This window comes from Balaenoptera physalus (genome assembly GCF_965194825.1).
Source record: "Balaenoptera physalus genome assembly, chromosome: 5".
Lineage (NCBI taxonomy): Eukaryota > Metazoa > Chordata > Mammalia > Artiodactyla > Balaenopteridae > Balaenoptera > Balaenoptera physalus.
In genome coordinates, this window is record NC_138884.1 from 43901042 (window position 1) to 44045220 (window position 144179).

The window sequence follows — 144179 nt, forward strand, 5'->3', positions numbered from 1 at the left end:
ATGTATTTAATTCAAACCATGTTTTAGGCATGTTGACTGTGAGGTAGGTTTTTAAGTCATTTTCCCCCCATTTTATTTCTCTTGGCTACTTTCCAATGACACATAGAGAGACACCTTCAGCCTTTAAATATATATTCTATTTATACTGTTGGATACTTATGTCTGAACTTTCCAAATTTATGTCTAGTAGCCTTCCAAAGCATGATTCTTTGTCAAACTATTTTTAATTGTAAAAATAACATACCTGTTCCAGAAAATGCATCAAGAAGCACAAGTGTACTTAAAGAAGGGAGTAGAAAACTGTTCATTTATTGCGTTATTTGAAATATCAAATAAAACAAGCTAAATATCCATTATTTGATGATATTATTATTTGAGGATATGTATTATTTGAGTTTATATAATATGTGAGGATATATATTGAGGTTAAATGAACTATGATATTCATGATTAGAATACTATTCAGCAATTTTTTAAAAATGAAGTGGATCTATATACATTATCCAAAAAAACTCGGTTCTACAATGTAGAAAAAAAATACTTATGATATCATTTTATTCATTAAAAAATGTATACATAATAGAAAAACCAAATGCAAATATATGCTATAAAAGTATATGGAGGGGCTTCCCTGGTGGCGCAGTGGTTGAGAATCTGCCTGCCAATGCAGGGGACATGGGTTCGAGCCCTGGTCTGGGAAGATCCCACATGCCGCGGAGCAACTGGGCCCGTGCGCCACAACTACTGAGCCTGCGCGTCTGGAGCTTGTGCTCCGCAACAAGAGAGGCCGCGATAGTGAGAGGCCTGCGCACCGTGATGAAGAGTGGCCCCCGCTCACCGCAACTAGAGAAAGCCCTTGCACAGAAACGAAGACCCAACACAGCCAAAAATAAATGAATAAATAAATAAATAATAAAAATAAAGGAATTCCTTTAAAAAAAAAGTATATGGAAAAAAGTCTGCAAGAAAACACATGCCAAACTGCTCATGGTGTAGTCATGAATTACCTGTTTAATGAAACATTTAAAAGTTACCTGTTTAATGAAACATTTAAAAGTCACATATAGTAAACATTTTAAAGTGTGGAAAAACTTAACCTGGAAAGAAAGCATTCTTCAATACCCTTAACTCCTACTCAGTAAAGGTAACCACGACGGAAACATATATAATATACGTATAATTGCAAATTGGAAATTTTTTACTTGCTATGTCATTGAGATCTACCCCTATGCTTTTTAATGGTAAGTTTCTTTGGTGCAATATTTTATTTAATTAGTCCCCTACTGATGGATATTCAGATTGTTACTGTTTTTAATAAAGAGGAGAGTTTAGAAACAATATTCCAACAAATGTCCACAAACAAATATCTTTCTTATCTTTTCTAGTATAACATCAGGAAAAACTCCTAGAGTCAAAGGATAAATATTTAAAACTTGGGTTTGATTTGGTGGGTTAGATAGATTTGGCCAAATTTTTCTCAGAATGGTGTGTGAATGTTTCCCACACTGTCACCCAGACTTTCCATCTTTGTCAATCTGATAAGTAAAATAGCATCTTCTGTTGTTTTAATTTGCCTTTAAAAAATTATGGGTGAAATTGAATATACTTTTCCTATGCTACTAGTATTTCTGTTTCTGTGAACCACTTATTATCATTTGCCCCCTCCCTTTTTTTTAACATTTTTGTTTAACAGTGATTTGAAGCACTCTTTGTATAATAAGGAAATTAGCTCTTTTTCATGTGAGTTAAAGTTAGAATCATGCAATGATTCATAATTACACAGTAAGCAGTTTTTTGTGTGTATTCCAGACTTTTTATTAACTATATTTTTATTGTGGTAAAATATTTATAACATATCATTTGCCATGTTCCCAATTTTTAAATTTACAATTCAGTGGCATTAATTACATTCGCAATATTATGCAACCATCACCACTATTTATTTCCAAAAAATTTCATTTCCCCAAACAGAAATCTTTACCCATTAAACAATAATTCCCTACTTCCTCCTTTCTCCAGACCCCTGGTAACTTCTGATCTAGTTTCTGTCTCTATGAACTTGTCTATTCTAGATATTTCATATAAGTGGAAACATATAATACTTGTCTTTTGTATCTGGCTTATTTCACTTAGCATAATATTTTCAAGGTTCATCCATGTTGTAGCATGTATCATAACTTCATTCCTTTCGATGGCTGGATAAGATTCCATTGCATGTATAGACTGAACTTATTTATCCAGTCATCTGTTGATGGACGCTTGAGCTGTGAGTGAGGGGAGGTGCTGGAAGGGAGAGGCCTGGCCTCCACACCCCCACCCCTGCAGAGAGAGGCTCATGTCCCCGAGATGCCCAAAGAGTTCAGGCCAGGTGCTGGGGCCTGACTGGCACAGGAATTGCTAAAAAAGGAGTTGTAAACAGAGGACTTGGTGGGTGATTATGTGCACGGTGTGACTGCCCTGTGTGTCTTGCCATGCACCTGTGAGGAACAGCTCAGCTCTGAAGCTCTTGGTTCCATCTGTTTACATTTGTGATGTTTCCAGAGCGTCATCTGTCAATCTTCTTAATTTCAGTGGCAGGAAATCATAACTCTAGCTGAAAATTACAGGGATTTAAGTCCCCTGACTCCTTTCATATGTAAATATGTAAAGTCTATCCTATGTGTACATATACAGTATATATATATATATATACACACACACACATGTTACCATTATTGCCTTTAACAAGACTGCTATTATTTCTACTCATACTATTTAATGATGTTTATATTTCCTATTTGTAATTCTAAAATAAACATGGAGAACTGCAAAACAACAACAACAACAAAACAGAAAGAAAAGAAAAAGGAGTGTTCCACATTTTGACTATTGTTAATAATGTTGCAGTGGACACTGTCAGACAAATACCTGTCTGAGTGCCTGCTTTCAATCCTCTTGGGTATATACCTAGGAGTGGAATTGCTGGGTCTTATGGTAATTCTGTTTAGGTTTTTTGAGGAACTGCCAAACTGTTTTCAGCTACATCATTTTACATTTCTACCAGCAATGTTTGGGGATTCCAGTTTCCTCACGTTGTTGTCAGTGTTTGCTGTTTTCCATTTTTCTGAGTATAGTAAGTGTGATGTGCTATTTCATTGGTGTTTTGATTTGCATTTCTCTGATAACTAATGATGTTGAGTACTTTTTCATGTGCCTATTGGTTATTTGTATGTCTTCGCTGGAGAAATGTCTGTTGAAGTCCTTTGCCCAACTTTTAATTAGGATGTTGTTGAGTTGTAGGAATTCTTTATATATTTTGGATTAAACCTGTATCAGATATATGAGTGTCAAATATTTCTCATCCTGTGGGTTGTTTTTTCACTTTCTTGATAGCATCTTTGGATGCACAAAAGTTTTTCATTTTAATGAAGTCCAATTTATCTTTTTATTCTTTTGTTGCCTGTGATTTTGGTGTCATATTTTTAAACAATTGCCAAATGCAAGGTCATGCAGATTTGACTCTATATTTTCTTCTAATAGTTTTACAGTTTTAGCTCTTAAATTTAGTTTTTAATCCATTTTGAGTAGTTTTTGAATATGGTGTGGATATACAGTTTTCCCAGCACAACATGTTCAAGAGGTCATTCTTTCTTTCATTGAATGATCTTGGCACCTTTGTTGAAAATCAATTGATTATAGATGTGTGGGTTTATTTCTGGGATATCAGTTCTATTCTACTTGTGTAAATGTCTTACCTTATGCTCGTCTCACACTGTTTTGATTACTACAGATGTGTAACAAGTTTTGAAATCAGGAAAAGGATGAGTCTTCCAAATTTGTTCTTCCTTTTCAAGATTATTTTGGCTATTCTGGGTCACCTGAAATGTTGTATGATTTTTAGCATGAGTTTTTCCATTTCTGAAAAAAATACTGTTAGGATTTTCACAGTGATTGCATTGAAACTGTTTATCACTGTGGATAGTATTGTCATCTTAACAATGTTAAGTCCTGCAATCAATGAATGTGGATGTCTTTCCATTTATTTAGGTCTTTAATTTTTTTCAGCAATGTTCTTCAGTTTTCAGTGTACAAATCTTGCACCTCCTTGGTTAAATTTATTCCTAAGTATCTTATTCTTTTTGATGCTATTTTAAGTGGAGTTCTTTTATTCTGGAATGTTTGTTGCTAATGTTTAGAAATGCAAATCATTTCATGAGTTGATTGTGCATCCTGAAACTTTGCTGAATTTGCTTCTTAGCTCTAATGGTGTTTTTGTGGATTCCCTAAGGTTTTCCAGATGTAATATCATGTCTTCTGTGAATAGAGATAGTTTTACTTCTTTCTTTTTTATTTGAATGCTTTTTATTTTCTTTTTCTTGCCTAATTTCTTTAGCTCTGTATGCTTTTATAGCATATATTTGCATATCAAAATATTTGTTTTTTGCATTATGTGTGTACTCTCTTTTTCATGAAAAAATTTTGCAACCTGCTTTTATGACACATGAAATTATAGAGCTGCTTTTTTTTTTGCCAAAATATATAGATCTATCTTATTTAAAAAATTGTTGGATAGTATTCTAATTATAGATACCATAGTTTATTTAACCATTCCACAAATAATGGATATTTAGGTTATTTTCAATTATTTGGCATTTATATTTTAAGTTTATGCTGTCTTTTTTTCTTATGCAAAATTTCAAACCTTTTATGTAGTCAAATTCATTACACTTTTTTCCTTTGGTGCCTCTGGGTTTGGGGTTATGCATGGAAAGTCTTTCTTTACTATAAGACTGTGTTAAAAATGTTCTTTTTTCTAGCACACTTGTTGATTTATCTTTTATGTTTAAATCTTTATACTTTTAGGAACTTATTTTGGCTTAAGGAATGTGGGAGTGATCCAGTTTCATTTTCTTCTAAATGGCTGTCTGGTTTTCCCAACATCATTCATTAAATAATCCATCAACTAGGAGGTACTTATAAAAGATATATAAAGTTCAAGTTGAAAAAGGACTAGGACATTTTTACTCCTAGGAGGGCTATGCAGACAAAGACTCATACTCTGGAGCATGAGTCTCCTGAAAGAAGATGAAACCTACTTATCATTCAGAACTGAATTGGAGCCAGATTAGGAACAACTGCTCAGCCCAGTGTGTGAGACTATGGCTTCTAATTTGGGTTCTTTGCTCATTCCCTTTAATCCAAATATCCCTCCCTTTCTACTTTTCTCTGTGAAATCCAACTCAGTTACCACCTCAACCACAATGAAATATTTATTTGCTCTCCAAAAGTTTCTGGCTTTTCTCCTGCTTTACTTCAAACACACATATCAGGACATCCAGGAATCCTTTTTAACTGTCAGCTGAGAATAGAAACCTGAAAATGGGAAAGGGTTGACAGGAGATACCAGAGAATTGGGCTAATGCTGGAGACCAGAACATCATGTGAGGGTATAATTGGGAGAATTACGGGCATTTGTGAGTATAGTATACTCAGTCCATGTAGAAATTAAGCCTGAAGACAAGAGTCTAAGGGCAAATCTGAGAGCAGCATTTACAAAGACTAGCCAGGAGGCAAAGAATAGAAACAAGGAAACAGGACTTACTAATTTTTTTAGTTTCCCACAGTGCCTATCAGTTTCCCATGTTGGAGGACTTTAGCAAATATTTATTGATGAATGAATAAATGAATGAGTGAGGCAGTGCTGAACATAAAGTCAAACTCCAGTGTCCCTGTGATTAACAGGTGATCTTGGGAAAGTCATTTAAACACTCTTACCAATTTTCTGAACTATAAAATGAAAGTAATAATATTGTGCAACCCCACCTCTGAGGATTATCATCAGGACCAAAATAGAAATGTTGTTTAAAAATGTGTAAAGTCTTTGTCAATTGTCATGCCCCCATAAATGCTGTACCTAGGATCCTTCTTAGAGAGAGGCAGGATATACACATGTCCATGTACAAATTTACATATTATTCCTTTTTGTCTTCTGTTTTTTCTCCTTTTAACACTCTAGTAACTTAATTTTCATTTATTTTAAAGAACAAATTCATCTCTAGCTTATATTAACAAAGATGCTGTAAACAGCAAATCATCACACATCCTGCTTTATGTCACCTCTGCCCACACAACTTCAGAGACTGAAGCTACAAGCGTTTCTAAATACTGGAAAATCAAAATAATTATTTTATAAGTTATTGGAGGACATTTCAAATGTCACAATTCAGCACACAGAATTGTGAATTGTATTTTAAAAGAAAAATTTTACTTCTTAATCTTACTTGATTAAATGAGACATCACTGCAGAAAGCTGAAAGCCTCATCTTCTGGTTATTTCTGGTATAAGGAAATCCTCCATGAAAATGTTAAGAACTAACCTGGCTGAATGGCAGAGCCTGGCACTTAGCATTAGAGTAGAATAAGGCAAGAGCAGAGATCAGATGAGACCAGCTCTAGAATTACTAAGTAGTAGCCTTGATTTCCATGAAAGTTACAAAATTCATTTCTTCCTGAGTTATGGTAAAAGTTTTTTTCTAAACTTTCAGGGAAATTTTGGCTCTGGTCTAAAACTTCACATATTTGGTGTCTATCCAAGGACAAATTATTTTTGGAAGTTTTAGCAAATTTTTTCTCCCACTCTCGAATTAGTCAGTGAAACCAAAATAAATTTTTTCTGTCTTCAAAAACAAGTGTGTTTTTAAACGTCAGGCACAAGAACTCCTGGAGAACATAAACCAATAACGTGGGAGGAAGTACTGGATAATGTCTGAAATTTCACTGGTTCTGAGGACCTCTAATAGACCATTTTCACCCAAATTTGAAGTGTGTGGTTGCAGTTGGATTCTATTTGTGGTACACAGTGCTCTGAAAGACATGAACATTTATGGAACAAATAAATGGAAACTGTGGAATATTTCCAATTACTCACAATATCCTTACATTTCTTTCTGGAAAAAGTTTTCTAGAAAAAGTACATAAGCCAAAAATAATTTGACACACTAAAATAACTGTTGACTTACTTTTTCTGACTGTTCATTGAAAGGGAAAATTTCAGTGACACATCTCTGGAGAGCTAAGAGAAACTTAACTACAAAGCATTATCCAAAGCCAGAATTTGGAATATGTGCATTCGTGAGGTACGGGGAAACTTAAGAGAATTGTGAAAATGTCACAATTGTGAAAGAGAGTAAAGAGATCTCACTTTAAAATCAATGATAAATATTAATTAGGCACCTATCGTTTGCATGATACATGATACTAGATATATTAGGCTGAAAAATGTGTGAAATAAAGTTCGTATTTGATGGCAAGACAAGAAAAATTTAAGCATAAAAAATTTTCTCTGCCTTTTGGCCTCCTATCTCCCCCCACTGTGCATTGTGTGTCTGCATTATTCATTGAACAAACCTCCCCATTGGCAGAAATACCTGCTCAACCATAAAGAGCAACATTCTCCTAGTACCAACAAGACAACTCCTTAAAAGATAACGTTCCTACTTAATCTTGTAAGGGGCCACAGTGACCCATGACCCACTACTCGCTTTGTATGTATACACCTGGATTGTGTAAACTGTCAGTAATATGTACGTCATTTGATGGACAACTCTCTGTCTCAAAACCTTATGTAACTGTGCTTTGACTTTTAATGGGTAGAATGTTTCTGGAGCTTTCTGAGAGGCTGTTCCTGCCTTATAATCCTCACTTTGGTTCGAGTAAAATTTTCCATTTCTTTGTTAGATCAACATTAATTTTTCATTGACAAATGGAAGTTACAGTGAATTAAGGACACATTGTGTTTTGACGTTGGAAAAAATGAGATATTATTAACACTGTAGTATCTGTGATAGGGGCTAAGCACTGTGCTTGGAACTGTATAAATGGTGACAACACTCATAGGAAAGATGGCACTTCAGACCTGAATCTTTACCAGGTGAACTGTTTAGCCGAAAGACAGATTCTCTGCTCTCCTCTTACTCCTCATAGGTAAACAAGTGCAAGAATCTTCACCAAAAATATTTTAATCATGCAAAAGAGAAGTGTCAGACACTTTTATAAATATAATTTCTTCATAGGGCTATGTTTATTTAACTTGTTTTGTCTATCGCTAGAGCATTATGTAGACATGAGATTTTAATAATCTTTCCTGATGATGAATAAGTTTTAATTCCCCATACCTATCATATATGCGTTTGGTTCTATAAAAACACCATTTGGAGACTGAATTTCGGACAGAATTCCACAGAACCGTGTTCCTGTACCTAACCCATTGTTTCTGCTTGTATTCTTAGTATGGATATTGATGACTTTTAGTGGCAATTATATATTTCTCTTTATTTCTAACTTTTGGCCCGGACACAGTAAACATGACATAGCACCTACTCCTGCATGTCTAGGCCTACACAAATTGGTGAGGCAAAGATAAACCTGTTCTACTTCTTCCTTCTGAATATTCACTCTTACCTTTCCATAGAGCACACTTTCCCCCACTCACTGTTATTCCTGGAAGTCATGGTCTCCTACGGAAGCACACCTCCTAACCTGACAACCTCACTCCCCACCAACCCACTCCAATAAAACCTCATGAAGTTCAGAATTCTATTTCTTAAGACCATTACTCCCCCTGGTTTATACTGGGTAATCACAGATTATTTCTACCCTAAAGTGTAAGCAAGTCCTTTAACCTATCAAGTACACCATCATCTTTGTCCCCTTGTAATAGGGAAGAACCTTTGTATTCTAAATTAATCACTAAAGGGATGTTGCCTATAAGCTTAAATTATACATAATGGCCCATCTCTGGGAACCCTGCCTCCCAGGTAATGAGCATTAAGCTAAAATACCTTTGTTTAGCTCACAGGAAACATCCTGACCACGCCCACCTGTGAACGACTGCAGGCAGGAAGAAATTAACACATTCCCCTCCAGAGGCTGATGGGAACCAGGAAGTGTTTGATTTTACTCCCTCCCCTTTTAGTATAAAAGAAGCCTGAATTCTAACTCAGGCAAGATGGTTCTTTGGGACACTAGTCCACCATCTTCTTGTTTGGCTGGCTTTCCGAATAAAGTTGGTGTTCCTTGCCCCAACAACTCGTCTCTCGATTTATTGGCCTGCTGTGCAGCAAGCAGTACAAGCTGGGACTTGGTAACACCCCCAACTTTTTTTATTTTGAAAAATGTTTACCTTTGGAAAAAAGACTTGCTGAACTATTTGAATAACAGTATTTTAATGTGTTATTAAAACAGTGACTATGTATGTTAATAATGCTTCAACAAACCTGAATTAGACAAAAATGTGACTAATATTTGCTGGGTGCTTTGTAGAGCCCACCCTGTACAAGAGCATTACATGCATATTTCATTTAGTCAAATAGCTCTCTGAAATTAGAAATAGTAACAGTTCCATTTTTACAAGTGAGGAAACTGAGCCCTAGAGAACTTAAAGATCACACCCTTAGTAAGATGCAGAATTCAAACCTCCATGACTAATTCCAGAACCCTGGAATTAGTTAACCCTGGCTTAACCAGTTTACTATACCTGTTAAAATACATGTCAACATAATAACTAAATGCAGTGTGTGAACCTTGATTGGATCCTAGATGGTGGGGAAAAAAGCAGCAAAAAAGACATTTGGGGGACAATTTGGAAATTTCTTGCAAATATGGCATAACTATTAGTTTTATTAAGTGCAATAATATAATTGTAGTTAGGTAGGAAAATGTCCTTATTTTTAGGCAATGAAGTATTTAGGAATGAAGTTTCATTATGTCCTCAACCTACTTTCAAATGCTTCAGTTAAAAAATGTGTGACACACACACAAGCACGCACCCTCACACAGAGCAACTAACTGTTGGCATAATGCTAACCACTGTTGAATCAATGTGAAGGGTACCTGGATGTTCACTGTACTAGTCTTTCAACATTTCCCTAGGTTTGAAAATTTTTTAAATAAAATGTTGGGGGAAATGCACATTTAGACAAGGCTCTTAAGAAATAATTCATAGAATCTCAGGAAATTTTAAAGATTTAAAATTTTCATGAGATTTTAAAGATCAAGTGGAGTCTTACACCATCTTTTTCTTTGCTGCTACTTAAATGATTTTATTTCACCAACGGTATAAACAAGATTACAACATACACAATGTACAAATAAGCATTAAAAAGTATGAAAGTGTATGTATTGTAGTATCAGCATAGGGACTGGTATTAACAGAAAATTTTACTTTCCTTACATTTTTACAACGATCGTGTATTTTCAGAAAAATGTCATAAAATTTTCTTTTTCAATTCCACTTAAAAAAAAAAGAGAGAGAGAAAGCCCTAAAAATTCCTTATTGCCTCCTGTCCCACTGGTGAAAACTGTATGTCCTGGAAATCAGTCTTTATTCTGTTCGTGTCCCTCTGCAGGTGGAATTTTGAGCTATAAATGGGAACCTGGGATTCCACCGCTGGTTCTGTGCACGGAGCTGTGCCGCAAACAATAATTAAGCAAGACCGAGAAAAGTTAATGTTTTACAAAGAAGCAAGTGGCGGCCGGAAACAGTTCAATTCTTGGATTTGGAACGCATCCTTTAGTGCCCAAATCTCCAGCCAACCTAGGACGCGAGCGCAGGTTGCGGGCTCCCCAGGCACTGCAGCCTTCCCAGAGGCAGCGGCGGCCGGAGGCTGGTCTTCAGGGAGTAAAACGTCCCCCTCCTCCTCGGCCATTCCGGATCTAGGTGTCGGGCATCTGCCAATAGTAAGCGAGAGGCGAGGCCAGTCCATCCTGTCCCCTCTGCCAATCGGGAGCGAGGGGGCGGGTCCGGGAAGGCCTCTGGCAGTGGAGCCCTGGAGCGAGGAAGAGGGGTCCGCCCTCTGCGCCTCGGCTAATTGAAAGCGAGGGGCGGGTCCCGGGGCGGGTCCCGGAAGGCGGTGCCAGGCGCAGGTGCGAAGGCTGGGCGGTAGGGCTGCGGCCTCCGCCGGCGGGCAGTATGGAGGACGTGAGTGCGCGGATGCTGCTGGCAGCCTTGGCTGGAGGGGCGCCTCCTGCGCGGGGCTGCCCGGGCGCGGGGTTGTGGGAGGAGGCACCGGGGCGGTGTCGGGGTCCACGCTGGCCCCGGGCTTATTTGCCCGGCGGAAGGCCGGGCGGGCGGCAGCCCCATGCGGACGCGTGTCGGGTCCCGGAACTGGGGCGGCCCTAGGTGCGCGCGTGGCCTCGGGAGCGGGGCCGCTCGGACGCCCGGGCGCAGGGTCGAGTCCTCCTCCTCTTGGGTCCCGGCCTTGGCCCTGAGGGCTGTGACTTGGAGCGGCTGCGGCGTCCCGCGGGCAGACCTGTCTTTATCATCACCCGAAAACCCACATTGGAGAAAAACAATGTGATGTTTTGAATCGGGGCATGGTAGGAGTGAAGGGATTTTTAAATTTCTTTACTTTTTTTGATCCAAACCAGATTACTAAAAAAACAGTGCATTAGTTACAGTGTATATAGTGTACAGAGTGAAGAGTAATTGCAAAAATCTTTGCTTAAATGTATTAAAACATTTTTAGGAAAAGCATGTATTTGTGCCCACAATTAACTGGGTTGCTCATTGGCACAAAATTCTTGCAATTGAAAAATGCAAAGTTGATAGTTATATTAAAGCACTGATTTGAGTTAATAGATTAATAGGAATATTACTGTGATCCTACCACTGAATGAGGTGCATCAGGCAAGACACATGAAACACAGTTCCAGCCCTACACAAGACCTTAGATTCTTGTGCAAATAGTGACTATAGTTCAGTTATCTTGACTAAATAAAGACCGAACAATTTCTAATGATAAGACTAAAAAATTCTATCTTTTTTTCAGTTGAGAACATGGAAAGCTAACTGTAACACCTGGAAGTAGATTTAAGACTCATATATATTTAAAGAAAAACTGATTGTTTCTAAATTTTTTAAGGGTGAGATTCATGAACTGACAATGTGTGGAGAAAATGAGTAAGAGGAAAATTAGAGACTCATCAAAATGTGTGCAGTAAATGCTTCTTGGTTGGTGCTAAGCTGGCCCAGGGTTCTTGGGTCTGTAGCTTTTAGCGTTGGGATTAGTACAACCCTAGAAATTTGTTTCACCAAACAGTTGGAGAGTAATGTTTCACCAATAGCTACATAGCTTTAGATCTGAGCAAGTCGCCTGCTTTTGGTATTTTGTGGATATGGTCTCTACCACTCAGTAGAAAGCTAAAAACTGTGTGCCATGTCTTAGGCCCAGACACCTAAATTGAGTTAAAAGAGACAAAGGCTTTTTAGTTAATGGTTCTTTGTTTGCAAGTGGGTGAACCAATTGTGGCTACTTTAAGGAAGAAAGGGATTTATGTGAAAGGATATAGGGTAGATGAACACCTAGGCCTCTGAAAGGATCCAAACAAGGGCAGCTCAAGGGATCCAGAGACACAGGAGTCCTTTCAGAATCTGTCCTGGGATGGATCGCCTCAACCATGGACTCCGTTTGCTTTGCTGCTCTGAGAGAGAGTTGGATTGGCCCAGCCCTTTTTGGTTTCATGACCACCCCAGGCCAGAGGAGGGTGAAGAGCATCAAAGGATGTTCCCCTTGAGACTTAATGCAGAGGTAGACATTGGGTCCCCAAAGGAAGTAGCTATTGTCACAAAAGAAGAGGGAGGAGATGGTATGGAAAAAACAACAGCTATCTTCACTTGCAGATGGTGAGTTCCAGAGGGTGCTGTTTGTATGGTTTTCCCACATTTCCTATAGGCTCCAAAGGACAGTGTATTTGATGTAGTCACCAAATACATTGTATTTCATGAACATTGAATAAGTGACATAGAAACCATGTTGTCCCCAGCCCCTTCAGTGTAGTCAGGGAAAACAAAAGGCATACACATAAAGGAAACAATACAAGGCAGCATAAGAAATATTCCAAATTAATATTATGGGCAGTACTTTTTTAGGAGTTTTAAAGTAGAAAGAAAACATTTGGCAGGACAAGTTTTATAGAGAATACAAGTTTTGGTTGGACCTTGAAGGATGAGTTGTATTCTGAAAAAGATAAGAGAAGATATTTGTGGGGCATTCCAGAAAGCTCATGCAGGCTAGAGGAGAAGGTGCATGAAAGGGAACGAGTGGGAGATAAAGTAGACTATTGTCTTACAGTCAGGGTTTCAATGCTACCTTTTAAAAAGTTCCCAGATCCCAACTGTTCAAGAAGTTGGGCCATCTTTCATTCACTCAGCACACATATTGAGTACCTGCTGTGTATCAGGTACTAAAGGTACAAAGAACATAGTATAATGTAGAGTCCTGCCCTTGTGAAGCACACCTTATTCGAACCACTTTGATACCTTGTCCTTCCGTCTACCTGAAAGAACCAAAAACCTGTATATAATATACGAAAAAACAGGCACGGCCGCCCCCGGAAGTGGACTTCACCTCCCCAGAAGCGGTTTCACGGGGAAGGTTATCAGGAAGGCTATGAAGAAGGAAGTAGTTTGGGTATGATTGAAGGAAGACAGTATGGCACGTTACATGGAGCTAGAATCGGATCTGAGATCGGGTGGTACCAGGGTTTTGCTTTTGCTTGGAGATGTCTCCTGCACCGCTACGCCACTGAGAAAGACAGCAAAAAGATGAAGGTCTTAGAATTGTTGATTGGAATGATTCAGAAATTCTCTTATGATGACCCTGCTTATGATAAACTTCACGAAGACTTAGAGAGAATTAGAGGGAAATTTAAGTAGCTTTGTTCATTACTAAACGTCCAGCCACTTTAAAATTAGTGCAGAAGGTTCCGGACTTTCATTTTGAGGATGACAGACGCACAAACACAAAACATCAGGGAACAGATGTTCGTATGTCAAGTGTTTAAAAATGTGATTAAAGGCAAAACAGTGATGGGGGATTCATTGTTTTGCAGGGAGGGTTCCAGCTTGGCCGGTGAAAGGGCTTCCTTCCCCCGAGGTCTGCCGGGTAGCCTCGGTGCCGCCCCCCACGGGGCCCCTCCACACAGGCCCGTCCTTTGTTGGGCCCTGTCTGCTCTGCAGCGTGAACGTGGCCCTGGCAGAGCCCTCACCAGTCTGCTCTTCTCTGGTCCAGGGTCCTGGCCCCTGGCTCACGGGTTCTCATCACCTGGCAGGCCTGGCTGGATCTAGACTCGGGTTGGCTCTGGATAGGATAAACCTCCCCTTTACCCCCCGGGCTTTGGTCAGTGCTCAGAGGGACAGTTTTTTTTAAAATGAGAGCCACAGGGTTGACACGAAGCAGGTTAATGGGAAGGAGTGATGGGAACTGTGACATTTATTGACCCTTGAGATGTGCCAGTGCTGTGACCTTCTCACGTTTTATTTAGTCCCTTCAAGAGCCCATGAGGTAGGCGTTATTCCCATTTTATAGACGAGGAAACTGAGGCCCAAGAGACTGCCTGGTCCAAGGGCAGTGGGCGGCAGAGCTGGGACTCCAGCCCTGTCTCCTGGTGCCCGCTCTGGAATACATGGTCGCACCCACAGTCTCGGGGTCCCTGCCTGCATGTCACCACTATGCCCCGTGGAGCCCTGGGGCATCTCATGTGGCCATGGACGTGGGTGTCTGGCTGCGAGGAGGAGAGGCCAGCCCTGTCCCCAGGGAGCTGGGACGTGCTCTTCCTGTGTCCCCGGGTGGGTGGGGCTCTGCAGCATCAAAAATGGTCAAGGGGAGGAGACTTTAAGGCCACCGTTCTATGTGCAGAAACTTTGGAGCCTTACTGCAGCCTTCCTTCTAGTGTGAGTTCTTCTGTATTCTGCCCGGACTTAAAAGGCATCATGTGTACGCGGTGCATGGCCTCAGGTGTGCCTTTGTCACAGACACCAGCAGCGCTTATCTCTGGCTGGTGGGATGGAGGGGCTTTTGTTGTCGTTTTCCTGGGTGGATTTTTGTGCTTCCTAAGCTGTCTGTTTGGATAATGTATTATTTTTATAATTGGAGAAAAAAATAAAGAGTATATTTTAAAGCAAAAAAACCCCCAAAAAACGAAACAAAACAAAACAAAAAATATATGAAAAAACACTTGTTGAGATCATAGACATCAGGTGATGAAGGACAGTGAACTTGGAGAGATGGGAAGCAAATGACATGAGCCATATGATCGCCCCAGCTCACTGCCTTGAGAGAGTTTTCGGGGTGGGCAGAGGAAGGGGGACCAAGTGGGGCTTCAGTAGACCCCGAGTTGAGGAGATGGAGCTGAATCTGGGGATACCGAAGCAGCTGGAGTTCACAAGACAGAGAACCCAGAAAGGAGAGCACGGCGCAGAGGGAGAGCTCGGAAGAGGTGCGGAGTCCCCTCAGGTATTCAGCTGAGTCCTGTTCTTCGTGCCTCTGAGGAAACTCCCTGAGGACTGGGGGAAAAAACCACTCAGAAAGACTAGAGGGAGCAGTGCTGTCATGCAGGGCCAGGAATAGTGCCTGTTCTTCCAGCCACACTGGAAACCTCATAATCACAGGGTATTAGGTTTTCAGAAAGGTCTTGCCTCACTTGTGGGGAATAACTAGCACTAGACCAAACATGGTATGATCCCACCTAAGAAAGCACCTTAAAAGAAAGACCAAAAAGATCAAACTGTTTCAAGTGACTTAACTGAATCCCAGAACAAAACTCAATAATATAGGAATACAAAAATGTCCAGCACCCAAAGAGGTAAATTTTGCAATGTCTGGCATCCAGACCAGAATTACCAGGCATTGCTAATTATGTGATTTAGTGAAGGTGTTAGGTAATGCTATGGTGGTAATCATTTTGCAATATATAAGTGTATCAAATCAACTCATGGTATGCAAACTTACACAATGTGACATGTTAATTATATCTCAATAAAGTGGAAAAAATGATCAAGCATGCAAAGAGGCAGGGAAATATGACATAATGAGTCAATTAAAACTGATTCAAAAATGACATGCTAGAAATAGCAAACAAGGACATTTAAAAAAATTATTATAACTGTTTTCTATATGTTCCAAAGGTTAAAAAGACACATGGGAGATATAAAATAAACCCACTCAAACTTGCAGAAATAAAAACTACAATGTCAGATGAAAAAGGCAGTTGGAACAGCATTGAGGCATCAGAGAAGGCAGCATTTTTGCTAAGACAGACACTTGACAGGTGGGGAAGGATGAATGGGCACAGAGGCTGGAAGGATGGCCTGGAGAGGTTCATGGACTAATGAACCTTCCCTTAGTTAAGGGAAGAGCCGTAAAGGTGGGACAGCTGCTAACTGAGAAAGCTAGAAGCAGAGGAGTCTGGAAGAGAATAGAAATCATCAGAATTGCTCCATGAGTTATGGCAAACTAAACAGGAAGCTATCTAAGCATTGAATAAAAAAAATTGCAGCAGCATTGAATGCCTGGGAGTGGAAATCGAGAAGCCCATTCCAGATCTGGTCATTTCCCAGATCGCTGTGTTATCTTTATAATCCTGGTGCACAGCAGCCTGCCCTTACACCATTGGTCCCCCTCTCTACCCCTTCCAAAGTGAAGAGCCCATATCCTCTATCTCCAAATCCAATTCTCAGGCTTCACCTTTTCCCACTGAATTTTCATTTCCCTCTTGTTCTAGTGCAATTATCTAACCTAAATTTTTTGCATCATTTGTGCTATTCATTTGCTAATTTATTATGTACTGCCCCATAATATGCCACACACTATATTCTCTTGTGCATTCTTATATTGTTCAGTCCTGCATGCCTTTATCCTAACCTCCCTGATGAAAATATAATCTCCTTTTGAATAGGGACTGTGTCTTATATTCTTTTATCTCAGGAACAGTGCCTTATATGTAACAGTTTTCAGTAAGGCTCTGAGACTGAGAGATTGTTTTATGCACCAGATACCTAAGATGCTGTTCCTGTCAAGACCCTAACTTTAAACATGACTAACAAGATTTTGAGGTTGCAGCTAAGCCTTTGCTGGCTACTTCAGTGACATTGCAGCTAGTTGTTTTCATTGAGAATCTGGTGTCTACAAACTGAAATCTCCTGGAGGGTCTATCAGGGTGATGTGTATCTATTAACACTCTAACATATTTCTCTCATGATTGAAAGTTTAAGACCTCTTAGTAAAGCCTCAACCAGCTTTCCAAAATTTTGTGGAACACCGAGATATAGCTTAAGAATTGCAACCATATGTAATTATTTTTATCAATAATATAAATAATGTTGGGGACTACCCTGGTGGTCCAGTGGTTGAAGCTGCGCTTCCCACTGCAGAGGTCACAGGTTTGATCCCTGGTAAGGGAACTGAGATCCCACATGCTGCACAGCACAGCCAAAAATGTAAATATATATGTGTGTGTGTGTGTATATATATAAAATGTTAAATAAATCAATATCTAAGTGTTGAGGGCTTGAAGAAAATTATTTGAGATTAATGAGATTAATAATTGATAGTTAATGAGATTATTTATACATAATCTCGTGTCTTACCTCATTTGGAGATAAAGAATTAAGATTTCTTCTACTTGTTTTAATAATTGTTTTTACCAGTTTGTTTACAGTAGTCATCAAGAAGTTTATGGTATTTTTTCAAAATTGGCTTTAGGTAGGGAGTGTGTTTTCTTGTCTATAATTTGTGTAATGAATTTTAAATCTTTATAGTTTAGTAGATTTGTCTTGGAAACATAATCCAGAGAGTGGTGATTATAGCTTGCTTCCTTTTTTCTGCACCTCAGGGTTCCTTGGATCTCATCCAAAGTATTGAAGATGACCCCCTTCTGGACACCCAGCATCTCCCACATCACTCATTACACGCTCATTTTAGGCCCAGATTCCACCCTCTTCCTACAGTCATCATTGCAAATCTTCTCTTGTTGATACATGTAAGTTAACTGGGAGAAAGTGATCCATCCAAAGGCGATGTTTTTCAAAAATTTATAACCTCTTCAGAGGGCAGTTTGGCTGTATCTATTAACATTTAAAGTGTGCATACTTTTTTACTCATATCTCTACTTCAAATAATTTATTGTAGACATATTTGCACACATGTAAGGATATCGTTTATGATAGCAATGTTGTCTGTGATATGAAGAAACTACAAACTGCCGCCATCCAGAAGATGCTTGTATGTCCTGTCCATATGAAGGAATGCTTATACAATATTAAAAGAGAAACTTAGAGGAGAAACTTGGGGTGGATGTGTATATATTTAGATTACCCTTCACGGTTCATTGTTGAATGGAAAAAAATGAGGTTTACAATGGTGTGTACAGAATGTTCCTATTTGTACATTTTAAAAGGGTGTTGAGAGAAATGTTGTGTATATGGGTGATATTGTGACTTATAAGAAATATATTTGGTCATTCAGATGATCAAAATATAGTTCTCATATGTCTTTGGTCTTCATCCATGGTTTCTGGCTCACAGCTCCCAAAACCCTTAGAATTTTCTGAGTGATAAGAGCAATGGGAGCATCTTTTGTTATAATTTTTGGTCTTTTGTCCTCAGTCCCTAAAATCGCTTCAAAGTCATAAAGGTGAAATGGATGTCTTGATATTCATAACAACCCCTTTCCACCACTGCTGGATTTATGTTGGTGAGATGACTTTGGAAAGCACCTAAGGATGGGGGCTGTTGCCAGGGGAACCAAGCAGGAACAAAGGGCTGGAACTTTCAGTCCCACACCCTGGCCTCTGGGGATGGGAAAGGGGCTAGAGGTTAAATCATCCACCGATGGCCAATGATTTAATCAACCAGGCCTATGTAATGAAGCCTCCATAAAGACCCAAAAGGAGGGGGTTCAGAGAGCTTCCAGGTTGGTGAGCTAGAACACTTGTTATGAACCACCTGCCAGGCCCCCTAACTCCACCAGGACAGAAGCTCCTTTGTTTGGGAACTGGCAGGAAGTATGTCTTCATTGGGCTATTGATTTGTATCTTTTAATATCCTTTGTAATAAATTGGTAATGTGGTGAGTAAACAGGTTTCCTGAGTTCTGTGAGCCAGTCTGGCAAACTAATTGAACCCAAGAAGGAGTTGATGGGAACCTCTGATTTATAGCCTGTCAGTCAGAAGTGCAGGTAACAACCTGGATTTGTAAGTGGTGTCTAAAGTCCAAGGAGGGGGTTGTGGGAACCTCTGATTTGTAGCCAGTGGGTAAGAAGCACTGGTAACAACCTGGACTTGCAGTTAGCATCTGAAGTGAGGGCAGTCTTGTGGGACTGAGCCTTTAACCCATGGGATTTGATGCTCTCTCCAGATAGTGTCAGAATTGAGTTGAGCTGTCTTCATCAAGACACCCATTTCACCAGTTGAGCTCCCAGTTGGTGTCAGAGATTTGCCGCCCCACTCCGCCATCCCCTCCCCCCGCCCACACATTGGAATTGGTACTGGAAACTTTTAACGTTTATTCCTGTATTCTGTGATAGAATATTTCCAGAAGCATTCACAAGACCCTTTTAATGCTAGTTGTACTGAGCGCCTCAGTGGAAGGGACACCTAATATATTTTAATGTTTACTTTTTATACTATTTGAATTTTTTTTTTTACCATGTATTACTTTTTCAGTTATAAAACAAAAAAAGATACAGATAAATCTATATATGTTGACGTGGAAATTTATCTATTTATTTACACCTAGGAAATAGTGTTAAGCAGAGAAATCAGTGTACTGTTGCCCCATGTTTTATATGATAAAATTACAAATGTCTGGGAATTTTTAAAAATGTGTGTTGCAACCACTAGATAAATAAATCCTGGAGATCTAATGCATAGCATAGTGATTATAGTCAACACTAATATAAATTTCAAAGTTGCTAGGAGACTAGATATCTTAATTGCTCTCACCACAAAAAAGAAATGGTAATTATGTGACATGATACAGGTGTCGGCTAAAGCTACGGTGGCCATCATTTTGCAATATACGAATGTTTCAAATCAACACATTGCACACCTTAAACTTATACAGTGTTATGTCAGTTATATCCCTCAATAAAAATAAATAAATAAAGTTCAACGTCATAAAAACAAAACAAGACACATGTATGAATGGTCTTGTAGGCTTACTGGGGGTCTGCTCCAAGTCTGTTAATTATTTCCTCATTTTGGTTACTACAGTCTCAAACACGAGGGGCTGTAGTTGTTCTTTGCTGCAATGTGAAAGATCAAAAGAAGGCAGATTCTCGCCACTCCTTGGGTGTTCATGAGGAGGGTGGATGTGGTTGAGGACTGGCCCAGCTGCTGCTCCAGTGAGGTGCACTGCGGAAGACTTGCACTCAGGACTGAGTGCATTGAGGACAGAGGTGCACCCGTTTTCCTCATGTAGATCTAATAAGTGGCCTGATTCTGCCCTGGCTTCCTGATCCCCAGATAGCAGCTGAAGCGCTTCTTTCCTTGTGCCTCTTTGTATTAATATAATTTATAAATTATATAATTATAAATTATATAAAGAGTATAACATACTCTTTATGTACGTACAGTACACACACACACCACTTAAAAAAAACTTTTTACGTTAAATTGCCTGCCTTCGATACTATGGGATTGATTGCCCTAATTTTAGGGCTAAGAAAGTCTTATGTTAAAGAACAAGAAAAACTAATGTCTTTATATGCTACTTTGTATAAAATGGATCAGTTGGGTTCAATGTACAGTATATTACAGTAGAGGGAATATGTTGACTTTTCTACTTTTTGCTTTATGAGGATGTGCATCTTGAGCTGCTATAGCAAATATTACTGCTCTTGACAAACCACATAAATTTTAAATAGATTTATTACATGCTAAGATTGGCTGCTATTGGATGCTTGGTGATGGAAGCTAATGACAGCATTTAAAATTTTCTTTGATTTTTTAAAAATTACAGAATAATACTGCCTTATGGTTAACAAGTAAAACATTACCAAAGTATACAAAGATATAATCTTCCCTTTTCTCTGCTTTGCCCCTTCTCCCTGAGTTAATAAATGGGGTCAGTTCACTGTATCTCTTTCAGTGTCTTTTGTTAAGTTCATACAAATGTATACAAAAAGATTACCACATTATAAAAGGATGTCCCCCATTTCCAAAACAGAAAAGATTGGATAATACGGTATTTATTACTCAACAGCAGTGTTCCTCAAACTTGAGCATGCACCAGACACCCTGGCAGGCTTATTACACTACAGGCTGCTGGCCACACCCCCAGAGATTTTGATTTGGGGCCTGAGAATTTACATTTCTAACTGGTCTGGAGACCACACTTTGAACTACTACTTTACACCTTACTTTCTTTAATCTTAACATGTCATAGATATCCACCCAAACTAATACATAGAGCTTTAGTTAATTCTTTTTTTTTTTTTTTGGCTGTGTTGGGTCTTTGTTGCTGCACTTGGGCTTTCTCTAGTTGTGACGAGAGCGGGGGCTACTCTTCGTTGTGGTGCATGGGCTTCTCATTGCGGTGGCTTCTTTTGTTGTTGAGCACGGGCTCTAGGCATGCAGTCTTCAGTAGTTGTGGCACCAGGGCTCAGTAGTTGTGGCTCGTGGGCTGTAGAGCACAGGCTCAGTAGTTGTGGCACACGGGCTTAGTTGCTCCATAGCGTGTGGGATCTTCCCAGACCAGGGATTGAACCTGTGTCCCCTGCATTGGCAGGAGGATTCTTAACCACTGTGCCACCAGGGAAGTTGCCTAGTTAATTCTTTTATAGCTGAATAACATTCTATTATGTGAGTGGGTATACCTTAATTTATTCAAATATTCTGCTATGGATGCATACATATACTTGGGCAATTTACAGGTTTTTTTCAAATACAGAGAACACTGCAGTAAATATATGTGTCCATATATCCTAGGTACTGTGCTTTTACTTCTGAGTGATAGGGTCCTAAGGTAGGATTTCTGGGTCAAGATATTTCCAAATTATTTTTCAGCAGCACTTCCCAGACCAGTCAGCATTTTATGAGGCTGTCTGTTTGCCCATATGTTGACATCAATCTTTTAAATTTTTGTTAATCTAATTGGATAGTTATTCTTGTTCTCTTAAAACTGAAGCTAGAAATAAACTTTTTTAATTCATGATTTTTATTAGTTAGTTTTGAGGTGCTAAATTAACTTTTTACTCTTTAATAAAAGAGAAGTGGGCAGGAAATTGAATTTAACATCAAGTACTCATCTTTGTTAGATGGGATTTGGGGTGATTTTTATTTTCTTATTTGTGATTTTATCTGTTTCCCAAATTTTCTGCAAATTTTTCTCCAGATTATCTGTTTAAAAAGTTTGTAAAAATGGCAAAAAGAAAGTATTTTTAAACTCATAAAAGTAGGATACTGAAAGTCATAGGTATAAGAGTATGTGCTGGGGATGGTCATTATTGTTTCTTAAATCCAAATATTGAATATTAATTCTACTGTTTTCCTTTCCACCAGATTGTGTTTGTTATTTTAGCATTTTTAACAGGTGTGCTTTGTTCTTACCCCAATCCAATTGAAGACAAGTGCCCAGGAAACTATACCAACCCATTGAAAGTTCAGACAGTCATAATCCTCGGAAAAGTGATTTTGTGGATTCTGCATTTCCTTCTTGAACGATACATCCAGTATCACCACAGCAAAGTAAGAAACCGAGGCTATAACAAGATCTACCGGTCAACAAGGCATCTTAAAAGCCTTCCGCTAATGATACACTCCACTGGTAAGCCCAGTTGTCTCACTCAGCTATTCGGTGGCTTGCTTGAGTGTAATAAATGACAGCAGAAAGAAAATGTTAAGTTTGATTTTATAAATTTATTATTTATTTATTTTTGGCTGTGTTGGGTCTTCGTTTCTGTGCGAGGGCTTTCTCTAGTTGCGGCAAGCAGGGGCCACTCTTCATCGCGGTGCGCGGGCCTCTCACCATCGTGGCCTCTCTCATTGCGGAGCACAGGCTCCAGACGCGCAGGCTCAGTAGTTGTGGCTCACGGGCCTAGTCGCTCCGCGGCATGTGGGATCCTCCCAGACCAGGGCTCGAACCCGTGTCCCCTGCATTGGCAGGCAGACTCTCAACCACTGCGCCACCAGGGAAGCCCAAGTTTGATTTTATAATCAAATACATGCTCTCATTTTTTTAAAATTAATTAATTAATTAATTTATTTATTTATTTGGGGCTGTGTTGGGTCTTCGTTGCTGCGCGCAGGTTTTCTCTAGTTGCGGCGAGCGGGAGCCACTCTTCATTGAGGTGCGTGGGCTTCTCATTGCGGTGGCTTCTCTTGTTGTGGAGCACAGGCTCTAGGCACACGGGCTTCAGTAGTTGTGGCACACGGGCTCAGTAGTTGTGGCTCACGGGCTCTAGAGCACAGGCTCAGTAGTTGTGGCACACGGGCATAGTTGCTCCGCGGCATGTGGGATCTTCCCGGACCAGGGCTCAAACCCATGTCCCCTGCATTGGCAGGCGGATTCTTAACCGCTGCACCACCAGGGAAGCCCCGTGCTCTCATTTTTGTGAGAGTGATGTGGCCACTAAAATTAGGATCACCTTAATGTCTTGAAGTTTTTCTTATATTTCCCTTTGAAATCTGTATTTGTTATGTAGGGGAGGAAAAATATTCCCTCTACCCCTCTAGGTTCTTGGCTGAGATTCCACCAATAAAAGACAGATTAACAGGAGAAAAACAAATAGAAGTTTAATAACATTATACCTCCTGTATACATGGGAGAGACCCAGGAAAACTGAGTAACTCCACAGTGGCCTAAGCCACCCTCTTAAATAATATCTCCAGCTAAAGACCAAAGAAGATGGGGAGGGTTGGGGAAGGGGCGATAGTTCTGGGAGGTGACCAGGAAAAGCACAGTAAACAAGGGTAAGTTTGTTATGCTTGCCTTCTGCATTGATTAGAGTTTCTAGAGATTTAGAGTCATCCTGGTACAGAGAGGGATATAACCTTACAAATGGAGATTTCCCTTATAATTGTAAATGTCTCTTGTAAAAGGTAACTCCTACCTGGTTTTCAGAGCTTCATCTGTGTCTGCCGTTTCTTAAAAATAATCAGCTTAAAATAATCCTTAAGACAAAGGAGGCATATTTTGGGGTAGCATTTTCTGTCCCCTTCATTATGAGCAAGGTACCCCTGTGTGAAATGTGGACTTTTTCCCCCTTTTGATACTAGCAGACTTATTCATCTCAAGGAGATATACAGCTGATGCTAGTTGATACTTGTAGGATAAGAGGGAATTGTTTTATTTTAAATGAAGCTCGGTGCTTTTCTCGCAGTAAGAGAAAGACTGTTATATAATAAGATGTATTACTAAAACAGAAAACCTGGAAAACAATTTTGAAGGCAAGGTCAGAAAGTCCATCCAGGATGCAGACAATTTAAAGGCTTAATGGAATTAAACTGAACTTCTTTAGGTATTTTTGCCTAATTGTCAAGGTTTCTACCTTTTCTAAAAAGCCCTCTTTTTCAATTTGAGTCCAGAATAAATGTTTGAACATTTTGAAACCAAATTAGAAATTAATTTTTCCCCAGAAAAACAGCTCTACAGAATTTAATGTTTTTCCTGTGTTCTGGTAGTGCATTTTCTTAAAGGGCAGGCTGTGAGTTCATCTGCTCAGCGAGGTTGTCAATGGGAGCGGGAGGGCCCAGCGGTTGCAGTGAAAGAAGCATTGTATTGGAATGGCTGGTCTTGAAGCATCTCCAAGGGGCGGCCTTTACTGCCCCCAGAGGAAGATTGCGGTTTCTACATTCTACTGCTGATTGCAGTACTTGTTTATGGCCAGAAGATGTCCCTATAATCTTTGCGCCTCTGACAAAGAGAAAAGCAGAAACCTATTTGTATACTGACCAAAATAATGTTCAGTTTCTCCACTGATGGTCTGGAGATAGTATTTTTGAGGCCCACCAAGAGATTGTCTAATCTTTGCCTTTCCTCTGACTTTCAAATTATTGCTACACATGTGACTCTTAATCACAATCTGTTTCTAAACAATTGGACCCTCAGTTTAATCACAGACGGCATCACTTTTAAGTTACTCATATAAGGACCCAGAAAATCCAGGAGAATTGGGGCAGGTGTTTACTTTGTTTCTATTTTCTTTAAATATTTTTTTGTCTTATTTGAAGAAAAAGAAGGTAAATCTATGAGGATATAGAACTTCCAACTAATCCGAAGGGTGTAACCATTCTTTTTTTTTTTTGCCTGTTGATAGTATTGCTGGGTATGGTTAGCTTCATCCTGATGCTTGTTATTCTCTGCAGAGAGAAAAATAAATTGATTTTACTTTATTTTGTGGAGATGGGAGAAGGGGCTTTGCTTTCCTTCCAGATAAGTTGAAAATGTGTATCTGATTTATCTGTTCTCCTTCCTTAGATCGAAATACATCCTGAACTCTATCAAATGTTATTAGCTGCATAGCAAGTTGCATATTTAGTTGTTCTTTTCACTGAAGCGAAAACTTGACCCTTGGAGACATGGTGCTGGGCAGGGTGCTCTCATGATGTCCACAGTGCTTATCATTCAGGGGAATGTCTTACTTCTGCAGTCTCTTCTGCCAGCCTGCAAGTTCACCCTGTGACCTGCCACACTGCTGACACAGGCCTTGCTCAGGGCATCAGAAATCCTCTGGAAACTGTGTGTTCACTTTCCCTGCAGAGGTTTTTCCCTAGTTTTTTCCTCTCCCTAAAGCTGTAAAGTTGTATATGTCTTGTACACAAAACTAATTCATAAATTGAGCTATTGGTCAACATGCTAAGGCACTGTGACATTTGTGAGTGTAAGGGAAGGGCTTAGGGATTTGTGCTGGACCATTGCTTTGTGTAGAGGGACTTCTGATAGGTTATTTAAACAGGGTTCTTTGGCTCACAGTCACCCCTTTGTACCAAGAAGCAGAAGGTAAATCAAATGAGCATCTCCCCAGCCTTGATCAGACTTGGATAGATATGTTAGTTTTAGGAAATTCTAAGATAAAACACTACAGGAATGACTTCTGCCCCTAAACTTTTCTTTGACAGTCTTCAGACTGTAAGTGCAGAATGAGGTTAAAATGGTCTTCAAAAATAAATAATGGATATGCTGAGCAGGGGAGAAACAGCTCATATTTATTGTCACCCCATTTTTCAGACGAGGAGTGGAGGTGTTAGGTCATCTGTCCAAGGTCAGCAGCGTGTCCCCGGTTTTTTTCTGGATACTCGCCTCGTCCTTGACTGTGCTGCACGGACCAGAAGGGGCCACCGGGTCCTCGTAGAAACTCACTCCTTGAATTTTAAAAAAGTCCAGATTCTTACGTATTTGTGTCATGGGGCATCATTTGCTCTTAGCCGTGTTGTGTTTGATTTCCATCCTCTACCTTCCTTCGTCGCCGCGTAGCTGGGTGGGTGCCCGCGCCCTTGCGGTACCCCTGCGGGGGCTGCGGCAGCGGCGGCGGCGTGGGATCGGGGACTCCGCCCCGCCCCACCCCGCTCACGCACCCACGCTGCGTCTCCTCCCCGCAGGCAGCACAGCGCTCCTCCTCCTGCTCTGCCTGCAGCACTCCTTCCCCGAGCCCAGCGCGCTGTACCTGGACCTCATTCTGGCCACCCTGGCTGTGGAGTTGGTCTGTTCCCTGACGTGCCTGCTCGTGTACACAGGTGAGAATGACAAGGAGCCTGTTCTTATAGAAAGGCCTTTCACTGCTGGTCGCATCCCCACCTAAAGCCCAGCCCATTACCTTTCTGGCGGGAAACCTTTTCTACGTGGCCGAGACCCTATTGAGCACCCATAGCTCATTGCTGACCACATCCAGACTCCTCTAATTTAAAACCACCAGGAACATACCGGTGAGTCGCATTTCTAAAGTTGTGTCATCCACAAATTCTTATCAACTAGAATGAAGGCTTTTCATTAAAAAAAAAAAAGATCTACAAACTTTTGCGTCCTCAAAGGCAACTGAGATGTAAGTCTGGCTTTAAATTAAAATATAGCTAAATATAGGACTTCCCTGGCTGTCCAGTGGTTAAGACTCTGCGCTTCCACTGAAGGGGGCATGGGTTCAGTCCCTGGGAGGGGTAAGATCCCACAGGCTGTGCGGCAAAATAAAAGTAAAATAAAATAAGTAAATAAGTAAAATAAAATAAGTAATAAGTAAATAAGTTAATACATGCAAAACTGCATTTAGCCCAAACTTGATTTTGATAAACCATTTAAGAACCCATTTTGAAAGAGATTATTTCTTCAGTTATGAAGGAAAAGTCACATGGGCCAAAGCTTGTGTTTCATTTTACTGTTTTGTGCCTCTTCTTAAGGCTTCTAGGACAAATGTTGACTTTGTTAGTGTATCACAAAAAATTTAAGGTTGATTCCCTGATACATGCATTTTTCTTGCTTCTCTACTCTATATTAAAAAGATTTAAAAGATACCTAGTTTTGGTAATGCTGATAGTAACTCTTCATGACATGATTCTTTGATATACTAATTCTAATCTAAATTTGACTAATTTGTCTGCAGTAAAGTGGTTAATCTCTAGAAGTCAAGATGGACTCTTCTCATTGGGCACCTGACTGTCTCTGTAGGAAAAAACTAGGAAAATAAAACTTAAAAGATTTGCGGTGATTTGATTAGCTTTCCATTTGTTTAAAAATAAGCAAGGATTCAAAAAAATGCCACTCAGTTACCAGCCTTCCAGTAGCCCTGATGATCGGGCTTCAGCTCAGGAGGAAAGGACTGTAAGGGGCAGCAGGCCCATGTCCAGTGTCCTGCGGTTTAGTGAGAGCTTTCCTTCGCTTATTGTGGTGGAAAGGAAGAGTGGAAGATTCTCATTCCATGTAGATTGCACTGGTGTTATTGCCTGGCCTGTGATCTGATATATGCTGACTGCATGCAATTTAATTTATTTTAAAAACCACAAACACCAGAAACTATCACAACATTGTAAATCAACTGTACTTCAATTAAAAAAAAAAAAGGAACACCTTCAGGAAAAAAAAACCCCACAAAGATGAGTCTGAAAGATGGACATTTTTATATTGTTGTGCTATTGTCTTTTATTTCTGCCTCTTAACTTTTACTTTAATATTCTGTAACTGTTATTTCCTTTTCCCCAGTTCAAGAAACTTAAACTTGTTCCAAGTTTCTTCATTTATCTTGGAGTTATTATGTGGAAGACACCATTATAAGGAGATGCCATATGAACGTAACTCCAATTTAGAGGCAAGCCTCATGGGACAGTCAAGTCTCAGCCTTCATCTCCTGAGTGGCACTGGACACAGTGGCTTGCTCCCTCCTTGAGATGCGTTCTTTACTTGTCCTGGAGAGCTGGCTTCCTGGCATCCCGCCTGGCCCCCTGATGGCCCCATCTTCTCTTTTGTTGAGCTCTCCCGGGCTGCATGGTGGAGCCCAGCGCTCAGTCCCCGTCTGCCCTTGGGTGGGCGCGCTGTTCTCGTGCCATCAGAAGCCGAGGGGCTATTCATATCTTTTTTTTTTTTTGAAGTATAGTTGATTTACAGTGTTGTACTAGTTTCAGGTGTACAGAAAAATGATTCAGATACATATATTCTTTTTCAGTTTCTTGTCCATTATAAGTTATTACAAGATATTGAATATAGTTCCCTGTGCTATACAGTAGGTCCTTGTTGTTTATCTATTTTACATACGGTAGTGTGTATCTGTTAATCCCAAACTCCTAATTTATCCCTCCCTGCACACCCCATTTCCCCTTTGGAAACCATAGTTTGTTTTCTGTGTCTGTGAGTTTATTTCTGTTTTGTAAATAAGTTCATTTGTATCATATTTTAGATTTCACATATAAATGATATCATATGATATTTGTCTTGCTCTGACTTATTTCACATAGTATGATAATCTCTAGGTCCATCCATGTTGCTGCAAATGGCATTATTTCATTCTCTTTCATGGCTGAGTAATATTTCATTGTATATATGTGTCACGTCTTCTTTATCCATTCATCTGTCGATGGACATTTAGGTTGCTTCCATGTCTTGGCTATTGTAAAAAGTGCTGCAGTGAACATTGAGGTGCATGTATCCTTTTTTTTTTAAACAGATTTATTTATTTTTATTTATTTATTTTTGGCTGCGTTGGGTCTTTGTTGCTGCGTGCGGGCTTTCTCTAGTTGTGGCGAGCGGGGGCTGTTCTTCATTGCATTGTGAGGGCTTCTTATTGCAGTGACTTCTCTTGTTGCAGAGCACAGGCTCTAGGTGCACAGGCTTCAGTAGTTGTGGCACACGGGCTCTAGAGCACAGGCTCAGTAGTTATGACGCGTGGGCTTATTTGCTCCGCTGCATGTGGGATCTTCCCAGACCAGAGCTGGAACCCGTGTCCCCTGCATTGGCAGGCAGATTCTTAACCACTGCGCCACGAGGAAAGTCCCCTGCATGTATCCTTTTGAACCATGTTTTTCCTCTGGATATATGCCCAGGAGTGGGATTGCTGGATCATATGGTAAATCTGCTTTTAGTTTTTTAACAAACCTCCATACTGTTCTCCATAATGGCTGTACCAATTTACATTCCCACCAACAGTGCAGGAGGGTTCCCTTTCCTCCACACCCCCTCCAGCATTTATTATTTGTAGACTTTTTATTTTATTTTATTTTATTTTATTTTATTTTATTTTATTTGTAGACTTTTTTTTTTTTTGTAGACTTTTGATGATGGCCATTCTGGCTGGTGTGAGGTGATACCTCATTGTAGTTTTGATTTGCATTTCTCTAATTAGCCATGTTGAGCATCTTTTCATTTGTCTGTTGATCATCTTGATGTCTTCTTGGAGAAATGTCTGTGTAGGAGTTTTGCTGAATTTTTTGTTGGGTTGGTTGTTTGTTTTTGATACTGAGCTGTATGAGCTGTTTGTATATTTTGGAAATTAATCCCTTGTTGGTCTCGTGGTTTGGAAATATTTTCTCCCATTCTGTAGGTTTTGTTTTTGTGTTGTTTATGGTTTCCTTTGCTGTGCAAAAGCTTTTAAGTTTAATTAGGTCCCATTTGTTTATTTTTGCTTTTATTTCCATTACTGTAGGATATGGATCCAAAAAAACATTGTTGTGATTTATGTCAGAGTGTTCTGCCTATGTTTTCCTCTAGGAGTTTTATAGTCTCCAGCCTTACATTTAGGTGTTTAATCCATTTTGAGTTTATTTTTGTATACGGTGTTGGAGAATATTCTAATTTCATTTTTTACATGTAGCTGTCCAGTTTTCCCAGCAACGCTTATTGAATAGATTCTTTTCTCCATTGTATATTTTTGCTTCCTTTGTCGTGGATTAATTGACCATAAGCATGTGGGTTTATTTCTGTGTCCTCTGTTCTGTTTCATTGATCTGTATGTGTCTGTTTTTGTGTGAGGGGCTTCTCATTTCTAACTCTCTTGGCCAGCACCTAAAAGTCAAGGGCTTCTTGTTACATTCCCTCACTTGGTTCTTTCGGCATCTCACTGACCACTTCCTTCTGGTCCTTTCTGATGAACCCTCTGCATGTCTCCTAACCTTCTCACATTTCTCTTTAACCTCTTTGTTTAATCTTCTTCAGCCTCATTCTCATCTGAGAGTCACATCAGAATCATCTGTGGGTCCTGGCAGTTCCCTGACAGGTTGAACGTATGACTCAGCACATGCACTTCTGGGTCCATGTGTACTTTTACACAGATGTTCCAAATGGCATTATTTATAGCAGCCAGAAGTGGAAACAACCTAAATGGTGTTAGGATAAAGTGATGAGTAGACCAACAAAAGGTGTTCTATCCATACAGAGGATAGTATTCAGCCACAAAAAGGAAGGAATAATGGAATGAAGCACTGACACTTGCAGTATGGATGAACCTTGAAAGCATTATGCTGAGAGAAAAAAAAAGCCAGTCGTAAATATTGTATGATTCTGTGTACTTGGAATGCCCAGAGCAGGCACATCTATAGAGAAGGAGAACACATTAGTGGTTGCCTAGTCCTGGAGTTGGGGGTACCTAGAGCGTGACTGCTCATGGATCCCAGGCTTCTTTTTGGGGTGACAAGATGTTCTAAAATTGATTGTGGAGACGGTCGCACAACTCTTTGAATGTACTGAACCATTGAATTGTACACTTTGAAGGAATTGCATTGTATATGAATTATATCTCAAGGGTTGTTACAAGAAAGGAAAGAATCATATGTGGAGTTTTAAAAAATTGTGCTGGGGCCTAACCCACCTCCCCTCCCCCTTCCCACATGTTGAATACTTGACCCATTTGGAGCTGCACGAACAATTCTTAAGGCCAGTCTCATTGGACAGTCACTGCCATCACTGAGGCCTGGCTCAGCCCTTTCTCTTGACCCCTTGTCACCATCTGTGATGGGAGTGCTCATTCCAGCCATGTCCCAGGGTTATTACGCAGGTGGGGCAGGGCCCCAAGACAGTGGCTCTTACTCAGACATGCAAATTGTTCGGCTCAGTCTGTAGCCAAACCTGCGAGGTTGGGAACAACAGCCTTGTTGTGTCTGATTATTCAACTCTCTGCAGCAGACTTCTACCCACGTGCATTAGGCTGCTGGGGCTGCCAGAGCACATACCCAGCCTGGGTGACTAAGACACACAAACTTATTTTCTCTCAGTTGTGGAGGCTGGACCTCTGAGATCAGGGTGTTGCAGGCCTGGCTTCTCCAGAGGCTTCTCCCTTGGTGTGTAGGTGGCCGCCTCTCGCTGTGGCCTCCCGTGGCCTTTGCTCTGTGCAGGTGCATTCCTGGTGTCCCTTCATCTCTCAGATCAGCACTGCCCCCATTACTTTGTTCTTACTTTGATTACCTCACCAAAGGTCACGTCTCCAAGGGCACTCATGTTGGGGTTAGGGCTTCAGGTTCGTCAGTGGCCTCCAGGTCGCCGAATTCCCTGGCTCTTCCACGTGTCTTCAGTTCCGGGCAATGAGCGCTGATGGCTCTTTCCTGACTCTTCTCCTGCCTCTGCATCAGCATTTCCATTCCCTTTTAGCACATTTTCCCTATTTGTTTATTCACTTTATGAACCGTTTTTTTTTTTTTTTTGCATATGACTTGAAAAGAATAGCCAATTACTAATGAAATTTGAATAAATGGAATTAGAAAATTTTTCATGATTGGATAACCTGACAATAATGACTTTATTATTTTAGTGAAAATTCAAAAATTTAATAAAGCCAAGCCACAGCCTGATGTACTTGAAGAAGAAAAAATCTATGCTTACCCCAGCAATATTACATCGGAGACTGGATTCAGGTAAGTGTAGAGTAAAAGATTAGTGAAAGAGATTTAAAAGTTTATTCCATCTGGAAATCTAGAGACCATTCTGATGCTTGGAGTTTAGGACTCTGCATATGTTAAAATATGTTTACAACTATGTTTGATTTGTTTACTTCCTCTCAGCTGTGGTGAAACCAAGTCTAAAGAAAGAATCTCGTTTGGGGATATTGCCTTGGCTTATAAAATCTAAGAAAAAGTAACGGATACAATGTGCTGTACTGAAAACTAGTAGAGATCGATTTGCAAAGAGACTGTTGGTGAACATGTGTAACCCATGAATACCTTGGTTCTGTGCAGGACTCTCTCGAGCCTGGAAGAGATTGTGGAGAAGCAGGGAGACATCATAGTGTACCTGAAGCGACACAATGCCCTGCTCAGCCAACGTCTGCTGACCTTCACGTCCTCTGACCTCAGCTCTCAGCCAAGTGGGATTTGACAGCAATTCCAGAGGAGTCAGAGTAATTTAGACTGACCTGCTACCTGACAAGCTGTCTTAGGGAAATGCAGCTTTGCCAAGTAACATTCTACAATTTCTGTTGGAAACCTGAATTTGGTTCTCACCTGTGTGGCTGTTTAATAAGTAGGACTCGTGGATCATTTGAAAGACACTTTGTAGCGCCTTGCGAACTCAAGGGGAATGTCTGTTTTGCACATTTTGAAATTATTTAACTGCCTGGTTTATGCTAGGATCAAAGGTATAGATTAAACATCTCCTTGACCAACACTTCTTCCATACTCACTGGGACCTGGTAATAATTTGGCTTTTTATAGAGGAAGTCTGAAATGACAACCTATTTAAAACTGGGCTTGAGTTTTTCCCACTTCTATACTGATGAGAGAAGTCATCATTTCTCATGGTTAGTGTTTTATCCTGTGGAGCCTTATGTATTTTATATGCTTGTGTGGTATTGGATGGCCTTGGCCCTCATAGCTTTTATAAGAATTTCATCACTGTAGGACCAAGGTCTCACTGGATGATTTACTTTGCAGCCCCTACAGGTTTCCATTCTCCAGAAATAAGATTTGAAGATTACTTGGACCAGCGTTAGACCGACCAGTGCTGCCTGTGAAAGCAGGAGCGCCTGCCGTTGGCAGCAGCTGAAATAGTTAGAGAAGACTTCGGGCTTTCTCTTTATTTTGGCCCTTCTTTGAGAGGTGGCCATGTATTTCAGTATTGACTGTCTTTGGATCAATAAGTTCAGTGATAGGAAAGGGGTCTTCTGTAGCTTTAAGTTTGAAAGGAAAGAAGAATATGTTTGTTAGTCTTGGATTATACTTAAAAATTATGATGAAACAAATGTCATATCAACTTATATATAGATATTAAACATATCTAATTCTCCAGATAAAATGAAGCATATTTATGAGTAAATGGCATTTTTTCTCCAGTTTTCCTAGCATGCCCTTTTCATGTATCAGTTTGCTTTTGGCACCTTTACATGCTGCCTCAGAAAGCCTTCTGTGTGAAAGCTTAACATGAGGGAAGGGGATATGTGTGATTATGTATGCTGCTAAATTTTTTTTTTTATTTAGCTGAATAATCAATATTTTATTTAAAAATCCTTGAGCTATACATAACTATTTGGCAAGGGATGTGTTCATTGGGTCATACCATACATATGAAAGGCAAACATCTGTTTCCTTTAGATACAACCATTGTGGAGCATTCTCAAGGTTTTCTGCTGAGGTCAAGGTGATTGTGTGTCACCTGTAGTCAATACCACTGAGTCCCCAAATTGACAACATTCACAAACTAAAGCCAAAATTGTATTTTTAAAGTTAAGATTGTATCCAAGTTTCCTGACGTTTCCTTCCTCTCTTTTTTTCTTTTTTCCTTCCTTTTTAATATGTCTCAAAGCCATTGCCTTCTGTGGAAACCTGTCTCTATGTTCTGGAAGAGCTTTTGCCTTTAGCTGTTTTCCTTAGGGAAAATACATGTGGTAGATGATTAATTCTCATTTACTTTTAAATTCAGTTTGGATCTACAGTCAGTTTCTAAGGTTTATGTGATGAACATTGGTTTACAGAGAAAGGTATAGTTAAAAAGTTAGAATACTCAAGTTCTGATGGGCTGTCTGTATAATCACCAATACTCTTTTCTAAACTCAATACTGAACATTTCAAACAATAAAAGAAAATGAAAGAAAGGAATGAACAAAACAATTTAAATGTTAATCATTCTGCGCACCAAGTAGATACTGTGCTAGCACCGTGGATACAAAAATTAATAAGACAGTCCTAGCTTGTAGCTTACATTCTAAGGAGAGGACTAGGATTTCCAGGCTCTGTGCTAAGTGAAATGATGACAGTAAGCCCAAAGTGCCGTAGGGGCTCCAGGTCATAGAGTTTCCTGGGGGGAAAGGCTTTAGGTATTCCAGGGAAATTTATGAGTAAACAAGAAGGTCGAACAGCTACAGATGATCATCTGCACTGTGTATAGCTTGAGCCCAAAGAGTGATGCTGGACATGGGAAGAGGAACGACCAGTGGCAGATTCTGGGGACCCTAACGCTGTCTAGGCCAAGGGGCCTGCAGTGGAATGGGGCCCACTGAAGGGTTCCAGGCAAGGAAGTGACAGTTGGTTTTAGTTTCACGAGGATCAGACTGCCAGTGTGGTGTAGGAAAGTGGGTGGCAGAGTATATGGCGCTGAACTAGGGCAGGTAAAGTAACATTTTATTATGGGTATATATGTATACATCTGTATTGTATTTCTATATTGTTAATTTGGGGATTTTATTTCAAATGACAATAGCATCATGACTTACTGCATTTCTTTGAATACTAATGAATTAGAGCTTTTTTCCCATATTCTTTGGCCTTTTACAAATCTTTTGTGATGTACATGTGTAAGTCTTTTGCTTATTATTCTCCTGGGATATTCTTTTTCTAACAAATATCTTCCTTTATATATAAGGATAGTCTTCAGTTTATATTTGTTGGAAATATTTTCTAGTTTGTTTTGGGTTCTTTTGCCATGTACTCTTCAAACACTACAGCCTGGATTCTGTCCCCATAGCACTGGTGGAAAGTTCACACAAATGAATTCCTAAAGCCACATTGGGTGAGAGCCAGCAGTGTTTGAGGGAATTTTAATATACTCAAGCTTGGGAATTCCCTGGCTGTCCAGTGGTTAGGACTCTGTGCTTTCCCTGCTGAGGGCCCAGGTTCAATTCCTGGTCAGGGAACTAAGATCCCACAAGCTTCGCAGTGCAGCCAAAAATACACACACACACACACACACACACCCACACACACACACACACACACGCACACACGCACGCACCCACACCCCTAGGCTTCTGCTGGAGGCCGTTTTTCTTCACATGAATTAATTCTTTTTCCTTTTTCCTCTAAGGTAGGGTTCTCTAACCTTGGCACTATGGACGTTTTGGGTTGTATAATCTTTGTTATGGTGACTGTCCTGTGTGTTGTAGGATATTTAGCAGTATTTCTGATTGCTAGGATGCCTGTAGCAACCTCCAGTTGTGACAACCAAAAATGTCTCCATACACAGGCATTTCATTTCATTTAATACTTAACATTTAGTTGAGAGCCGGTGTGCACCAGAGAACAGGGGTCAGTCAGACAGAGGTGGTTTCTGTTCTCGTGAAACCTACATTCTCATGGCGGGGTTGGGGCATGACAGGGGAGGAAGTGAACACAGCAGACAGACAAGCCAGTATCGGGATTGAAGAATACAGTTCTCCTTCTGTAAATTAGGCCTCATGGAGATTCTGATGTTTAGATGACTTATGGAAAGAATTTAGCTTCCGTTCAGAAAACTGAATGGCAAACAAAATGAACTTTACATCCTCTCCCCATCCTTTTTACAGAAGACGCTGTTATTTGGTAATCTCACAGACTGATCAGAGATGCTCTTGTGAGCCTTGAATACAAAACTCCCATCTGTTAGCCTCTTGAATTCTTCAGGAAACAAACCTTGAATATATACCAATCACAAATCACAAAAATTTCAAAACATTTCCTAGGTTTCCTAAGGAAGGTTGTTTATTTGTAAACCACATAAGCCTGTCTCTAATTCTTCCCCTCCCAGCCTCTCTAGTCTGGCCCAGCTTTTCGTCCTGTTGTTCTACTGGAACTTCTTATCAAGGCCAAGGGTAGGATACCTCTTACCAGGGCTGAGTGCCCTCCTCAGCCTGCCTGCACCCTTCCTCTCAGTTGCCCACTCCCTCCTTGATTGATTTTCTTTACTCTGGCTTCCAGGACACTGCAGCCTCCTGTCTTTCCTCCAGCCACACTGGCCTCCTGTCCTGTCTCCTTTGCGGGCTCCTTTTCTTGGTGTTAGTGTCTCCTGGGCCTCTTCTCTCTCCATAGGCACTCACTCTTGCTGACCTCATGGCTATAGCACAGTGTACAAGCTGGCCACTTCCAGATGTGTCCTCCCTGACCTCCAGACGTGTATACCCAGCTTCTCTTCTAGATCTCCACTGCAACGACTGAAAGGCATTTTTCAAAGCCGAGCTCTCCTCCACAGCCTTCTCTGTCTCCACGGGGGTCGCTGGCTTTTCCTTTAAAATAGAGTCAGACTCCATCACCTTCACATGGATTGTTGCAATAGTCTCTTAAGTGGTCTTTCGGATTCTAACCACCACCCTCCCCCCACCCCTACTACCCCACACAAGCATCAGTGTTCAGTGTAGCTGCCAAAGAGATCTTTCTAAAACACACTTGACATACCGTGTTACTCTGAGGTTTCCCTAATCAGTAAAATCCCAAGTCCCTGGGCAGTGACCTCCAGGGCTCTAGAAAATCAGCTCCCACCCACCTCACCTCTTCCTGCTCCTTCACTTCCTCTGTTCCAGTCACATTGTTGTTTCTGGACTCTGAGACACCCCCACCTCAGGACCTTGCACCCCTGTTCCCTCAGCCTGGAATGATCAATTCCTATGTAACTTTACCTCCTTCAAGTCTTTTTTCATGTCTCTTTCTCAGTGAGGCCTCCTCCCCACTCAGCCCCTTCTATCTCCCTTACCTTAGGGTTTCAGAATATGTCATCTCAAAATATGTCACTTTGGCATATTGGTTATTTTGAACTAAAGTTACTTGAGAAACATCCACTACAAGAAGTAAACTCTTGGAACTTCCCTGGCAGTCCAGTGGTTAAGACTGCGCTTCCACTGCAGGGGGCATGGGTTCGAACCCTGGTCGGGGAACTACGATCCCACATGCCCTGCAGCATGGCCAAAACAAAACAAAAACAAAAAATCCCAAACAACAACAACAACAAAACGCTACCACTCATAAAAGTCACTTAAGAAACAAAAAACAGAAGTAAACTCTTACCCTCCTTTTTCCCTGAGAAAGCAGGAGATAAATCTGCCATGTGAAAGGTACCCTCCCCAGTGAAACTGAGCAGGACCCGGCAGGGCTCTCCTGGGTACAAAATCCCCTCTATGTCTCTGTTTTTTGTTTGTTTGTAGAAAAGGGCTTTAATCTCCTAGGCCTTCTCTGAGTTCCAAAGAGCAGGCACAAGCAGTTACTAATTAGAGGAGTGAGGGAATGCAGACACAAAGGAAAAGCAGTCAAGAAACAATACTGCAGAGATAAAAAGAGTCCTGCTTCCTCCTCAAGTGCTATACATAGCAATCTGATGCATATCTTTGAGTTGTTCTGCAGGAACTAAGACCCCACTCAGGTGGAGGATGGCGACTACAAGCTGACCACAAGCACGTAGACCGCAGACTGGTTGGAACCAGAAGGTTGATGATTAAGGTTCCTGGAACACCACCTGGTTACCTCACCACCAAACAATCAGAAGAAAGTCATGTACCCTGCAACCCTCACCCCAATTGTTGCCTTTAAAAGCCTTTCCCTGAAAGCCATCTGGGAGTTTTGGGTCTTTTGAGCATAAGCTGCCCATTCCTCTTACTTGGGCCCTGAAATAAATGCTGTACTTTCTTCACCACAACCTGGTGTCAGTAGATTGGCTTTGCAGCATGGTGGGTGAGTGGACCCAGGTTTGGTCTGGTAACAACAGGAGGGTAGAAGACATCCTTATCACCAGACAGGGAATTTAAGGCCAAGAAGGCTGTATAAACAAACCTTGTGTAGGGGAGGAAAAATAATATCCCTCTATCCTTTTATGTTCTTGGTTGACACCCGTCTGTAATAAAAGATAGTAAACAGGAGACAAATAGAAGTTTAATAACATGTATACCTTCTGCATACATGGGAGATACCCAGGAATACTGAGTAACTCCCCCAAGTGGCCCAAGCCACCACCTTAAATACCATGCAGCTAAGGACAAAAGAAGATGTTAAGGAGTGGGAGAGCTGGTTATGGGAGGCTACAGGCAAAGCACAGTTGACAAGAGTATGGTTGTTATGCAGATTTAGGTCTTTACCTTCTGCACTGGTAAGACTTTATAAAGATGTAGAGTCATCTGCCTCTTTTTTGGCACAGAGAGGGAGATACCCTTACAAATAGAGATTTCATTTATAAATGTAAATGTTTCTTACAAAAGGGTAGCTTCCTGCTTAATCACTTCTTCACAAGTCATCTTTTTATGGGGCTCCCATGCGTACAAAATTAAATTTGTTTTTCTCCTGTTAATCTGTCTTATATCCATTTTATTATTAAACCAGCCAAAGAAACTAGGAGGGAAGAAGGGAAGATTTTTCTGCCTCTACACCCTGTTTGTTTTTTTCCCATTGCACTTCCCACCCTCCATATTATATAATTTACTTATTTACGTTGTTTTTCTCTCCCCTGACTGTAATGTAACATAACAATTTCAGATGTAGCAAAGATTTAAAAGTAAAAAATTACAACCATTATCCTGCATGATACACAAGTGCACAAAGACATGTAAAATCATGGCAGTAATGTTTATAATAGTGAAAAATAGGAGAGGCAAATATCTCAATATGATAAAGGGATTTCATAATACATACACTGAAATCGTTTCAGGTGATTAAATATATATATACAAATACACATATACTGATATAGAAGATGGCTGGTACCATATATAAAATTAAGAATAAACCTACCAGTATGGGAAAAATATTTACAATGCAAGAGTCAAATATTCCTATTTAAGATTTTCATTTTGAAAAGAAATGCAACAGAAAACAGACAAAGTTAGTAGGAAACGTCAGATATGTTCCCATTTACATTAGAATTAAGACAAAAATGTCCACACATTATTATTCTGGAGGTTAGGCTTAGGTCAAAACAGTCTCTCTTATGTCAAGAAAGCCATGCCTGATCATCTTTTGCCAAGGACACCCTAACCTATCTGCTTATATTACTGCTAGTCACAAAAAAAGATATCTCAAGTGAGTGAAGTTAGTGCTTTTCTATGTGTGGGAAGATGCAAGAATCTGGGATCATTGAAAATTCTTTCTGAGATATGCATCTAACTATCTAGGGGCTCATTTATCCAAAGCACAGAGTGTCTCATCCTGGTTTTCACCCTGAATTCCTATCAGGGTCCACTGTTGGGGGGCGACTGCTGTGGGTGGCCTCTTAACCCTTGTAGAACCAGGTGGTGAGCAATGTTCTTTTTTCCTTTTTTTACTCAACCTCTGGTTCATAGATGCAAACTGACTTCATAAGGGAATTCTTGAGAAATAATCTAAGTCCATTCTATTTATATATATAGAACATAATTCTAAAGTGATTCTTAAGTTGTAAAAAGGATAATCACTCTGGGTGATGATTGCATGGAGGTTTATTATCCTATTCTCTCTACTTTGTATAACCTTTTAATTTTTCATAACAGGATTAAAAAAAGATTTAGCTGAAGAGAAAGTTATAAAAGATGTTGTAGCTGAGGGCTTCCCTGGTGGCACAGTGGTTGAGAATCTGCCTGCCAATGCAGGGGACACGGGTTCGAGCCCTGGTCTGCGAAGATCCCACATGCCACGGAGCGACTAGGCCCGTGTGCCACAGTTACTGAGCCTGCGCATCTGGAGCCTGTGCTCCGCAACAAGAGAGGCCGCGATAGTGAGAGGCCCGCGCACCGCGATGAAGAGTGGCCCCCACTTGCTGCAACTAGAGAAAGCCCTCGCACAGAAACGAAGACCCTACACAGCCATAAATAAATAAATAAATAAATAAATAAATAAATAAATAAATATTAAAAAAAAAAAAGAATTTGGTCAACAACCTTTAAAAAAAAAAAGATGTTGTAGCTGATGTAGGGGAGAGAAACTTGCCACCTCAAAATATGTTTCTGGCATATCAATTATCAATTATTTTCTAAGAAACTGCAGACATTCAGGAAAACTGTGAACACCAAGCAGGAGTTACCCTCAAGAAACATTTACATTTATAAGGGAAATTTCCCTTTGTAAGGGTGTCTCCCTTTCTGTACCAGAAAGAGGAGGATGACCAAATCTCTAGAAACTCTGATCAATGAAAGAAGCAAGGACTTAAATCTGCATAAACAACCTTACCCTTGTTTACGGTGCTTTTCCTTGTCAACTCCCATTACTGATCCTCCCACCCTCAACATCCTTTTGTCTTTAGCTGAAGATGTATTTGAGGTGAAGCTTTGGCTATTTTGGTGAGTTACTCAGTTTCCCTGGGCCTCTCCCATGTATCCATGTTATTGAACTTTGTTTGATTATCTTCTGTCAATCTGTTTCATGTTAATTTATTTTTAAATTAATTTTTATTGGCATACAGTTGCTTTACAATGTTGTGTTAGTTTCTACTGTACAACAAAATGAATCATACATATACATAGACAAATATCCCCTCTTTTTTGGATTTCCTTCCCATTTAGGTCACCACAGTGCATTAAGTAGAGTTCCCTGTGCTGTACAGTATGTTCTCATTAGTTGTCTATTTTATACATAGTATCAATAGTGTATATGTGTCAATCCCAATCTCCCAATTCCTCCCACCCTCTGCTTTCCCCCTTGGTATCCATACATTTGTTCTCTACATCTGTGTCTTTATTTCTGCTTTGCAAATAAGATCATCTATACTATTTTTCTAGATTCCACATATATGCGTTAATATACAATATGTCTCATGTCAATTTAGTTGTTACATTGAGTTGTTTCAATGACTGAAACAACCCTCCCTGGCCAGGCCCAGTAGTAACCACTTGTATGAGTTATCTTACAACAGGAGGTCCTGGTAAGGATTGCAGAACTAACAAGCTATCACCAACCGGAAGAATTCTGGGAAGTTCAAAAGGAGAGAAGAGGCTCTAGTCAATATGTCCTACCAACCTTCCAGAATCCTTCTTGCTGGAATCCATCTTGGCTGAGTGAACTGCGCACCACCAGGAAGGACCCAGAGTCAGAGTGACTGGCCAGAGACAACCCAGAAACTAACCCAATTACCATAAACCCGAGACTGTGAGCCACGTGACAGAGCAGTCCTCCTGGGTTCCCTTACCCTCCTGCTCTCCACTCGGGAGCCTTCCCAATAAAGTCTTTTGCTTTGTCAGCACGTGTGTCTTCTCGGACAATTCATTTCCAACAGTTAGACAAGAGCCCACTCTCAGGCCCTGGAAGGGGTCCACATTCCTGTGAAAGTTAGACCAGCCAGAACAACCTAGAAAGTAGAGGAAAATTTCTTCTTCACCAACATTAAAAACATAGTTTTGTGTTCATGTGAATTCAGTATAATGTGTAATGGAATCCTTTTGGAAACAATACTGGAGAAATGTGGTATTCTTCCACTAACCTGATAAAATATAAATCATTAAAATGAAATATATTATTGTTAGTGAATACTGGTATATTGCAGGCAAAGAAAACACAGTTTCTGAAAAATAAAGTATTACTGTCATTCACATGGTACTGTAAAAGCAAATACCAATACTGCTTTTAAGTAAATACCAGTAACTATAAAGCAAAGCCCAACATAATAAATTAATTCCTATACAGTATATACATAAAAATGAACATATCAGTAAATTAACACTTATACACGCAAAGCAGTACTTCATATTTAGAAGAAAAATCCATTCTTAAAGACAAATGAGATGCAGGTGCCCAGTGGGGGAAGTGAGTGGGAGTGGGGATCAAGAATAAGAGGGGCATATTTTAAATAGGGGCTGCATGAAATTATGACATGGCCTCACTGACGAGCAAGGTTAAATCACATCTCTCAGGAGACTTGTAGCAACACTACCTGCACCCAAAATTATATTCCTTCATGAGTTTTATTGATAAAATTGAAGAATGTTGTTTTAAAAAATCAAGTCTATTTTGTCCTACGATGCTGCAGTCTTTTTAAGTGTAAAAAGAAAATCTGTATCTATTAACATTTCCAATGATAGTATATGATTTCCTTCACAATCCTTGCCAATTGGTTGTGAAGAATCAATTTAACTTTTGTTAATCTGATGGGAAAAATGTTGCAGGAAAAGGGACCCCTTCCAGGGCCTGAGAGTGGGCTCTTGTCTAACACTCAGAAAATAAATTGTCTGAGGAGGCACACATACTGACAAAGCAAAAGACTTTATTGGGAAGGGGCACCTGGGCAGAGAGCAGCAGGGTAAGGGAACTTAGGAGAACTGCTCTATCACTTGGCTCGCAGTCTCAGGTTTTACGGTAATGGAGTTAGTTTCCAGGTTGTCTCTGGCCAGTCATCTTCCTTGGCCCATGTTTGGTCTAACTCAGGATCCTTCCTGGTGGTGCACACATCTTTCAGCCAAGGTGGATTCCACTGTGAGGGTTTCTGGGAAGTTGGCAGGACATATTGTCTTCTCCCTCCTTCTTTTGGCCCTCCAAATTCTCCCAGTTGGTTTTTTTGGTTTTGTTTGTTTGTTTGTTTGTTTGTTTTTTAACATCTTTATTGAAGTATAATTGCTTTACAATGGTGTGTTAGTTTCTGCTTTAAAACAAAGTGAATCAGTTATACATATACATATGTTCCCGTATCTCTTCCCTCTTGCATCTCCCTCCCTCCCACACTCCCTATCCCACCCCTCTAGGTGGTCACAAAGCACTGAGCTGATCTCCCTGTGCTATGGGGCTACTTCCCACTAGCTATCTATTTTACATTTGGTAGTGTATATATGTCCATGACACTCTCTCACCCTGTCACATCTCACCCCTCCCCCTCCCCATATCCTCAAGTCCATTCTTTAGTAGGTCTGTGTCTTTATTCCCATCTTGTCACTAGGTTCTTCATGTCCCTTTTTTTTTTTTCCTTAGATTCCATATATATGTGTTAGCATACTGTATTTGTTTTTCTCTTTCTGACTTACTTCACTCTGTATGACAGACTCTAACTCCATCCACCTCATTACAAATACCTCCATTTCATTTCTTTTTATGGCTGAGTAAATATTCCATTGTATATATGTGCCACATCTTCTTTATCCATTCATCCGATGATGGACACTTTGGTTGCTTCCATGTCCTGGCTATTGTAAATAGAGCTGCAATGAACATTTTGGTACGTGACTCTTTTTGAATTATGGTTTTCTCAGGGTATATGCCCAGTAGTGGGATTGCTGGGTCGTATGGTAGTTCTATTTTTAGTTTTCTAAGGAACCTCCATACTGTTCTCCACAGTGGCTGTATCAATTTACATGCCCACCAACAGTGCAAGAGTGTCCCTTTTCTCCACACCCTCTCCAGCATTTATTGTTTCTAGATTTTTTGATGATGGCCATTCTGACCGGTGTGAGATGATACCTCATTGTAGTTTTGATTTGCATTTCTCTAATGATTAATGATGTTGAGCATTCTTTCATGTGTCTGTTGGCCATCTGTATATCTTCTTTGGAGAAATGTCTGTTTAGGTCTTCTGCCCATTTTTGGATTGGGTTGTTTGTTTTTTTGTTATTGAGCTGCATGAGCTGCTTGTAAATCTTGGAGATTAATCCTTTGTCAGTTGCTTCATTTGCAAATATTTTCTCCCATTCTGATGGTTGTCGTTTGGTCTTGTTTATGGTTTCCTTTGCTGTGCAAAAGCTTTTAAGTTTCATTAGGTCCCATTTGTTTATTTGTGTTTTTATTTCCATTTCTCTAGGAGCTGGGTCAAAAAGGATCTTGCTGCGATTTATGTCATAGAGTGTTCTGCCTATGTTTTCCTCTAAGAGTTTGATAGTGTCTGGCTTAACATTTAGGTCTTTAATCCATTTTGAGTTTATTTTTGTGTATGGTGTCAGGGAGTGTTCTAGTTTCATACTTTTACATGTACCTGTCCAATTTTCCCAGCACCACTTATTGAAGAGGCTGTCTTTTCTCCACTGTATATGCTTGCCTCCTTTATCAAAGATAAGGTGACCATATGTGCATGGGTTTATCTCTGGGCTTTCTATCCTGTTCCACTGATCTATATTTCTGTTTTTGTGCCAGTACCAAACTGTCTTGATTACTGTAGCTTTGTAATATAGTCTGAAGTCAGGGAGCCTGATTCCTACAGCTCCATATTTCGTTCTCAAGATTGCTTTGGCTATTCGGGGTCTTTTGTGTTTCCATACAAATTGTGAAATTTTTTGTTCTAGTTCTGTGAAAAATGCCTGTGGTAGTTTGATAGGGATTGCATTGAATCTGTAGATTGCTTTGGGTAGTAGAGTCATTTTCACAATGTTGATTCTTCCAATCCAAGAACATGGTATACCTCTCCATCTATTTGTATCATCTTTAATTTGTTTCATCAGTGTCCTATAATTTTCTGCATACAGGTCTTTTGTCTCCTTAGGTAGGTTTATTCCTAGATATTTTATTCTTTTTGTTGCAATGGTAAACGGGAGTGTTTTCTTAATTTCACTTTCAGATTTTTCATCATTAGTATATAGGAATGCAAGAGATTTCTGTGCATTAATTTTGTATCCTGCTACTTTACCAAATTCATTGATTAGCTCTAGTAGTTTTCTAGTGGAAGTTTTAGGATTCTCTATGTATAGTATCATGTCATCTGCAAACAGTGACAGCTTTACTTCTTCTTTTCCGATTTGGATTCCTTTTATTTCTTTTTCTTCTCTGATTGCTGTGGCTAACACTTCCAAAATTATGTTGAATAATAGTGGTGAGAGTGGGCAACCTTGTCTTGTTCCTGATCTTAGTGGAAATGGTTTCAGTTTTTCACCATTGAGGACAATGTTGGCTGTGGGTTTGTCATATATGGCCTTTATTATGTTGAGGAAAGTTCCCTCTCTGCCTACTTTCTGCAGGGCTTTTATCATAAATGGGTGTTGAATTTTGTCGAAAGCTTTCTCTGCATCTATTGAGATGATCATATGGTTTTTCTCCTTGAGTTTGTTAATATGATGTATTACGTTGTTTGATTTGCGTATATTGAAGAATCCTTGCATTCCTGGAATAAACCCCACTTGATCATGGTGTATAATCCTTTTAATATGCTGTTGGATTCTGTTTGCTAGTATTTTGTTGAGGATTTTTGCATCTATGCTCATCAGTGATATTGGCCTGTAGTTTTCTTTCTTTGTGACATCTTTGTCTGGTTTTGGTATCAGGGTGATGGTGGCCTCGTAGAATGAGTTGGGAACTGTTCCTCCCTCTGCAATATTTTGGAGGAGTTTCAGAAGGATAGGTGTTAACTCTTCTCTAAATGTTTGATAGAATTCGCCAGTGAAGCCATCTGGTCCTTGGCTTTTGTTTGTTGGAAGATTTTTAATCACAGTTTCAATTTCAGTGTTTGTGATTGGTCTGTTCATATTTTCTATTTCTTCTTCTAGGAGGGGGATCAAAAAAGATCTTGCTGTGATTTATGTCAAAGAGTGTTCTTCCTATGTTTTCCTCTAAGAGTTTTATAGTGTCCAGTCTTACATTTAGGTCTCGAATCCATTTTGAGTTTATTTTTGTGTATGGTGTTAAGGAGTGTTCTAATTTCATTCTTTTACATGTAGCTGTCCAGTTTTCCCAGCACCACTTATTGAAGAGACTGTCTTTTCTCCATTGTATATCCTTGCCTCCTTTGTCATAGATTAGTTGACCATAGGTGAGTGGGTTTACCTCTGGGCTTTCTATTTTGTTCCATTGATCTATGTTTCTGTTTTTGTGCCAGTACCATATTGTCTTGATTACTGTAGCTTTGTAGTATAGTCTGAAGTCAGGGAGTCTAATTCCTCCAGCTCTGTTTTTTTCCCTCAAGACTGCTTTGGCAATTTGGGGTCTTTTGTGTCTCCATAAAAAATTTAAGATTTTTTGTTTTAGTTCCGTAAAAAATGCAATTGGTAATTTGATAGTGATTGCATTGAATCTGTAGATTGCTTTGGGTAGTATAGTCATTTTCACAATATTGATTCTTCCAATCCAAGAACATGGTATATCTCTCCATCTGTTGGTATCATCTTTAATTTCCTTCATCAGTGTCTTAGAGTTTTCTGCATACAGGTCTTTTGTCTCCCTAGGTAGGTTTATTCCTAGGTATTTTATTCTTTTTGTTGCAATGGTAAATGGGAGTATTTCCTTAATTTCTCTTTCAGATTTTTCATCATTAGTGTATAGGAATGCAAGAGATTTCAGTGCATTAATTTTGTATCCTGCAACTTCCAAATTCATTGATTAACTCTAGTAGTTTTATGGTGGCATCTTTAGGATTCTCTATGTATACTATCATGTCATCTGCAAACAGTGACAGTTTTACTTCTTCTTTTCCAATTTGTATTCCTTTTATTTCTTTTCCTTCTCTGATTGCTGAGGCTAGGACTTCCAAAACTATGTTGAATAATAGCGGTGAGAGTGGACATCCTTGTCTTGTTCCTGATCTTAGAGGAAATGCTTTCAGTTTTTCACCATTGAGAATGATGTTTGCTGTGGGTTTGCCGTATATGGCCTTTATTATGTTGAGGTAGGTTCCCTCTATGCCCACTTTCTGGAGAGTTTTTATCGTAAATGGGTGTTGAATTTTGTCAAAAGCTTTTTCTGCATCTCTTGAGATGATCATATGGTATTTATTCTTCAATTTGTTAATATGGTGTATCATATTGATTGATTTGCGTATATTGAAGAATCCTTGCATCCCTGGGATAAATCTCACTTGATCATGGTGTATGATCCTTTTAAAGTGTTGTTGGATTCTGTTTGCTAGTATTTTGTTGATATTTGCATCTATATTCATCAGTGATATTGGTCTGTAATTTTCTTTTTTTGTAGTATCTTTGTCTGGTTTTGGTATCAGGGTGATGGTGGCCTCATAGAATGAGTTTGGGAGTGTTCCTTCCTCTGCAATTTTTTGGAAGAGTTTGAGAAGGATGGGTGTTAGCTCTCCTCTAAATGTTTGATAGAATTCACCTGTGAAGCCATCTGGTCCTGGACTTTTGTTTGTTGGAAGATTTTTCATCACAGTTTCAATTTCATTACTTGTGATTGGTCTGTTCATATTTTCTGTTTCTTCCTGGTTCAGTCTTGGAAGGTTATACCTTTCTAAGAATTTGTCCATTTCTTCCAGGCTGTCCATTTTATTGGCATAGAGTTGCTTGTAGTAGTCTCTTAGGATGCTTTGTATTTCTGTGGTGTCTGTTGTAACTTCTCCTTTTCATTTCTACTTTTATTGATTTGAGTCCTCTCCCTCTTTTTCTTGATGAGTCTGGCTAATGGTTTATTAATTTTGTTTATCTTCTCAAAGAACCAGCTTTTAGTTTTATTGATCTTTGCTATTGTTTTCTTTGTTTCTATTTCATTTATTTCTGCTCTGATCTTTATGATTTCTTTCCTTCTGCTAACTTTGGGTTTTGTTTGTTCTTCTTTCTCTAGTTCCTTTAGGTGTAAGGTTAGATTGTTTATTTGAGATTTTTCTTGTTTCTTGAGGTAGGCTTGTATAGCTATAAACTTCCCTCTTAGAACTGCTTTTGCTGCATCCCATAGGGTTTGGATTGTCGTGTTTTCATTGTCATTTGTCTCTAGGTATTTTTTGATTTCTTCAGTGATCTCTTGGTTATTTAGTAACATATTGTTTAGCCTCCAGTTGTTCGTAATTTTTACGTTTTTTCCCCTGTAATTCATTTCTAATCTCATAGCGTTGTGGTCAGAAAAGATGCTTCATATGACTTCAATTTTCTTAAATTTACTGAGGCTTGATTTGTGACCCAAGATGTGATCTATCCTGGAGAATGTTCCGTGCGCACTTGAGAAGAACGTGTAATCTGCTGTTTTTGGATGGACTGTCCTATAAATATCAATTAAATCTATCTGGTCTATTGTGTCATTTAAAGCTTCTGTTTCCTTATTTATTTTCATTTTGGATGATCTGTCCATTGGTGTAAGTGTGGTGTTAAAGTCCCCCACTATTATTGTGTTACTGTCGATTTCCTCTTTTAGAGCTGTTAGCAGTTGCCTTATGTATTGAGGTGCTCCTATGTTGGGTGCATATAGATTTATAATTGTTATATCTTCTTCTTGGATTGATCCCTTGATCATTTCATAGTGTCCTTCCTTGTCTCTCATAACATTCTTTATTTTAAAGTCTACTTTATCTGATATGAGTATTGCTACTCCAGCTTTCTTTTGATTTCCATTTGCATGGAATATCTTTTTCCATCCCCTCACTTTCAGTCTGTATGTGTCCCTAAGTCTGAAGTGGATCTCTTGTAGACAGCATATATATGGGTCTTATTTTTGTATCCATTCAGCAAGCCTGTGTCTTTTGGTTGGAGCATTTAATCCATTCACACTTAAGGTAATTATCAATATGCATGTTCCTATTACCATTTTCTTAATCTTTTTGGGTTTACTTTTGTAGGTCCTTTTCTTCCTTGTGTTTCCCACTTAGAGAAGTTCCATTAGCTTTTGTTGTAGAGCTGGTTGGGTGGTGCTGAATTCTCTTAGGTTTTGCTTGTCTGTAAAGCTTTTGATTTCTCCATCGAATCTGAATGAGATTCTTGCCGGGTAGAGTAATCTTGGTTGTACGTTCTTCCCTTTCATCACTTTAAGTATATCATGCCACTCCCTTCTGGCCTGTAGAGTTTCTGCTGAGAAATCAGCTGTTAACCTTATGGGAGTTCCCTTGTATGTTATTTGTCGTTTTTCCCTTCCTGCTTTCAATAATTTTTGTTTGTCTTTAATTTTTGCTAATTTGATTACCATGTGACTCAGCGTGTTTCTCCTTGGGTTTATCCTGTATGGGACTCTCTGCGTTTCCTGGACTTGGGTGGCTATTTCCTTTCCCATGTTAGGGAAGTTTTTGACTATAATCTCTTCAAATATTTTCTCAGTCCTTTCTCTCTCTCTTCTCCTTCTCGGACCCCTATAATGCGAATGTTGTTGTGTTTAATGTTGTCCCAGAGATGTCTTAGGCTGTCTTCATTTCTTTTTCATTCTTTTTTCTTTATTCTGTTCTGCAGCAGTGAATTCCATCATTCTGTCTTCCAGGTCACTTATCTGTTCTTCTGCCTCAGTTATTCTGCTATTGATTCCTTCTAGTGTAGTTTTCATTTCAGTTATTGTATTGGTCATATCTGTTTGTTTGTTCTTAATTCTTCTAGGTCTTTGTTAAACATTTCTTTCAGCTTCTCGATCTTTGCCTCCATTCTTTTTCCGAGGTCCTGGATCATCTTCACTATCATTATTCTGAACTCTTTATCTGGAAGGTTGCCTATCTCCACTTCATTTAGTTGTTTTTCTGGGGTTTTATCTTGTTCCTTCATCTGGTACATAGCCCTCTGCCTTTTCATCTTGTCTATCTTTCAGTAAATGTGGTTTTTGTTCCACAGGCTGCAGGATTGTAGTTCTTCTTGCTTCTGCTCTTCATCATAATTTAAAACTTTTGATCATTAAAAAACATGGTTAAGAAAATTTAAAAAGCAAGGCACAGAAATTCTGAGTTTCCTTTCTTCCTAGTGATCTGGGAACGGTGATCTGAAGAGGTTGTAGGATAAAAAAGCACTCACTCATGCACTATGGATGGGATGTTAATCAATCTTCAGAATCGTACCTGGAGTACTTAGTTAACGTAAGTACACTAATAATCGGTGGCCCAACAGTCTCCCTCCTGGGTATATACCCCACAGACATTGTCACACGTTCTCTGAGGGAGCGTGTATAACTGCTCTCATTGCAGTAGCGATGGTGATGGAGGTGGTTGGAAGCCATCTGAGTATCTGTCACTGGAGGAAGAGATCAGCAAACTAAGGTGGATACATAGCTTGAAGTATAGCAGTTAGAAGGAAAGGACCAGAGAACAAGTAGCAGTGAGGATTATCCCAACAACCAGTGCTGACTACAAACAGCAGGAAACAGAATGAGATATATCACACTTACTATTATGTGAATAAAAAAATACATACATGCAAAACACATAATCTCATACAAATAGAAGGGTATACCTTAAACACACTAGAAAAGTTGTGGGGATATGGGAGGAGGGTGGAGAATAGGTGTAGAAAATGAGGATAAAGGGGAATAAACAGAACAAGGAAGGGTTAAATGAAATGAAATAGCACATATGAAAACAGACAGTGAATACTGTAGGGGAGGAAAGATAATTTTCCCTCTACCCTTCTAGACCCCTCTGTAGTAAAAAGGCAGATTAACAGAAAAAAAGCAAATTTAATTTCATGTGTATTTACAGGAGCCCCACAAAGATATGAGACTCAAAGAAGTGACCAAAGCAGGAAGCTTTTATACCATTTAGACAAAGAAACAATAAATCTGTGAAGAATTGACAAGAAAAAGGGGTTTGGCCTAGGAGCAGCATAATGGTGAAGAAGTAACAGGTTTGTTTACACAGACTTCTTGGCCCTAAATTCCCTGTCTGGTGATAAGGATGCCTTCCACCTTCCTGGTACAGGGAGGGTACATTTCACAGGGGAGATTTATCTTCTGCTTTCAGGACAGAAGGTGAGGAGTGTTTCAGAGTGACCTTCCTGCTCCTACCATTTTCTCAAGCTCCTTGAGCTGAAGATATTTAATATACCAAAATGCCATATTTTGGGGTAGTGTGTCCTGAACCCCAATAATACTTACTTAGCACACAGAGTAGGCAACTCAATAAATGTTAGTTTTCCTTCTTTCCTACATCCTTTTGTATACACTGAGGCACAAAGGAAGGAATTGGGGATGGGAGAAAATTTGAAAATCCCAAACATTGGATCAGTTTTGAGGTTGTGGTATAAGAAATATTAGGTCTTTTGTCCCTGGTTCCTGGCACAGAGCCCCTAAAACCCTTGGGATTTCCTGAGTCATGGGAGTGTCTTTAGGTATTCACTAGGAGTCCTTTCAGAGCACACATGAGTTCATGTTAATGAAGTGACTTAGGATGGGGATCCTAGGTAGCCTTAAGATGAGGCTGGTCACCAGAAGGACCAAGTGATTAGAGGGTTGGAGCTATTGGGCCCACCCACAGGCCTAGGGGAGGGAAGGAGGAGGCATTAGAGATTGAGCTCTATAAAAATTATTGAACAAGGAGTTCAGAGAGCTTCTGGGTTGGTGGATATATCACAGGGCTAAAAGGGTAATATGCTTTGAGAGGGTATGGAAGCAAATTATTTATATATATATAATTATTTATATATATATATATATATATATATATATATATATATATCTCACCAATTACAATCTTCAAATCTGAAAACAACTCACCCTAGTAGATCCTATTTTCTTTATTTTACAAAAAAGAAAACTACTTTGCACCCATTAGGATGGCGATTATTTTTTTAAAAAGGGGAGGGGGAAATAAGTGTTGGTGAGGATGTGGAGAAAATGGAAACTTTGTGCACTGCTGGTGAGATTGTAAAATGTTGCGGCTGCTGTGGCAAACAGTTTGGCGGTTCCTCAAGAAGTTAAACATAGAAGTATGGTATGACCCAGTAATTCTACTCCTAGGTGTGTAGGAAAACAGGTACTCAAACATATACTTGTATTTGAGTGTTCATGGTAGTGTTATTCACAATACGCAAAAGGTGGAAACAGCTCAAATGTCCATGTGAATGGATAAACAAAATGTGGTACATATGTACAATGGAATATTATTGGTCTGTAAGGAGGAATGAAATTCTGATACATACATACATATGTATTCTCATACATACAATGTGGATGAAATCTGAAAATATTATGCTAAGTGAAACAAACCAGACACAAAAGGACAACTGTTTTTATAATTTTACTTATATAAGTTTGCTAGAATAGGCAAATTTATAGAGACAGAAAGTAGATAGAAGTTACCAGGGGCTGGGGGCAGAAGGAGATGGATGTTATTGTTTAATGGATACAGAATTTCTGTTTAGGGTGATGAAAGAGGTCTGGAAATGGATGGCAATCGTGATCGTAGAACATTGTGAATGTACTTAATACCACAGAATTGTATACTTTAAAATGGTTAAAATGTGTTATATCTCTTTCATCACAATAAAAAAAAAAATTGAGAGATACACACACAAACACAGAGAGACAGAAACAGAGAGAGAGAACCAAAGGTTCAGAAACCTTAGGTGACTTGCCCGAGGTTGCGTCGCTAACAGATGCCAGAGTACGGATTCAAGCCCCCTCCAGCTGGCCCCAGCACGGCAGCCTTGTGTGCGACCCTGCCCTACCGCCTGCACCCTGTGGTCCTCTCACCACAGGAGCTGGAACAAGGCGGGGAGCACCGGCTTCCACCTCGGCTGGGAATGTGTGCCATTCAGATTTTTCGAGGTTCTGCACAAGTCTGTAAATAACCTCAAAGGGCCACAAGTATGGATTTGGGAGTTACAAATGAATTTCAGCAAGTAGGGGAATTCACAGATGTGGAATCTGCAAATAATGAGGATCAACTGTATTTACAAAATTGTATTTTTAAGCTTGCGAGGCTTTGGAAGTGACCTCCCAAGGAGAGGTACCCGTATGGGTGAGGTACACAGTCCCCTGCTGGCTTTACTTGGATGGACTCTTCTTCAACACGCGTGGAAACATGGAGTTGTTCACACTCTTCATGCACATAATAATCACCCAGGGAGCTTGTGAAATGCAGATCCTGGGCTTCAGCTGGGCTCAGGTGATGTAGGATTGAGCCCAGGAATCTTCATTTTTAAGAAACAGGCTCAAGTGATTCTGACACATTTTGAAAATGAAATATTTAGAAATTTTAAATCTGAGCCTGCTTCTTGTTCATGCACTGCCGCCAAAAACCACCAGTAATACACCTGCAGTCAAACGAATTGGGGTTTTATTGGCTGGGGTCATTGCAACCATGGAGAACAAACATTGCGGGGAACTATGGGGTCTCTCATCAAGAAAGAGTTAGAAGTTGTTTTTATGGGAATTTGGCTTCTGTGACACGTTTTGGGGGAAGGCTCAAAAAACAGTTATTTGCCATGGGTTGGGTGTTGTCTGGAAGTAAGAGCAATTCTATGATGGGGTATCATAATCATTTTTGTCTAGGAGGCAGGAGAAAGGAGGAGGGGCTAAAGTTGCAACTGGTAAAGAACCAGTAATTACTCTGCTGGGACAGAGGGCATTTGACCAGTTTTATGATTTCACAGTGACCTTGTTTGTTGTTGAGCTCAGACACGATTACAGAGTGGTCTTTTTTTTAAATTAATTAATTAATTTTTAAAACATCTTTATTGGAGTATAATTGCTTTACAATGGTGTGTTAGTTTCTGCTTTATAACAAAGTGAATCAGTTATACATATACATATGTTCCCATATCTCTTCCCTCTTGCGTCTCCCTCCCTCCCATCCTCCCTATCCCACTCCTCTAGGTGGTCACAAAGCACTGAGCTAATCTCCCTGTGCTATGCGGCTGCTTCCCACTAGCTATCTATTTTACATTTGGTAGTGTATATATGTCTATGCCACTCTCTCACCCTGTCACATCTTACCCCTCCCCATCCCCATATCCTCAAGTCCATTCTCTAGTAAGTCTGTGTCTTTATTCCCGTCTTGCCACTAGGTTCTTCATGACTTTTTTTTTCTTTTTTACCTTAGATTCCATATATATGTGTTAGCATACTGTATTTGTTTTTCTCTTTCTGACTTACTTCACTCTGTAAGACAGACACTAACTCCATCCACCTCACTGCAAATACCTCCATTTCGTTTCTTTTTATGGCTGAGTAATATTCCATTGTATATATGTGCCACATCTTCTTTATCCATTCATCCGATGATGGACACTTAGGTTGCTTCCATGTCCTGGCTATTGTAAATAGAGCTGCTATGAACATTTTGGTACATGACTCTTTTTGAATTATGGTTTTCTCAGGGTATATGCCCAGTAGTGGGATTGCTGGGTTGTATGGTAGTTCTATTTTTAGTTTTTTAAGGAACCTCCATACTGTTGTCCATAGTGGCTGTATCAATTTACATTCCCACCAACAGTGCAGGAGTGTTCCCTTTTCTCCACACCCTCTCCAGCATTTATTGTTTCTAGATTTTTTGATGATGGCCATTCTGACTGGTGTGAGGTGATACCTCATTGTAGTTTTGATTTGCATTTCTCTAATGATTAAGGATGTTGAGCATTCTTTCATGTGTCTGTTGGCAGTCTGTATATCTTCTTTGGAGAAATGTCTATTTAGGTCTTCTGCCCATTTTTGGATTGGGTTGTTTGTTTTTTTGTTATTGAGCTGCATGAGCTGCTTGTAAATCTTGGAGATTAATCCTTTCTCAGTTGCTTCATTTGCAAATATTTTCTCCCATTCTGAGGGTTGTCTTTTGGTCTTGTTTATGGTTTCCTTTGCTGTGCAAAAGGTTTTAAGTTTCATTAGGTCCCATTTGTTTATTTGTGTTCTTATTTCCATTTCTCTAGGAGCTGGGTCAAAAAGGATCTTGCTGTGATTTATGTCATAGAGTGTTCTGCCTATGTTTTCCTCTAAGAGTTTGATAGTGTCTGGCCTTACACTTAGGTCTTTAATCCATTTTGAGTTTATTTTTGTGTATGGTGTTAGGGAGTGTTCTAGTTTCATACTTTTACATGTACCTGTCCAATTTTCCCAGCACCACTTATTGAAGAGACTGTCTTTTCTCCACTGTATATGCTTGCCTCCTTTATCGAAGATAAGGTGACCATATGTGCATGGGTTTATCTCTGGGCTTTCTATCCTGTTCCATTGATCTATATTTCTGTTTTTGTGCCAGTACCAAACTGTCTTGATTACTGTAGCTTTGTAATATAGTCTGAAGTCAGGGAGCCTGATTCCTCCAGCTCCATTTTTCGTTCTCAAGATTGCTTTGGCTATTCGGGGTCTTTTGTATCTCCATACAAATTGTGAAATTTTTTGTTCTAGTTCTGTGAAAAATGCCATTGGTTGTTTGATAGGGATTGCATTGAATCTGTAGAGTCATTTTCACAATGTTGATTCTTCCAATCCAAGAACATGGTATATCTCTCCAGCTATTTGTATCATCTTTAATTTCTTTCATCAGTGTCTTATAATTTTCTGCATACAGGACTTTTGTCTTCTTAGGTAGGTTTATTCCTAGATATTTTATTCTTTTTGTTGCAATGGTAAACAGGAGTGTTTTCTTAATTTCACTTTCAGAATTTTCATCATTAGTGTACAGGAATGCAAGAGATTTCTGTGCATTAATTTTGTATCCTGCTACTTTACCAAATTCATTGATTAGCTCTAGTAGTTTTCTGGTAGCATCTTTAGGATTCTCTATGTACAGTATCATGTCATCTGCAAACAGTGACAGCTTTACTTCTTCTTTTCCGATTTGGATTCCGTTTATTTCTTTTTCTTCTCTAATTGCTGTGACTAACACTTCCAAAACTATGTTGAATAATAGTGGTGAGAATGGGCAACCTTGTCTTGTTCCTGATCTTAGGGGAAATGGTTTCAGTGTTTCACCATTGAGGACAATGTTGGCTGTGGATTTGTCATATATGGCCTTTATTATGTTGAGGTAAGTTCCCTCTCTGCCTACTTTCTGCAGGGCTTTTATCATAAATGGGTGTTGAATTTTGTCAAAAACTTTCTCTGCATCTATTGAGATGATCATATGGTTTTTCTCCTTCAGTTTGTTAATATGATGTATCATGTTGATTGATTTGCATATATTGAAGAATCCTTGCAAACCTGGGATAAACCCCACTTGATCATGGTGTGTGATCCTTTTAATGTGCTGTTGGATTCTGTTTACTAGTATTTTGTTGAGGATTTTTGCATCTATGTTCATCAGTGATATTGGCCTGTAGTTTTCTTTCTTTGTGACATCTTTGTCTGATATTGGTATCAGGGTAATGGTGGCCTCGTAGAATGAGTTGGGGAGTGTTCCTCCCTCTGCAATATTTTGGAACAGTTTGAGAACGATAGGTGTTAGGTCTTCTCTAAATGTTTGATAGAATTCGCACGTGAAGCCATCTGGTCCTGGGCTTTAGTTTGTTGGAAGATTTTTAATCACAGTTTCAATTTCAGTGCTTGTGATTGGTCTGTTCATATTTTCTATTTCTTCCCGGTTCAGTCTCGGCAGATTGTGCATTTCTAAGAATTTGACCATTTCTTCCATATTATCCATTTTATTGGCATAGAGGTGTTTGTAGTAATCTCTCATGATCCTTTGTATTTCTGCAGTGTCAGTGGTTACTTCTCCTTTTTCATTTCTAATTGTATTGATTTGAGTCTTCTCCCTTTTCTTCTTGATGAGTCTGGCTAATGGTTTATCAATTTTGTTTACCTTCTCAAAGAACCAGCTTTTAGTTTTATTGATCTTAGCTATTGTCTCCTTCATTTCTTTTTCATTTATTTCTGATCTGATCTTTATGATTTCTTTCTTTCTGCTAGCTTTGGGGGTTTTTTGTTCTTCTTTCTCTAATTGCTTTAGGTGCAAGGTTATGTTGTTTATTCGAGATGTTTCCTGTTTTTGAGGTAGGCTTGTATTGCTATAAACTTCCCTCTTAGAACTGCTTTTGCTGCATCCCATAAGTTTTGGGTCGTCGTGTCTCCATTGTCATTTGTTTCTAGGTATTTTTTGATTTCCCCTTTGATTTCTTCAGTGATCACTTCGTTATTAAGTAGTGTATTGTGTCGCCTCCATGTGTTTGTATTTTTTACAGATCTTTTCCTGTAATTGATATCTAGTCTCATAGCGTTGTGGTCGGAAAAGATATTTGATACGATTTCAATTTTCTTAAATTTACCAAGGCTTGATTTGTGACCCAAGATATGATCTATCCTGGAGAATGTTCCATGAGCACTTGAGAAAAATGTGTATTCTGTTGTTTTTGGGTGGAATGTCCTATAAATATCAATTAAGTCCATCTTGTTTAATGTATCATTTAAAGCTTGTGTTTCCTTATTTATTTTCATTTTGGATGATCTGTCCATTGGTGAAAGTGGGGTGTTAAAGTCCCCTACTATGATTGTGTTACTGTCGATTTCCCCTTTTATGGCTGTTAGTATTTGCCTTATGTATTGAGGTGCTCCCATGTTGGGTGCATAAATATTTACAATTGTTATACCTTCCTCTTGGATCGATCCCTTGATCATTATATAGTGTCCTTCTTTGTCTCTTGTAATAGTCTTTATTTTAAAGTCATTTTGTCTGATATGAGAATTGCTACTTCAGCTTTCTTTTGATTTCCATTTGCATGGAATATCTCTTTCCATCCCCTCACTTTCAGTCTGTATGTGTCTCTAGGTCTGAACTGGGTCTCTTGTAGACAGCATATATATGGGTCTTGTTTTCCTATCCATTCAGCCAGTCTGTGTCTTTTGGTGGGAGCATTTAATCCATTTACATTTAAGGTAATTATTGATATGTATGTTCCTATTCCCATTTTCTTAAATGTTTTGGGTTTGTTGTTGTAGGTGTTTTCCTTCTCTTGTGTTTCTTGCCTAGAGAAGTTCTTTTAGCATTTGTTGTAAAGCTGGTTTGGTGGTGCTGAACTCTCTCAGCTTTTGCTTGTCTGTAAAGGTTTTAATTTCTCCATCAAATCTGAATGAGATCCTTGCTGGGTAGAGTAATCTTGGTTGTAGGTTTTTCTCCGTCATGACTTTAAGTATATCCTGCCACTCCCTTCTGGCTTGCAGAGTTTCTGCTGAAAGATCAGCTGTTAACCTTATGGGGATTCCCTTGTGTGTTATTTGTTGTTTTTCCCTTGTTGCTTTTAATATGTTTTCTTTATATTTAATTTTTGATAGTTTGATTAATATGTGTCTTGGCGTGTTTCTCCTTGGATTTATCCTGTATGGGACTCTCTGTGCTTCCAGGACTTGATTAACTATTTCCTTTCCCATATTAGGGAAGTTTTCAACTATAATCTCTTCAAATATTTTCTCAGTCCCTTTCTTTTTCTCTTCTTCTTCTGGGACCCCTATAATTCGAATGTTGGTGCGTTTAATGTTGTCCCAGAGGTCTCTGAGACTGTCCTCAGTTCTTTTCATTCTTTTTTCTTTATTCTGCTCTGCAATAATTATTTCCACTATTTTATCTTCCAGGTCACTTATCCGTTCTTCTGCCTCAGTTATTCTGCTATTGATCCCGTCTAGAGTATTTTTAATTTCATTTATTGTGTTTTTCATCGTTGCTTGGTTCCTCTTTATTTCTTCTACGTCCTTGTTAAATGTTTCTTGCCTTTTGTCTATTCTATTTCCAAGATTTTGGATCATCTTTACTATCATTATTCTGAATTCTTTTTCAGGTAGATTGCCTATTTCCTCTTCATTTGTTAGGTCTGGTGTGTTTTGACCCTGCTCCTTCACCTGCTGTGTGTTTTTTTGTCTTCTCATTTTGCTTATCTTACTGTGTTTGGGGTCTCCTTTTCACAGGCTGCAGGTTCGTAGTTCCCGTTGTTTTTGGTATCCGTCCCCAGTGGCTAAGGTTGGTTCAGTGGGTTGTGTAGGCTTCCTGATGGAGGGGACTAGTGCCTGTGTTCTGGTGGATGAGGTTGGATCTTGTCTTTCTGGTGGGCACGTCCACGTCTGGTGGTGTGTTTTGGGGTGTCTGTGGCCTTATTATGATTTTAGGCAGCCTCTCTGCTAATGGATGGGGCTGTGTTCCTGTCTTGCTAGTTGTTTGGCATAGGGTGTCCAGCACTGTAGCTTGCTGGTCGTTGAGTGAAGCTGGGTCTTGATGTTGAGATGGAGATCTCTGAGAGATTTTCACCGTTTGGTATTATGTGGAGCTGGGAGGTCTCTTGTGGACCAGTGTCCTGAAGTTGGCTCTCCCACCTCAGAGGCACAGCCCTGATGCCTGGCTGGAGCACCAAGAGTCTTTCATCCACACAGCTCAGAGTATAAGGGAGAAAAAAATAGAAAGAAAGAAAGAAAGAGGATAAAATAAAATAAAATAAAGCTATTATAATAAAAAATAAGAAAAAAAATTATTAAGAGTAAATGTATTCAGAAAAATTTTTTTTTTAATTTTTAAAGATAGATTTATTAATTTTTATAAGAAAAAATAAGAAAAAAAATTATTAAGAAAAAAATTTATTAAGAAAAAAAATTTTTTAATTTTTTAAAATAAAAAATATGAAAAAACTTATTAAAATTTTTTTTTAATTTCTAAAAATAGAAAATAAGGAAAAAATTATTAAGAAAACATTTATTAGGAAAAAAATTTTTTTTTAAGTAAAAAAAAAAAAACGGACGGACCTAACCTTAGGACTAATGGTGAAAGCAACGCTATACAGACAAAATCTCACCGAGAAGCATACACATATCCACTCACAAAAAAATGAAAAGGGGAAAAATTAATATATCCTGCTCCCAAAGTCCACCTCTTGAATTTGGGATGATTCGTTGTCTATTCAGGTATTCAACAGATGCAGGCACATCAAGTTGTTTGTGGAGCTTTAATCCGCTGCTTCTGAGGCTGCTGGGAGAGATTTCCCTTTCTCTTCTTTGTTCGTACAGCTCCCTGGGTTCAGCTTTGGATTTGGACCCGCCTCTACATGTAGGTCGCCTGAGGATGTCCATTCCCCGCCCAGACAGAAAGGGGTTAAAGGAGCAGCTGCTTCGGGGGCTTTGGCTCACTCAGGCCGGGGGGAGGGAGGGGTATGGATGTGGGGCGAGCCTGCGGCAGCAGAGGCCGGCGTGACATTGCAGCAGCCTGAGGCGTGCCGTGCGTTCTCCCGGGGAAGTTGTCCCCGGACCACGGGAGCCCGGCAGCGGCGAGCTGCACCGGCTCCCAGGAGGGGCGGTGTGGAGAGTGACCTGCGCTCGCACACAGGCTTCTTGGTGGTGGCAGCAGAAGCCCTAGCGTCTCCTGCCCATCTCTGGGGTCCGCGCTGACAACCGCGGCTCGCGCCTGTCTCTGGGTTCCGTGCTGATAGCCACGGCTCATGCCCGCCTCTGGGGTCCGCGCTGATAGCCACGGCTCGCGCCTGTCTCTGGAGTTCGTTTAGGCGGCGCTCTGAATCCCCTCTCCTTGCGCGCCACAAAACAAAGAGGCAAGAAAAAGTCTCTTGCCTCTTCGGCGGCTGCAGACTTTTTCTCGGGCTCCCTCCCGGCTAGCTGTGGCGCACTAACCCCTTCAGGCTGTGTTCACGCTGCCAACCCCAGTCCTCTCCCTGCGATCCACCGAAGCCCAAGCCTCAGCTCCCAGCCCCGCCCTCCCCGGTGGGTGAGCAGACAAGCCTCTCGGGCTGGTGAGTGCTACTCAGCACCGATCCTCCGTGCGGGAATCTCTCCGCTTTGCCCTCCGCACCCCTGTGGCTGCGCTCTCCTCCGTGGCTCCGAAGCTTCCCCCCTCTGCCACCCGCAGTCTCTGCCCACAAAGGGGCTTCCTAGTGTGTGGAAACCTTTCCTGCTTCACAGCTCCCTCCCACTGGCGCAGGTCCCGTCCCTATTCTTTTGTCTCTGTTATTTCTTTTTTCTTTTGCCCTACCCAAGTACATGGGGATTTTCTTGCCTTTTGGGAGGTCTGACGTCTTCTGCCAGCGTTCAGTAGGTGTTCTGTAGGAGCAGTTCCACGTGTAGATGTGTTTCTACTGTATCTGTGGGAAGGAAGGTGATCTCCGCGTCTTACTCTTCCGCCATCTTGCTCCTCCCCAGCCCCCAGTTGGTTTTTGATGGCAGCACTGCATCCTTTATCCAGACTTTTTGTTGTGAGACAGCTCAGGCAAGTGGTTATCATTGTGTCTGGCCAAGGAAGGTGGTTTTGGTCAGCAGTTTCCTACCAACTGCCCACTGAGAGACTTCATACTTAAGATACTTCTTGGGAATTGGGGTGGAGGTCTCTTCTGTAACTACTTCCTGCTGGGAGTGGGTGCCATCCTGCCCAGTAGAGTAGAAGTCTCTCTCTCTCTCTCTGATCTAAATCGAGGTATTCCATGTCTGAAACCAGCTTCTACCCTTGTAGTAACAAAAATTTAATCTGAAACTGTTGGACCACGTTGGACCATAGAGATAAACCTTGTACACAGTTAAAACAGACAGGGGCCATACAGGAGGCTTAACAGGATGAGCAGCACTGGGCCCAGAAAAGGAAGGCAAAATTTGGGATGAAGCCTGTATCCTACAGAAACAGAGGGCACAGAAAGGATTTGTACCTGGGAGCCCCACAGAGTCCTGCTTGTTTTCAATCTCCCTTTTTCTTTGATAGTCCTCAACATTTCAAAGATGATGGTTGAGGGTGATGACAGCTCTGGCCACTTCCTGCAGAAATGGGGCATAGTCCTGCTTCAATTTGGGGAATAGACACCAAATTGGAAATATTTCTGAGTTCCAAGTCCTGGATCTGAGTCTTGTATGATTAAGATCTCAATCCCTTTGTCCAACATTTTGGTGTAACAGACCCAATTAGAAGTATTTGGAGGAGTGACAACTTGAATTTTAATGGACAAAATAAATCTCATTCCCTGAGGAATTCAGGAGAATAAGCCTGAAACCCAGTTTGGACCTCACACCTTAGGGAGATTTGTACCCAAGTAACTAGTTATCTACTTTTATCTAAGTAGGTTTTAACTTCCGATGTGGTATTAACATATACATAACAGGAACTATTGGCCACTACTCATGTCTTCTTTTTCTGTTAACATCTAATCTAAAGCAGTTTTATTGTCTAAAAATTTAATAGTTGCAAGGGAAGACCTCGAGGTCATAAGGTTGCAGCTGCCAATGTCTGCCAGCAGACACTGCTTTGAGAATGGCTGGTGTCACTCCAAGTCTGACACAGCTCAGAAAACTCAAGTTCTCAGCAATACAAGGACTTGTCTGAAATCACGTCCATAATGCCCCCTAGTATTACATTGGATGTCTGAACCACAGCTACTTCATTTTGACTTTCAATTGCATTTCTCTCCATAACGGCCAAAACAGATGCCACTGTTAGTGATTTCAGTGCTTTACTAGATATGAGAAGATGCAAGAATTTGGGCTCATAAAATCTTCTCCTGAAAGTATCTAACTATCTGAAGGTCTGTTCTGCCAGTTTTTCCCAGAGCATGGAGTTCCTCATTCCTGATCTTCACCCTGAATTCCTTTCAGTGTCTGTTGAAGGTCAGTGGCGGCAGTGGTCATTGACCTAATCCTTGCAGATGTAGAAGGCAAGTGCCAATTTTCTGTTGGCAGGTCCCCTTCAGAGTCATGAATTGGACCATGGTTTGGGGGGCATTTCATAGTCATTTCACCCCATGGTTCTAGGAATACTCATTCCCAGGTCTGGCGAAGATTTCACTGAGTGTGCTATTACTGGCCTAGGCCCAGTAGCCAAAAGTCTCTGGACCACCTGTCTTAATAGTCTCTTATGGTCCAGGAAAATATTCCCTCTTTTTGTTTCTTCCCATATCTAGAGTTACAGTATTACAATCTTTGATTTCATATGGAGCTATATATCAACATTTTATCAGAAGCTCAGTCACACATTTGGTAGTGCAAGAAACAATTTTGTAAAACAGGCAATATAAAAAAAAGTAACATAGGTAGTTGTATTAGTAAGGTCATAAGTAAGAATTTAAGTCAAGAACTTCCATCAGGTCCTGCCCAGTACATTTCCAAGTCGTCTGACTTAGTCTGTTCTGTACCAATCCTTATCTTTAAGAGAAATTATATATTGGCATTGGCCATAAGACACCTAGTGCAATTTCTTAGTATTACTAGGCCAGTTATCCCTAGTGTGGTTTAATTGTCCCCAATATAAGGGAGCCTTTAATTTTAAATGACCATAGCCTGGTGTTAATCTCCTGGTTGCAGATCATGGAGCATCTGATCTTCATCCAGAGATAGATTACTGAGTTAAATTTCAGAAACAAATTTAGAGTGTCCTTTTAATAATTCAATTAAACTTTGCAACAGTATAACATAACAGCAAGGAACTAACTATCTGGGAAGTGAATCTTAGTGAAAACAGACCTCAATAACACAATAAGATTTTGATGTCCATTGAAACATCTCTTTTTCTCTAAAATAACCCTCATTTTTATCAAAGATAGTTAAATCAAAATTAATTGGTTCACAAATTAAGTCTGATGAAATCATAAAATTCTTCCCAGGGCCAGGAAAGCCATGCCAAGGGCTTGCCACAGATTTCACCTTACAAATTTAGGAGAATTCCTCCCTTTTTGATGTCCACAAAATACCTTCAGATTTCTGCACCTGTTAGGAGGTAGCCTTCCTAATTTCTCTGATAAAGCTGCTGGGAACCTAAGAGTGTCCAATCTCTGGAGGGATCAGGTAGAGAGAAAAGAGAAATGTTTCCATTCTGCTTACAAAGGTATAATTTACCAAATTGCTATAAGTCATAATTAGCTTGAAGGGAAGGGTTTCTTTATATCTGGAAAACACAGATTAAAATCTTATAATGTCTCAGACAGAAACCATAAAAATTATAACCACATTCATCAGTTTACTCAATCCTACGTAACTAATCCTTTTTGTTAACAGTTTCCATTAGACTTTTAAAATTTCTTACCTAGTTTAGTAGTGTGATTTAAAAGTTATCAGAAAAGTGTACTTGTCAAAAGTCAAGTGATTCTTCTTGAAGATGAAGCAATTTTGCAAAGCATCATTTTAACTATTTATGAATGAAAAAATACTTAAAAAGGCAAGGCTAAGGATCTGATTACAATGTTTTTGGCAAAGCAGATTAACCAAGTTGCTGTAACATAAAACATTTTAAGACAACAACTAAAAGTATATATTTTAAAATATTTATTTATTTATTTATTTATTTATTTATTTATCTATCTTTGGCTGCGCTGGTTCTTAGTTGTGGCATGTGGGATCTTTCACTGCGGTGCGTGGGCTCTTCATTGCAGCATGTGGGCTCTTCATTGCGGCGTGCAGGCTCTCTATATAATTTTTAGAATATCTATATTAATAACATTTATCCATACAGTACTGTGTATTCTAAGTAGGTTTATCACTCATGTGACAATGTTCTCTGTGTAATTTAACATACCAAATAATATTAAATATTTCTCTGTGAGATGTCTCAGGGACCCTCTAAAGTGTCCTAAATTTAGCTGGAGGTAAAAAGAACTTTAATTAAAAGTTCATATTTGGGAAGTTTGTCAAAAGGTTTCAAAACTTTGGGTCAAATAAGATCATAGCTTACACTGAGATAATACTTATTCTTTAACCAAAGTGACAAGAGAACTCAAAAGCAAATACAGATCACTTAAAGGAACAGAAACTCACAAAATCTGTTATCAAAAGCAGTATTCCAAGGAAACTTTGTTCTCTGAACAGAGAGAGAAAACCAAATCCAGTCTTTTACTAGCTTGCCTTTTTTTTTTTTTCCTGATAGGTTTTTTAAAATTAAAAGAATTTTTTTTGAATATTATTTTATTTTATTCTTTTTTATACAGCAGGTTCTTATTAGTTATCTATTTTATACATATTGGTGTATATATGTCAATCCCAATCACCCAGTTCATCCCCCCCCACACACTTTTCCCCCTTGGCGTCCATACATTTTTTCTCTACATCTGTGTCTCTATTTCTGCCTTGCAAACTGGTTCATCTGTACCATTTTTCTAGATTCCACATATATGCATTAATATACAATATTTGTTTTTCTCTTTCTGACCTACTTCACTCTATATGACAGTCTCTAGGTCCATCCATGTCTCTACAAATGAACCAATTTCATTCTTCTTTATGGCTGAGTAATATTCCATTGTATATATGTACCACAACTTCTTTATCCATTCATCTGTCTATGGGCATTTAGGTTGCTTCCATGACCTGGCTATTGTAAATAGTGCTGCAATGAACATTGGGGTGCATGGGTCTTTTTGAATTATGGTTTTCTCTGGGTATATGCCCAGTAGTGGGATTGCTGGGTCATATGGGAATTCTGTTTTTAGTTTTTTAAGGAACCTCCATACTGTTCTCCATAGTGGCTGTATCAATTTACATTCCCACCAACAGTGCAAGAGGGTTCCCTTTTCTCCACACTCTCTCCAGCATTTGTTGTTTGTAGATTTTCAGATGATGCCCAGTCTAACTGGTGTGAGGTGATACATCATTGTAGTTTTGACTTGCATTTCTCTAATAATTAGTGATGTTGAGCAGCTTTTCATGTGCTCCTTGGCCATCTGTATGTCTTCTTTGGAGAAATGTCTATTTAGGTCTTCTGCCCATTTTTGATTGGGTTGTTTGTTTTTTTAATATTGAGCTGCATGAGCTGTTTATATATTTTGGAGATTAATCCTTTGTTCATTGATTCATTTGTAAATATTTTCTCCCATTTTAAGGGTGCTCTTTTCACCTTGTTTATAATTTCCTTTGCTGTTCAAAAGCTTTTAACTTTCATTAGGTCCCATTTGTTTATTTTTGTTTTTATTTCCATTACTCTAGGAGTTGGGTCAAAAAGATCTTGCTGTGATTTATGTCAAAGAATGTTCTTCTTATGTTTTCCTCTAAGAGTTTTATAGTGTTCAGTCTTACATTTAGGTCTTCAATCCATTTTGAGTTTATTTTTGTGTATGGCATTAGGGAGTGTCCTAAGTTCATTCTTTTACATGTAGCTGTCCAGTTTTACCAGCACCACTTATTGAAGAGACTGTCCATTGTATATCCTTGCCTCCTTTGAGACTCCATTGTATATCCTTGCCTCCTTTGTCATAGATTAGTTGACCATAGGTATGTAGGTATATCTCTGGGCTTTCTATCCTGTTCCATTGATCTATATTTCTGTTTTTGTGCCAGTACCATATTGTCTTGATTACTGTAGCTTTGTAGTATAGTCTGAAGTCAGGGAGTCTGATTCCTCCAGCTCTGTTTTTTTCCCTCAAGGTTGCTTTGGCTATTTGGGGTCTCTTGTGTCTCCATACAAATTGTGAAATTTTTTGTTCTAGTTCTATAAAAAATGCCATTGTTAATTTGATAGGGATTTCATTGAATCTGTAGATTGCTTTGGGTAGTATAGTCATTTTCACAATATTGATTCTTCCAATCCAAGAACATGGTATATCTCTCCATCTGTTTATGTCATCTTTGATTTCTTTCATCAGTGTCTTATAGTTTTCTGAGTACAGGTCTTTTACCTCCTTAGGTAGGTTTATTCCTGGGTATTTTATTCTTTTTGTGGCAATGGTGAATGGGATTGTTTCCTTAAATTCTCTTTCTGATTTTTCATTGTTAGTGTATAGGAATGCAAGAGATTTCTGTGCATTAATTTTGTATCCTGCCACTTTACCAAATTCACTGATTAGCTCTAGTAATTTTCTGGTGTCATCTTTAGGATTTTCTATGTATAGTATCATATAATCTGTAAACAGTGACAGTTTTACTTCTTTTCCAATTTGGATTCCTTTTATTTCTTTTTATCTCTGATTGCTGTGGCTCGGATTCCAAAGCTATGTTGAATAATAGTGGTGAGAGTGGACATCCTTGTCTTGTTCTTGATCTTAGAGGAAATGCTTTCAGTTTTTCACCATTGAGAATGATGTTTGCTGTGGGCTTGTCATATATGGCCTTTATCATGTTGAGGTAGGTTCCCTCTATGCCCACTTTCTGGAAAGTTTTTATCATAAATGGGTGTTGAATTTTGTCAAAAGCTTTTTCTGCAACTATTGAGATGATCCTATGTGTTTTATTCTTCAATTTTTTAATATGGTGTGTCACACTGATTGATTTGCATGTACTGAGGAATCCGTGCATCCCTGGGATAAATCCCACTTGATCATGGTGTATGATACTTTTAATGTGTTGTTGGATTCTGTTTGCTTGTATTTTGTTGAGGATTTTTGCATCTATATTCATCAGTGATATTGCTCTGTAATTTTCTTTTTTGTAGTATCTTTGTCTGGTGTTGGTATCAGGGTGATGGTGGCCTCATACAATGAGTTTGGGAGTGTTCCTTCCTCTGCAATTTTTGGGAAGAGTTTGAGAAGCATGGGCATTAGCTCTTCCCTAAATGTTTGATAGAATTCACCTGTGAAGTCATCTGGCCCTGGACTTTTGTTTGTTGGAAGATTTTTAATCAAAGTTTCAATTTCATTACTTATGACTGTTCATATTTTCTACTTCTTCCTAGCTCAGTGTTGGAAGGTTATACCTGTCTAAGAATTTGTCCATTTCTTGCAGGTTGTCTAATTTATTGGCATAGAGTTGCTTGCAGCAGTCTCTTAGGATGATTTGTATTTCTGCGGTGTCCATTGTAACTTCTCCTTTTTCATTTCTAATTTTATTAATTTGAGTCCTCTCCCTCTTTTTCTTGATGAGTCTGGCTAATGGTTTATCAATTTTGTTTATGTTCTCAAAGAACCAGCTTATAGTTTTATTGATCTTTGCTATAGTTTTCTTTGTTTCTATTTCATTTATTTCTGCTCTGATCTTTATGATTTCTTTCCTTCTACTAAATTTGGGTTTTGTTTGTTCTTCTTTCTCTAGTTCCTTTAGGTGTAAGGTTAGATTGTTTATTTGAGATTTTTCTTGTTTTTTGAGGTAGGCTTGTATTGCTATAAACGTCCCTCTTAGAACTGCTTTTGCTGCATCCCATAGGTTTTGGGTCGTCGTGTTTTCATTGTCATTTGTCTCTAGGTATTTTCTGATTTCCTCTTTGATTTCTTCAGTGATCTCTTGGTTATTTAGTAATGAATTGTTTAGCCTCCATGTTTTTGTGTTTTTTACGTTTTTATCCTGGTAATTGATTTATAATCTCATAGTATTGTGGTCAGAAAAGATGCTTGATGTGATTTCAATTTTCTTAAATTTACTGAGGCTTGATTTTTGACCCAAGATGTGATCTATCCTGGAGAATGTTCCATGTGCACTTGAGAAGAAAGTATAATCTGCTGTTTTTGGATGGAATGTGTTATAAATATCAATTAAATCTATCTGGTCTATTGTGTTATGTAAAGCTTGTGTTTCCTTATTAATATTCTGTCTGGATGATCTGTCCATTGGTGTAAGTGAGGTGTTAAAGTCCCCCACTATTATTGTGTTACTGTTGATTTCCTCTTTTATAGCTGTTAGCAGTTGCCTTATGTATTGAGGTGCTCCTCTGTTGGGTGCATATATCTTTATAATTGTTATATCTTCTTCTTGAATTGATCCCTTTATCCTTATGTAGTGTCCTTCCTTGTCTCTTGTAACATTCTTTATTTTAAAGTCTATTTTATTTGATATGAGTATTGCTACTCCAGCTTTCTTTTGATTTCCATTTGCATGGAATATCTTTTTCCATCCCCTCACTTTCAGTCTGTATATGTCCCTAGGTCTGAAGTGGGTCTCTTGTAGACAGCATATATATGGGTCTTGTTTTTGTATCCATTCAGTGAGCCTGTGTCTTTTGGTTGGAGCATTTAATCCATTCACATTTAAGGTAATTATCTATATGTATGTTCCTATTACCATTTTCTTAATTGTTTTGGGTTTGTTTCTGTAAGTCCTTTTCTTCTCTTGTGTTTCCCACTGAGAGAAGTCTCTTTAGCATTTGTTGTAGAGCTGGTTTGGTGGTGCTGCATTCTCTTAGCTTTTGCTTGTCTTTGAAGCTTTTGATTTCTCCATCGAATCTGAATGAGATCCTTGCCAGGTAGAGTAATCTTCATTGTAGTTTCTTCCCTTTCATCGCTTTAAATATATTGTGCCACTCCCTTCTGGCTTGTAGAGTTTCTTCTGAGAAAGCAGCTGTTAACGTTATGGGGGTTCCCTTGTATGTTATTTGTCGTTTTCCCTTGTTGCTTTTAATAATTTTTCTTTGTCTTTAATTTTTGTCAATTTGATTACTATGTGTCTCGGCGTGTTTCTCCTTGGGTTTATCCTGCCTGGGACTCTCTGTGCTTCCTGGACTTGTGTGGCTATTTATTTTCCCGTGTTAGGGAAGTTTTCGACTATAATCTCTTCAAATATTTTCTCTGTTCCTTTCTGTCTCTCTTCTCCTTCTAGGACCCCTATAATGTGAATGTCGGTGTGTTAAATGTTGTCCCAGAGGTCTCTTAGGCTGTCTTCATTTCTTTTCATTCTTTTTTGTTTATTCTGTTCTGCGGCAGTGAATTCCACTATTCTGTCTTCCAGGTCAGTTATCCGTTCTTCTGCCTGTTATTCTGCTATTGATTCCTTCTAGTGTATTCTTCATTTCCGTTATTGTATCGTTCATCTCTGTTTGTCTGCTCTTTAATTCTTCCAGGTGTTTGTTTTTAGTTCTTCTAGGTCTTTGTTAAACATTTCTTGCATCTTCTCAATCTTTGCCTCCATTCTTTTTCCAAGTTCCTGGATCATCTTCATTATCATTATTCTGAATTCTTTTTCTGGAAATTTGCCTATCTCCTCTTCATTTAGTTGTTTTTCTGGGGTTTTATCTTGTTACTTCATCTGATACATAGTTCTCTGCCTTTTCATTTTGTCTTTCTTTCTGTGAATGTGGTTTTCATTCCACAGGCTGCAGGATTGTAGTTCTTCTTGCTTTTGCTGTCTGCCCTCTGGTGAATGAGGCTATCTAAGAGGCTTGTACAAGCTTCCTGATGGAAGGGACTGGTGATGGGTAGAACTGGGTGTTGCTCTGGTGGGCAGAGCTCAGTAAAACTTTAATCCGTCTCTTTGCTAATGGGTGGGCCTTAGTTCCCTCCCTGTTGGATATTTTGCCTGAGGCGACCCAGCACTGGAGCCTAGAGGCTCTTTGGTGGGGCTAATGGTGGACTCTGGGAGCGCTCACACCAAGGAGTACTTCACAGAACTTCTGCTGTCAATGTCATTGTCCCCCTGGTGAGCCACAGCCACCCCCTGCCTCTGAAGGAGACTCTCCAACACTAGCAGGTAGGTCTGGTTCTGTCTCCTATGGGGTCACTGCTCCTTCTCCCTGGGTCCTGATGTACACACTACTTTGTGTGTGTCCTCCAAGAGTGGAGTCTCTGTTTCCCCCAGTCCTGTTGAAGTCTTGCAGTCAAATCTCACTAGCCTTCAAAGTCTGATTCTCTGGGAATTCCTCCTCCCATTGCCAGACTCCCAGGTTGGGAAGCCTGACATGGGGCTCAGAACCTTCACTCCAGTGGGTGGATTTGTGTGGTATAATTGTTCTCCAGTTTGTGAGTCACCCACCTAGTGTTTATGCAATTTAATTTTATTGTGATTGCGCCCCTCCCCTCATTGCAGCTTCTCCTTTGTCTTTGGATGTGGGGTATCTTTTTTGGTGAGTTCCAGTATCTTCCTGTCAATGACTGTTCAGCAGTTAGTTGTGATTCTGGTGCTCTTGCAAGAAGGAGTCTGTACCAGCTTGCTTTTAACAACAAAATTCACTTATTTAATTAACTTCAATCTACACCTAGCCAATCCTGATCATCCCCAAACCCTCTATCACTTTCTGTATTCATATTAGTTTTGTCCCTTATTTTTTTCATCCAGAAATAACCAGCTCTAAGACAGACTTACTTTCTCTTCCCGTAATAAAATGCAATTCCATTCCTCATACCTCCTTTACTGAAAACACACATCCTGCTTTTCTACTGTATACTGAAATGTTTCCTTTATTTCTTTTATTAGCTTTAATTACATGTTTAAATTAGAGTCCTCAACTCTTAAAAACCTTAATTTCTAGTGACAACCAAGAAGTAAACCATTATGAGTTGTCTTTTACATTAGCATTCTGTAGATTGGTGAAAATACCAATGATAATTCCTAAAAACATTTGCTTTCTTATAGAGAACATCTCAGGGTGGCACCAAACACATTCATTGATAGTCCTAAATACATTTAGTTTTTTTGTTTAGTAATTGATGTCTCAGTATCTTATTTTATTTGGGAATGATCCAGCTATTCAACAAACTTTCATCATATGACTTAATTTAGCACAACTCTAAATTTCAACTTGCCGGATCTCTGGAGGGATTATTTTTAAGTAGACATTCCTAAAATATAATTATTCCTATAGAGTTTACATAAAAGCACTTATTTCATTTACATTTACTTTCCTTCAAAAACATTTTTTTATATTGAGTTATTTTCCTTGTTGATGATTTGTAACAGATATAATAAATTTTTATTTGACTTCTATTAAACCTAGGTACAGTAAGTGTATTATATCAGTACTTAATGTTGATGACTGTAAAGACATGTCTACATTAATTAAATTAACAAGCTTAAACTAAGTTTAATACCACATATTAATTTAATACTGAATATTTCCCAGTCCATGGGAACCTGAAATTAATTCTGGCCAGTTACCTTCTATATTTTTGAGAATTTATGTAAGCACTCAATTTCCTTTAAGCCAATTAAGTAGAGCTCATTGTCAAATTAATTTTGATAATACCATCCAACATTAAGGACATATATACATTGCACACAGACATATAGAGAAACACAACCAGAAATCTCATAGCTTCATTTTCTAAACATAGTCATGAATCAGGTATTACAATATAAAACTCACTAGTTTTTAAACAGTTGAAATAAGTTAAATTTAGAAGGGCTTCTCCCTGCACCCCCCTTTTTTTTTTCCTCAGTCTCAAAAATTAGAGAAGATCTAGATAAGACAAGTGGTTTTGAGAGCCCTGGTCTCAAGGCACAGCGAGAGATAAGCAAGTTCTCCTAGTAGGACTTCTTCCCTCAGTGTCAGAATTCTGGAAAGATGTTTTATCAAGCTTTTTTTCTCCAAGTGTATATGCAAATACGTATATCCTTGAAAAAAAGCTCTCAAATATTTATCTTCTTTATTCCCAAATCCAGTCCAGTTGTTTACTGAGGAGCAGGCAGAGGCTTTGGGAGGGGAAGGAGCTCTCCCGGTCACCCACCAGGGGATGAGGAGAGCCAGGAATCTCTCCCAGGCTTTGTTCATTAGCAAAGACTTCGTGAGGGCCTGTGGTGTGCCAAGAACTAACCCACAGCCCGGAAATGCAATAGTTTCTTTCCAAAATATTTTTTTCTTTCTTTTTTTTTTTTCACACAGACACACACACACTGTATTTTATTTTTACAAGACATAAATAGACTGACACCAAGCATTGTAAATGGATGACCACAACAAAAGCAACAATGATTGCAATTACCAAACACGAAACATACTCATGCTGTCATAATATTGACATTCAGTCCAGTAATCCTCCACTGTAACAGCTCCTTTACTTTGCAGTGAAAATTGATTTGTATATTCTTTGCCTCTGAGTCCTTGTGGGATTTTTTTTTTTAATTCAAACAGAAAGTCACGAAAATTATAATCATCCTCATCAGTTCACTCAGTCCCATGTAATTAATTCTTTTTTCATCTTGATCTTTTGTTAGCACTTTTATGAGTTCATCAGTTTTTCATTAGAGTTCTGAAAATGCTTACTCATTCAGTTCAGCAGTATAGTCAGTTACCAGAAACCTGTACTTGTCAGAGTCTTTTCCATGAATTCCTTGAAGATGAAACCCTTTTATAGGAACATATTTACAAAAGCATCACAGTACACCCAGAACTGTCTGTAAATGACAAAAGACTTAAATATGACCACGGTTAAAGATTTGATGAAAGTTCATAATAATGCAGCTGACAAGGAAATTTAGTTATTTCTGAGATGATATACATTTTAAAGTAATAACTAGAATTATGACATAACATTATACCAGAACATATAAGATTTTTAGAAATTTCATGTAATGTCTGAAACATTTATATTAACATATTTCCATACAAATAACCCAATGAAAGTTTAGTATTAGTTGTTTTGTTTGTTTGTTTGCTTTATACTGCAGGTTCTTATTAGTCATCAATTTTATACACATCAGTGTATACATGTCAATCCCAATCGCCCAATCCAGCACACCACCATCCCCACCCCACCACAGTTTTCCCCCCTTGGTGTCCATATGTCTGTTCTCTACATCTGTGTCTCAACTTCTGCCTTGCAAACCGGCTCATCTGTACCATTTTTCTAGGTTCCACATACATGCGTTAATATACGATATTTGTTTTTCTCTTTCTGACTTACTTCACTCTGTATGACAGTCTCTAGATCTATTCTCGTCTCAGCAAATGACTCAATTTTGTTCCTTTTTATGGCTGAGTAATATTCCATTGTATATATGTACCACACTTCTTTAACCATTCATCTGTCGATGGGCATTTAGGTTGCTTCCATGACCTGGCTATTGTAAATAGTGCTGCAGTGAACATTGGGGTGCATGTGTCTTTTTGAATTATGGTTTTCTCTGGGTATACACCCAGTAATGGGATTGTTGGATCCTATGGTAAATCTATTTTTAGTTTTTTAAGGAACCTCCATACTGTTCTCCATAGTGGCTGTATCAATTTACATTCCCACCAACAGGGCAAGAGGGTTCCCTTTTCTCCACACCCTCTCCAGCATTTGTTGTTTTTAGATTTTCTGATGATGCCCATTCTAACTGGTGTGAGGTGATACCTCATTGTACATTTGACTTGCATTTCTCTAATAATTAGTGATGTTGAGCAGCTTTTCATGTGCCCCTTGGCCATCTGTATGTCTTCTTTGGTGAAATGTCTATTTAGGTCTTCTGCCCATTTTAGGATTGGGTTGTTTGTTTCTTTAATATTGAGCTGAATGAGCTGTTTATATATTTTGGAGATTAATCTTTGTCCATTGATTCGTTTGCAAATATTTTCTCCCATTCTGAGGGTTGTCTTTTCGTCTTGTTTATGGTTTCCTTTGCTGTGCAAAAGCTTTGAAGTTTCATTAGGTCCCATTTGTTTATTTGTGTTTTTATTTCCATTACTCAAGGAGGTGGATCAAAAAAGATCTTGCTGTGATTGATGTCAAAGAGTGTTCTTCCTATGTTTTCCTCTAAGAGTTTTATAGTGTCTGGTCTTACACTTAGGTCTCGAATCCATTTTGAGTTTATTTTTGTGTATGGTGTAAGGGAGTGTTCTAATTTCATTCTTTTACATGTAGCTGTCCAGTTTTCCCAGCACCACTTATTGAAGAGACTGTCTTTTCTCCATTGTATATCTTTGCCTCCTTTGTCATAGATTAGTTGACCATAGGTGTGTGGGTTTATCTCTGGGCTTTCTATCTTTTTCCATTGATCTATGTTTCTGTTTTTGTGCCAGTACCATATTGTCTTGATTACTGTAGCTTTGTAATATAGTCTGAAGTCAGGGAGTCTGATTCCTCCAGCTCCGATTTTTTCCCTCAAGACTGCTATTTGGCGTCTTTTGTGTCTCCATACAAATTTTAAGATGATTTGTTCTAGTTCCGTAAAAAATGCCATTGGTAATTTGATAGGGATTGCATTGAATCTGTAGATTGCTTTGGGTAGTATAGTCATTTTCACAATATTGATTCTTCCAATCCAAGAACATGGTATATCTCTCCATCTGTTGATATCATCTTTAATTTCTTTCATCAGTGTCTTATAGTTTTCTGCATACAGGTCTTTTGTCTCTCTAGGTAGGTTTATTCCTAGATATTTTATTCTTTTTGTTGCAATGGTAAATGGGAGTGTTTCCTTAATTTCTCTTTCAGATTTTTCATCATTGGTGTATAGGAATGCAAGAGATTTCTGTGCATTAATTTTGTATCCTGCAACTTTACCAAATTCATTGATTAGCTCTAGTAGTTTTCTGGTGGCATTTTTAGGATTCTCTATGTATAGTATCATGTCATCTGCAAACAGTGACAGTTTTACTTCTTCTTTTCCAATTTGTATTCCTTTTATTTCTTTTTCTTCTCTGATTGCCATGGCTAGGACTTCCAAAACTATGTTGAATAATAGTGGTGAGAGTGGACATCCTTGTCTCATTCCTGATCTTAGAGGAAATGCTTCCAGTTTTTCACCATTGAGAATGATGTTTGCTGTGGGTTTGTCATATATGGCCTTTATTATGTTGAGGTAGGTTCCCTCTATGCCCACTTTCTGGAGAGTTTTTATCAGAAATCGGTGTTGAATTTTGTCAAAAGCTTTTTCTACATCTATTGAGATGATCATATGGATTTTATTCTTCAGTTTGTTAATATGGTGTATCACATTGATTGATTTGCGTATATTGAAGAATCCTTGCATCCCTGGGATAAATCCCACTTGATCATGGTATATGATCCTTTTAATGTGTTGTTGGATTCTGTTTGCTAGTATTTTGTTGAGGATACTTGCATCTATATTCATCAGTGATATTGGTCTGTAATTTTCTTTTTTTGTAGTATCTTTGCCTGGTTTTGGTATCAGGGTGATGGTGGCCTCATAGAATGAGTTTGGGAGTGTTCCTTCCTCTGCAATTTTTTGGAAGAGTTTGAGAAGGATGGGTGTTAGCTCTTCTCTAAATGTTGGATAGAATTCACCTGTGAAGCCATCTGATCCTGGACTTTTGTTTGTTGGAAGATTTTTCATCACAGTTTCAACTTCATTACTTGTGATTGGTCTGTTCATATTTTCTGTTTCTTCCTGGTTCAGTCTTGGAAGGTTATACCTTTCTAAGAATTTGTCCATTTCTTCCAGGCTGTCCATTTTATTGGCATAGAGTTGCTTGTAGTAGTCTCTTAGGATGTTTTGTATTTCTGTGGTGTCTGTTGTAACTTCTCCTTTTTCATTTCTATTTTTATTGATTTGAGTCCTCTCCCTCTTTTTCTTGATGAGTCTGGCTAATGGCTTATCAATTTTGTTTATCTTCTCAAAGAACCAGCTTTTAGTTTTATTGATTTTTGCTATTGTTTTCTTTGTTTCTATTTCATTTATTTCTGCTCTGATCTTTATGATTTCTTTCCTTCTGCTAACTTTGGGTTTTGTTTGTTCTTCTTTCTCTAGTTCCTTTAGGTGTAAGGTTAGATTGTTTACTTGAGATTTTTCTTGTTTCTTTAGGTAGGCTTGTATAGCTATAAACTTCCCTCTTAGAACTGCTTTTGCTGCATCCCATAGGTTTTGGATCGTCGTGTTTTCATTGTCATTTGTCTCTTGGTATTTTTTGATTTCCTCTTTGATTTCTTCAGTGATCTCTTGGTTATTTAGTAACATATTGTTTAGCCTCCATGTGTTTGTGTTTTTTACCTTTTTTTCCCTGTAATTGATTTCTAATCTCATAGCATTGTGGTCAGAAAAGATGCTTCATATGACTTCAATTTTCTTAAATTTACTGAGGCTTGATTTGTGACCCAAGATGTGATCTATCCTGGAGAATGTTCCATGCACACTGGAGAAGAAAGTGTAATCTGCTGTTTTTGGATGGAATGTCCTATAAATATCAATTAAATCTATCTGGTCTATTGTGTTATTTAAACTTCTGTTTCCTTATTTATTTTCATTTTGGATGATCTGTCCATTGGTGTAAGTGAGGTGTTAAAGTCCCCCAGTATTATTGTGTTACTGTCAATTTCCTCTTTTAGAGCTGTTAGCAGTTGCCTTATGTACTGAGGTGCTCCTATGTTGGGTGCATATATATTTATAATTGTTATATCTTCTTCTTGGATTGATCCCTTGATCATTATGTAGTGTACTTCCTTGTCTCTTGTAACGTTCTTTATTTTAAAGTCTATTTTATCTGATATGAGTATAGCTACTCCAGCTTTCTTTTGATTTCCATTTGCATGGAATATCTTTTTCCATCCCCTCACTTTCAGTCTGTATGTGTCCCTAGGTCTCAAGTGGGTCTCTTGTAGACAGCATATATATGGGTTTTGTTTTTGTATCCATTCAGCAAGCCTGTGTCTTTTGGCTGGAGCATTTAATCCATTCACGTTTAAGGTAATTATCAATATGTATGTTCCTATGACCATTTTCTTAATTGTTTTGGGTTTGTTTTTGTAGGTCCTTTTCTTCTCTTGTGTTTCCCACTTAGAGAAGTTCCTTTAGCATTTGTTGTAGAGCTGGTTTGGTGGTGCTGAATTCTCTTAGCTTTTGCTTGTCTGTAAAGCTTTTGATTTCTCCATCAAATCTGAATGAGATCCTTGCCGGGTACAGTAATCTTGGTTGTAGGTTCTTCCCTTTCATCACTTTAAGTATATCATGCCACTCCCTTCTGGCCTGTAGAGTTTCTGCTGAGAAATCAGCTGTTAACCTTATGGGAGTTCCCTTGTATGTTATTTGTTGTTTTTCCCTTGCTGCTTTCAATAATTTTTCTTTGTCTTTAATTTTTGCCAATTTGATTACTATGTGTCTCAATGTGTTTCTCTTTGGGTTTATCCTGTATGGGACTCGCTGCGCTTCCTGAACTTGGGTGGCTATTTCCTTTCCCATGTTAGGGAAGTTTTCGACTATAATCTCTTCAAATATTTTCTCTGGTCCCTTCTCTCTCTCTTCTCCTTCTGGAACCCCTATAATGCGAACGTTGCTGCGTTTAATGTTGTCCCAGAGGTCTCTTAGGCTGTCCTCATTTCTTTTTCATTCTTTTTTCTTTATTCTGTTCTGCAGCAGTGAATTCCACCATTCTGTCTTCCAGGTCAGTTATCCGTTCTTCTGCCTCTGTTATTCTGCTATTGATTCCTTCTAGTGTAGTTTTCATTTCAGTTATTGTATTGTTCATCTCTGTTTGTTTGTTTTTTAATTCTTCTAGGTCTTTGTTAAACATTTCTTGCATCTTCTCAATCTTTGCCTCCATTCTTATTCTGAGGTCCTGGATCATCTTCACTATCATTATTCTGAATTCTTTTTCTGGAAGGTTGCCTATCTCCACTTCATTTAGTTGTTTTTCTGGGGTTTTATTTTGTTCCTTCATCTGGTATGTAGCCCTCTGCCTTTTCATCTTGTCTCTCTTTCTGTGACTGTGGTTTTTGTTCCACAGGCTGCAAGATTATAGTTTTTCTTGCTTCTGCTGTCTGCCCTCTGGTGGTTGAGGCTATCTAAGAGGCTTGATGGGAGGCTCTTCCAAAACTTTTCATTTTGAAAATTTCAAAGCATGATGAAAACTTGAAAGAATGATATGATAAACACCCTTCTATCTAGATTTAACAATTCAACAATTAACTGCCTCATTTACTTTATTTCTCTGTGTGTCTGTACATATACATATCTTTCTTCTTGTTTTTTTTTTCTTTTTAGTTTAAGACTTTATTTTTAGAGCAGGTTTAGGTTCACAAGAAAATGGAGGAAGGTACAGAGATTCCCACGTACTCCCTTCCTGCACACAGTATAGCCTCCCTGTTAGCAACATCCCCTTCCACAGTAGTACATTTGTTACAATCGATGAACCTACATTGACTTATAATCGCCCCAAGCCCTTAGTTTACATGAGGGTTTACTCTTGGTGTTGTACATACTGTGGGTTTGGACAAATATATAATGATACGTATCCATCATTATAATATCATACACAGTATTTTTACTGCCTTTAAAATCCTGACTATTCTTCCCTCTCCCACCCCAGCCCCTGGCACTTTTTATTGTCTCCATAATTTTCCCTTTTTCAGAATGTCACATAGTTGGAATCAGAATATGGAGTCATCTAGTGAGCTTGTGCCTCTGGGCTGTGAACTTCACATGTGCTTCTCAGTCCTCTCTTCTTACTTAGGTGGGACAGGATGGCTGGAGTGGGGTAGAGTTGAGTATTTCCCTTTCCCCACATGGAAGGCTAGAGCTGACTAGTGTTGGGTATTTCCTTTTCCCCAGTTCAGGTTAGGCTCTGCTTAACTAGCTTCTCCTAAGGGCAAGCCTCGTTAAGAGGAATAGAGTGCTCTGGCATATTTCAGAACGATTCCTTTTCCTTCCCCCTAATAGAGGCACAAGGGGATTTTCCTCTGATATTTACTGTAAGAATTCGGTCAAGATCCTGGAGGTAAATTTCACAGTATTGCGGAGGTTTCCCTAATACTGGTTCCTCTGAGAATTCTAGCTCTCAGAGTTGTCCACTGAGCCTCCAGCAATTCATCAATTACAGTTCAGGTTTTCCCACACCAGCACACATTCTCAAAGGGTTTCCAGTTGTAAGTTGTGACTCAGTGTATTCATCAGTCTTGGAAAATGTTGAGAGAGTGATTTCCAGTCTTGGGACAGTGATTTTCCTGTGAGTTCTCTCCTCTTTTACAAATTCAAGGAAAGGTGTTGATTATTCAAATCTGTTCAACTTTTACTTGTTGTTAGGACAGAGTTAGGACTTCAAAGATTCTTATCTGTGAAACTGAATCGTCCTTTTTTTGTTTGTTTGTTTTTCTGAAACATTTGAAGTTAAATCACATATATCATAACATTTCATTCCTGAATGCTTAAGCAGAAATCTCATGAGGACATGCTCTTACTTATAATGGCATACCATTATCACAGATAAGAAAATTAAAGTCCATTATTATTATATTATTATTATTATTATATCTTCTTTTTCAAGTTTCTCTAATAGTTTCCCAAATAGCTTTTATAGTCCAATAGTCACCCCAAACAGACACTTATTACACCATCACTCCCATCCTTGATCTAATTAAAGTTAAAGCATTGCATTGGGTTGTTATATCTCTGTAGTTTTTTGAATCTAGAGCAATTCTCCTGCCCCTTTTTCTTTGCAAGAAACATTCAATTTTGGAAAATCCCAGCCCAGTTGCCTTGTAGAATGTTCTACATTCTACATTTGACTGATTAGTTCCTTATTCTGTCTTTTAACTTGTTTCTGTATCCCCTGTATTTCCTGTTGTCTTAGTTCAGACTGCTTTCAGGTAATACCATAAACAGCAGACATTTATTTCTCACATTTCTGGAAATAAGCTGGGAAGTCTAATTTCAGGGTGCTGGCCAGCTTGGTTCCTGGGGAAAGGCCTTTTCCTGGCTTGCAAATGGCCACCTTCTTGCTTTTCCTCACATGGTGGAGATAGATCTTATCTTTCTTGTCTCTTCTTCTCAGGGCACTAATCCCTTTTCTGAGGGCTCTAATCTCATGAACTAATGACCTCCCAAAGGCTCCACCTTCAAATATCACCACACTGAGGATTATGGCCTCAATATAAGACTTCTGGGGGGATACAAACATTCAGTCCATAGAAACTGTAAAATGAAAATCACTTCTAGAGGCTTGATTCGGGTTAAGCATATTTGCAAAGAATACGTAGCAAATGAAACTATGAACTTGTCGAAGGGTTATCTGTATACCTTTTGTATGTATCTATGAATTATCTTGCTGTCTTTGCACACATTTTTATTGGGGTTTGATGATTTTTTTTTATCAATGTAGTCTGAGCCTAGTCTATATTCTGCTACCAAACAAGGGACTTAAATTGATCTCTGAAGTCATTGCTAATAAGACAAGAGATGGACAAAAATGCAACTCGTAATCCCCATGGAGAGATGTTTCTTCTGGCCCAAATGTTTATCAGTGGGTGAATGAATAACCCGATAGTGTTAAATCAAAGCAATGTAATACTACTCAGCAATAAAAAGAATGAACTATTGATTCATACAATACTATTCTGAACAAAAGAAGCCAGGCAAAAGACAGCATATACAGTATGATTTTATTTATATAAAATTCTAAAAAGTGCAAACTAATCTATAGTGACAGGAAGCAGATCAATGGTTGCCTGGTAATAAAATGAGAGGAGGAGCGAAGCAGAAGGAAGCGATTACAAAAAGACATGAGGAAGGATTGGGGGATGCTGAAGATGTTTGTTATCTTGATTATGGTGATGGGCACAGCTTATCAAGCTCTACACTTTAAATATATGCAAGTAAATGTAACTGAATATAATTATTATTGGGCATTTCTTGGTGTTCAGTTGATGGCTGTCAATGTTTGGATGAATAATAAAATAAATTCATATATAATTCACTAATTATTTTATGTTTTGTATACATTTTTTCTTGCCTTTATTTCAGGAAAAAATATGTTGTTATCAAGACATTCACAAAATGTGCCTTCTACTGACAGTAATGACATTTGAACAAGTTTTCTTGAGTGTTTTTTCTCAAAGCTGTTTTATTTTAAATTTTTAATTTTAGAAACTGCACTCTGCTAATGCAGTAATACCTGGAATTTCAAAAAAAATGCTTCAATCAATATTTAGATTTGGAAACAAACTATGACTTTTGTATATCACATCAAACACTGCAATGGGATTACAGATCATGAATTAATTTTATCAAAGAAATTATAAAATATTTTAATTTAATAACATAAACCACTCTTACATGTCATGATTGTCAGCATCTCTTTAAGCAATCTCTAGATCCATATACCATTTAAGTTCTATTTCTTTAAAAAAATGTTCTTCTCTCTAAAATAATTGAAATAAACTATTTATATTACAAAGATACAAATTATCTATATTATCAATATTTTAAATAAATTAATTAAGCCTGGAAAGTTTAATTTTTTGAAAATTTAGTTAATTTTATTAAATGTTCAAATCTGGGTCCTCTTTTTTTTTAATCGAGGCATAAATGATATGAAACTTTATATTAGTTTCAGATGTATAATCTAATGATTTGATATTTGTATATATTGTGAAATGATCATTGCAGTAAGTCTAGTTATCATCATAGTTACATCACAATACAAAGTTCTAAAAATTTCTTTTTCTTATGATGAGGACTTTTATGATTTATTTTTTTCTTATGATGAGGACTTTTAAGATTTATTTGTATAGCAGGGGAACTATATTCAATACCTTGTAATAGTTTATAATAAAAAAATAATCTAAAAATATGTATATATATGCATTTATATATATAAGTGAATCACTGTGCTGTACAACTGAAATTAACACAATAGTGTAAATCAACTATACTTCAATAAAAAAATTTAAACTTAGCAACTTCCAGATATGTAATACAGTATTACCACACTGTTTATTAAATCCCCATGACTTCTTTATCTTATGACTGGAAGTTGGTACTCTTTGACCACTTTCACCCATTTCAGCCACCATTCACCCCCACAATTTTGGCAACCACCAATGTTCCAATCTGTTCTCTGAACCTATGAGCTTGTTGTTTTTGTTTTTTCTTTTTACATTCCACATGTAGGTGAAATCATACACTACCTGTCTTTCTCTGTCTGACTTAGTTCAATTAAAATAATACACTATTTGTCGATCCATGTTGTCACAAATGGCAATATTATATTCTTCTTTATGGCTGAAAAATATTCCATTGTATATATACCACATCTTCTTTATCCATTTATCCATCAGTGAACACTTAGGTTGTTCCCATATCTTGCCGATTGTAAATACTGCTGCAAAAAACATGGGAGTGCATACACATTTACAAGTTAATGTTTTTATTTTCTTAAGATAATACCCTGAAGTGGAATTGCTGGATCATATGGTAGTTCTATTTTTAATTTTTTGAGGAACCTCCATATTGTTTTCCATAGAGGCTGCACCAATTTACATTCCAACCAAAAGTGCACGAGTGTTCCCTTTTGTCCACATCCTCACCAACACTTGTTTTTTCTTGTCTTTTTTATAATAACCATTTTGACGGGTGTGATGTGATATCTAACAGTGGCTTTGATTTGCATTTCTCTGATGTTTACTGATGCTCATCATTTTTTCATGTGTCTGTTGGCCATCTGCATGTCTTCTTTGAAAAAAATGTCTATTAAGATCTTCTGCTCATGTTTAATTGGATTCTTTGTTTTGTTGTTGTTGTTTTGTGGGGTTTTTGTTTGTTTTCTGTTTTTGCTACTGAATTGTATGAGCTCTCTTTATATTTTGGATATTAACACCTTATCAGCTACATGATTTGCAAATATTTTCTCGCATTTAGGGTTGCCTTTTTATTTTCTTGATAGCTTCCTTTGCTGTGCAGAAGCTTTTTAGTTTGACGTAGTCCCACTTGTTTACTTTTGCATATGTTGCCTTTGCTTTTGGTGTCAGATTCAAAAAATCATTGCCAGAACCAATATCAAGGAGCTTAACATCTATGTTTTCTTCTAGGATTTTTATGGTTTCACATCTTATATTCAAGTCTTTAATCCATTTGAGTTTTTTTGTGTATAGTATAAGGTAGTGCATAGTATAAGATTCATTCTTTTGCATGTCGCTCTCCAATTTTCCCAATACCATTTATTGAAGAAATTGTCCTTTCATTATTTCATATTCTTGGCTCCTTTGTCATAAATTAATTATGTATGCCTGGGTTTATTTCTGGGTTCTCTCCTCTGTTCCATTGTTCTATTTGTCTGTTTTTATTCCAATACTTTACTGTTTTGATTACTAAATCCTTGTAATAGAGTTTGAAATTAGGAAGCATGATGCTTCCAGCTTTCTTCTTTCTTAAAATTTCTTTGGTTATTGGGGATCTTGGGTGGTGCCATCCAAATGTGAGGATTGTTTGCTCTATTTCTATGAAAAATGCCATTGGCAATCAGAGAAGAAAAAGAAATAAAAGGAATCCAAATTTGAAAAGAAATTAAACTGTCACTGTTTGCAGATGACATGATACTATACATAGAAAATCCTAAAGAAGCTACCAGAAAACTACTAGAGCTCATCAATGAATTTGGTAAAGTTGCAGGATACGAAATTAATACAGAGAAATCTGTTGCATTTCTAGACACTAACAACGAAAGATCAGAAAGAGAAATTCAAGAAACAATCCCTTTTTCTATTGCACAAAAAAGGATAAAATGCCTAGGAATAAACCTACCTGAGGAGGCAAAAGACCTATACTCCAAAAACTATAAGATGCTGATGAAAGATATCAAAGACGACACAAACAGATGGAAAGATATACCATGTTCTTTGACTGGAAGTATCAATATTGTCAAAATGACTATACAACACAAGACAATCTACAGATTCAATACAATCCATATCAAATTACTAATGGTTCATCAAAATTACCATTTAATAATAATGATAATAATAATAAAAAAATTAAGAGGGAGGGAGGAAACTTTGGGAGGTGATGGATATGTTTATGGCATAAATTGTGGTGATGTTTTCATGGATGTATACGTATATGCAAACTCATCAAGTTGTATACATTAAATATGTACAGCTTTTTGTATATCAATCATACCTCAAAAAAGCAGTTTTTTAAATTACCATTTAATGTAACCGACAAGGACTTAATCTCCAAAATATACAAACAGCTGATACAACTCAACAACAAAATACCAAACAACCCAATCAAAAAATGGGCAGAAGATCTAAATAGACATTTCTCCAGAGAAGACATACAGATGGCCAAGAAGCACATGAAAAGCTGCTCAACATCACTAATTATTAGAGAAATGCAAATCAAAACTATAATGAGGTATCACCTCCCACCGGTCAGAATGGCTATCAACAAAATGTCTACAAATAGTAAATGCTGCAGAGCATGTGGAGAGAAGGGAACCCTCCTTCACTGTTGGTGGGAATGTAAATTGGTACAGTCACTGTGGAGAACAGTATGGAGGCTCCTCAAAAAACTAAAAATAGAACTACCATATGACCCTGCAATCCCACTCTTGGGCATATATCCAGAGAAAAATATGGTCTGAAAGGATACATGCACCCCAATATTCACTGTAGCACTGTTTACAATAGCCAAGACCTGGAAGCAACCTAAATGTCCATTGACAGAGGAATGAATAAAGAAGTTGTGGTACATGTACACAATGGAATATTACTCAGCTATTAAAAAGAATGAAATAATGCCATTTGCAACAACATGAATGGACCTAGAGACTGTCATACTGAGTGAAGTAAGTCAAAGAGAAATATTATATGATATCACTTATATGTGGAATTTTAAAAATGATACAAATGAACTTATTTACAAAACAGAAACAAACTCACAAACTCAGAGAACAAACTTATGGTTACCAGGGCGAGGGGTGGGGGGGGGCAGAGGGATAGTTAAGGAGTTTGGGATTGACAGAAAAATAATTGTATATCACTATATTGTACACCTGTAACATATAATATGTACATCAACTATACATCAATTAAAAAAATGTTAAAAAAAAGAAAAATGTCATTGGTATTTTGATAGAAATTGTGTTGAATCTGCAGATTGCTTTGGGTAGTATAGACATTTTAACAATATTAACTCTTCTAATCCATGAACATAGAATATCTTTCTATTTATTAATATCTTCTTCAATTTCTTTCATCACTGTACATGTCTTTCCCTTCCTTGGTTCAATTTGTTTGTGTTTTTAAATGGGATTGTTTTCCTAATTTATCTTTCTAATAGTTTGTTGTTAGTATATGGAAACAGGAAATTTTTGGCTATTGATTCTGTATCTTGCAACTTCACTGAATTTGCTTATTCTCACAGGTTTTGGGTGGAGTGTTTAGAGTTTTCTAAGTCCCCTCTTGACAGCATTATAACTCACAATTTCCCAGGACTTCTTTTGTTTAGAGGGTGGAAGGTTAGCTATTTAGAGAAGCATTTGTTTTAAACCTGATTGGTATTAGTCGCATGTGGATATTTCATGTTATAGGTGCTTAGCACTGAGCACCACATTCTGAGAGGAAACCATGAGTGTATTAGTGTGTGTGTGTGTGTGTGTGTGTGTGTTGTAATCCGCAGTTCCCTTTGAAGCATGAAGACTCTGGAAAGGCATCTTGCTTGGGTATAAATGTGGAATAATATTTGTAGCCCTTTGTCAGTTGTATAAATTGGAAATATCTTTTCTCAAATTTCCCCGCACTCTCTTTATACTGCCGTCTAATTAAAAGGAAGTCTAAAATTTCATATGGTCAAACTTACATTTTCCTTCATGGCAGGTGCATTTTTGTAGATATTAACTAAAAACAAATTTTAATTGAGAGGTCATGAAGATATTCCTCTATTTTAGCTCCCAAATGCCCTATAGTATGTCCATTCATATGTGGCTGGAGTTGACTTATATACACAGAACCAGTTTAATATTCTGGATCCCTTCTCCTCATTAAATGACTGAAATTTAATTGGGGGGGAAATGACATCATTATAACATTCAATCTTCTTAATATTTTATGTGGTAATTCTTCTCATCTATTTTTGTCCTTTTAAAGATTTTCTCTGTAATGCTTTACAATCATCTGTGCAGAGACATGCATATTTTTGTGAGATTTCTTCCTAGGTATTGCTAATTTTTGGTTCTATTACAAATGGCAAGTTTCATTTTCTGATTGATGCTCTTATACAGAAATGCACTTGAATTTTGCATATTGATCTTGTACGTAGCAACCTTGCAAAATTTACATATGTATTAAATTCATTTGTAAATCATTTTGGGTTTTCTATGTAAAACATCATATCATTTAATAATAGGAAAATTTATATTTTTTTCTTTCCAATCACTATACTTGTTCCCTTCTTGCCTGTTTGTGCTGCTAATGAATGCCAAAGCATTTTTGAATAGGTGTCGCATTTCCATTCTAAGAGAAAACTATCAGAAGTTTATCAGTGCTGTAGGATTTTGGTAGATATCCTTCAACAGATTAAGGAAGTTCCCTTCACTGTCTAATTTTCTAAATTTTTTCTTCTTTCTTCTCATGACTCCATGTATTAACCTGGGAAAGCTGACTTACAAAACACCACAGACTGACTGGCTTAAACAAAACAAATTTATTTTCTTGCAGTTCTGGAGGTCCAAGATCAAGGTGTCTGCAGGTTTGTTTTCTACTGAGGCCTCCTTGGCTTGCAGATAACCTCTCTCCGTGCCCTCCCATGGCCTTTTCTCTATGCATGCACATCCCTGGTGTCTTTCTTCTTTTGAGGACAGTCATTGAAGTAGGGCCCAACACCGTGTTAAACAGGTGATAGCAAGAATCCTTGTTTGAGGTCCATTGTCAGAGAGAACACTAACAATTTCATCACTGACCCCATTTTCATTTAACCTTGATTACCTACTTAAGTGCCCCACCTCTGAAGTGGTGGGACACATTCAGTCCATAACTATGTCCCCATTTTCATTTAACCTTGATTACCTACTTAAGTGCCTCACAGTTTGTGGTGGGACACATTCAGTCCATAACTATGGATGATGAATTTTATCAAACGATTTTTCTGCCATCTATTGAGATAATCATAAGACTTGTTTTCATTTAGTCTATTATGTGGTAAAATAAATTGAGTATTCAGTGAGGTTTCTTATTGGTCTCTGGCTTTTAGAATATAACTTTATTGGTTGTAAAGATATGCATGTGTGGTAAACCTTTCAAGAAAAACAAAGGAATTATTAATATCAAGATACTGGATGCTTCAAGCTGGGGAAAATGGGGGTGACATAGTGTGTTAGAATCCACGGGGCCTCTGAGCCACCGTGTAATGTTTGATTTCTTCACCTAGGTGTTTTATACATGGGTACTAATTTTACTATTCTCCTTTAAATTGTATCTACATGTTTACTACACAATCTTACATGCCTGCTTTTCATAACAAAACAAAAATAGATGAGTCACACTCAAAGATGAAATAAGCTACTGTGAAAATTAGAAATAGAATAGAAACATGCTTAAATGTTGGAACCAGGAAGAGAAAAGTAGCAGCCAGTTTAACCCTGTTGAGACATGGAAACAAATCTCCCCAAGCACAGGAAGGAGCAGGGACAATCTGCAAGTATTTAGGGGAACTTCCCTGGCGGTGCAGTGGTTAAGACTCGGAGCTTTCACTGCACTGGGCACAGGTTCTATCCCTGGCTGGGGAACTATGATCACACATGTCACAGTGGGGGAGGGGGTGTTATTAGGCCCCCAAAATTAAAAAACCAAGGAAAAGTATAAGACTGATCTTTTTCTATGCCAAATATCTCCCAGGAAGATGTATAAATCATCTCACATAATGTCATAGTTACTGGACAACCTCAAATTTCAGGTAAGAGAGTAATTTAGATGTACTATTGGTAATGAGCAAAACCCAACCCCTGTATAAAGGGCAATAAATCTGCCTGACCTTTGCCCTTGAGGGAGACTGGACAGTATACAAACCTGCCTGTGCTCTGATGGAGATGCCACCTCTATCTTTCAAGGCTGTTTCCCATAAAAACGTCCTGGGAAACACAGTCCTGAGTGGTCGGTCCCTTGCTCCCGACATGTGCAAGACGCCCCCTGAGAACTGTCTCCACACAGGTGTGTTTCCTCTCCCACATGGAACGTGTAAGGTGCTTATGGAACAGGTAAATGTATAGGTATAGGAAATATGCAAGTGTTCACACATTTACTGAAGCTGTGAAATTACAATTTTACAGGCTCCAACGTTAGAATTCCAGAAACACTTTACAGTTAAACTCCACGTCCCTGTTAGTTCCCACAACATCTCTACTGCTATGGAAACACCACCACCAACAACAACAAAATAGAAAACGAAATGAGAAAAACTTCCTTCATGACTTTAAGTCAAATAAACATTAAAAAAAATATATCTCGGTGCCAGATGTAAGGACAGTTGTAAACATTCTACCTACTGTCCATAAATTTCAGGAAGAAAAAGAAGCAAAGTCAAAGATCATCCTTAGTAATCTCTTACTGCTTAGATTGTAAGAGGTTGAGTATAGCATCCGATAGAGAGAAATAGGGCTTTAGGATCTCAGAAAATTTATCGGTGAAAGAGTGGATGTGGGACCTGTCCTTCCAACTGTGGAAGGAAATCGCGCCCAACTCACAGTCCAGATACACACCGATCCCGCCAGGCTCCTCCTTCAGCTCCAGGGGAACGGCGCCCCGCGGCCCGCGGGCCTCATAATCCCCTCCGCGCAGCCCCAGAGTCCAGAGGCGTCTCTGTCCCTCCAGGCGCCCAGCGCCGGTCCTGGAGGCGGAGTCTGCGCAGACGCCCACGGCCCACGCGGCCCCGCCCACCCGCCCCTCCCAGTACCGCCCGCCGCTGGCCAAGCCCAACGAGCCCAGCACCGCAGGCTCCGTGCAGAATCTCTGCGCTCTTGGGGGAAAAAGCTGCCTGCTCCTCGCAAACGTCACCGACTTTCTATCCTCGGACACGAGCAGGTTGGGATGCGCTGTTTCGGGGTCCAGGGTCACGTCCTCCCGGAACTTCTGAATGATTTTCTGCAGAGCCGAGGGCTGCGGGGGCAGGCTGCAGCCTTCCCGCCTCAGCTGGAAGGAGTAGACGTCGGGGCACTTCAGACGCTCGCACCTGCCCAGGACGCCCCCTATGCCGCTCAGCAGCCTGGCTCCAGGCAGCACGCTTCTCTCTGTCACCTCCTGCAGGAGGCCCCGCAGCTCGCAGATGTGGTCTGAGAAGGCGGTGATGTTGACGCCCAGCTACTCCTGGATGTCCTGCTCCTCCTGGACCAGCCTCGCCACGACGGCCTCCTGCTCGCGGTCCACAGCCCGGCTCAGCTGCCGGAACTCCGAGGCGAGATCCAGCCGCTGGCGCGGCACCAGCTCCCGAAGCTCCGGCAGCTTTCTGTCCTGCGCGGCCACCAGGCTGTGGGCATCTGCCACCCGCCTCTTCAAAGGCTCCACGTGAGCGCCGAGCGTCTGCCGGTGGTCAGCCGCGGCCTCGCCCACCGGCCTCACCAAGTGGCCCTGGTGCTCAGGGGTCCGCGCGCACAGGGGACACAGCACCTCCACATGTTCCTCGCAGAAGAGGCTCAGAACCTGGCGGTGCAGCTCGCACAGGCGCGGCTCCTCACTCCTCCTCCGGTTGCTCCAGCTGCTCTGGAGCAGCCTGGCCGCCTGGATCATCCTGCCCAGCTGGGTGTTGCTCCTCACCGGCCGCTCTTGGCACGGGTGGCGGCACAGGGGGCAAGGGAACCTGTCTTCCAGGTGAGCCCAGGACGGACCGCTGGATGCAGGAGCGGCAGAAGTTGTGCCCGCACTCCATGGTGACGGGGTCTCTCAGGCCCTCCAGACAGATGGAACAATTGGCTTCTGCCTGGAGTCCAGCCAGGGCCGCTGCCGCTGCCATCAGGGCTGCACTGAGGTGGGTTTCTTAGGGGGCCGGGCTACTGGGTCTCTGCGCTGAGTAGCAGGTGCACCCTCGGGTCTCCCTCCTTCCTGTCCTGGATGTTGCAGGACTCTGGGGTGCAGGCAGGTGTTCAGAGAGGCTTTCTTCACTCCTGTGGCCTATCATAGAGTAGCTGGGTGACTCGCTGCCCTCAGCAGCTCCAGGGTGTGAAGCCAAGCTCAGCAACTCTCTGGGTCAGAGAGCAGACACAGCTCCAAAGTGCCTTTTCCTTCCTGGGGATGAGAAAATAATCCTTCCTGTGAAAAGGCTGCCCTGTGTCTTGAGGGACTCTCACTGCCACAGTAAGGCATCCTCTGATCCTCCCTTCCACCACCGCCCACCTACACCCACATGGACCACAGGTTGATGGGACCAGGTCCTGGGACTGTGGAAAGTGTGTGGGCTTGAGGACAAGAGCCCAGGGCCTGGTTGGGACTCCCCCTCAGTCACCTCCTATCTGGGGACCTGGGGAAAGTTACATAACATCCCGTTTCTAAGAGAATCTGGTTAAAGGATAGACAACCCAGCTTCAATAATTTCAATCTTGTCAAAAATCTAATAATAAAAAACTGGTACTTTTTGGCTTAAACCACAGATACTTCTAACAGCACTGAATTCATAATACATCAAAATTTACTTTTCATTTAAGCTTCTCAACTACAGAATATATGAAATTTTTTGCATAAGTGGATGGGATTTGGACTAGATGAAATTTGCTCTGGGCACCCTCCCAAAACTGACTTTTCACTTCAAGCTCAGAATGAGATTGAGATCAGTACGTCACTTTGAGTTGAAGCTGAGAAACACACACACATACAAACGTACTCCCTGATGACAGTGGTAAGCTACCAACTAGTGAGGATTTGTGGAGTCAAGATCCTAAGAAGAAGGTGTGGAGCTTTCCCTTTGAAGCACCTACTGATTCTCAAGGAGGCTGAGAGGCCACCAACTCTCAGGGCTGAGAAATCTTGAGTTCAGGGCACCTACACAGGAAGAGTCCTGTTAGATGCTCCAAACTTTCCACTGGGATCAGCAAAGTGATCCCAAAGCTGAAAGTGAGCATCCATGGAGGGTATGGGGGGAGGTTGGAGGGGGTGGGGGGTGTATTGATTTAATCATCTCCAGCCCTGATGGGTTTAAGACAATCTCTGAGTCCAGAGACCCCAGAATGACTTTCAAGTGTTAAGATATAACGTCTTGGAGATACGTGGTGTCACTGGATCATTCATACACAGCTGGTGAGAGGTAAGTGGGTACAACCACTTTTGAAAACTATTTTGCATTATTAACTATCTTAGAACATACACTCAGTTATTTTACTCAGGCTGTGTAACCATCCAGACTATGAACCAGGGCTACAAACTCTGTGCACAAAGGTACATACACGAAGGTTCAGTACAACACTTTTCACAAGTCCAAACTGGAAATAACCCCAAAGTTCCACAGCATTAGAATGGCTAGATGAATGTGGTCTGTTCATACAATGGGACATTAATCAGCAATGTGTGGACACTAAATACTCCTCACCCCAAAACTGGGGTGAATCTCAAAGATGTAACATGGTGTGACAAAAAGCCAGGCACAAAAGAATACGCACCGTGTGTGCAGGAAAAACGGCTTCATGGTGTTAGACCTCAGCATTAGTGCTCATATTGGGGAAGGAGGGATGGGCTAGTGATTGGGAGGAAGGTGAGAAGGGCTCTAGGGGTGCTGGTAGCAATCTATTTCTTCATCTGGGTGGTGGTGTAGGGTTACAGGCTTATGCAGTTTTCACTGTGCATGTCTAATAAAAGCAAAAGTGACCATAAAACCATAGACTATAGAAATAAATTATAGAGAAATATGTTCCATCTGTTTGGCCGAGGAAGCAAATTTTTGAAAATCAGAAAACTACATGATTGCTTCAAGCATATAATTAGCTTATATCAAGCAATTCAAGCAAACATAATGAAAAATCTGGACATAAAAATGGGTAAAGAAGATAAAAAGATGCCAATAATGAAATCAAAGCAGATCATTTTTAATAATCCAGAGATATCAGAGTGAAAAACAAGAGAGATTGTTCTTTGTGCCTTGTCTGATTGGCAAAGATTTAGAAAATACTGCAAACCGGGTAGTGGAGCCAGAAGGAGAGGAAGCCTGGTGGGGTGGAGTGAGCAGAGATTCTGAGCCAGGCTGCCTGGGCTGCAGTCCTGGCTCTTCCATCTATGGCCCTGTGACCTTTGACAAGTCAGAAGGGATTTATGGAGGAGGGGAAAATGTGCCTAGCAGCAGGCCTGGCACATGGAAGGTGCTCTATGGTACTCAACTAACAAAACCCCAGACTTTCCATGCTCAGGATGCTGTGGTCAAAGAATATGTCTTTCACTGTCACCACTAACACCCTTGCCAAAGCCCCTACATGTTCCTCTGGGTGCCTGCACCAGCCTCTGACCACCCAGCCCACCACCATCCGCTGGGCCCCTCCAGTCTCCTCCTACCCACACCAGGATCTAATCACACCCTCTTCTGCAGGACTGCTGTTCCTGGCACGAGAACCACGTCCTTCCCTCAGCTCCAGCTTCTCCCAGCACCAAGCTCTCTGCAGTGCTCAACCTCCTACCCTCTTCCTGCAGGTTCAGCCCCCTCTGGCCCCAGCACCTTTGTACAAGCAGAGCCCTCACTTGTCTCCTGTGCTGCCCAGCTCAGAGCTCACTTGTCACTTCCTCCTGATCCCAGCTTCCCGACTCCGTGAGGGGTCACCTCCCCCAACAAAATGTGCCAGAGCTGTAAGGACAGGATCAGGAACTCCTTCCACTCTGGCTGTTGTAAATTTACCAGGTTTTGGAAATCTGCATCCCACACGTGACTGTCAACTCCGTGTTATCCCGCCATGATGGCATCTCCAAATATCACCTCAGTCCCTGGCTAAGCTGTTGAATGACTAAAATCCTGGCCAGGTTTCCAGTCTTCCTTAGGAACTGAGTGACTTTGGGCAACTTACTTGTACTCTCTGTGTCTGCAAGCAGGCGGTGGTGAAATTAAGGAAGACCAAGTTCATACAGGGCCCCATAGCTCTAATCCCTCCACTCCCCACCTACACACTGATGATGGATTTAAAAATCAAAGTGGAGCCCGGTGGCCACCTTTGATGTGGTTTCAGACATGACCGTGCATGCATCACTGAGAATTTGATTTTCTGAACTGGTTGCGGCTCAAGGACACCACCAGCCATTTTCACAACAGCATCTGCTGACAGCTCTGGGGCAACTTTGCAGTTTCAACGTCCCCGCCCCCGCACCTGCAGCTGTGTAATCATTTGCAGCCCCAGCCAATGCTTCTTTGCTTAACAAGCTCCCTTATTTTATGTAACCTCGCAGGTTCTTTGCCTTGATAAGCCTCCCCCAGCTCGGACTCAGGGGACACAGGTCAAGTGCTTCATGAATCTGGGTCTCTGGGGCTGCCGTCCTAACAACCCCCAAATAAAGGCCTCTATTTCAATCAGGTCTTGGTTTCTGAAATTTTGGTTAACACCACAAAGTGCCCCTGACTGAGCCATCTTGGAGGGGGATCCCACAGGGGCTTCAGACCAGCCTCTGGGGGCTTTCTCACACACAGATACCAGTCTCTCCATCCTTGGGCTCTGGACAGGGTGGGAACTGGGCATCTGTGCTCTCAGCAAACATTTAGGTGAGTTAGGACAAGGCCCGCTGTGGGACTGGGAACCCTAATAAAGGACAGGTTTTTACATACGCCAAACCCCAGTCTGGATTCCCTTGGAGGTGGATCCCTAGGCTGCGCCTGGAGCAGCGGCTCAGGAAGCCCCCTGATCTTGCCTTATCCTTGATCCCTGCTTACCTGAGGGGGCAGTTCTCTCTGGGCTCCTGGGCCAGTTGCTCAGGCTGCTCTCCCAACACATGGTGGGGTCTGGGATGTGACGGGTATATATACACCCCCAGGAGGGTGGAGCTGTTGGGGTCCAGCCCTAAAGGCTGTGGCTCCTCCATAGATGGGAAGGTGGGCCCTGGGCATGCAGGGGTGTGTGGGGCGTGTTCAGAGGTGCTGCTTAGAGATGAGAGAGGAGGGCCAGGCCCCGCCTAGATTAGGTCAGGTGATAAACAGGATCTCCATTGCACCTTTGTGATCCTCCCTTGATCCTCTCAATGCCACTTAATCTCATCTTTGCTGATGATGAACTGAAATCTGAAAAGCTTTGTAAGGTTGTCCATTTACTCCCCGAGGAGGGGAGATGTGGTTCAGGGCCCAGGCTGCAAAATTACACCTCCCTGAGCAAAAGTTGCAGAAGGTAGTGGGGAGGCTGGGGAATATTAGGTAAAAGGAAAGTTACTGATGAGGGAACAACGAAGTACTGCACACTAGGCTTTTCATTGGTTGGCAGAGAATATTTATTATGATTACATCATATGCAGAGTATAAGACTCCCATCAGGCTCAGCTGCATTACATCCCTGAGAAGAGGGCAGGTTATCCTGCCTCCCTTGAAAGCTATTTCCCCATTTGTAGGTTGGGGACAGAAACAATACTTTACACTTAGAGTATCTCTAGCCTAATAACCAGAAATTCAGTAAATATTTCAAATGAAAATGCATGGAAAGTACATACTACCCATTAAGTACTTCAGTTTTGACTGGCATTATTTTCACTATTTTGATTAATATTGCTTCTTGCATTATTTTATTTTATGCCAGGAAAATAGATATTTAAAAACACATAAGAATACTAATGGGGGGATAATCAGCCATCATCCTACCACTTAGATAAATCAGGACTCATGCTCTCAACTGTGTGCTTTCAGAAGTTTGTGTGTATCCACATCTTTATTTTTTTTATATGACAGGTGATAAATGGCAGTATATTTTACATACAGTTTCATGATCTGCTTCCCTCTACTTAACATTATATAAAATGGTGTCCTTCACAATCATAAAATTGTTTCTCTAATAGGAAATATAATTTTTTAAAAAGGGAGTGTATATTGTTTAAAATATGTAGAGGATAAAAAAGGAAGTCCACCAATGCACCCAAATAATCTGTTAATGCATTAATTTAAACCTTTTTTTTGCTGCATATACTGTACACTCACAACATAATTACTAGTGTATTTATACATTGTCACATGAGCATCGAGTAGCACCTAAGTGTTCTTAGTGTTGGGGAAACTGAAGTAAACAAAACCAAGTCCCTGCTTGCCTAGAGCAGCACAGATGGAAAACAAAAACATAAATCTCCTGCATATATGCATGGGACAAAAATGTTTTAACATATTTTTTTAATATCTGACCCAATACAAACATAAAGTGTCAGGTGATGACAGCTGATATAAAGAAAAATCAGAATGAAAATTGGTCCAACCACCTTGAAAACCAGTTTGGTTCTTTCTACTTAAGCTGAGTATGCACCTACACAACCCTTCAGCTCAGCAATTCCACTCCTGTCATTTATGTTTAGAAATGTGTCCATTTGTGCAAGGAAGCACGTAGCAACACAATTCCCATAGGGGAAATCTGGAAACAACCCAAGAGCTTTCAGCAACAGAATGAACTAATGAACAGTAGTACAGGCATGCAATGGACTACTATTCACCAAGAAAAGGGATCTGAAAAACAGAAAAATAAGGATGAATTCTCCACCCATCATATTGAGCTGAAGAGTCCAGAAATACAGTAACATACTGTGTATGGCTCCCCTCATATGAAGATCAAAACCAGGCCAAACCAGTGCATGGTTTAGCAGCAGGTGGTGGTTATCTTTGGGGAGGAGAGTGGAGGCAGTGGTGGAGAGTGGCCAGGAGGGGAAAGGGAGCAGGTACTGTTTAAATGGTGGGCTTTGTAGGTGGTTACAGGGCTGTGTTCGCTTTGTAATCATTCTCAGGTGATGCAAAACGATAGGTGTGTGTCTTTATGTATGTATGGTCTACATCCATAAATGTTTACTTAAAAATCGAAACTGTTTCTATTCTGTCTCCATAGGTGAGCCAGGGAATCTGCATTTTCAGCAAGCATTTTGGTGACCCCCAGCCAAGGGAAACGGTGATAACAGGGATGTGCAGTAAGAGGAAACTGAGTTCAGACCCTGGTCACTCACTGACTGGCTGCGTGACCACAGACGTGCGTCATGGTGGGGCCTCAAGTAGCCTTCCTTCCAGCCCCATCTCCAGGCTGCACAATGCCCCCTGCCCTCTGCCCTGTTCCAGTGACCCTGGGGTGTGGACAGTGTGGGAGTGGACTCTGGAGCAAGACTCTGGGTTTGAGTCCGGGCTCTGCCAGTTATCAGCTGTAAGCTTGGGAGCACGGGTTAGCTCACCCCCCTGTGCCTCGATTTCATGCTCTGTGAAGTGAGTTGGTGGTAGAACCTACCTCCTCGGGTACTTGAGACTCAAACAAGCAGTGAGAAGACAGAAAGTGCTGTGTCAATGACTCTTGTCATGAGGACGATTATAATTGCACCTGAAGCAGGTAAATGTCAGTCTATGCTATGAATCTCAGATCTGAAGAGCGTGGTTCCTGTGAGAGTGGATCTGCCACTGGCTCTGCCACTTACCAGCTGTGCCCCTACTGTGCGCCAGACCCATGTTCACACAGCTGTGCTCAGGCCAGGAGTGTGAACACCAGTGTGCCTTACTGGTGGCTGTAATGGTTTCCAACTCTGGTGAGAGAAAGAGCTCTCTCATGATTGAGTGGCTCAGGACATTCCTAGTCATCCCCTCTGTAGTCAGGATGGAGGCGTGACTGGATCTGATCCTGGCTTGTGCATTTTTAAATAAATTTGTCTATGGAAGTCTCACATATATCAAAAAAGTTGTAGAATTCATTAGCGTACAGCTTGATGTATTGTCACAAAGAGGATGTATTGTCACAAATAGAATGCAGGTCTGAAATAAGAAGCCAGGTATTAAAAAACAGGCATTGCCAACAATCTTCCCTCACAAGCCCCCAGGCTAGGGTCAGGATACTTATCCTAATAGCAGTAAAGGAGATGAGTTTTTTAAGCAGAGGTGTAATGAGATCAATTTTTTTTGAAAAGTGCATTCCAGAGAACAGAATGATGACAGGGACTGAAGACGACCCAGCGAATGGGCCATTTAGGAGAATAGAGCAGTGGCCCTGGTGAGAGCTGCTGCCACCCTGATTTGGGAGAGGGAAATGGAGTTGAGGAAAAGTGGTGTGGGCCATTGGGTGTGGAGATACTATTCACTGAAATAGGTAATCCGGTGAGGTAACAGGCTAGGAGGGGTAATTAATTCAATGTAAGACAAAGTGAAGTGTTGGCGACTGGGGAAGAGGCATCTAGAAATGGCCAAATGGCACTTGGACACAAGGCTTTCAGGTAGATCCACCTGAGCTACAGCTAGATATTGAGGAACCTGTAGGACACAGCTGGTAACTGTGGCCTCCCCAGTGAGGGGGAGCACATAGAAAGTGTTTCTAAATCAGTTTTAAATTTCAGCATGTGTCAGAATCACTCAGAGATATTACTGACACATGCATAACTCAGAAACTGTGGGCTTGGTTCCAGACTACTCCAAGAACAGGACTATCACAAAATAGTCATACAAGTGTTTTGGTTTCCCAATATGTATCAAAAGTGTGTTTACACTGTACTGTAGTCTATCATGTGTGCAATAGCATTTTGTCTAAAAAACAATGTAATGCCTTAATTAAAAAATTCTTATTGCCATGCTAACAACCATCATCTGAACCTTCAGCGGGTGATAGTAGTAACTTCAAAGATCACTCATCACAGATCACCATTCAAATATAATAATGATGAAAAACTCTGACATATTGTGAGAATTACCAAAATGTGGCACAGAGGCATGAAGTGAGCAAACGCTGCTGGAAAAAAGGCACAGATAGCCTTGCTCGATGCAGGGTACCACCATCCCTCCATTTGTAAATAGATCACAGCGTGATGAAGGAGGAAGGCCTGTACACAGACTGCTGAGCCACCCCTGCAGGTTCTGACTCAGTAGATCCCAGGTGGGAACCGGGAAGCTGCATTTCTAACCAGCTCCCAGGTGACGCAGATGATGTTGGTCTGGGAACCACACATTCAGAACCACTAGAGGGCGCTGCAAAGGGACCACATACAGCCTCCTGGATTCTGTAGATACCTCATCTGTCACTTCTTCCAGTTACTAGATTTTTACCAAAGAAACAAATCAATAGTACATGACCACAAAAATTCAATTAACAATGACGTTAAGAAGGGAATTTCATTCAAGCCAAACTGAGGAATATAACCGAAGTTCCACCTGTTAGAAGTTGAAGGCATAGTCATGTACATGTTTGAGAAACAGGATCGTCCATCAAAATAACATATGGATATGTTACATAAAGTTCACCAAGGTAAGCACGTACAAAGTGAGCAGCAAGGTCCATGACTCCCTTCGGAGCTGGGAAAGAAGGCTATTCTTTTAATAAGTCACATTGCTAGCATCAGAGAAAGGGAAAAAGATTGATATTTATGTTCGAGCAGGTTCTCCCATCTTTTAGGAGCTGTGGGTTATGTGTGATGCAGAGGCACCCTGCACATTAGGGAGGGAGGGAGGAAACCCAAAGGGACAGAGAGAGTGAATTTTAGGTTTAAATTTTCTTGTCCTCCCTTAAAATATAAATTTTATTCTATCGATACTGAACATAGTAGGTGAGTCATTGCTTACCAGTGTTCACATAATTATAAATACATTTCTTCTTCATTCTTCAGGATAAGGTCCCTCACTTAGTTTGGCTCTAAAGCCCTCCCAGCAGTTCATTCCCTTGGACATTTTGGGGGCACAATCGATATTTCCACACTAGTGAGGGGCAGACCTCAGTTGGAGCTCCCCAGCCTGAAAGACTGATGTAAACAGTCAAGTGTTCAACTTTGATGGCCTCATCTGGAATAAATGCCTGAGTTACAGTCATCAAATCCAACTCCCTACAATCAAACTTTCACTCTCTCATCAAGGTTTCAGTCCTGCCTTTCTACTCAGACGGTTCCTCATGGTGATTCTGTTTCCAGCACCATTGACACTTTCATGACCTGAGGGCTCAGGAACTGGACTTTGTCAACCAGTCGCAGGTGCTCTTTCAATAGCTGTTTCTGCTTTGTTTTCCTCTTCCTGACTGCTCTGTGACTGTGGTCCCTGGGGTTCTGCCCTTGACTCCCTCTCACTTTCCACCAGCGTCTCTCCACCTGTGTTCTGGTCCCACAGACTGCTATGCAACAGAGCACATTCATTTCTCATCCCTGCCTGGTGATCCTTAGAACTGGGGAGCCTGGAGAAAGAAATGCCCACCCCTGCCCCCCATGAATGGGAGCTGGCCTAGCACCCTCACCTAGGTCTCGCTGTTCTCCTGCTGAATGTAAACAACTTCACAGAACAGCAGCATCACCCGACAGGGCCACTCTGTGACTCTGATCAACAAGACAAACACAAGACCACTCTCGTACCAGGTCTGGTCACAGACGAACATCGTTCAAACCACAAAAATGACCCAACATCCAGGACAGGACCCACCCCTCCTGGCTAATAGGAGTGATGGCTATTACTTTGCCCATCACAGCTTCAGCCTCAGTCTAGTCGTCCCTCCTTCTGCATGAGGTTTATGAAGTCACAGAATGAATCCCCTACTGGCAATATGCTATCAGAGCAATGTCCTTCTTCCTTAGCCTTTTCCTAACCCCCATAACACAACACCAAAATAACACCCGCTCCCTGAAATGCTAGAGGGTTCCCCATGGTGTGTCCTCCCTTGCTGAGAGTAGTGAGCCTAGGTGCTAAATAAAAGTGGTTCCCGTCCCTTTGGCTTGAGAGTGTTGACAGGGACAGAGGAGAGATAGACCTTGTAGGAAGAGAGGGCAGAGCCAGGTTCCCTCACTGTAGGGGGTGCACTGGGGGAGGTGGGCTCATAGTTATGAAAAACAAGATTCTCATGTGTCCAGAATCGCTGCTCTCAAGCCACGGCTCCAGCTCAGCTGCATGTGCTGAGTGGCAGGAGTGGGTCTACAGGCAGGAAAACATGGGACTCATCTCAGGTGCACAGTTTAAGGGGTGCCAAAACACACAGGAATCAAGACCAATGCTACTTTAAGTATTTTTAAAAGTCAAAATTAATGCAAAAAATCCATGATGAACAAAATGTCAAAATCTTAAAGATACGATATGTATTACCGATTTTTCCTTCATAAAAAATTTCTTGCCAAATTCATGCATAACTAATTCATGTATTACTAATGCCTGCTATATTTTGTCATATTTGATTCAATATTTTATATTAAGAAGAAAATTAGTGTTACAGATAATTTTGAGGTACCCCAGAATCATGCTTCATTTTCATTCTTCATGCAGCTCAAGTTAGTTTGTACCTTTCAGTATACTTCAAAATTAATTATTATGAAAAATTTCAAAGATACAGAGAAGCAGACACAATTGCATTAAAAAATATTACCATCAACCCACATTCAGCATTTATCAAAAATTTTTTAATTCATCTTTTTCCTTCCCTTTATGGTTACTTTCATACTTGTATACATCATACCCCACTAAAAATGTGGACATTTTTTTATTAAAACCTTTATAATATCTCGAAAACAAGCAACAACTCCTTGATATAATTTAATACTTAATATATAGTCAAAATCCCCCAACTGCCTCATAAATGTCTTTTTTTATGTTAGTTTTATTCAAATGTGGATCCAAAGAAGTTTCATGTTTCACATTTAGGATTTTTTTTTTCATTTTCAACTCTATTCTTTTTTTTGTTTTAATGCCAGCATTGACTCATTGACCTGTACAATTTCCCACATTCAAGTGTTGTTTCTTTTAAGGTCATTAACATATTCCTCCTCTACTCCCTACATTTACCATAAAGTGAAAGGATGCTACAAATGCTCATCCAATTCAGATTCAATGTTTTGTGGTTAGATGATTTATAGGTGATGCAGAGTAGCTCAAAAAAACAACAAATAATTGTACACATAATGTGTAGTTGCTCCCGTTTAGTGATGCTATGCTTGATCAGTAGGTTAAGGTGCTGAAGCCTCGGTGCTCAAGTGTAAAGTCCCCACCAGAGGGTCTACCAGCTCAGTAAGGAGATGCTGAAAAAGTCTTAAACACTGAAAGAAAGAAACAAAACTGTCATTATTTGCAAAAGATAAAACTGTCTGTTACGAAACTCAAAGAACCTAAAGAGAAATTATACAGCCTTAAGGGGATTTTAGCAAGATTATTGTATAAAATATTAATACATATTTTAAGTATATCCACATGTGAGAAACAAAAATATAGTGTTTAAAGTGAATCTTTTACAATTGCATCAACATGTAAAATACGATTGAATGAATCTAAACATGAAATGCAAAAGTTGTATGAACAAAACCATAAACATTTAATGAAAGAGATTAAAGAAGACCTTTATAAATGAAAGAGTATACCACACCTCCACGGATTGGATGACTCATACTAAAAGTTTCATGTCTCTCCAATTTGGATTGCTGCCTCAATGAAATCCCGAATAAAATCCACAAAAACACTATTTTAATAATCAAATATGATTTTACATTTTATTTTGTTTATCTATGTTCAGGGACCAAACTAGAGAGGCAAATCATCCCTGGAAACTTTATATTAGAGGAGTAGATAGCTTGTAGGCGCTTCATAAAAGCGCCTATTTAAACTATTTCCTGAGTTGTCCTTGACAACACATTTTAAAACAGTGAAATACATGTGCTGATATAGGACAAAAATAAGTGGCAAATAAGCAGTTAAGATGAGATAGATTGCCCTCATTGCAAATATACCCAGGGGAATGTTCTATACACATAAAGTATACATCATATAAACGTTGGGTTTTATATGTAGACTACTTGGGAAGGTTCATCAAAAAGCCATTAAGCAGGATTCCTCTAGAAAGGGAAACAGAGGAAAGGAGGCCCCCATGTGACCATTCTACCTGGGAAGGCTTTTCTGTAATGCACATCCTATCATTTTACCCTTCAACATTTTAAGGAAGATGTTTCTGGAGTGCAGGCATGTGTGCTCCTGTTTAAGAAAATCTTTGTGCTCTCCTCAGAGTAGATGGCTGTCCTCAGGGAGAGAAGAGGAGCACCTTCATCTGAGACCCATCTCCCTCCGTGAGCGCCATAACTGCCCGCCTGTGGGGAGTGTGCTGGGGTCCTAGTGTCCCAGGCTGCTAATCAGCATCCAGGGACAGGGAATACTTAGGACAGGTTTGATGGATTAACATAGGAATGATTGAGCCATCAATGAACGGGACATCATGCAGGCATTCATTATATATTAATACAAAGATCCTTAGTCTTCTATGAATATAAAGATGTGAGAAAGATCAAATCTGGAAGTGGAGATTCAGGATTACTTCGGAACTTACAAAACATAAGGAGTTCCAGGGAAATGTATTTAAAGTACGTTCAAGGCCTCCTCAAGGCAAACTTCTGTTTCATTCCATCCAGGGAAGCCTGTCCCTAAACCTGTCCTGGTGCTGCCCCATGACAGCCCCTCGCCCACCTGCTACAACACTCCCACAAAGCCCCCACCTCCTGAAGGAGAGGTGCAGCTGCACCTCAAGGAGACAGCTTGTCTGCTACCTGAGGGCCTGAGAGATTAAGAACTGCAGAAAGGTTTTGGAAATCCAGAAATGGAGATGAGGACACATTTGGGAAACACCTTCTTTAAGGGGCAGGCGTAATTCAATAACCTCTGAAGGGACAGGACAAGAATGTTCAGCAATTTCACTTTAGGAAAAAAAAAAATGAGGACTTTCCAATGTATTCCAAGGAACTGCTATACTTAAAATGGATAACCAACAAGGACCTACTGTATAGCACAGGGAACTTGGTTCAATGTTATGTGGAAGCCTGGATGGGAGGGGAGTTTGGGGGAGTATGGATATATATATATGTATGACTGAGTCACGTTGCTTTGCACATGAAAGTATCACATTGTTAATCGGCTATACTCCAATATAAAATAAAAAGTTAAAAAATAAAAAAATTTAAAAAATAATTCAACAAGCAAAATAAATAAAAATAAAATAGACATGAAAATCACCTGTACCTTGAAATATATTTATAATTATTAATCATTATTTTAGAAAATGGTGTGATTTCACATAAGTGAAATGAATACTTAGGAATCTGATTTCACATAAGTGAAATGAATACTTAGAAATCTGTGATTTCATATAAGTGAAATGGATAAAACTTAGAATTCACTTGTCATATTACTAGAATTCATTTGCACTATGTTTTATTTTAATGCATTTGGAAAGACCCATGCTGTAACAGTGAAATTTTCCCAGAAGCAACTGTACTAAAAACCTCAAATAATACAGCACAATCCTGACAGGAAGAAAAGAGAAAGCAATATAATTAGTCAATAGGTTTTTAGTACCTGCTTTATGCCCAGCTGAACCCTGTTCAACAAGTGAAAGATGTATAGGACATGGTCCCTGTCTTAAGAAAACTTATAGCTCATTAAAGATATACAACAAATTCCTTATTTAAAAAAATTCAGAACAGTTAGGCATGAAATTTTGTGCTTTGATTTTAATAACAATATATATTCAGAGAAAAAGGAAAAGGGGAAGAAAAGGCTGAATGACAGTCATAAAAGGCTTTTTGAAGGAGAGAGAATTCAGGAAGGTCCGAGAAGGATGGGTATGATCTGGTTAGAAGAAAAGGAGAGATGTTATTTCAGAAGATTAAAATTGATTGAATAAAGACAATAAGCCCATTAATTTACATTTGACGGGGGAAATGAAAGGCATGAGGAGGAGAGGAATGAGAACATCTGGTGGGCAGAAGCAACAGAGTGAAGGGCAATAAAGTGAAGATGGGATGGGAGCTATAAACCTGTCTCCACTCTGCCAGGCGCGTGAACTAAACACCCTGAGTCCATCCAATCTCCAGGCAAGGCTCCCCGGACTCCCTTAGAGGAATTCATCATCAATTCAGAATATCAGATATCAGGCTTGGTATGGAGTGACCATGAAGTGATGGCTTGGATCTTGTGCTTAACACAAGGCTTCATGTTGAGACACTTCTCCAAAGGGTTATTTTGTTTTAAATTTGGCTCCTCTGGGATTCTGTTCTATTCCTCAACTCTCCTAGTGCTTCCTTGGGCCCTAATTCATGGATCTCAGGCTCATTAAGTAGAACAACCCTCTGGCTCTATCTTTGTTGTGGAAATTGAAGCTAACCTTTCTCAGAGTTGTATTCTACAAAAGTCAGATAATTTATAATTTGAAAATCTATGAATAAATAATGTGATACATAAATGCTGTGTCTTTTTCAACTAGTTGTAGGAAGTTTGGTATTCAAGGCTCATGCAAATTTACTGAGTTAAAACTGTAATTTATGAGAGGAAACTTCAATCTTTTCTGCTTGGGAGTTTGAAAAAAATGAAGGGGAAATCATTGGAATGAATATGGATTTGTTTTGAACAAAGGAAATTCATATGTGGAAATGATCTATAGGGCATTCAATTTAGCTTCCAGACAATGCTGAATTTCTTCCTACCATAAAAGCTCAGAGGTTAAGTTCAGAATATTTTAAACTATGATTTAGCTGCTACCAAACGTCAAGGAGAACTTGTATGAGTCCTGGGCAATATAGTTTAATATAAAGTGGTGGCCTGACTATAGTCAACACTATTGTATTTTTTTTTTTTTTTAAATTGTCTTTCACTGCCTCTAGATTCTTTTTTTTTTTTTTTTTTTGAGTATAGCTGCTTTACAATGTTGTGTTAGTTTCTGCTGTACAGTGAAGTGAATCAGCTATATGTATACATATCTTCCCTCTTTTTTGGATTTTCTTCCCATTTAGGTCACCACAGAGCACTGAGTAGAGTTCCCTGTGCTATACAGCAGGTTCTCATTAGTTATCTATTTTATAGATAGTAGTGTATATATGTCAGTCCCAATCTCCCAATTCATCCCACCCACGCCCACCCCACCTTCGTTTCCATACATTTGTTCTCTACATCTGTGTCTCTATTTCTGTTTTGCAAATAAGTTCATCTGTGCCATTTTTCTAGATTCCAATTATATGCAATAATATACAATATTTGTTTTTCTCTTTCTGACTTACTTCACTCTGTATGACAACCTCTATGTCCATCCACATCTCTGCAAATGGCACAATTTTGTTCCTTTTTATGGCTGAGTAGTATTCCATTGTATATATGTACCACATCTTCTTTATCCATTCATCCGTCGATGGATATTTAGGTTGCTTCCATGTCCTGGCTATTGTAAATGGTGTTGCAATGAATACTGGGCATGTGTCTTTTAGAAATATGGTTTACTCAGGGTATATGCCCAGTAGTGGGATTACCGGGTCCCATTCACTGCAGTCTCTCCTCAGAGAGAGCAACTGGTCCCGCCAGCTGTAACACACGTGGCTGGGCAGACTTCCAGTCACTGCCTTCATCCTCCAGCTCCTCTGCCAGAAAGGTGGTGCTGGCTCGCTGCCAGAACAGCAGCCGCCTTCTGTGCTGTCACAGCCTCCTGCCACCAGCTCTGCAGCCACTTACCTCAATCCCTGCTACCTACTCCATGGTCCAATCCACCCACTTTGGATGCACAGGTGGATGGATCGCTTGGATGTCGTTGTATGCTGTGGATAGGTGCTTTTTTTTTTTTTTTTTTCTGGTTATGGACGTCCTAATAGTTGTAAATCAAAGGAGAGAGAGAAAAAAAGGAACGATTCACACTATCATGATACTGATGTCACCCCAAAACTGCATATTTCATTGCTCTGTGACTATTTCAACAATTTGAGTAAGTTGTGTGGAATATTAGACTTTGCCCCTTAAATGGATATTTCAGATTTATATACAAGCAAGGAAGTTTTTCAGTTAATGAGCTATGGATAGTGAAAGTCTTTTTAAACTAAATATTTAAAGTAATATCAATACTAATATGAGTCAACAGCTGAGTTTCCCAAGTGCATCTTTCTGGGCACTAGCGTGATAGGGCTTCAGATTTTTGAAAGTATGTCTTTTACACTTCCCAACTCTCCAATTCTGGTTTAATAACCACAGAACATAATACAGATACCAGGGCTACTCATATGAAAACTGCAATTTAGTGCACACTCCTGGTGGCCACGTTGAGGGTCTCTCCTGGCACAGTTGAGGTTTTCATCCACTGCAGAGATCTCTCAGCTCCTGTCCCGAGTGTTGTACATTTCCTTCTCTGAAGAACAGAATGTGTCTGCCTTAAGTACACAAATAAATCCTCTCACTAAATCAGAATTTCAGGGGCAGGGATGGGGAATTGCCCCTTGGGTATCAGTGTCTGAAAAACTGCTGTGTCTATTTCTCCCCTGAATTTCATTGCACAAAATTATACAATCTTGATAAATCTAGACATGTTACTTCTAACACAGACATGTTCTCATCTTTCCATTTGTGAATTATTTTTGAAAAATATCTGAGTGTGTTGGATTGCTGAATTTTACTGACATGCCCTGTTTAAGCAGGAATGAGAATGCCTTCTGAAATGAATACTTCATTGGCAGTCCCTTCCTATTAGTCAGAACCCCTCTTCTCTATCTATATTTTCCTGGGTCCCACTATCACATACCTACCCCACACCCAGCCTGGAAGTTAAGACCGCATGATTTTTCTGTTAGGATGAACTTGGCTGTTTCAGTGTTTTAAGCTCAATATATGTCAGGGTTGAAATATAACTTAGATATGGAGATTTAAGAAAGTTGCTCTCGGACTTGTGATCAATTTAATTCAGCAAACATTTATCAAATGCTTACCATGTGCCAGGCACTGTGATAGAAGCTGAAGAAATAAAGATAAATAGTGGTTCTTTAAAAAAAAAAAAAAAGTGCTGTTCCTGTATGAGAAGCAGTATGATTCATTAAACTGCCACAAGTTATAATTCTAGAAACACTCCCACCACTGGGAATCTGTTCCTTTTCTTGAATATAATTTTTCAGCAGTCATGAGTGAATAATAATTGGGATAATTAAAATTGACCTTTAAAACAGGTCTAAATCCTTGTCTGCTTAGGGTGCTGAAGCAGGACAATCCATGAAAAACTACAGCCATTCTCCCTCCAGATATTTGATTCCTCTGAAGGCTGGTAGAGTCACACACCCTTGCACAATTTTAAAACCATGAAGGGATAGAACTAAGTTTTATAAATGGGCTCCAGGATGTATAACTGGGGGAAAAAAACCCTGAACGTTTCTCTTCTTTCTCAGTAAGTTATTTAAATCATAGCACTTATTTTTAAGTGAATACTCAGGGTAGTTGATAAAGAGAAAGCCCCCCTGCCCTTTTTTAAAAATAAACTTTATTTTTTGAGCAGTTTTAGGTTTATGTAAAATTGAGCAGAAAGTACAGAGATTTCCCATATACCCCCTTCCCTCACACATGCTTAGCCTCTGCCATTACCAGCATCCTTCTCCAGAGTGGTGTTGATACTTTTTTTAGTTTACAATTGGTGAACCTGTGCTGACACATGATAGTCACCCCAAGTCCATAGTTGATGTTTCACTCTCGGTGTTGTACATTCTGTGGGTTTGGACAAATGTATAATGACATGTATCCAGCATTATATTATTATACAGAATAGTTTCACTGCTCTTAAAATCCCTTGTGTTCCTCTTATTCATTCCTCTCTCCCATCAAAACACTGGCAACCACTGATCCTTTTACTGGCTTCACACTTCTGTTTTTTCCAGAATATCATATAGCTAGAATCGTATGGTATGTAGCCTTTAAAGACTGGCTTCTTTCACTTAGTAATATGCATTTGGGTTTCTTCTGTGTCTTTTCATGGCTTGATGGATCATTTCTTTTTATTACTAATGTTCCACTATATGGATGTACCACAGTTTGTTTATCCATTCCCTACTAAAGGTGTCTTGGTTGCTTCCAAGTGTTGACGTTTAATGACTAAAGCTGCTATAAACATTTTTGTGCCTGTTTTTGTGTAGACATAAGTTTTCAACCCCTTTGGGTAAATACCAAGGAACAGATTTTGGATTGCATGTAGGAATATGTTTAGTTTTGTAAGAACCGGCCAAACAGTCTTCCAAAAAGGCTGCACCATTTTGCATTCCCACCACCAATGAGAGTTCCTGTTGCTCTACATCCTTGCCAGCATTTGGTGTCATTAGTGTTCCAGATTTTGACCATTTTCATAGGAGTGTAGTGGTATCTCATTGTTGTTTTAATGTGCATTTCTCTGAAGACATATGATGTGGAGCATCTTTTCATATGCTTCTTTCTCATCTGTATATCTTCTTCGGTGAAGTGTCTGTTAAAGTCAGCTTAGGACCATTTTTTAATTGGAGTTGTTTGTTTTCTTATTGGTAAGTTTGAGTTCTTTGCATATTTTGGATAAAAGTCATTTGTTCGATGTGTATTTTGCAAATATTTTCTCCCATCCTATGGCTTGTGTTTTCATTCTCTTGACTGTCTTTTGCAGGGCAGAAATTTTTAATTTTAATAAAGTCCATCTTATCAGTTCTTTTCTTCATGGATCGTGGCTTTGTATCTACAAAGTCTTTGCAGAACACAAGTTCATCTAGATTTTCTCCTATGTTATCTTCAAGGAGTTTTATAGTTTTGTGCTTTACAGTTAGATCTGTGAACCATTTTGAATTAATTTTTGTGAGGGGTAAAAAGTCTGTGTCTAGATTCATGTTTTTGCTTATGGAAGTCCATTTGTTCCATTACCACTTATTGAAAAGACTATCTTTGCTCTATTGTATTGCCTGCACTACTTTGTCAAAGGTCAATTGATTATATTTGTGTAGGTCGACTTCAGGGCTCTCTGTTCTGTTTCACTGATCTATTTGCCAGTTCTTTTGCCAATACACTGTCTTAATTACTGTACCTTTATGGTAAGTCTTGAAATCAGGTAGTGTCATTCCTACCACTCTGTTCTTCTTCAATATTGTTTTGGCTATTCTGGGTCTTTTGCTTTACCACATAAACTTTAGAATCAGTTTGTTGATATCCACAAAATAACTTGCTTGAATTTTGATTGAGATTGCCTTGAATCTATAGATCAAATTGGGAAAAACTGAAATCTTGACAATATTGAGTATTGTCCATGAACATGGCGTATCTCTCCATTTATTTAGTTCTTCCTCGATTAATTCCTCAGAGTTTTGTAGTTTTCCTCATATAGATCTCATGCATATTTTGTTAGATTTATACCTAAGTATTTTATATTTTTTAGGTGCTAATGTAAATAGCATAGTGTTTCAGATTCCTAATTCCACTTGATGATTGCTGCTATATAGAAAAACAATTGACTTTTGTATTTTAACCTTGTATCCTGTGACCTTGCTATAACCACTTATTAGTTCCAGGAGTTTTCGCATAGATGATCTTGTCATCCATAACAAAGACATTTCTTTCCTATTCTGTATCCCTTCTATTTCCTTTTCTTGTCTAATTGCATTAACTAAGACTTCTAGTAGGATGTGGAAAAGGAGTGGTGAGAGGGAAAATCTTTGCCTAGTCTTGATCTTAGTGGGGAAAGTTTCCAGTTTCTCACCATTAAGTGTGGTGTTAGCTGTAAGTTTTTGGTAGATATTCTTTATCAATTTGTGAAAGTTCAACTCTATTCCTAGTTTACCAAGAGTTTTTACCATGGATGGGTGTTGGATTTTGTCAGATGCTTTTCTTCATCTATCGATAGCACCATGTGATTTTTCTTTGTTAGCTTGTGGATGTGATGTATTACATAAACTGATTTTTGAATGTTGAACCAGCCCTGAATACCTGGGACAAATTCCACTTGTTCCAGTATGTAATTCTTCTTCTATTTTTTAAAAATCTGTTAAAATTTTTATTTTATTTTACTTTATTATTTTGTTTTTGGCCACACCGTGTGGCTTGTAGGATCCTAGTTCCCTCACCGGGGATTGAACCCGGGCCCCCTGCAGTGGAAGCATGGAGTCCTAACCACTGGACTGCCAGGGAATTCCCTGTAATTCTTCTTATACATTGTTGGATTTGATGGCTAATATTGTGTTGAGGATTTTGCATCTGTGTTCATGAGAAATATTGGTCTGTAGGTTTCATTTCTTGTAATATCTGTGATTGGTTTTGGTATTATGGTACTATTAGCCTCATAGAATAAGTTAAAAAGTATTCCTCTGTTTCTATCTTCTAAAAGGGATTATGGAGACATGGCATGATTTCTTCCTTAAATGTTTGGCAGAATTCACCAGGGAAGCCCTCTGGACTTTGTGCTTTCTGTTTTGCAAGGTTATTATTATATTATTAAAATAATTATTTGAATTATTGTTTTAAATTTTTTAATAGATATTTGTCTTTCTCTGTCTGACTTATTTCACTTAGTATGATAATCTCCATGTCCATCCATGTTGCTGCAAATGGCATTATTTCATTCTTTTTAATGGCTAAGTAATATCCCATTGTATATATGTAGCACATCTTCTTTATCCATTCATCTGTCCTCAACAAAATACTAGCAATCCAAATCCAACAATACATTAAAAGGATCATACACTATGATCAAGTGGGATTTATCCTAGGGATGCAAGGATTTTTCAGTATCTGCAAATCAATGGCTGTGATACACCACCACAAGTTAAAGAATAAAAACCATATGATCATCTCAATAGATGCAGAAAAAGCTTTTGACAAAATTCAACACCTATTTATGATTAAAGACACTCCAGAAAGGGTCCTAGAGGGAACATATTTCAAAATAATATAGACCATATACAACTAACCTACAGCTAACATCATACTCAACAGTGAAAATCTAAAAGCATGTCCTCTAAGATCAGGAGCAAGACAAGGATGTCCAGTCTCACCACTTTTGTTCAACATAGTTTTGGAAGTCCTAGCTGTGGCAAACAGAGAAGAAAAAGAAAAGGAATCTAAATTGGAAAAGAAAGAAGTAAAACTGTCACTGTTTGCAGATGATATGATATTAGACATAGAAAATCCTAAAGGTGCTACCAGATAACTACTAGAGCTCATCAATGAATTCAGTAAAGTGACATTTTCTTTGCTGAGGCATTTTTAGTCTACTTTAGAACATAATGCATATTGAAAAGATGCCAATTATATACAGTTGTGTATAAACTGGATTTGAAAGTTCTGAAGAAACTAAGAGCATGCATCACCAAGGAGCTGTAGTAATCCAAAGAGGTTTGTCTGGGACTGTTTTTTATTTATGGAGGGGGTAGATTTAAGTAGTTTTAGGAGGAGGTCAAGGGTCTGGAAAACACTCAGATAGTGTCACTTAGATTGAGAGGATTAAGGCAATTATGTTTTCCCCAGCTATGGGAAGTTCCAAATTTCTAAGATTTTACCTGGAGAAAAGAATATATATATAATTTTTAAAAACAGAAGCTGAAATATTGTTTAATAATTTCAGTATAAAGCTGTTCTGTTGGCAGGACAAACAATAGGCTATTGATTAAAATGATGTTACAATAGGTACAACTACTGAGACAATTTTGCTCATTTAATACATAAGAACTTATTCTAGAAGCATGCACACAAGGCTGTTCCGAGCACTCTGATCTGAATCACACATAAATCGTGAACAATTACGGTGTGTCTGTATTTTCCACAAGACACGTTACAATGGATCATCAGTTTCCCTTTAGAGTTCCTAAGCTTTTCTGAGAACATTTGAGCTTCTGAGTACATTTGAACTTTTGAAGGAATAAGTGCATTTCAAAACCGAGATTATTTCATAGAATAATTTCTTCTTAATATGAGTGTTATTATGAAGAGAAATAAACTTGCTTTAGCCTATTGAACTGTAATATTATCTGTCTATTTTCATTTGTTAATTCTTAGAAGATTATTACTTGTACTCACCTCATTTTCCCCCTAAGTGGTAAATAGTTGTACTTTTCAGTTGTTTTGCCATCTCGTTTGTTAAACACAATTATTTATGAATAATTGTTGTAGCTTTGAAGCATTTCAGGATTCATCTTTTTTTTTTGGATAGAAATAATATGTATCAGACTATTGATAAGAATAATATTCAGTGGAAATCAAATATTTTTTAATGATTCCAGAAAAAGAAAATTAAATTGTGTCTTAACAATTTTGGCTCCAGGAATCGTAGTATAAAATATAGACATTTCAGATTGAAAACAATGGTTAAGGAGATTTTTGGGTGGCATCTGAGACTTCACCTTACTTGAATGTAATTTAGTTAAAAACACAGTGAATGTACAGAAAACACTGTCCAAACACAGAGCCACTCTTTTCCAAGTACCTTATTGGACATGGTCACGTTTTTTGATCACGTGCATTCTCAAATTTGACTGTGTGGAAGTGAATTGGAACAACCAATTAGGGTTGTAAAGAAAATGATCACTTTTAAAATTGTTTCTCAAAGGCAAAGATGACTTCATAAGAGCAAGTACATCTTACTCTTTTTTTTTTTTTTTTTAAAGACTAAGATTCATATGCCTTCTTTTGAGGAAAGAATAAAAAATGAGAATATGGCTTGGAACGTTGCATGCTGCCTTCTATATCTCTCTATAGGGAAAACGTCCTTATAGAATATTTTGAAGAAGCTTATGTGATGACTTGTCTTACCATACTGAAAATAATAAAAGCAAACACTATTAATCCTCATAGAAACCCTATGAATTGTGTGATTCCCCTTTGTCCAGTTGTGTGATTCAGTTGTGTGACATCCTCATTGTACAGATGAGGTAACTGAGGCTTAGGGAGGGTCAGTGACTTCCCAAGAGTAGGCAGCTTGGTAAATGTCATGCCCACACCCTGTCTGGCTCCAGAATCTACACTTGGTCCTCACTGTTTCCAACCCAGAAAGGAGAGACCCCAATACGGTGAGATGAGAAAGATGTGAGCAGAGGGGACTGAGTGGGGAGCGTCTGAGGAGACTCAGAAAGGAAGCCGTGCTGGGGGGGGTGGTGGGGGAGGCTGGGAAAGGAGCAGGCTTCCCAAGCTAAACAGTTGATGGAGATAATCTTCACTTACCCTCAACCAGCTCTGTGACTTTGAGCAGGTTACTTAGATCCCTGGGACCCCTTTACCTAAAGGGGGAATGATGCAGGCCGGGTCTGCTCAACAGGCAGAGAAATTGTCCCCTGAGAAATTGTCACGTTAACATTCGAGTTAGCACAGCTGACTGTGGATTGTGGATGATCCCAATCTTCTGGAATTTTCTGAATGGCTAATAATGCCCCAGTAATGTCTCAACAGCTTTGTACTTGCAGTGCACACACTCACAACGGGTGTTTCTTTGCTCTTCCTTGTGCCAAGGACCCTTCGGGCACTTTGCTGAAGCCTGACCCCTTCTCACAGCAATGCTTGTAAATGCATAAAATGTATACATAGGGTTACAAAGTAAATAGTTATATTGAAATGCTGATATCAATGTACTAGAAATTGTAACATAGTGTCTTCTTAGTTATTAGCGCATTCAAAAACAAGATCTAGTGGTGACTTTAATAAATACTGTTATTTTGAAGTAAAGGGGACCATAAACAATATTTGTAGATGTCTGTGACAACGATTGCTATTAAAATATCTGTAACTTATGTTGGTAACATATGCACGGGCACTGGTGAATATAGTCTGGTTTGTCTACATTTGTGACTGAAGAATATGCTAAATTTTAGCTAGAGGTTAGTGAAAATAAAGATATAATTTTTTTCTATTCATCTCAACAGACCCCCTATATCATATTTGTACCACATGTTAAGAACCCCTGAGCTGTGTGGTTCACTGCTTCAAGTTCTGTGAAAAACCCTCCTGAGCTTTGATTGAACTTCTAATGAATCTTTAGATCAAGCTAGGGAAAACCAGTACCTTAAAAGTAGTCTTCCTATTTGCAATCATTGTATTCTGAATTATGTCGTTTTTCTTTAATGTCTTTCAATACAATTTTTATAATAATCTCCATAAATGTCCTGCAAATTCTGTAAGATTCATTCTTAGATACTTTATATGTTTTGTTAGTATTTGCTATTCTATTTAATTTAATTTCTAACTATGGATAAGTTTAGAAATACTATCAGCTTTTGTATAATGAATTGTTAAGCTAGCCAATGAATTTCGGAATTTCTACCTCCATAATCATATCATCTGGAAACGATAACGGTTGCTCTTTTTAATCCAATTTTGTTCTTTTAATTTTTAAATTTTCTCTTACGTACTGATAGGACTTTCAGTGCAATGTTCAATAGAAACAGTGGTGTCTGTGAAAGTGTTCTTTCTGATTTTCAAGGAAATACTTTTAATATTTTCCTATTTAGGAGTGATGTGCTGGAACCAATTTTTAGCAGCTAGCAAGAGCCAATCATTAACTTTTCATGAATTTTGCATGAAAATACAATCATTATTAAAAATTAAATTATATAAACATAATTAATTAAATCATATTAAAACAAAAGTAATACATTCTGAAAACTCACCACTTCCTACTTTATTTTATGTCATCTTGCTGTTATCAGTGCTCTTGAGGTGATTTACATACCTTGTGTCTGCGTGGTGAAAATACTATAAAATGATTCTTTTTCCAACTTCCTGGTCAGTGACATCACGTTGATAGCTTTGAATTGGCCATGGTACGAGTATTTACACCATGGAAAGTGGCAAATGCTACCAATCAGGGTTTTTAATTTTCCTTAAGAGCCTGTTGTTCAGCGTTTACTAACACACCTCTGATCAAGACTGATGTTTGCCACAGGCTCTAGCATTTTCCTAGCCTGTTAAGTAAAAAGAAAGGAAATTAAGGAAGAAGAGAAGGGAGGGTGGCAGGGAAATAGGAAGGAAAGGAAAGTAAAAGGGAAGGAAGAAGAGAGGAAGAGAGGACAGGAAAGCTTTAATCAGTGTATTAACCCGCACGTGGTGTTTCCCCCCAGATAGCTGTGACGCTCCTCTGGCGTCTGCCCTGCCCCGGGCTTCCTTCAGCAGCTCCTCAGAGCGGTCCAGCAGCCACGGCCCTGGCTTTGCAAGCCTTAATCGCAGAGACGGTGAGTCTGCAGCTGTCTTCTTGTCAATCCACGCTGATTCTTTCCCAGAGAGAATTATTTTCATTTTTAGTTCATATTCCTTCTTATAGCTCAAAACTTAATTATATTGAGTTTAATGAAACTGAAGAAAGCAGCAGGTTCATCATATCTACTAGTATTCCTCTGCTAGCTTTCTTCTTGCTTATGATCCATTTTTTGGTTAGTTTTGATATCTTCCTTCCCTATTGATTGCCAGCAAATGATCATCAATAAGATTTATGAGAAGGGAATTATTGGAGTCTAGATTTTTTCCAGGGTTATCATCCCTTTTTAGTTTTAGGACCGGCGACAGAAGGGTGACTAGTCAAGTGCGCTGGTCATGAATAACTACAACAACACAAGAAGGAGCCAGTGCTGCAGCCACTGGGGAAAACTGAACAGGCCACCGCGTGATGTTTGCGAGATGTGAGGCTGCCAAAGGATGTCATGGGAAAATGACTCCATTCCCAGGACTTGGCGTGGGAGGAGACCAGGTGAAGGCTGCCACTGAAAATAAAGATTCCCTTCCTATTAGTGGGAAGGGAGTTAATGACTTACTTTTTGGAAAGGTCCATTTTTGCTACTTGAATGTTGTCCAGTGAATTACCTCTTCTATTGCACAAATACTAATTCAGTGGATTAAATAAGTGAATACATACACTTCAAATTCAAATGCTTTGCTACTTTTTTTGATTAACTTTTATTGGAGTAGGGTTGCTTGGCAATGTTGTGTTAGCCTCCACTGCACAACAAAATGAATCAGCCATACCCGTACAGATATCCCCTCCCTTTTGGACTTCCCTCCCACTTAGGTCACCACAGTGCATTAGGTAGAGCTCCCTGTGCTATACAGTATGTTCCCATCAGTTGTCTATTTTATACATAGTACCAATAATGTATATATGTCAATCCCAGTCTCCTAATTCCTCCCACCCCACCCCTTTCCCCCTTGGTATCCATACATTTCTTCTCTACGTCTGTGTCTCTATTTCTGCTTTTTTTTGCTACTGTTTTAAGGGATAGATTTTTTAAATGAAAGATTAATTCAGAAAGTAAAAGTTAAAATCAACTGTGTCCCATGTAAATGCACTGCTGTAAATTCTGGAGATACTACTAAGGAATTGAGTGTTTTCCTCCCTTTCTTTAACATTTCTAAGATCAGAGTTAAAGTCTAGCTTGAACTTTACTGTGTCCTTAAAGATCAAATTTGGGAACCTAGTAAGTGATCAAATAGATTGGCAGGGAAGAGTAAGAACACAGGTGAAGAAATTCAATGAGCTCAGGATGGGAAGGCATGTCCATTAATTGTCCAGCTTCATGGTCTTTTCCCAGGAAAAAGCATTTTGTGGCCAGATATTTACTCCTCAAAGCATCATTCATAATCATTTTTAGCACCCCAGTAAAAATATATTCTCATTGAAACCAGATTTCAATGAGATCAGTTATCAAATTACCCATTTTCGGTCTGGTGGTTATTCTAATATCAGCTTAACATCTAAACTTTCCAGTGGTTTCCCTAAAATTGTAAAAACTAAGTAAGCCATATTTAATTGGTTTAAAGAGGCCCGAGGGGCTTGTGTGTTGTGTTTCTAATTTGCATGTGTAGAGTCTCTTTATGATTCAGGCCTCCAGTGCTATCAATATGGTGGCACTGGGAAGTTTATAAACATTAGAAGGGAAAATCCTGAAGCTTAAGATGAACTTATTTCCATTATATTAAATTAAAAAAAAATAACTCAGAATATTATAAGCCATCATTATAAAATGGTAAGTACAAAGCTTATCTTTTATATTTAAACTACTCTCTTTGCAAATTTAAATTAATTATTTTAAGAGTGGCAATCAACTGATGAGGGGTTTTTTTTAATGGTTGTTGCTACTCTGATTGCATATAGTGTACATTTCACTAAATGTCCCTGGATATTACCACCTGATTTCAGACCCATTTCTAAAGCATGCTTTAGACAGCACAATTTATCAATATTCCTTCTGAAGGATTATCTATATGTGTTTTCTGTTAAAAGCCAGCATCCCAGAGTCTTTATTGACATTTCCTTTGCCTTGGTAAATGCTGGAGAACATATTAGTTCACTTTAGTTTAGATTATTATGATGTAAAATGTGGATAGTATGAAATGTGGATGAATATAATGAGGGCGATGATTCTTCATATATAGTAGTTTTAGCTTTTTGGAATATTTTGTGTATGATCTAGTGAGGAAAATCATGTTAGACTCCCTGATTGTATGGTTAAAATTTCCTTGGTCTGTGTTGTGGTATTTGGAAGTTTTAAAGAAGGTGGTCTGTCTTACACCCCTAGTTTCTTATTTTGCCCATAAGTCATTGCGCTTCTAGAATGTTCATTAAGAATTAGAAATGTCTCAAATATCACAGCTTCCACCAAGAACTTTATACATAGCAGCTGATCAATTCATCTACCTGATACATAAAGGTAGTAAGAGAATAGTCTATACATAATTTTTGATTGTATGTGTGTGCATATATATAAATTTGACCCACTGTATAACCCCCCAAAGCCAAATAATTCAAACTTTAAGGCATTTGATGATTTTAAAGTACTTCACTGATTCAACACATAACAAATGTTAATTAATTGACTAGAACTTATTGCACATTTCATGTTTTCTCTTTTACATATTTTTTACTTATGCAGTTTATGTATTTATTTTGTTTTCTATTAATTTATGAAAAGTAGTAAAATATTTCTGAGGAAAGACTTTGCAATAAATAGAAGAAAGAAGTCTATGAAGGATAAGAGGAATGAGCAGAGAAGTTAGGAGGGATCCAGGCGTTTCTAGGGACAGGTGGGCCAAAGCAGAGAGATGCAGACCTTGCATCTTTGAAAACCATGATTCCTGAGCATGTTACCACCTGTTTGCCAGTGTTTTCTGTGAGCTCCCTAATGGAAGTGTTGGTTATTGTAGAGATAGTAATGGGCTAGTATCATCACTCAACATTGGACTAAGTGCTCCTGGAGTTTACTTTTGAAATTTCTAGTCTGGTTCCTCTAGCATTCCCATTTTGAAGTCTGGGATTGGGTTCCAGATAATACATTTAACAAAGTATCCCCTCTGAGGTCATACACCTTACCTTTTTATACAGAGAAACACAAATTACTGGAAATGCCTGAATGTATAATTTTTCAGAACTGATGGATTTTTTTTTAAGGGGTAAAATACAGACACGTACATGTATTCATATACCTATTCAAGAAAATTGATGCCATTAGATAAAAATGTAAAGTTCTTGAAGCTTTACATCTTTACAGTCAAATTGGGTTTGACTATTCATATTAGCTGAATTTGTTTCCATCAATATTAAATTGATATTTCCTAGAATTACAAGTGACCTAATATTTCTCATGTAAAATCAAGATTGCTGAAATCTGTGTATTCTAAATAAGAACATGCTATAATATTGACTTCAGTTTTTTCTTCTCAAAAATCTCCTAAAGGAACTTTATGCAGTTTATCCAAGTTTATTCAAAACAAAAGTTAAAAAACCAAAACCAAAAGTAAAAAAACTACCTTAGAGTAAACCATGCTGGACTTTCATTCTAGATCTTGCATGTGAAAATAACCTTTTGTTTTTACAATTATTGTTACTGTAGGTGACCCTTCATGAAACTGGCTTTAGCATTTCAGATGCTGCTTTCCAACTCCGGATAACATGTTCTTTTTAGCCACGTGACGTGTCCTCTTTAGTCACCGCAGGCATGGTGGTGAGATGAGTGGTCTGGCCAGAGCTGATTGAGATTGATTAGGAGGAAGTGTACACACATTTTGTTCTCCTTTTTTGTTCCCCCAAAGTGCTTGCATAAACAGTCATCCCCAGAAAGAGGGACAACTCCATTCATGGCCCAGATGCTGAAAATCACGCCCTCTAACGGGGCAAGCCACTCATCACTGACAGCGCAAATGAGACTGCTTTAAATTTAACTTGATCAAAAATGGCATATCAAATTACTATATTGTGTACTGCAAACAGAAAGTAGATGGAGACAAGCTGAACTGACTGGATGTTTTCTTTTCTCTTTGTAATTCTTCACCTTTCCCGTACCGAGACATTGATCATATTTCCTCACAACAGACTTCTGTGTTGGTGGAGCCAGGAAAGATTTTGTCTAATGCTCCCAATACAATTAATGGCTGAGCATATTAGCAACAATTCTCAGCGTTAAGATATTTATTTCTCACTTTAGGAAGTACATTTACTAGTACAAGTTAATACTCCAGGTTTTAGCAGGAAATAAATACACATGATTAGATTAGGAGAAAATGCTTAGGCCTGGGCATCAGACAATAAATATTTTCTTATAACCTGGAACGTCTGATTATTTGGACTCTGCAATATCCCAAATAAGCTATGATGTAAAATTTACTGTTTTTTACAAAGAAATGTTAGAAAATGGAAAGAGTGAATAATAATTTAAAATATCTAGACGTATATCAACTCCTGATATAAATCAGAATATTACTGAATACATCAAAAATGTTTGATGCAAATCTTATAATAATAAACTTGTCCCTCATATTTTTTCATAAAATCGTAGTTCTCCAGTATTTCTTTTTTCTTTTTTTTTTTAAAAATTATTTATTTATTTATTTTATTATTTTTAGCTGTGTTGGGTCTTCGTTTCTGTGCAAGGGCATTCTCTAGTTGCGGCAAGCGGGGGCCACTCTTCATCGCGGTGCGCAAGCCTCTCACAATCGCAGCCTCTCCTGTTGCGGAGCATAGGCTCCAGACGCGCAGGCTCAGTAGTTGTGGCTCACGGGCCCAGTTGCTCTGCGGCATGTGGGATCTTCCCATACCAGGGCTTGAACCCGCGTCCCCTGCATTGGCAGGCAGACTCTCAACCACTGCGCCACCAGGGAAGCCCTCCAGTATTTCTATCTTTTATTCACAGGCTAGGTGCCTGGTAGAACTGGTCAGTATTCCCAAATACTAGTCTGAGCAATTCAGATGGCAATAAAAGGGCTTGCAAACCAGATTTTTATAAAGGCATATGAATGTACTGGGGAATTTTTGCCTCTGGATGTCAGATTTTTCATTCTGTTTATCTGTGCTTCCTAAAAGTTTTTAGACCTATTAGGGCCAAGACACATTCTTTTTCCGATTTTTCTTAACAAATGATCCTGCAGATGCAGCTGTGGGTATTGAGTGCAGTGGACAGGCCAAATGTAATAGCATCCATGTAAAATACACCCATGTACTAAAGCACAGAGCACTGTCTTGGTGACCATGCAACTTTATTAAATCACAGCATGATGGTAGCATGTGAGAGGAGAAGCCCCCAAATCCCAGGGTTCGTGCAGACCCTGCCGTACAGTTGTCACACAGAACTCATCTGCTCAGGTTTTCCCATGGTCCTTTTCAAGGTCTGGAGTCTCCAGGTTACCTCCATAGAACCTAAGATGCTAGATGAGACAAACCAGAACAAACCAAACATGTTTTTCAGCGTTGTCAACAACCTTCAGGGAGGCAATGTTGTCATTTCTCTCTACCAAGTAGCCCAAATTATAGCACGACCCCCAGAATAAGGCAATCCTCAGTCTCTTTTGGATTCAGTGGACTCTTTTGAATGGGTGAGCATCTTCCAGGGATGCTCAGATTTCTTTGTTCCTGCTTCTTTCCAAGACAGTGTTTGGGTTTACAGAAGGGCTGGTGCCCTCATGCAGCTGGATGGTGGGGCTTCTCACGTTGGGGCTCAGCTCCTTGCTATCTGCTGAAGGGAGTTTGTCTGCTTTTAACGCTGAGGGTTACTTGGCACCTGCTCCTGAAGCCTGTGGAGGATTTACCTCTTGGTAAGACCGTGTTCCCAGGGAACAGGTCATTGTCCCTTCCGGGATCTTTGCGATGTCACTTCTTGCCTCCCTGAAGCCTGACCATGAGTCTCATTTGGTTTCCAGCCTGAGCAGCCTTGGTTACAGGTTTAATTTGCCTTTGCCAAGTTGACCTTCTGTTCAGATCCAGTCAGACTCTCATCTCACTTCTGTGCCCCCTTTTGATGGCCTGTGGGCAGTCTGGTTCACCATACCAAGGGGAAAAAGATTGTCAAATGGTTTTGTTCTGGCAGTTTAGTCCAGAAGTAACCTATCACTTCCACTCAGAGCTTGTTGGCCAGAACTGGTCACATAGCCCCACCCAACCACCAGGGGGCGTGGAAATCGCAATCCTCCAAGTGCCTGGAAGGTAGAAGAAGGGAAATAGTTGGCAACCATTAGTAATGACTACACAGCCCCCTACAAGGTGATCTCCCAAAATTCCAAATGGAAGCCAAGACAAAGCCTTTCCACAGCTTGCTTATTCCTCTCACTTTTCTGATCCCCCTGGGACTTCGCTCCTGAGCAAGGTGTCTGAATCACCCTCCCACCACCTTTTGCCCTTCCTCCATTTCCTCTCTTTCCCACGATCGTCTGGGTTCCCATCTCTTCTTCCTGCCAAAGAGGGAGACAGCACACGTCCTGTTTCCTATTTTCTTAGTTGGTCTTTGCCCTCCCTGGCTTCGCTAGGGCTTCATGGGATAATGATCACCGGCTAACAGGATTTACCGGAGAGGAATGAAAAACACAACAGTTTATCCTTGCAAAATTATGTCTGTGTTTATTATCTGCCCAGTAAGTATCTTATGGTGGCCACAATTTTGCCATAGTATTTTTCCAAAAGTAAGTACTGCCTATGACGTACTTGGCAACTTCCCAGTAGGTATGTGGAAGCCCTTCTAAGCACTATCCAAATTCAAAAATAGTTGTCTAGCAAATTCTACTCTGTTCTTTTCCAAAGTAATTCACTTTTATATCATGTATAATATACAGAAATGTTCATGAAAGTTATTTATTTAACAGTATGTATCCTTGACATACACCATGATGTCTTTGTTTACTCCACTTTTAATAAATATTATTGGCATCCCTATGGAGATATATTTTGTCCCATCACATATTGCTTTACTCATCCAATGCAATTGCATTACCTCTTGTAGGGATATTCCCTTTTTTTTGTTTGGAGTCACTGATGAAAGACGTACCAAGTGAGGTGACCTTCAATCCTGCCAAAGGGGTGAGGTTCAATTAGCAACCTTTCATGAGGCATCTGGGAATCACTGATGATACATGGATCCTATGTTAAATCAAAGCACACAGGAGTCTTGAACTTCTGGTTTAACTTGTGGCACAGAGACTGGTCCAGGAAGACCACAGCCAGTGACAAAGGCTAATGGAATATCTCAGTTGACCCTGTGGTCAGCTACTCCCACCTTTGCTCTGAACATTAATGAGGAGCTTCTGGACTAGGGGCTGACTGGAAGATGGTATTTCAGGGGTTCCCTGTTCTCTCTGTCCTGTGATCCTTGCAGTAGACTCTTCCCTTGTTGCCATGTTTCCTCCAAGGAAATCCAGTGGAGCAGGCTTTTCTCGGACACGAAATAATGCCATACTTTGCTGGGGATGAATGCCTACACCCCAGAAAAATGCACCTTTGTCAGTAGTATTTACATTTTGTGATGCTTAGACTTCATCCTTTTTGCATTCTCATTTTACTACTCTATTTTGTATAGCAGCTCGTCTGTACATATCTCTTTTTATCCAAGGCTTCCACAGTGTGCTTACAAATTGTAATGAATTCAGCTACATAACATCACTAAAGAAAATGTAAGTTTTACCATCAATGGACTTTTTTTCCAAAGGCTTCTGGCTAACTGAGCAGTCAAGTATGGATGGATAATTTAGTACTCATGGTTTTATTTCTAAGCATCTCACCCTTGCATTTCCTGACATGATCGTACACTGAATTTAATTAAAAAGAAAAAGGAGCTATTGCCTTAAGAAGAGTAACGGTGTGTCCCTGGGAAGTGGTGGGGGCCTTGGAGCAGAACACCTGGCCTCCTGCCCTTCTGGGCATCCTGGATTCCCCACTGTTCTCTACATATCAGAGGGAGATGCAGCTATTCTGAGTGGCCTCAAGAATGATCTGGAATCATATCTGTTCTGAATAACTCAGGGGGCCTCTGAAAGATGCACAATGATGCTTTTATAGAATTAGACCAGATCTCAGAGCTGCATCTCTCATAAACATGAAGATTTCACGGGAGATGCACAAATAAACTTGGTCATACATTTTATTCAGTCATGAATGAGGTATTTAGTACATGTTCGGATGGTTTATAGGCTTGCTGGGCAATTCGTATTTTATTTCTAAGGTGAGAAATTAGCAAAATCATCTTATAGTCTTGTCAATACAGAACTTCAAACACATAAGAACTGCAAAGCCTGAGATCAACTCAGATCTGAATGCTTCTCTACTGTGTGTTTCTTTAAAACTTGGTCAGGAGTGTCTATGAGAGAAGCAAAACAAAACACACAGTAGCAATGGATTTTTGTTTATTTTATGCAGAAAGAGCTGCAGCGATGAATGTTAATTGCCAAGGGCATTGAAAGTTGTCCCTCGGGACACTGCACACAGAACTTAAGGGAGTCACATGTGAACAGTCACACTGTGCTTTTTTTCTTTAATATCACTGGCATTTAATTTGAATCACAAATTAACAAGTATACACTTATTTTTTATTTAATTTTGAATTGTCTGTTTACAAAACCATTACAGGGTATGTCTGCATTTAGTACAGGAATCTGTTTTACAATTAGGCAGCTCTGTGTGATTTTTTTCATTATGGATGCACTTTTTGGAAAACTACCTGTTGTCTCCTGCTCAGGCTGCTAGCAGACTGCAGGAAGCACAGCAGAAAAGGAGTCAGAGTTTACCTAGACAGGTCCAGAGGGAGGATTTCTGCATTTTTTACATCCTGATAGCCAGAAATGGTATATGTAGAGAGTTGGAATTGCTCCTTAAGAAATCAGAGCTGGAGCAAATGCTTAAATTTCCCTCAGCAATGTAGGCAGGGTTGTGACAAAAACACCAATATATAAATCCCAGAGATCTCTGAGTGGGATGGTCAGGGAGCATCCCCGGGGCCTGCCGCCCTATGGCCCCTTTTTCCTGGGAACATCTGTTACTCCTGCTTATCTCACCCTCTCCCCACTCACCCAGCCCCGCCTGGAATCTGGAATGAGTTTTCTGTGAATTAAGATGCATTTAAGTGAGGAAAGAAATACACAGAGCTTGATGAGCTCCCATTTGAGACAATGTAATGAAGATCTTGGAGGGAAACTTCCCTTGGTTACAATTTCAATTTAACCATTTACTTGCTTGACATTTAGATGCCCTGGAGATAGGTTAGTCTGTTCACTTCAAATTATCCCACTTGACTTTGCTCCCTTCGGTATCTTTCTGCTCTGGACCTTGTTCCAACTTGAAGAAGGCATGAGCTATTCTCCTTTTCACCTCTGGGTAATTTCCACCTCTGGGTAATTTCCCCCTCTGCACAAAGCTGACACTCATTATGACAGTGCATGCCCCGTGGCCACCAGGGGCAGGGGACATTTTCATCTTGATCAGTGACCAGAATAATTAAGGCCCTCGCTGAGAGTTTCCTGTTCAGCCTTTCCTCTCCCCAAAGACACAAGTCACTGCCTGTGTCTGAGCCAACGAAAGGTGGGGGAAACAATCACACAGGCATAACTAGAGACAGAAACCTTCCAATATATCTGCCAGTGTATCATTATAAAAGACAGTCTGCTATTGATGAGCAAACAATACTGAATAACTGACACATCACAGGGATATGTTCTTAGAAGGGGTAGAGAATGAAAAGGGAGCTAAGCTTTAATAAAATACCCTCACCCCAACCTAAAATGATTGTTTTTTGCTTGTCTGCAAAGCAGAGACTGTAACACCCGTCCCACTTGCCGGGTGCATGGAGGAGTTGTGAGGTAGCACTTAGAGCATCTGGCAGGGTCCTGAACACATCACATGCTTGTGACAAGTTTCGGCTTTCCTCATTTTCTCTCCTTTATCTAGTATAAAGTGGCAGGTAACGGGCCATTCAGTAATGAAAAGACTGCAATGCCCCACACTCTGGATGTCACCCCTCTTTCACCATGACTGTCTCCCGTCTTGCGATCGTGTGTGGGAGAGAAAGTATTGTGCTAGATGCTCTAACACAGCTTCTTGTTGAATTCTCATTGCAGCCCTAAAGCATACCTATCACACTTTGCTGGGAGGGATGTTTTGTGTTCAGTGTCCTAAGCTGTGGAACCTTGTTCTGTGCAAGTCATACCCTCGGACATGTTTTCCTTTGTGTGAACTGTGACACTTCATTCAACTAAGGGGCTGAGGCAGGAGACAGGACGGTGACAATGGAAAAAGACAGTCTGTGGTGTGGTCAGGGGAAGAGCTGGGTGGGAGGGCAAGTGCCTTTCTTGTGGGTTCAGCACTGGTGACTCCAAAACAGTAATTGCAAATCCCTGGGCTCTGTTTCAGGGGGTGTTGGTTCCCAGGGGGAATTTACTGAAGATTTGCAACATTGAATAATGCAGGCTGATCAGTTTCAGAACCACTGCTCTGCAGCTAAGAGCTGGTGGGGCGGCTGTGCTCAAGCGTACCCACTTTAATGTTGTTTCAGTGTATTTTGTTTTGTTTTCCATTAAAGAACAGTGATCTCCCTTACCCGTCAGTAAAACTGTTCGGGGCTTCCTAAGAGTCCTCAGGTTACATTTGTGCATTTCCCACTTTTTCCAGTCATTAGAAAAAAGGGCATCTACCCCCGGTGGCCTGCGTGCATGGGCGAATGCACAGTAATTCAGCATCATCACCCTCCAGGGGTCTGGGGATTACGCCGTGGCTATGTTACCCAGCTGAAATGAATTGCTTTGCAGCACAGGGAATTCTGCAGTTTCATTACTTTATCAGAGTCCCTACTTAATCAGATAGCTTAATTTGCATACCAGTAGCACCTTCTCACCACAGGTAAGGAATATGAAATGTTCAAGGTTGATTACCTGCAGATGGTGAAGAGTGGCTGACAGAGACGTGGCTGTATCTGTGGGAGAGGCTGGTCCCAGGGCAGATGCTGGAAGCATGCTGACGCTTTTTACTCTGTTGCGTTTCTGTACATGTGGTGCCCGTGTTGATGGTACTTCCCGCTTCAAGAGAGATTACAGATGACAGAGAAAGAATGTGAAATGCAAAAAGAAGAAGTATCTTCAGTACATTCTTTACAACCTTGATACTAAGAATACAGGACATTTAGCAGTTTCTCATAGATTGAAACTGATTCATATAAAACTTCAAATGTAGAACCTTTAAGTTAAAATGATCAGCTAAAAGCCGACACCTAATTTCTGACTTCTTTTGGCAATTATTATAAAATTACAGGCAGTTGCAGAGTAATGTTACTTGGGACTGTTAGTTAACCCTCAGCTAGAACCCAGAAGGACTTATCATTCATCAAACAGGGACCTTTGCACAAATCAGTAGAAGTAGCAGGGAAGTGTTGGGTGGTGATCAATCTTGTTATTAAAGACAAAGAAAGACTGAAAACTATCACAGGTTGGAAGACACTAAGGAGACAAGGTGACTAAATGCAATGTGGGATCCTGGAACAGAAAAAGGGAGTTAGTGGAAAAACTGGAGACATCAAAATAAAGTTTGTTGTTTTGTTACCATTGTACCAGTGTTAATAGCTTAGTTTTGATCAAAATACCATGGTGATGTCAGATATTAACATTAGGACACACTGAGTAAAAAGTAGACAGGAACTCCCTATCCCATCTTTGCAACTCGTTTGTAAATCTGAAATTATTTCAAAATAAAAAGTTTAATAATGCATTATAGAACAGCCAGAGTTGTGGCATGTTTAAGATGTGGATCAAAGGAAAAGACATTGTGCTTGTGGTTGAGAGGAAATTTTGGAATTTTGGAATAAAGATTGCAGGAAATGAGGAAATCTTAGAAAGAATTTGAGTTTTAAAGAATTTGTAAGCTTTAAATTTTGCTAAGGGTTATACACGTAGTGCCGTTAGTGGAGGACATAGTGAAGCAACAGATGTGCCCACTTGCTAGTTTCACCTCCACACCCTGATGTAAGCGCTCCACTTCCATTTTCCTTTGAGCTGTCTTGTAACCATGTCACACACCTCCTGACGTGTACTTGGTCGTAACAGCTTTTGTAAACAGGACATGGATGTTAATAATAGCCCCTAATAAAAAAGATAATAAATGTTGTCTAAACTGTCAGACCTTATTATGAGAGCCTCAAATTAGATGTCAGGACAATGGGGAAAATTTTTTTTAAAGCTAGTTTTTTTGTGTTAGGGACTGTTTACATGACACTGTATTTTCTAGACATGGATAATTAGCAAAATATCAGTTCCAGAATGCATTTCAAACCTGTTTCCCAATTTTTATATTGCATAATAATTTAAATTCAGAAAATTTAGTATGACATCTAAACCCAAATTCAAAACTCATGTTTCTGTTAAACTAGAAGAACAAAATATATCAATAATACATTCACAGGTATCCCTAATTCTTTGGTGTCTCACAGGCACTGGAGAAAACAAAGCACAGTAATTTCCACTCTGCACCTATTGTCTTGAATACCTGAGAAACTCCTCCTCATTCACTTCCTCTGGGTTCTCGCTCACCCTCCTTGCTGCCTTTTTAGAACTCTCCCTCCCTGCACAGAAATCACTTTCACCTCCACCCCTCCCATATTGCATTTCAAATTGTTCTTTGAAATGTCTGCTTCTCCTATGAGTCTGTAAGCACCATGAGTGTAGGGCTATGCCATAGCCATCTTTGTTATCCCAACATTCAACATTGTACTTCCTCATGCTGGGAATCCAGAATTAAGGTTTTCTAGCTTTATTTTCCAACAAAGGAAAGTTTGCCCTTTATGTCCAACAAAGGGCAAGTCATGCATTGAAGCCAATAACGACACTAGTTCCAAGCACTGATGTAATGGCATGGTGTTTAGTTGTCCACCTATTACATTAAGCAATTTCACTTAGTGGGACACCCCAATACCAGAGAGTCAGGGGTTATGAACTAAGAAACAAAACAATTAATGTAGGCTTCATCCATTTACATTTAACCTGTGTTTTTATTTTGTGTTTGTGTGTGTGTATGTGAGTGTGTTTATATAATTATGAGGCGCATTATATAATGCAGAATTTGAAACTATGATTTTCATAAATCTTATTTATGACCCCATTCTTACAGGTTAATATAGATTTCAAAGATTTCTCTGTCTTTACCGGTTTTCTTATTTTTATTCCCACAAAAAGGAGCTGGTGGCTGGTCTCCCCTTGTGTCAAATAAATACCAGTGGCTGCAGATTGACCTTGGAGAAAGAATGGAGGTCACAGCTGTGGCCACCCAGGGAGGATACGGGAGCTCCGACTGGATGACCAGCTACCTCCTGAGGTTCAGCGATGGCGGGAGGAACTGGAAGCAATATCGACGAGAGGAAAGCATCTGGGTATGTGCTTTATTGAAAAGCAGTCTGTCGGAGTATGAATTATGCCAGTTACTGCATGTTTCTGCCCATCTGTCAGATCAAGTATAGAACCAGAGCCTCCTAAGTTACTTGAAAATGTTTCCACTGAATGTAAGCCACATGTGACGTTCCAGAATACACCGTCCATGGCTAATTTATGAAATAAGTAAAACAATTTTATAATGTAGCGAAATATTGAAAATGTCTTCCCATTATTCCTTTAAATAGTGTGAAGTCTAAGGAATAAATAAGTCACATACAACTGATTTTATTTTTGTTTTATAACAAACACAATAGTTTATATTGCCTCAGCATTTTTAAATAAAGCAAATTCATTTTCTCTGTGCCCTCTGATAAACTGAAATTTCTGAAAGACCCTGAACATGTGAAAATAGATGTAATGGAGAGTCTCTCTGTGGAGGACTTGTTGAGGGATATGTTGAGTTCCTGCTCCAACAGGACCTTGGGCACCATGTGGCCCCTTGTAATTTATGGACAATAGATCCCTAGGATTCTTTGGAATCATAACTATTTTACATCAGTGACATAGTTTCTACTTCTGATTACATATCCATGCTTCTTTTTGAAGAATTAAATTTTGTTTGCTTAACTTTTTGAATATTAAAATTTATGTAATTTATTCTATATTTAGCATTTCATATCTTTAAATCACAGTCTGCTCTGAATGAGAAGCTCTAAGAGTAGAGTGTTGTAAAGGTCTGCAGCAGGTTTGCAATTGGCTGATGGGGTGTGGCCTGAAGAAGATTCATCAGGTGGAGAAGAAATTACTTTTTTCTTCTTATTAAAAATATAATTTAGATGGTTGCCAAGAGCCAGGGGAAGGGAGTAATGGACCGTAAGTGTTTTAATGGAGACAAAGTTTCAGTTTGAGAAGATGAAAAAGTTCTTGAGATGGAAGGTGGTGATGTTTGCACAACAATGTGAATGTTAATGTCCAGAACTGTACACTTAAAAGTGGCTAAAATGCTAAACTTTTTGTTATGTATATCTTACCACAATAACAAATACACAGTGTATCTTCCATTTAATTTAGGCTAAGAATGTTGTATCACTTAAAAAATTTTTTTTCTTAATTGTCAGGGTAAGAAGAAAATTGTCAGCTAAAAAGCCGTTATGTCTTAGCACATAGCTTATCTATAAAAGTAACAGGCAACAAAATGATAATATTTGTTGTGTAACAAACTGCCCTCATTTGAATTTCCTTAGAACTCTGTAACTTATTATAACTTAATAGATTGTGGTCTACTTAATTTCTTATCCCTGGAGCTTTTATTAGTTAGTCAATAAATGTTGATGCAAATTGAATCAAGAAAAACTAGTTAGTTGTCTAATACTAGATGAAAGAACAAAGTGGGAGGGGATATGTGAGTGTTTTTAGGGCTGGCTGACCTAAGGTTTCCAAACAAGTAGTTGCCATGTGTATGATCCGAAGCAGATATTAATGTTGTGCTTATTCTAAGAACACCAAGTCCAAAGCAGGGTTAAGGTCAATATTGCTTAAGTAAGTTAAAGCTTAATGAAACATCTACTTACATAGAGAACTTCTGTTCAAAATTAAATATTATTTTTCAAAATTAGTTAACTAATAGTTAATGCCTCCTTATTCTTCATTGTATTAATTAAGGTTCATATTTTCGCCCCGCTCCAATCCCATTTGATTGAGCAACTCTAACAATTCTTGTTTTTAGTTAAGCAGGTTGGAGAGGAATCAAATGTAAGCATCACCCTCTGCTGATTTCTTTAAAGGTCAGGCACCCTTGGGGAAGTAGGGTCAAGAATATAGTGGCATTATTAATCCTAGATCATGCAGGTGAGGACAGAAGTGGACCCCTCAATCCTATCCATCCTATCACACAATAAACATGGGTAAAGTGGCCTGCCTTACACTCCTGCTGAGCTTGCATCCCTCCCTGTGTCCCCAGCACTTCATGGTGACTGGGGCCGAGCACGTTGGTAAATGTTTGCTGAATTAAAACGAATGAGTGGAATCTACGTTCTGGCAGGATGCCTTCCTTGGCTCCCTGCTCTGTGCTTCTCTGTAGCCCTTGGTCTCAACTTAGTGATCCTTGAAGCTCCAGTGGAGGTGTTTCTCCTCTCTTACATTTTGAGCTCCTTTAGGAAAAGGGCTCATCCTCACATCTTCTGCGTGCACCACCATGGGTTAAGTGAATTCATCTCCTAATCTGGGCCCAACTATACACAACTGGCATTGACAGCAGTAAATCACACTAGTTGATGATTCTGACATTATACTCACAGTTTCTTTAAAAAGATTGGGCTGGTTTGGCTGCTTTCCAGACCTCTCACAAAATGTCAGCTGCTCTTAAAAATCAACCATACACCTTACCAGAGCTTCTACCCCTTCTTCACGTGGTTGTTTTAGATATGAATTGCTGATGTTAACTTGAGAATGAATTTAAGATTTTAAAAAATGTCCTTGGGATATTATACTCTTCATTAGTGAAAGTAATATGTTTATTCATGGTGCCATTTACTTAATTTCCTATCACTGCTTTAACAAATTTTCATGGATTTAGTGACCTAATACAAGACAGAGTTATTATGTCATAGTTCTGTAGGTCTAAAGTACAGTAGACCTGGCTGGGTTCTCTGCTTAAGGCCTTTTTCCTGGACTCTCTGGGGAAGACTTGTCCTTCAAGGTGTCTGGAGATTCCCAGAACCTTCCCCAGGTTCCATGATTTGCTGGGAGGATTCACAGGACCAGTGTGTAGTCATACAGCTATGATTTAGCACAGTGAAAGGACACAGAGCAAAATGAGCAAAGGAAGAGGGTGCTTGGGGTGAAGCCCAGAGGAAATTAGGCCCAGGTTTCTACAGTCCTCTCCCAGGGAAGTCATATGGGACTAGCTTAATCCCCCAGCAGTGAGTTATAGAAACCCACATGGAATATTACCAACCAGGTGAACTCATGTACTGGGGGCTGGTCATGTAGGCACCCTCTGCCTTGCATGTAACAAAATCCCAGACTCCCAGAAGGAAGGCAGGTATTGAGTATGAACCACACTGTTTGAACAAACCTTAGGCACAGTAAGCCACCTTTATCATTAGAATCTTGGGAATGGGCCAGCCTTGCAAGCAGGCCTTTCAGAGGGCAGCAGTCAGGACTGCCCTCCTGATGCTTCTGCATACACACTCACTCACTTCCTTGTGGGTGTAGGACTGAGACACTGATCTCCTGTAGGTTGCCAGCTGGGGGCTGGTCTTTGCTCCTAGAGGTTTCCCACATCCCTTATGCTTTCTGTGTGGCCTGTTCTTGCAGCAGGGGGTCAAGTCCCTTTCATCTTTAAATTGCTCTTTGTTCTTGTTCTCCTTCTGCTGCACCTCTCTGATTTCCTCTTCTTCTAGCTGGAGAAAGTCCTCTACTTTGAGGGCTCATGTGGTTAGACTGGATCGACTTGGGTAATCCAGGACAGTCTTCCTAACCATAATCCCATCTGCAGAGTCCCTTTTGCCATGCAAAGTAACATATTCACAGTTCCTTTCTTTAGGGACTGGACATCTTTGAGGCCTTTCTGCCCACCCCACCGTATTTATACATCTCTGATTTTTTTTTTCTTTCTGCATTTGGTATCCTTTCCTAGCAAACACATTTCTCATTGGATCTGAAGATGTTTTCCAGAGTCATATGAAGTCATGTTGCAGGGGTATCTGAGCACCTGCTCACAGTTGGTGTGTCACAGGTGTCCCCCCTGAGAGGCTGCTACCAGGCCATCACTAGTGTAGCTCTCATCCACAGCAGTGTCCCCAGCTTGTGGTCTCGCTGATGTAACCTTGACCCCCAGCAAGAAAGACTGTGTATTGGCTTTCTTCTCAGGAAGCCTCCTTCTACTTTTATAAGAAAGTCCAAATCAAACACTCCTTCTCTGGCCTTAAAAGTTTTGTGGATGTTCTCCCTGTCATAATTTTTTGAAGTGACTTTTCTTGTTCTTCTGGGTCTATCTGCTGTCTGTGCTAACTCTGTCCGCTAATACATGTTAACTCTTTCCAAATTCCGAAAACTCTGAGAAAAAGGTCTATCCTAACTGCTTACTGAAAATGGACATGAGATGATAATAAGACAAAAGGTCTTTACTTATGTTACTTTGGGCAAGTTGTCCATATGCTTTGCCACATGTCTGCCATGGAATATTAATTAATATGTGAAATGCAATGTATACCTCTCTAAATTCTCAAAATTATAAAATTGAGACATGGCTGACCACAAAGTCTTTGACTAAAAGATTTGAGGACTGCAGGTCCAGTTACTGAAGGTTAGTTATCCAAATTGACTTTCTTAAAAAAAGAAATTATGTTCTTCACTGGTGATATGTTCCACTTTAATATTTTTTCTTAATGAGTGACTGCTTCCATGGCTGAGTTGGATTTCTATGTGAAAATAACCAAAAAAATTAAACAAATACTCAGATCTGTGAAATACATTCCAAAAGGGTTTTATTTAAATGGAAATATAGGCATGTGTCTTACATGACAGAAAAGGCATCACCATCTCTCACCAAGGGATGCACTACATCTCAGGACATACAAACTCTTTTGATGTGCAGAGTAAATGTCCTCACTTGAAATGTAGTGGAAGAAGTATCACTGTTTGAACAAGTTTAGAAGGGGTGCATTTCCTATACGATGTGAACAATCATGGTTTATATCGGTCATTTAGTAAACCAGGTGGCTTGACCAAGCTTGGTGCTAAACGTCCATAGGACTTAGAAGATGAGTTTGCAACTTCAGCCCAACTAAATCAGGAAGTGGCCAGAGTCTTAGGACGCTGAGGATCATAGAACAGCATTGCAGTGAGCAGTGCAGCAGATCAGTGATCACTGACAGAGCTCACTAATGTTTATTTTCTACTGTTTCCCTGAGAATATGTCAGCCAACACTTACATCAATCTACTGTGACTCTTAGATTCATTACAAGAATTTTGTGGGGCAGCCCTTGCGAACCAGGATTCTTACCTGCAAGCTAATGTGAGCTCTGAGCTCCCTGGGGGCCTCTGGACCAGGCTGGGGAGAGGTGTGGGCGCCAACCACTGTCCTGCTCTGAGTCTGGGTCTGTGAGCATCCCTGGCGGGCAGGAGAGATCTGTGAGTGGGCAGCCTAGAGCGCTGGCAGTATTCTAGAGGGGTGTTGGGGCAGCTCCATCACCACCCTCCTGGGCACCTATTTGGTCTTCTTGGGACCCTATAGCAAGCCTTGTCCTTCCCAGACCACCTGCCTGCCCTGACTCTGTCTCTTCTCCCTCCCCGTTCCAGTTGTTTGGGAACAATGGGCTGACTCAATGAGACCCAGGCCAATACCCACCTCTCCTCTCGGGAGACCGTGCCTAATGGTGTCCACTGCAATGGTGTCCTCTGTTGAGGCTTATCTGGCCCAGGGACCACTGGGTCCCTATTGGCCATGGGGACCTTTCCTCCTGCAATTCCTGGGTGTTTTTTCTTCTATTTTATCAATACTTTGTCTTCATTCTCATCTCCTTACTATTTCTCCCTCTTCTCCTCTATCCTTCTATTCTTTCCTTATCTATTTTTTTCACCTATCATTAAATACTTTTCTCCTTATTTCTCTCTTCTCTCTCCATTTTTCCCTATATCCCTCTTCTATCTGTATTGTTACAAATTCTAGAAAATCAACTTGAATCAGTCTAGGTAATTTGGGAATCCGACCACACGGAGAAGGGGAGGATTTAGCTGGGTCTCTGGCATGGCTGTAACTAAGAGGCAGCCCTGCCCTGTGCCTTCTGTGGATTAGCTTCTGGCATTCATTTTCCTATATTGGTTCAAAAATCTGAGGAAATGCTCGGACTTACTTGGCTCTGGCTGAGGGGAGTCTCAGATCTCACCACCTGTGAAGAGCTGATCTGATCAGGACGGCTCCCAGGCCACCCTACACTTAGCACCGAAGCCCCTGGATTGGGGGGTGGGGCCATGTAAAGACTTGATGTCCACCCTAATGGGGGCACTTAGAAGGGAGGGATGCTGGGAGAGCCATATTATCAAATTTCCTGTTCTTTGTCTCTCTCTCTGTCTCTTTCACTCGCTCTCCGTGACCTTTTGCTTTCTTTTCTATTTCTCTGCTTTCCTCTCCTTATACATCTTATCTTTCTCCTCCTCGCCTTCCTTTTTTCTCTATGAATTAAAGGACCTAGATTGCTATGAGTCCTGCTACTCAACATGTAACCTACGGACCAGCAGCATCACCCGGGATCTTGATACAAATATGGAATCTCAGCCCCCACCCCAACCTATTGAATAGAATCTGCATTTTAACAAGATGAGCAGGGGATTCCAGTACAAGCTAGATTGTGAGAAGCACTGACTGGGATGAACCAAGTCCCATCTGTGGGGGAAATTGTTTTGCCCCTTAACTATCCTCCAGCTGCCTGGATCAGAGGAGACTGTGCCGCCTGCTCTAGGATGCAGCTTATCCCACGCACGTGTTAGCCTGAATAGGTGATGCTCTCTGTAACAGGGCCTCAGGAAGCTTGCTCCAGTGCCCTCTGACTGCAAGACACCCTCTTTCTCCCTGATAGTCACCAACCTAGGGGGGCGGAGCCCAGGTATTTTCTCATTGTTATCAGTGAATAACAATCAAGTGGTTAAAGTTAGTCCTATCTTTGAGAACTATAATATTTCCTGAATCGCTATACTCTGCATTCATTAGGAGTTTATTCTTCATATTAAAAACGCATCAGAACTCTAATTCAGAAGTTATATCCTTTATGAATTTAAGATGGAAATTGTTATTCAAGATGCATTGAATTAAACTTAGAATTTAAGTGCATTTTTCTTCCTATGCAGGCCGTTTGTGTGAAAAAGGCATTCTTCTAGGAAAGGACTGGCAAAATATATTTGAGAAAAATAAGAAAAGAAATTACTTGAAATAAACATCAGTTCTAGTGTAAATAATTCTATTTAATAGATTTCTTTCGCCTTGAAAAAATAGGTAGCAGTAGGTCCTTAAATGAATATAAAATAGACATAGCAAATCGTTTGAACCTTTGTTTTCTCTAGATCATTTTCAACCTAGAACACCAAGTAGACTAATTAATAAGGCTAATTAATATTGTATTGAAAGATTCACAACAATCTCACAGTGCTCTAAGAGAGCAACAAAGGTGACCCCAAATTTGCAGGGCAGAAGAAAGACACAGAAATACTGGAAGCATGGGGGTTGGGAAGAGGACTGTTTGTTATACCTGCACCACTTCATTTATTTAAGAGAAAGAGCTGATGCACATATGGCAAAATATTTACCTTGTTAAAATAAATCTAGATTATCAGTACATGCATATCTGTTTTGGGGGGATGTTTGAAATACTGCATAATCAAATTAATAAAGAATATTGGATTCAGGTTTAAAAGAATTACGTTTACTTGGTATAAATAGAAAGATCATATGACTGTGTAGTTTCAGAATAAAGAGGGATAAGAACAGTGTCAAATCATAATAAGAAAAACTGGACTCAGAGATAAGGAGGGTTTGTATGTAAGGAAGCAGACACTCTGCTAAGTGTTAAGCTCTATTGGTAGAAGGAGCAGAAATTCTTTTGACAGAGATTCCTGCTAATTCAGTCATTTAAATATATGTTGGTTTATTTCAGGTCTAGGTTAATACATTTATTGCTAATGAGTTGATGACTCAACAGAGCCAAGCCCCACATCAGGTAGGAGGTTGCAAAGAAGGGTCCATCCTACCACATCAGGTAAGAGGTTGCAAAGAAGGGTCTGCAGAGTGTGCCTTGGCTGTCTGAGGCTTGTGCCAGCTCCAGGCTTGCCGATTTCAAGTTTGGCTCTGAGACTGGGTGGTTTTGGGCAGAATAGGAGCAGCATTTCAATGATTCTGTATCGATCTCTTCCATGTACTTGGCTTTGTCAGGGACACGGCCCTCTCCTTCCTAACCATTCACCTCATTACGTCAAGCGCATTGATCCCCGAGGCAGTGACTTTGTACCATGGACAGTCTTGTTGATTGCACTTACCATTGTGGACCACAGTTTAATTTTCTGTACATGTCTCCCCCTTCTGAGCTCTGAGAGCCATTAGGTCAGGGATTAATCTCCTCAGAGGGCCAGGCCTATTACAGATTTTCAATAAGGAGTTGTTAGATTGAGTTAAGGAAAAGTTGCTGTTCTCAAACAGACCGCAACCCAGATGGTTAGTTAAGTTAAAACTTAGCCAACTGTGTGATGCTGCTTGTGTGATGAGAGGCTTTCGGTGCCAAGCCTGAGTGTAACAAGAGGCTTAACACTTTTTCCCCACAAAGTTGTACAAGGACGATGCCCTACTGAACCTGAGAGAGAGGTGGTTCCATTTGCCCTTCATTGCAGGTCTCAGTGACAATAGAGATAAAAGCTGGATTTGGTCTGTCGAAAACTCTCAGAGCAGCTGAAAAGGTTGAGGCAGAGAAGTGAATGAGACACCTGAGCTGCTACCACAAAGTAGCCGATGGGTCCCTGGAAACCCAGGATCCAGTAACAACTGCCTCTTGCCAGGGCCAGCTGCATTCGGTGCGTGTGGAGCGTCCTTCCTTCCATTTGTCGATTACACTCCTTCCCAACTTGAAAACCTTCACTCAAATCCCTTTTACTCCTAGGATTTTTCATTTTTATTTCTCAAGTATTACTTTTCTTTTGCCATATTTATTCACCTCGTGCTTATTTCACATCAATTGTGGCATCAGGGACTACAGCTTGTTTATCCCGATATCCTTTGTACCTACTTTATTGCTTTGCAAAAGTAACGATTTTGCTCATTTGAATTGCCAGGTGTTATCAGGTTGGGAGGGAGGGGTGTGGTGGTGAGTAGAATTTTAAATATGCAGCAGGATAAATAGCAACTCTTGAGACATCTTACAAATGACAGTTTTACTTTTCCTGGAATGAAGTAGTTCCAGAAGTGGTGTTATTAGAGATATATGGAAATTAGGATATATTTTATGAAAAAGGTAAATCTTAAACAGTAATATGAACAGAGTATGGCAGAGTTGTGGGGGAAATAGCTTTATAAGTAGACTTTTTTATTCATTTGGGAGATGGCAAAAGTATTGTTTTTGATCAAGAAAAGTAAATGATGGAAAAAGTGAATTTTTACCAAAAGAGGTGCTCCGGCAGCAGACTCATTGAAAGGAAGTGCGGCAGAGCCAAGTTTTGGGAAGGTGGAAGGCAGGACAGCCCAGGGAGCATCTCACCAGGGTTTCATGGAAATTCTTCCTCGTGACTGCAGTTCTGGCAGCTTAGCTTCATAGGATGTTGTACTAATAGTGGGTCTCATAGGGAACGACAGGCAAAGTCTACAAATTCTACAATTTGCACACATAATGTAAATGTACAGAAGGCACAGATATGGTATGTACTTCAGGCTATTCATGGGTGATTTCCTGGGTCTGTTGTTTTGACATAAAAGACTCAAGTGGTTTGGTACCAAACTAATTGGGATCTTGCGAAAATGGCCCACAGCAGAGGTGGAGTGTTTAGAGCACTGCTGTGTTCACAGCCCTTGATAACTCCTATGGTTTCTGCACTCTGCAGTCCTATGGCACTTAACAGTTAGAACAATTTTCTGCCTTTGATGCAGACCACATTTTATATATTTGTATAGACAAAAGCTGAATGATGAAATTTTAAAATTTTGCAAAACAGAAAGACAGGCTTTGAGTACTTTTTTTAATATTAATATCACAGTCTCAAAACTCTTGAGATGTTGAGAATTTCTGATCAGCAAACCTCAAACTTTCAGAGTGGCTAAGACTAGGGCAGCAGTTGAGAAGCTGGATGCTGTTCAAGCATGTTTAAGGGTCTCAGACAGAGAGAAATATTGGTTTAGACCAGGGGCCAGCCAACTTTCTCTATAAAGGGACAGATAATAAATATTTTTGGTTTTGTAGGCCATGCAGTCTCTGTTGTGACTACTCAACTCTGCTGTTGTGTGAAAGTAGCCAGAAGCAATATGTAAATGAACGAGTGTGGCAGTGTTCCAATACAACTTTATTTAAAAAGCCACACAGCCAGCTGGTTCTGGGTTTAGGTTGCTTACCCCTGGTCTAGTCCACTTTGTATCTATTTAAGGTATGATGTATGGATTCAGTATGAAGAAATGAAAATTACAACATCAGTGTGACACAATGTAACCTCTCCCACTTGAACTCCACAAAACCTTTGCTAATACTCTTGCTTAGGACAGTCCTTTTCAAACTGTGTCCTAGAAAAACTTTCTTTTCATTTTAAATGTATGCATGTAATTTGATGTCTTTCAGAATAAGATATAGATAGTATGCATCTGATCTATGATATTATTACATAGCATTTAGCATAAAACTAAGGTTAGAAAGAGAATCAATTTAAAGAAAACTATTAAACCAATAAGAAGTGTTATACTGAGTACTTAGTGAGTGCCTGACACTGCTTCATGCGCTTTATACATATTTATTAAACACATCCTCACAATAGCCCTCTTATGCCCAGTTTACAGAAAAGGACACTGAGGCATGAAAAGTTCAAGTTCACTATCCTCAAATCACAGAACTAGTTAGTGATGTAACAAGGATTTGAACCCTAGCTGTCTGGCTGCAGGACCCACACTCAAACCACCTCACCACAGTACAGAGGATTCATGTTGGAGGTGAATAAAGTGATGATACAGGATGGGGATCCTCTTCCTCAGGGCATGGGCAGCAAGCACTCTCAGACAGTGCTGGTAGGAGCATAAAATGGCCTAAGATGGGGATATGCCCAAAGCATATACCCAAAGCGGGATCTTGAAGAGATGTTTGTACACCCATGTTCATCACAGCATTATGCACGTCCTTGGAGGACAATTTCTATAAACTTAAGTGTTCAAAAGCACCCGCTAGTTAGAGCGCTGAAGATGACAGCCCAAAAGGAGTAATGCTTTGAAGTCCTGTCAATATATCGTCTACACCAAGTAACAATTCCACTTCTAGGAGTTAGTCCCACAGGAACACTCAGAGGTGCACAGAAAGTGCCTGTAAGAAAACTAAGTGCATTGTTTACAGTCAAGATCCAGTTTTCTGTCAATAGGTGAACACAAAGAAATTACGATACTCCATTTTATGGAATAATATAGTATTATATGGAATTCATTCCTTTGAAAACAATGAGGTTATTTAATTAATTGATCTGTTTATTTATTTGAGGTAACGTTGGTTTAAAACATTATATAAGTTTCATGTGTACAAGATTATCAAATGCATTTATTCATAATGAGATTTAAGAAACATTTTTTTTTTTACAGCTAGGAAAAGGGATGTATTTATTGTGCTTCCATTAGAAATTTCCAAGATGAACATATACGTATATGTGCATGTAAATATATATAGACTATTTCTGGAAGCATACAAGATAAATTATTAATAGCATTTCTCATTCTGGGTAAAGATATGCCATGAGTATGCGATGAATGGTATTTTTAAACTACATGCGTATATTGCTGTTCAATTCAATACCAGGTTTTGAAAGGATTAGAGGAAAAAAAGCAAAGGAAATACAAAATAGTTTTTTAATTGTGGTAAAAAAAACATAACATTAAATTTACCATCCTTACCATTTTTAAGTGTACGGTTCAGTGGTGTTAAGTATATTCACATTGTTGTGGAATAGATCTCTAGATCTTTCTCATCTTGTAAAGCAAACTTAAACCCACTAAACACAAATTTCCCTCCCCATCCCCTCAGCCCTTGGCAACCATCTCTCTACTATCTGTTTCAATGATTTTGACTACCTTAGATACTTCATATTAGTGAAATCATACAGTATTTGTCCTTTCGTGATGGTTTATTTCAAGTAGCATAATGTCCTTGAGTATCCATATTATAGCACATGACAGAATTTCCTTCTTTTTAGGGCTGCATAATATTCTATTGTATGTATATCCCAGATTTTGTTTATCAGTTGCTATGGTCTGAATGTTTGTATCCCACCAGAATTCATACGTTGAAATCCTAACCCCTTAAGGTGATAGTACTAGTAGGTAGGGGGTTTTGGGAAGTGACTAAGTCTTCCACTAAGAAAGGGCTTAGTGACTCATAAAGAGGCTCCAGAGAGATCCCTACCTGATTCCAACATGAGAGAATGCAACAAAAGTCTGAGACCCAGGGCTTCCCTGGTGGCGCAGTGGATGAGAGTCTGCCTGCCAATGCAGGAGACACGGGTTCGAGCCCTGGTCTGGGAAGATCCCACATGCCGTGGAGCAGCTAGGCCCGTGAGCCACAATTGCTGAGCCTGCGCGTCTGGAGCCTGTGCTCCGCAACAAGAGAGGCCGCGATAGTGAGAGGCCCGCGCACCGTGATGAAGAGTGGCCCCAATTGCCGCAACTAGAGAAAGCCCTCGCACAGAAACAAAGACCCAACACAGCCATAAATAAAAAAAAAAAAAAAAAAAAAAAGTCTGAGACCCAGAAGAGGGCCCTCACCCAAACTTACTGGCACCCTGACCTCAGACTGTCAGCCTCTAGAACTGTGAGCAATAAATTTCTATTGTTTGTAAACCACCCAGTCTGTGGTATTTTGTTCTATCAACTTGAATGGACTAAGAGATCTATTCATCCATCTACGAGCAATTGGGTTGTTTGCACCTGTTGGCTATTGCGAATAATGCTGTGATAAACATGGGTATACAAATATCCCTTCAAGATCCAGATTTCAGTTGTTTTGGACATATACCCGGCAGAGGAATCGCTGGAGCTTATTATGCTAATTCTATTTTTACTTTTTTTGAGGAACCTTCATATTGTTTTTTATAGTGGCTGCACCATTTTGCATTTCCACAAGGGTTCCAATTTCTCTGCATCCTCCCCTAAATAGTGTTTTTATTTGGTTCCCTTACCCACTGAAATAGCCTCAAGATATGTGGGGAGATGCAATCCACATGGACCCTGAGTGCTTGTGTGCTCTTTCTAGATAGGCTAAGAGTGAAGGCTCTAGCTGCATTTTATCCAGGCCATTCTCAGGGTGTGCTAGCGAAACAGCAGTCCTGAGAGATGAGAGGCCAGCCTCCCCAAGGCAAGGAGCAGGTCTGCATCTTCTCATTACAAGAGCAGTGAATCCCCCGAGCGTGGTGCTTGATCCTCTAAGGCGGCCCACTGCCTGCAGCATCATCCGCCCTGGACCGTTTGCATTACCTGCAGCACATAGGGAGGTTCATGGGAAACCGAGGCAGTATTCACTAAGCCGTGTCTCTGCCACGCGAACAGCTTCCAAAATGGTGCCATTTCTCAGATGTCTTTCTGGATGACCATGAACTATACGACGCTCAGTCTCTCTGGGCTGGTGTTTGGAATGCTTTCAGTTATCGTCTTTTCTCTTTCATGGTGCTTTTGTGCTGATCTTGTTTCCCAAATTATACACTCGACCTAAATTATGTCAAATATAAGATCTGTGTACTAACTGTTAGAAGTCAAACCATTTATATGGCCTTTTTATTAAACATAAAAAATATAAAAATATGCTCATTACTTACTTGAGATTTTCAGCTCAAATTGGGATTTAGACTTAAGTTTCCTTCATGTAAGTAGATTCTAAGTCATTTCCACAGTGAATATATTCCTAATACAGGCTTTTAGATGATATAGATAAGAGTAAGTACTATTTCAACTTCAGAAAAACCTTTTTGGGTGACTTTCTTCTTTTTTAAAAATTAATTTTATTGAAATATAGTTGATTTACAATGTTGTGTTCATTTCTGCCATGCAGCAAAGTGATTCAGTTATGTATATATACACATTCTTTTTCATATTCTTTTCCATTATGTTTTATCACAGGATATTGAATATAGTTCCCTGTGCTATACAGTAGGACCTTGTTGTCTATCCATTCTATATATAACAGTTTGCATCTGCTAATCCCAAACTCCCAATCCATCTCTCCCCCAGCCCTCCTCACTCTTGGCAACTTCAAGTCTGTTTTCTATGTCTGTGAGTCTGTTTCTGTTTCCTAGATAAATTCATTTGTGTTGTATTTTAGATTCCATATAGAAGTGATAGCATCTGATATTTCTTTTTCTCTATCTGACTTACTTCACTTAATATGATCATCTCTAGGTCCATCTGTGTTGCTGCAAATGGCATTATTTCATGCTTTTTATGGCTGAGTAGTATTCCATTGCATATGTGTACCACGTCTTCTTTATCCATTCATCTGTCGATAGACATTTAGGTTGTTTCCATGTCTTGACTATTGTAAATAGTGCTGTAATGAACATTGGGGTGCATGCATCTTTTCTAATTATAGTTTTCTCTTGATATATGCCCAGGAGGGGGATTGCAGGATCATATGGCAACTCTATTTTTAGTTTTTTGAGGAACCTCCATACTGTTTTCCAGAGTGGCTGCACCAGTTTACATTCGCAGCAACAGTGTAGGAGGGTTCCCTTTTCTCCATACCCTCTCCAGAATTTGTTATTTCTAGACTTTTTAATGATGGCCATTCTGACTGGTGTGAGGTGGTACCTCATTGTAGTTTTGATTTGCATTTCTCTAACAATTAGCAGTGTTGAACATCTTTTCATGTGCATGTTGGCCATTTGTTTGTCTTCTTTGGAGAACTGTCTATTTAGGTTTTCTGCCCATATTTCAATTGGGTTTTGTTGTTGTTGTTGTTATTGAGTTGTATGAGCTGTTTGTATATTTTGGAAATCAAGCCCTTGTTGGTTGCATCATTTGCAAATATTTTCTCCCAGTCCATATGTTGTCTTTTCATTTTGTTTATAGTTTCCTTTACTGTACAAAAGCTTGTATGTTTGATTAGGTCCCATTTGTTTATTTTTGCTTTTATTTCTATTGCCTTGGGACACTGACCTAAGAAAACATTGGTACTATTTACGTCAGAGATTGTTTTGCCTATGTTCTCTTCTAAGAGTTTTATGGTGAGGTGGCTTTCTTCTGGCATATATAAGGGTAAGCTAGGGCTTCCCTGGTGGCGCAGTGGTTGAGAATCTGCCTGCCAATGCAGGGGACACGGGTTCGAGCCCTGGTCTGGGAGGATCCCACATGCTGCGGAGCAACTGGGCCCGTGAGCCACAACTACTGAGCCTGTGCGTCTGGAGCCTGTGCTCCACGATGGTGAGAGGCCCACGCACCGCGATGAAGAGTGGCCCCAGCTCACCGCAACTGGAGAGAGCCCTCGCACAGAAACGAAGACCCAACACAGCCAAAAATAAATAAATAAATTTATTTTTAAAAAAAAGGATAAAATCAATCAGTTCAATTTAAAAAAAATAAAATAAAATAAAAATAAAAGGATAAGCTGTCTCTGAGATTATATTACATTGGTTTGGATGCATGGACAGGAGTGCATCTGTCTGCCATGCACCCTAAATACCTATAGGGTGAGCTCCGGACCTGAAGCACATGACTCATCTTCCAGTCATTTTCCCAATTACCCTGTGGTATGCTTGAAAACCTCTGCTTATTTTATTGGCATACTCTACCTTTCACTTTGTCCTTGAGGAGGGATCAGTTAAGAGCTAAGGAAGAGCAGTTTTGAAGAAGAGTCGAAGGTCAGGGCATTTTTCTAGAAGGAGCTGTGCATAAGAAAGAAGAAGGGCAGGTGGTGGAAATACCAGAACTTAGCCTCACACTACAGCTCTGGCCAAGGGAGAGAAGTTCAAAATAAATAATGTTTGATGTGCATTAGACAAATGAAGTTTATTTGGATTTGAACTCCTGTCTTCTCTTCTGTGTTTTTTAATGTTCTTA

The 144179-nt window shown here is 39.6% G+C and overlaps 2 protein-coding genes across 5 annotated transcripts; one reads left to right on the forward strand and one right to left on the reverse strand.

The window, feature by feature from the left end:
- The first annotated feature begins 10807 nt into the window (after positions 1–10807).
- TMEM192 (transmembrane protein 192) lies at positions 10808–38029 on the forward strand. Of its 4 annotated transcripts, none has more exons than XM_082463656.1 (6): positions 10808–10957; positions 17650–17796; positions 22318–22582; positions 26356–26490; positions 31974–32076; positions 32398–38029. In XM_082463656.1, the coding sequence occupies exons 1-6, from the start codon at positions 10949–10951 to the stop codon at positions 32534–32536; spliced, it is 798 nt and encodes a 265-aa protein (XP_082319782.1). In that variant the 5' UTR covers positions 10808–10948; the 3' UTR covers positions 32537–38029. The 4 variants fall into 4 exon arrangements, with proteins under 4 accessions (XP_082319782.1, XP_082319784.1, XP_082319785.1 ...); XM_082463657.1 differs by lacking the exon at positions 10808–10957 and adding an exon at positions 10964–11355; XM_082463658.1 differs by lacking the exon at positions 26356–26490.
- A 22910-nt stretch (positions 38030–60939) lies between these two features.
- On the reverse strand, positions 60940–93915 carry LOC309661719 (tripartite motif-containing protein 75-like). The gene is given in 4 exon segments (XM_082463677.1): positions 60940–64166; positions 88727–89324; positions 89328–89843; positions 89845–93915. Coding segments are annotated over 4 exon segments (1329 nt in total). The 5' UTR covers positions 89974–93915; the 3' UTR covers positions 60940–64080.
- Between the last annotated feature and the right edge of the window lie 50264 nt (positions 93916–144179).

Bases quoted from the DNA above. Each gene is read 5' to 3' on its own strand.
- TMEM192 (XM_082463656.1), top strand. The intron at 26,491-31,973 runs GTGAGAATGACA...TTATTATTTTAG, and splicing joins GTGCCTGCTCGTGTACACAG to TGAAAATTCAAAAATTTAAT. The intron at 32,077-32,397 runs GTAAGTGTAGAG...GGTTCTGTGCAG, and splicing joins ACATCGGAGACTGGATTCAG to GACTCTCTCGAGCCTGGAAG.